The following is a 141,679-nucleotide window of genomic DNA, read 5'->3' as shown; positions in this document are numbered from 1 at the left end:
CTATTTAATTAACTATCTACTCGTATCTATTAAAATATTTCAATGTGTCAAACTGTGTGTTGTGCTTTTACATACTATATTATAATAATCCAAATCAAGACATACCAAAAAATTAAAAAAATAGAAAGAAAAAAAAGGAAAAAAAAAAAACATTAAAGAAATGCTTAGAAGAAGAAGAATCAGCAGCCATTTTGTCTAGTATATTTACTACAACAACTTTCCCAGCAATTCAACCTAGAAAACAAGAGGGGTCCAGTAAAAACCAAACATGTTCCCTGAACGTTGTGCAATTAATAAAAAAACAAAAAAAAAAAACAAAAAAAAAATATAAATATTATCTATAAAATGCATTAAATATAAACAAGAATATCGTACTAAAGCGCTTTTGGTGTTTTTTAAGTTACATAATGAAAAAAAAAAAAAAAAAAAAAAAAAGAAACAAAAAATCAACGAATCAATTTCGTTTAACAAGCAAACAGCATATGCAAAAAAAAAAAAAACAAAATCAAATTAACAACATTGATGCTATACACATACACACAGATACACACACACACACACACACACACACATACACTCGTATACATACCAATGTATTTTTTTCTGATATATCTATGTATTATCTAAATGTGGAACGCTTTTACATAAATCGTTCGTTCGTTGTTCGTTTATGTAAATGGTAAATGTGTGTTCTATTTTTCCATAAGCTAAATGTATTTATTTTCGTTATATTCTATGTGAAATTTTCAATAATACATATTTATATATATGTATGTATGTCTGTATGTATGTTAATTGTATATGATTTTCGTTGTCTTAGCATTTCATTTTTTCAAATTTTCAATAAATTGCATTCTTATTAGTTCACATATTATTCAAATTTAAAATAAAAAGACAATTGTTACAGGTCAGCTAAAAAGAGTGAAGAATGTAACGAGTGACGAAGAGTGACAGCTTGAAACACTGAAGCAAGTAACGAGCAACAAGACCGAGCTAGCAACAGTTAAAAAAGTAATGAGTGACGAGACTCAGCTAATAACAGTCAGGAAAGCAGCGAGCAACTAGACTTGGCTAGAAATAGTAAAGTCACAATTCACAAAACTCTGCTGAATACAGTCAAGAAAGTGACGAGTCATGTGACTGACGTAGACATAGTAAAGTCATGACTAACGAGACTTAGCTAGAAGCAGTTAAAAAGGAACGAGAGACGAGACTTAGCTTCGTGAAGAATGTAATGAAGAATGTAACAAGTGGCGAGTCTTAGATGAGAATAGTTAAATAACGAGTGACGTGACTCACCAGAAAACGGTCAATAAAGTCACGAGTGACGTGACCGAGCTAGAAATAGTAAAGTAGCGAGTGACGAGAATCAGCTCAAAACACTGAAGAAAATAACGAGTTAAGTGACTTAGCTAGTAATAGTAAAGTAACGAAAGAGGAACCTCACCTAAGAACAGTTAAAGAAATACCGAGTCACGTGAGTTTGCTCAATTCGTGAAGAAATTAGTGAATGACGCGACGCAGCTCAAAACAATGAAAACAAAAGCGAGTGACGAGACTTAGTTAGAAATAATAAAGTAACGAGTGACGAGACTAAGCTCAAAACAGTGGCAAAGGGAGCGAGTAAGAAAGAGTAAAGAAACGTGTGACGAGACGCATGCCAAAACTGTGTAGAAAGTAACGAGTGAAGTGAGCCAGCTGGAAATAATAAAGTAGCGAGAGACGAGACTCACCTAAAAACAGTTAGGCAAGTAACGAGTGACGAGACGCAGCTCATAACCACTAAGAAGGAAGCACGTAACGTGACCGAGCTAGCAAAAGTAAAGTACCGAGTGATGAGACTTGGCTAGAAAAAGTAAAGTAACAAGTGATGTGATTGAACTAGAAAAAGTGAAGTAACGAGTGATGTGACTAAGCTAGAAACAGTACACACGATAGCGAGTAGCAGAAATAATTCACAAGGAACGAGTAACAATGAGCAGTGCATTAAGCAAAGGGCAACCCATAGCTATTCAGCTAGACGCAACGTGTGGATTGAATACTCCCGCGTCAAGAAGCCAGAAGGTTGCTCCCAAATAATGGAAAACACTACTCGTTCTTAAGAAACGGGAAGAAGCTAGCTAAGCGTTTAAATTATTAATATTATAGTTAATGGAACCTTAGAAAATAGTTAGGAAATTTAAAAATATTCATTCCAAAAGAGTTTAATCATAAAGAAATGCATAAGATCCAAATATATGGGCTGCTTAAGACTCTCGTTAAGCATTTGGTTAACATTTTTCGTTCTCCTGTTTTGCACTCAGCCTTCTTAATACTTTTTTTGCCAGGAAATTTGCCAAACTTACAATTTATTTCTATTTAAATCTCTTAGTTTCTTTGTGTGTGTGTCATTTTGAGCGTGTGTGTGTTTGTTGTATTTAACCTGTTGATGTTTTGTACCTCGATGTTGTTCAAGAACGTTATTTATTTTCGTTTTGTTCTTTTCATAAATTCACTATCTCTTCTTCTCTCTCTCTATCTGTCTATCTACCTATCTATCTATCTGTCTTTTTCTTTATTTTTTCTAACTGTCTATCTCTCTCTCTCTCTCTCTGTCTATCTGTCTAACTCTTTTTAACAACTAACTAACTCGCTCTGTCTGTTTTAAAAATATATAATATACTCGTATATATACATAATATATGCCTTTGTACCATATCATTTATTGTTGCTGTACTCTAAAGGTATTTAAAACTAAGCTTCAAATTCGAATTCAATAAGAAATCCAAACGAGTGAACCAATGTGACCAGCTGTGTTTACAACTATTCTAAACTAAACCCATTATTTCAACGTGTTTATATGGCATATTATGTATATGTATATGTATAAGTCTACAGCTCTGTCTATTACTCTAGGTATATAACAGTGTAACAGTGTATAGACATACATATATATGTGCATATGCATATATATTATTTGTGTATAATATATAAACGTGTGTATGTATTGGTTTATGTATGTGTCTAACCAATTTTATCAATCTATTTAAAAAAAAAAATCCAAATACTTTTGTATTAATCTGTGTCGACCTTCGTTGAGTACGTAAGAGCGTATGGCATTGCCAACAGCCAACAGCGAAACGTAGGCGTTGCCAGCTTTCATTAGAGATGTGCACAGGCGTTGCCAGCTGTCGCGTGTGACTTGCCTTAATCCCTGCAACTTGTTTTAGGTTTGTTGAATGTGCGCAATGCCAGGACAATTGTTTTTCCAAATATTTGCCCAGCCAGGTCCTGTTAACGCTGACCAAAAAGTTCTCTAACTGTGCTTTGATTTCCCGCTTGTCTGTCAGCTTCTTCAATTTGCACACAGTTGGCAACTCTTCAAGTTGATTGGGGCATATTTCTGATTCATTTCCTTTTGTTTTACGTTGTATTTAAATCAGTTTGATTGATTTTACTTGCATTTTGTTGGGCAACGTTACGTTTTTTTATTGGTTCATTGATTTATTTTTTTTTTAAATTGTTTTTTGTTTTTGTTTATAATATTGTCAAGAAGTTGATCTTCGGTTTTTTGAAAATGGCTGTGCTTAATGAAATCTGATGCGTCGTTTTTTGTTAAGAGTTCTGTTATTGGATGTATCGAGAAATCCGTGAGAATCCCAATCCGTGGAACTCACAACTGGCAAGCTACACACTGTATATGAAAAGAAACTGAAACTCAATTCGAATTTCCATCTTCCGCAGGCGAAAGACGAAAAACTTCTTGCAAAAACTTTTTGAATTCAAATTATTTTATGTTATGTTTTTTTTTCTTTTTGTTTTTAACTTAAAAAAATATTTATTCGATCTAAAAAAAAAAAGAACACGATTTGGCCCAACAAAAGCTTCGGAGCTGCTGAGTTTGTTTTCTACTGTTTCCAAAATCTTGTATGTTTATTTTATTTTATTTTATTCTATTCTATTTTTTTTTAAATTTGTTTTTGGATAAATTTGACTGTTTTCAATGCGGCGGCAGCCACGAAACTGTTTTTGATTTTTTTCAAAATTTCTTTTAAGCATTTTTATCATATTATTTTTTATTAAACCAAAATTCTGTACAACAAAATTTTGACGCGAAAATTGGCAAAACAAACAAGTTTTTCATACTTCTCAATTATTTTGTTGTTGTTGTTGTTGTTTGTTTTATTTCTTTTTTGGTTTTGAGCAAAAGTTAAAAAGCAAAGAAGAAGTAGGCAAAGTACGTTTAAAGAAAAAAAGTTATTTTTTCATGAAAAATTGTTGAAAATATTTTCGTTTTGTTTGTTCGATTTTTTTTGCCAAAGCAAAATTTTGTTCGCTCTCTGTCAAAGAACTAGTTCGAGTAAAACCAAAAAAATTGAAATATTCTTAAAATTAAACAATTACTGAAATCGCGCATCCGAAATTTAAGAAAATTCTCTTGCAAGTCGTGCAAAATGCAGAACGTGAAACTTAAGTTAAACACTTTTTACAATAAGTTTGAACCGAAACCAAACAATTTATGTTACAAAAAACCAAAAAACACAACAAAAAATGTAAAACAAAAACCAAAATAAAACAATGAAATAAAACAAACCAAACCAAAAATAATGAAAAGCAAAATCAAACCAAATACAAAAACAAAAAACAAAAAACAAAAATCTCAATACTAACGTACGATTATGCGACGTTTTTCGAACAACGCCCAAACAAAAATCGAAATTCAACTTCTTGAAAAACAAAAACAAACATATATATATACATATATACCTGCATATATCTTATATATATCGTAACTTTTGTATCGAAATTCCAGAAATGCAACTAACTTACAATCAAAAGAAAAAAAACCAAAAAAAATATATGAAAAATTAAGAAAAAAAGCAGTTATAGATAATAAAAATCAAATACACAACGAACGACATGCTGAAACCCCCCTCTTGTTTTTACTGGCAGCAGCTGCCAAGTTGAAAGTTAATAATAAAAGATAAAGTCAAATAAAGTTAAGAGTTCCTTGCTTGAACCTCAAATATGATATATGGTAGCAGAGGCGCAGAGCTAAGAGAGAGCGTCGCCGGCTGAGTCCTGGCGGCCATTTTGTCTTTTGCAGTTAGTTTCCACTCTTCCACTTCTATAATAATATTCAGATATATCATTTACACTTTTTTTTTTTGTTCTCTCTAATTTGTTTTCCAATTTCGTATTGTTTCCTTGCAAAATGAATAAAGTATTAGTAATGAAATAAAAATAAAACAAATTTAGACTTTGTAATGATTTTTTGCTTTTTCTATCTATCTATTTCTTCCCATATTTATATATATATATATATACATATATATATATAAATAACTTTTCCTTTTTCTTTCGTATATTTAAATTAAAAAAAAAAAATATATATATATATATATAGAGTATACAGATTGTAACTTATTGAAAGCGAGAAGAGGCAGAATTAAAAGTACAGCTAATTTGTTTTCCTAACTGTAAACGTAACTTCTTTGATATTCAGTTGAAATATGTTTTTTGCAGGCTTCAGTCAGCAAAAATCTTATTGTTTCTTTCTATTATATGGTTCTGATTCTTTTCATTTTCGTTGCAATTATTTTGAAGCTCCTTCTCCTATATAAATATATATCTTTCTCTCTCTCTCTCGATCTCTCTCTCTCTCTCTCTCTCTCTCTCTGTTTCTTTCTCCATCGAAACCTCTTTATCCATATATATACTTATATGATATAGATATTTAGGTATATATATATATATATATATATATATATATATATTTAAATATTTGTAGCATATCTTTATGTCTCTCCTTTTCGCTGTCTCTAAAAGTAAAAGTACAACAACAGAAAGTTATGTAAAAATAATTTTGTTTTATTTTTTTCCTACATTAATTTTTTTGTTGATTTCCCAAATGAGGTAAACAAAAATGCAGTAAAAATAGAGTAATATCTAGTTGTAAAGACAAAGAAAACGAAGAAAAGCAAAAAAATGAATGAGAAGCGATTTAAGCGATAACAATAAACAAAAAAAATGGCACTTATATCGATAACAAAAAGAGAGCAAAAAGCAAAAACTATCGATCGATCGACTGCAAGCAAAAACTGAAACTGAAAATACCAAAACTAATAATAAAAAAGTACCAAAAATGCAAAATACAAAACAAAAAAAAAAAACAAAAAAACGAGACGTAGTAAAGAAGTTGATGTTGGATTTTTGTTTGGTGTTTGTTCCAGGAAACGTCCGAATCGCCCCAACAACACGCTGTGGGCGTTGGCGCGGTACTCGGCGGCGGCATGAGCAGCAGCAGCAGCAGCGCTGCCGCCGCCGCCGCAGCCGCAGCCGTTGCCGCTGCAGCCGCTGCCCATGAGCAGCAGCCGCAAACGTCGCCGCCACCGCCGCCGCTGAACCTGTTGCCGTGCATCTACTGCGGCGCCGCCTTCCCCAACCAAAGCAAACTCACGCGTCACGTGCTCTCGCACTCGCTGAAGACGCTCGAGTACCGCGAGCCCACCTCGCACGCCGCCCTCCTCCACTCGCAGCTGCGGACGGCGCACGACCTCAACATGAGCCATCTGTCGCAGCCGTTCGCGTTCCAGGCCGCGATGGCGGCAAGCGCCGGCAGCAGCGATCCGCAGGAGCAGGCGGCCGCCGTGGCCGCCGCCTTGGGCATAGAAATGGAGATAGCGCTGCACGGCGTCAGCTGCACCATTCAAAGCCTAACGGCCAGCTGCCTGGAGGCAGCCGCCGTCAGTGGGGCGCCCGGCTCGAGCGGTGCCAGCGGACGCCTCGGATTGGGCGGCTCATCGACATCCGGAAATGGTGGCATTGCGGCCACATCCGCTGGCCTCCTGCTCGGCAGCGGCTCTAGCTCTGCCGCTGCCGGTGGTAGTGGCTGCGGTGGCAGTGGCGGTGGCATGGGCGGTGGTGGTGGCGGTGGTGTTGGTGGCAGCGGCAGCGGCCGCTCCTCGTCGCCCTCAACGTCTGCCGCAGCGTCGGCAGCGGCGCAGTGCGGCTCGTCGGCCGCCTCGTTGCTCGGCGCGTCAAGTGATCCGAATAGTGTTGTCATGTGTAAGTTCTGTGCTAAAAGTTTTCCCGATGTTACATCACTGATCACGCATTTGTCGGTACATACAGGTGATCGACCATTTAAATGTGAGTTTTGTGGCAAAGCGTTTAAGCTGCGCCACCACATGAAAGATCATTGTCGCGTGCACACGGGTAAGTCTCCAGCAACGATCCATAAGTGAGATCAATTTATATCTGCATACACACACACACATATATATACATATATATACATACATATTTATCACATTGACATGCATTACATATTTCGATTCATTCTTAAAGGTTTAAAGCTCTTTAAACGCTTTTCAGGTGCCCGCCCCTGTTTCCCCTTTGTTCAATACTCATTTGGTTAACTTATCAACTCTCTTCAGCTCTATGGCTCTCTAAACTGAGCTTTTAAAGCTCATCAAAGCTCGATTAAAGCTCTTTGAGAGCTTTCAACTACTTGATGGCTGTACGATTGTGCTTAGTCTAGTCTTCAAATTTTAACCTAACCAAAACATTTTTTCTCGTAAACTTTAAGCTCACTTGAGCTTAACGTTGAGTTCAGCTTTTGCTAAGCTCTTCATAAACTGTTTTATCTTATTGGAAATGTTGACAAAGCTGCGCAGCTTCAACTCCATTTGTAGCTTTTCAAGCTTTCGAAGCTTTTAATGTGCGCTTTCTAACTTGTTTCAACATCAAGCATTCGAAGATTCCTTTGTTAATATCTGTAGATAGTCCACAACTTGAGGAGCTTTTCTACAATTGACTTAAGCGGAAAGCTTTTGAGCTTTCAAGACATGAAGTGTTGCCCCAAAGCTCATTAAAACTCCATTACACACACACACGCACGCGCATACACTACATTTACATGACTTTAAGCCCTTGATATTTATCCTTTATCTGACATATTGTACTTCCTTTTGTGGCCCCGCAACAAAAACAAAACAAACAACAACGAAATTTGCTCGTTTTGTGTGGGAATTGCAGGTGAACGACCCTTCAGATGTCAAATGTGCGGGAAAACATTCTCGCGCTCGACGATCCTCAAAGCGCATGAGAAAACGCATTTTCCCAAATATGTACGAAAGTTTTTGTCACCCAGCCCGGTCGATACAAAGGATGAGCTACCGCAATAGTGAAACGATTTTAGTTTGTTATTAAATTATTATTATTACTACTACTACTATTATAATAATAACAACAATAACAACAACAACAACAACAACAACAACAACAATATCAGCAACAACAACAGCAGCAGCAACAACAACAACAACAACAACAATGCAAACTATTTGCATAATAACAACAATTACAACTACAATGGATGAGAACGAGACAACTATATTAACAACAACAACAACAACATCAGCAGCAGCCGCAGCCGCAGCAGTAGTTAAAGCGGCAGCAAAGCAGCAAGAATGAGATAGCAACAGCAACAATTTTTGACTTACTTAAGCAAAGAGCGCAAAGCTTAGAGACACACACACACACAGAGACACACACACACACAGAAACACACGAACACCCTTGCATATATACATATACATACATATGTGTATATAAAAATATGTACATATTTTATTACTTATATATAAACTAAAAACGAGGCAAACAAAGAGAAAACAGCAGAAACAAAAACAAAAACAAAAACAAAATAACAAGCAAATAGAATTTGCTCCCTTTTACTGAAGCGTAGAGCGTAGGAAAGAGACAGCCACACAAGCACACATACATATTGTAGGCAAGAGGGAGATAGATAAAGAGATCGCAAGTATGCATAATGCATATGCATAAATAATAAATATACATATACATATATATATACATACATATATACACACACATACGATATATATAGCAACATATGTCGAATTGTTGAAATTTATACCAAGAGCGGTAATATTTTTTTTATGCAAATCACACCAACACACACAACAACAACACAGCAACAAACACACACACACACACAAACTTATTTTATGTCTCCATTAACAAACTGAAAATTAAAGAGTAAAAAAGTGAAGAAAAGCATAAAGAAAAATGAAAAATATGTCGTAATTCTAATTAAGTGCGAAAGAGAAAAAAAAAACCCAAGAAAAAGTTTAAGCGTTGATCATATTTTTTTTCTATACAATATTTTAGTAAAGAACAAGTGCAGCGTGCATGTTGTAGCAGGAATCTAATTAAAATTGATAAACATAATAAACATACATATATATGTATATGTGTGCGAAAATATATATATATATATATATATATTTGTATTTTCAAAAGTATATATATATACATCTATAAGAGAACGTAAGACATATATACATAAAAGAAAGTAAATAAAAAAACAAAAAAATGAAACAAAAAAACAAAAGTAAAAAATTATGCTAAATTATAATGATATATATGCGTACGATAGTAATTGATATAGAAAAAGAACAGTGAACACGTGATGTAACTTTTTAAGTAATGATGATGATGATGATGATGATGTTGAGTATCATGATCAACATAATGATGATGATGATAATGGAGTTAATAATGGCGATATTAGCGAGTTGATAATAACAAGTAAAATTAGTTTAACAAGTAAAAGATCTACATACCTATACATATTAGCAAAGCAGAGCAGAGCAAAGCAAAGTGAACTGTTAACAAAAATTTGCAGCATACTTTTGTGCGTATTTATTCATATAGAATTGCCCTGGCTTCGATTAAACGTCAAAGCAACTTGAACGTATACCACATACATATCTACGCACCTACACACACACACACACACAAACACATACCTACACACCCAAATTGTTAATGGCTTCTCAGCATTGTTTTTAAACCCAATGCCAAACATTGTCAATCAATTTCGTATATAGAAATTGTTTCCTCTTCAACAACAGGTGGCGCCACGTGCTTGACAATTACCAACCTGCATAAATATTGAACTAAATATCGAAATTTACTAACACACACACACACACGCACACACACAGACACATGCATATGCTCGTGTATGTGCTTGTATATAAGACAAACGTAATTAATTTTTAGCCACATATACACCCACAACCCGATATACAGTGCATATATATATATATATATATATATATATATATATAGTATATAGCATATATCTATATACAATATTTATATAAACGTATATGGATACTAAAAGTCCCAAACTTGCAAGAGCAAAAAAATGAATACATCAAATGTAAGGCACACTCGGAAGAGGAATATTTGAAATTAAAATCATGGAATACAGACATACGCGTGAATTATGCAAGGCAGCAGAATTACATAGAATATCTGTGATCTTAAATATATATATATATACATACTTATATATATATACACACACACATATTGTACATACATATGTCTTTATTAATATTAAACTAATCGAAAATCTATTGAAAAAAAACCCCAACAAATAAAAGCACGCATCGTAGGGCCTAGCACCTGGGCATAATATTTCAATTTCAACATTGGTTCAATTCCAAATTCTCAGTTTTAATCGAATGCATATTGTTATATATACACACATATATGCAATTATTGATCTCCCCCCCCCCCACCAGCCTCCCCCTGCTTCTTTTTCATTGCAATTGATTAATAGCTGGAAACACAAGTTGAAAAGTTGATAAAGCTATAGCAGCGTTACGGTAGGGCCCATTGATAGTATCCTGTATTAATCAACATGAATCGAAATTCTTTGCCTTGAACTTTCTTCTATTTTACTTTCCACCTTTGTTAAGCGACCTTTCCAAATTTAAAAGGCTTTTGGCCGACATACAAGCTTTACACACACACACCAACACACACACGCACTTTTAAACACAACGTAGCTACGTTCGTAATGAATGCAAAATTGTGTTGCCTACTTTTTGGGGGCGCACACATGAATCACAAGTGTCGCCAAATGTTTGCAGCTTTTTCGCTCAGTTTACTTTGCTTTGACCAAACAAACAAAGAAACAATAACAACAACAATATAAACACATTAGAAAACAATCAACAAGGAGTTATTTTTTTTTTTTTTGTATTTTTGTATTTTTTCTGTAGATTTTGCTAATTAAAAACTTTGGCTAAACATTTGCTAGAATGAAAAATTTGCTAGTTCTTAAGCAAAATTTTGTGTTATTATGTTTACATACATATATATATATATATATATATATATATCCCGATTGCTATGAATACGAATATAATGCCGTTTGGGCAACGAGGTCGCAATGTTGCTGTGCAACAACAACAACAACAAGAACAACAACAACTGGCAATTCTCAAGCGAATCGCATTACCTTTCTGCACATTTCAACCAGATGTTAGATAGAGCCCAGCGCCAGTGTATAGCGAAAGCAAAAACGTAAACAAAACAAAAACAAAAACAAAAACAAATACCAATACAAATCGATCTCAAAATTATAACAAAAATAAATTATACTATAAAGGTAAACGTGTACACCAAGCGCATTGGGTGCAAACTCTGGCCAGACTATACATATATATACATATATAAATATACATAAATATGTACGTATATAAAGCGGTTAATTTCTGGGCGCCCGTGCGCATTTCGGGATCGGTGCAGCTATCGATCTTTGTTGGACAGACAAAGAAAAACAAAAGGCAAAAGGCAACAACAAAATGCGCGCATTAACAAATGGAAATCAATTTATAATAACGCAAAACACGCACGCTAGGCAAAATTCAAAATTCTAAATTTTAAAACAAACAACAAAAAAAACGCAAAACAAGACTTTTTCGGCAAACCAAAAAAAAAAAGAGAAAAAAACCAACAAAAAAAGAAACAAAAAAACGTAGCGAAAAGGAAACAAAAACTTTGGATTAAACAATTTGGCTGTGATAGCATTAAAAAAAAAAACAAAAAAAAAACAAAAACAAAAAATCATAAATTCAAATATGTGAATACGTATTTAAAACATTGAGAGATGAAAAAAAAAACGAAACTCAACAAAAAAATATTCGCTTTGCATTTGAAAAACGCTGAAAACAAACAAGAGATGGCGCCATGAAGATTTTGTTGTTGGCTTATTTTCTCGCAGGGAGCGCAGTATTAGAGAAAAACAAGACACGTGAAGGGGGGAGCAGGGGGGAAAATAAAGAAAGAAAAAAACTTAAGGAAGCAAAAAAAAAAACAAAATGGAAACCCAACAGGCATCAATTCGATATTGTGATGTTCAGAATTTGTGCAACAACAAAACAGAAACAAGTTTTGCACAATAATAATAACAATAACAATTTCAACATGAACATTAACATATAATAAGAATAATAATAATAATAATAATACTATTATCAATAATATAATAACCAAAACAAAAACACAAAAAAAAAAAGGAGAGCAAACAAAATTTAACGTTTAGGAACAAAACAAAACCAAAATTGTGATTTTCGGCCTTTTAGAAACAAAATTATAAACAACAATTACTTAATAATTAATTAATATTTAAATGTAACCAAAAACCAAACAAAACAAACGCAACAAGAAAAAAAAAGCAAAATTTAAAAGCAAAGCTAAATAAGAAAAAAACCACAAAACGCCACAAAAATTCGCTTTTGCAGCGTTTTTTAAGGGCACTTCTTGATTGGCTGGGCAAAAGTTAAATATATTCTAAATATATTGAATAGAAATTGCTTCTTTTTTTTTGTACTAAATTTAAGGGGCCCCCAGAATGCGCACAGGCGACAGCCGCGTCGAAAGTGAGAGTGAGAGTGAGAGTGAAACATTCCAAGCAAACTAAAAAGTAGAAGAACTCTGAAAGGTTTTGCCGCCAGCCACAAACATTGCGACCCCAACAATTGAAAATGTCTAAATTGTTCCCTTTGTTTTTTTTTAATTATAAATTAAATAACATTTTATTTTCTTTAAAACATATTTGTTTTGATAATTATTATATTTTTGACTGCTCTGTGTCTCTACGAAACAAACAATTTATTATAATTATTGAAAATATTATATAAATATATATGTATATGATTTTTTTTTTCATATCTCTAATTTAATGTCTAAGCAAATGTTATTATTATGATTATTACACTTATTGTACCAACTTATATGAAATTTATTTAGCTTTAGCGCAAAAACAGCAAAAACAAAAACGAAAAACGAAAAAAAAAAAACAAAAAACATGGCAACAACTTTAAGTTTATTTCAGATTTCTGTTTTTTCAATGTATCCAAATCAATATTATTCAAACTTGTATGTTTTTTATGCAACTTCTGTTTTTATGCGCTTAGCAAATACATAAACTATAACAAACAACAACAACAACAACAACAACACACAATGAATTTGTAAGCTATATGAGAAAATGCAGTCGTAGAACTGGCAAAATGATTGTGACTACACCGCAAAAAAAACACACACAAAAAAAACCAGCAACAAAACGATTTAAACAAAAAAAGAAACACAAAAAAAAATAAAAAACCAAATTAAAAATTACAAAAAATTACAATTTTGTTGAAGCAAAACAAATTTCGATGCTGTTTTTGGGTTATTTCTTGGTTCATTTTTCGCATATCATTTACATTCATTGTGTTACATTCTCCGACATCATTCATGCATACATACACACACACACACACACACACATACATACGCATATTTAACATTGTATAATTTATTTCTTGATTTTCTTAAATATCTCCTTATTTCCATAAGTTTAGCTGCTAAGTTTGTACGAGTTTTATATTATTATTATTATTTTTTTGTTAGACTTTAAGTTGTGATCAAAAGTTCCTTACTTTGGTTCCCCGCGCGCGCGCCCACCCCGCACCGTGGGCCTTATATTCAATGTTTTGTTAACTTGTTTAATTTCAAGACGCCATTTGAAAACACTTCAACAAGTTCCTCGACGACAGAATCATAGCAAAATATACAATTACAAATTAAAATTTATCAAATAGAAAACTCGAAAACTCGTAACACTCACACACACACACACACACACAGCTACAATTCTAAGCGGCTGCCAGTACAGAGCACAAGATTTCATCAGTTATTATTATTGTTAATCCCCCTTTTGTGAATTTTTTTTTCTTTTTCTTTTTCTGATTTGCTTGTTTTTTTATGATTACGTTTTTGGTTGTGTGTTGCCAGGTTTTGAATATGTGTCGATATTGAGAAGCCAGAACGTACTGCTTCAAGTAGTGCACGCTAATACAAATTTTTAGTCAAAATTTTATGAAAAACACTTTTTAGGCAAAAACAAAACAAAACAAAACAAAATGTAGAGCGCTTTAGAACGAAAACATAAACAAAAACAAAACATATTTAAAATACAAAGAATTTCATCGATTGTCTGTCATCTTTAGGCGCACAGTTGAGTTAAGCACCAAGCACACCAGACTGCTGCTTGCGAAGCCTTCTACGCGCTTCTCAACACACAAAAGCTTATAAAGATAAAAACAAAAGCAAACGAATAGCGCAAGAACTGTGCACGCCTGATGCAGCCTTCTCGGCGATTCTCAACAAAACTAAACGCATATTAAATATATAACAAAGGAAAAAATCGTTTATGCAAAGTAAACAAGCACACATACATGCCAATTCATACATATACGATTGAGTATGTATGTGCGCACCAGCTTGAGTTTGTAGGGAGGAAGAGGGAGTTCTATGTCAGCTTCAGTTTGGTTGGAGTGCTTATCAGTTCCCTTAGTTATCAGCTAGCAGCACTAGCAGTAGAGGCAATACGAAATTAAGAGTTATAATCCAAAACAAACACACACACACACACACACACATATACTGCATATTGAGAGGAAGAGAGAGAGAGAAGCAGCGGAATATCATTAGGCGTACTGCAAAAATGCATTTTAAAGGAAACAGGAATTTAAATGATATATATATATATATATATATATATATATACATATATATACAAAGGTAGTAAAAGTTATATGCATATATTTATATGTATTATATATATAATATATATATATATATATATATATATATATGTGTGTGTATATACATACATATACAATACATACAATAATAATATATTTCGAATAACCAGAAGTAAGCAAAGCAAGTTATTTATATATGAATCTATATATAACAAAAACAAAAAACAAAACAAATGCATATAAACACACACACACACACACACACACACAGTCAAACGCAATAGCCTGTACTACTATATCGCATATATGTATATGGCAAATCGAAGCTAAGCATGCTAATTATTCATTTGTACAGCAAAAAAGCAAAAGCAAGTAGAATTCAATTCTAGTGAGATTGACCTGACAACAAACACACACACACACACACACACACACACACATTGATAGCAGAATAAGAAAAAGTTTTGAACGTACACGACGTAAACGTAAACGGAAACGGAAACGTAACGCAACGCAACGTAACGTAACGTTACGTAACGTAAGCGCCCAAAAGGGGGCGCAGTACAGCAACATTTACGCTAGATTTGCATACAAGTCGAATTTATATAAATAATTACACACATACCAACACGCATACATACATATTACTAATCCAAACAATCTACTTTTAATACGTAACAAACTTAACGTACTTAACTTTTGTTTCGAGTCCGCAAAAACCAGCAAACAAAAGCAAATATCTATGGATAGATAATATCTTCAACAAAAGCTTTGGCACACAACAAATTAACATTTTTCGTATAATGAAAACCAGAAAAAAAAAAACGCATAAGCACAAATCCAAAATTCAACGAAAACAAAATGAAAACTTTCAAAAAATAAACAACAAAACCCAAAATCAAATTCCAAAAAAAAAACTCAAAACTCAAAACTTCATCAAAAAAAAGAAACCAAAATACAAGTTTCGGAAAAAAGTTTAAAGAAAAAGCAGCAAAAGTTTTGCTCAAATACTTTCGGCATCATTTTGCGTACTATATTTAAATTATATTTTTGATTTTCGAACAGCAACAACAATGCGTACTCATGCATAAACAATTAATTTAACAAAGAAAGTATATTTGAAAATAACAATAACAATAACAATAATAATAATAATAACAATACAAAATGTTAAAGGTGGTTTTTTTTTTGTTTATTTGTATAATTCTTTTGAGTTTTTTGTCTAGCAGAAAAGTGCTCAGGGTAAACACAGATTCTTCCAATACAATATAACTAAACAGCAACAAGAACAGCAACAAGAACAACAACAACAACAAACAATATTTATATATGCATATATATATATACATATATCTATAGACATACATACATATATACAACAACTACAACAACAAGAAACAATAGTACCAATATTCACAATTACAGTTACAAATCGATGAGAACCTCTTGTAAACATATAATAATTGTTTACAAAATAATTAAATAAAATACATACATATGCATATTAGTAACTATTTTTTAAATTGATGCATATTTTTTTTATTACAACAAGACGAACAACAACAACAACAACAACAACAAATCAACTATATAATTCAATGCAACTAGCTATAAACAATAATAAGTAAATCAACAACAGTTAAAGAAGAAGAGGCTCCAATTTATTTACACAAACCGATCGCACGAACAAGAATTATAAACTGATTTATACGATCGTCAACCATAAATGTTAAACAGAAGACTATAAAAATGATCCAAAAGTGAGCTCTTAAGTACTCTTAATACCTTATTAATTATACGTAATTTCCTTTAAAAAAAAAAAAAAAGAAAAATAAAAAAACAATTCAATGCAAGTCTCATCATTATTGACCACCAGAACCGAGAAGAACGCAAGCAAAACAGACAAATAGTTCAAACGAAACCCAATTATAATGTAGTACTTACCGATTAACAGATGCTGTTAATAATACTTATCTTTAATATCTAATTCAATCCCAACCAAATGCCTTCTTTACAGTCGTAGTCGTAGTTAAACATCTTCTTTTCTGTTTGTTTGTCTTTTTTGTTGTAATAATATCTCCCTGAATGTGTGCTGCAGTTGGCACGGTTCGTTGCAGTTCCGCGAACCAGTTCCAATAGTTCAACTGCCCATATAGATACATTTTTAAAGACAATAAACCGAAACGCAACTCACTGCAGGGAATTGAGTATAAAGTCGAATGCGCATATCAATTGATCCAATATCACACAATATAACACATATGAATAGTTCAAATAAACCAGTTCACCAGATAGCTTACAAAGCCAACTGCTGGAACTAGTTCGCTGGGAATTCGCAGACGGCAAACAGCTGTGGCACATTATGTTAGACCAAATCATTTTCGGTACACCGAACTTTAAATACCCTTGCTGCAGTTCAGATTGTATCAAACGCAAACTAAACCCAATCGTTCCTACATCTTAGAAGAAATGAGCCAGTTCCGAGTCATAAGACAACCAGTTCTGGCAGTTCGAAGACAGCAATGATTAGCGGGGAACTGCGTTCCGCAAGGGTATTAGACCAGTCAAAAACAAAAAACGAAAAATAATGAAAAACCACAAACAAAATAGCAACACAAATGTACCCTGTTGACAGAATGCCTTCTTCTACACATTCACATACATAATCACCTACAATACAAATAATTTAAGACTTACAACAAACATGTGAAACGTACAACCTTGACCGATAAATAATAGCCACAATTACGTACATGATATAAAGCTGATATATCGATATATATATATATATATATATATCGATAGACAATTGATGATAAATATACATAAATATGAAACGATTTGTTTGTCCCCTATATCCATATATACATACGTACTTGCTTCTGTTTGGTTTTTTTCTTTTTTTTTTGTACTCTTCTGATCCTTTGTTCTCTATTTAAATAATTGTTAATGCAGAATTAATGATAATGAGCTAGCATTAAAATATACAATTGTTTTTGTTTGTGCAGAATAACTTCTTTTTTTTACAATATTAAAAAAAAGCCTTTTTGTGTTCGATAGTTACTTTTGAATAAGCGAAACTTGTAGAAACTCATCCGAGAAATGATAAGAGAGAGCCGTTAACAGGATGTGAGCAGTTGAAAGAATCCCAAAAACCGATAAACGATAACCGATTAATAGATAAACATATGAGAAATCGAAATAACTATGCAGTGAAATACAATAAAACAGAAATTGGTTTCATCGGCGTATAAAACATGCAATATGTACTATGTACTATGGAATATAAATAAATCAAAACACCCCCTATAACTAAATATGTTTGAGTGCCAAGCTAATAATTCGAGACAATTGTAAATAAATCAATACACACACACACACACACACACACACACACACACACACAGACACAAACAGTATATTGTAACAGAAATCGTATAGCATATAAAATGTGTGTGTTTTTTTTTGTTCCGACTTTAGTGCTGTTGGAACTAGTTCCAAATTGCGAGCTACTGAAAATGGTTCTCTTTTAAGTGAACTAGATCACGCTATAAGCCACACACACACACACACACACACACACAAACACACACATAACTGTACATAACAGACTTGTAAACTTGACTACCATAGAATCTTAAGGGAATTTGTTTTCGTTTTACAACACTGCAACACATGGAAATAAGCTGAGAAATTGCTCGACTTGATGTTGAAGCCTATTTGGCACACACATATATACACACACACATATACAAATATATAGTATATGTAATGCTCCGATTTGGAATGCATGTAAATACTTACATATACTTAAATAGTTAGCATGTGTCTAGGATCCATTTAGCCGATGCTGGATATATACGAATACATTTTAACTATCAAAAAAAGAAAAAAAAAATCAGAAGAAGAAGAAACAAAAATGAGAACATAGAACCAATTTTTGAATGCCTACAGACGAGTAACTGTACATTTCCAACTATACATCATACATACATATATACTATGACAATTTTCTGATACGCGAAACCGAGTTACATCGTATACAAACACAACTAAAGCTACAGATGCAGATGCAGATGCAGATACAAATACAGATGCAGATACAGATACATATGCAGATGCAGATGCAGATGCAGATGCAGATGCAGATACAGATGCAGATGCAGATACAGATACATATGCAGATGCAGATGCAGATGCAGATGCAGATGCAGATGCAGATGCAGATACAGATGCAGATGCAGATACAGATACAGATACAGATACAGCTAGAGGCATGCATATATAGCATACAGGACATTTGATAACCCAAAGCTTGGCAGTTCTATGACATTTTTGGCATTCGCTCAAACCACACACACACACACACACTCTCACACACAAACACACACACAAGCTAGAGAGAACACTTAGACACGTTTAGGCTGAACATAAAAGTGAGTTGTTAATATACATACTACTTAAATGACATGCAACAAATAAGGCTTTTTAGCTTATTTTAAGATGATAAAGGATTCGACAATTTTTTTGGTAAGGATTAACAAGAAACGTTAACCATAAGACAAGCAAAGAGAAAAACTCAATGAAAATGAAAAAGAAAAAGAAAAAGAAAAAAAAACACTGTAGTGCCTACTCCCCTTTAAAAACAAATATATATATATAATATATATATATATATATATATATAGAATATATATACAATACATATATACATTATACATACTAAAAATAATATTTTATAAAAAGCAAAACGAAATATAAAAAATGAACAGCGTTACGGCAAAACATTACAAAAACAAAAACTACAAAAAAACCAAAAAAAAAAAAAAAAAAAAAAAATTCAAAAACCAAAAAAAAAATCAACAGAATTGCAGTTTTTTTGATAGTTATATTTTTAGTGAGCAATGGAGGCATTGAATCATACATTTATATATAACTAAATATATATACATACTATATACACACACACACTCACACACACAGACAGAGACACATTTGTAAGCCGTGTGTAAAAAATAAGTTTCTAAACACAAGGCAAAACAAAATTTAATTATTAGGCAAAGCAGCAGACGAGGCGTCAGCAAGGACCTAGCATTAGGCATAAAACAAACTCACAACCAAATCAACTAGAACAACAACAACAACAACAACAACAAAAAGTAGCAACAAACAAACAACACAAACAAACCAACAAAGAAACAAACAACAAAGTAGTTTTGCATATCCACGAAAAATATTTAAATTTTGTTTTAAATAATATAATAATAATAATTATGAAAAATACCAGAAAACAACATAAAAACCAAATTACAAAATTATGGAGAAATATATTAGTTTATAGAGCGCAAATATTTTCACAGCCACAACAATACAATACAAATACAAATACATATTACAACCAAAAACAAAACAAAACAAAATATATATATATATATACATACATATATATATATATATAAATACAAAAAATGAAAACTAAAAAAAAAATACTTTATAAAATTTAAGAAAAGCAAACAAACTTTGAACAAGAAAACGAACATTTTTTAACCTTCCCAAAACCAAAAGAAGCCCAAAAAAAAAATATGAAGAGAAAATAAAACAAAAATTACGAAAGAAATTCTTTAAAGGCAAAAATAAATATAAAAATATTTTGTAATTTAGTTGAATTTCTTTTCATTGATTTTATATATGATTGGCAGACAGTCACACACACACACACACACACACATACATTAGTTTTATACACATATATATAAACATGCATAAATATGTTACAAATGTAAAGAATGTTTTCTAAAAACATTTATTAAGATTCATTTCCATTGCGCTTAAATTTAATTTAGCAAATTTTGCCACATCCAAAAAGAACTAAAATATATTAATAAAATTATCTTAAATGTAAACAACAACAAATAATGAATGCAACCAGAACAGACACAGTTGAGCATGAACATTCAATAATTCAACACATATTATTATTAAATAAATAGCTAAATAATAGTTTTTAATTAACAACGGTTGAAATTTTACGTTTCCTATGAGGCTCACCTTTATTTTTGTTTGTTTTATATTGCGCGGTGTTTCATTTAATTACTTAATATACATATTATTATTTTTGAATTCTTAAAAGATGAAAAAATAAAAAACAGCACACACACACACACACACACACACACACATACTCGTACACACACCATTAGATAGACTTTGAAAGCAGCTCAAGAAGCAAGAAAAAAATATTTTTTTTTTTCTGTGCAAACTTTTTGGCAGTTTGCTTGAGGCTTGACATGAGAATGTTTTATTTTTATTTTATTTTATTTTTTTTTTTTTTCTCCTTTTTTTTTAACATGTAGTTAAGTAGTTATCAAGAGGCTGCTTAGATTTGCCAGCTGCTTTGAGTTGAGAAACCGAAAATGGAATTTCTGAAACGCTTCTGAGCTGTTGAAAAGGTGTTTGCGAACAAAAACAAAATGAAACAAAACAAAATGCAAATAAAAATAAAAATAAAAATAAAAAACACACAAAATAGCTGCAATACGTTATAATTACGTCAATATGTTCCTAACAATATAGACATACATGCATATTTATAAATTATGATTAACTTACTGTAAAGCGACAGCAAGAGCAACAATTTAAACATACAATAATTCTTTAAACATAAGTGAGCAGACACACACACACACACACACACACACACACACACAAACACACACACACAAATAAAATAATAAACAATATATAAAAGTAGTTTAAGAGGCGCGTAACTAAATTCATTTTATCATTGCTTAACTTAAGTTGTGTTTGAATTTAATTATAACGTACACACACATACATATACATAGGTATTATTGATATTAATTTGTAAGCGTTCCATTAAAAATATAAACATATAATTGTTTATCTGACAGCGCATTAAAAATATTTAAATAATTTTTAAATTCAAAGCAGACTTTTGAAATCTATAAAAAAAAAAACTACATTTAATATTAATTGCAATTTAAGTTCCATTTCATTATTTTTAGTTTTTTTTTTTTTTTACTTAAAATAAGTAATTAATATACAACAAATATATATATATATATATATTTATATATATATGTGTATATTTAAATATATATTTATTTATATATATGTATATTTAAAGTACATCATTTTTTCGCAAATAAATTGATATAAAGAACAACATTATTTACTTAACGCATGTTTCACTCATTTTTTAACTCACACACACACACACGCACACACACACACACACACACACACACATCCCTCACATTTGCATCAAGTTTGAGTCGCGCTAGCGAATTGTGAATCCTTGAGCTTTCTCAGACAATTTCATTCATTAAATTCAAATTAATTATTAACTCTTATGTATTTGTTAGTTTTGTATAACGATTATAGCTGGACTAAAGGCCAGTTAAAGAGCTTGAGCTTGATTTAAAATATATGAGAAAAGTAATAATAAAATATAACATACAAAAAAAAAAACACGAGAGAACAACCGATACACAGATAGAAGGAAGGTTAAAAAATCGATATATACATATACATATATACCTACATATATATATATATATTTTTTTCGTAGTCGAAGCAAGTCGAATGTAAAACCTAAAACCTTAAACAAACTAAAAGCACTGAGCAACACTTATAGCCAACTCATTTTCGAGTTGTCCAATGCTGAATAATGGAAACAAGTCAAGTACTCGTAATGAATAATGAATAATGAATAATGAACAATGACTTAATAATGCGAGCAGCTTATATCAGGCACCAACAAATAGACGCAAACAAGCAACAACAAATATTTTAGATGAGAAATTCAATAACTGACATACCCATACACGCACACACACACACACACACCAATACACGTACACACAATGGTAAATTAAACATATTTTAGGCAAACCCCAAAGGCAACAAAATTTATATAAAATTATTAAATGAAAAGCTAAAAAGTTTATAAACAAAATATTTAAGCAAAGCAAGGCATATCATAGTTTATAAAAAAAATAAAGAAACCGAAATACACACAAACACACACACACACACACAAATCCGAAAAACACACACACACACAGAACAGGAAAATTCCCAAAGCAAAAATCGGTTTGGAATATCGAAATTCAATAGCACACTATTAAGCAAAAAGGCTTAACGGGAGTTACTTAGGACCCAAAACTTGGAGTGTTACGAGAATATGTTGTAGAAGACAAGCGAGAAGAAGAAGAAGCAGAAGCAGCAGATAAACAGGCTAGACAGCGCTAGGTGACAAGGTTAACCTAAGAGGACCTAGCAAAGATAAAGAAATACATACAATATATGATATGATATAGGGTCTCGCATAATGCCTGCTATATAGCCTAGACAGCGCAGTTTCTAGTTGACGAAAGCGTAGCCGTTTATAAAACAAAGAAAAAAACAACAAGAACAACAACAACTACAACAACAAACAAACAAAACATAAACAAAGATTATGAGCGAGATAAAAAAAAGAACAATACAAAACTAACAAACAAACAAACAAAACAAAAAAAAGAGTAAAGAATGAAACACAGAACAAACAAACAAAAAAAAAAAAAAAAAACAACAACAACAACAAAAATAAGATGAAAAGAAGGGAAAGTAAATTCTATATAAATAAAACTACTGAAAATAACTAGCACGAGATTTTTATTGGGCACAAAATCAAAGCAAAAAACTAGAACCCTTTTTAAAGTAATTTAAAGGTTTAATTATATGAAAAATTTAATTGATTTAATTAATTATTTAAATATTTGTAAGCGACAGTAACTGTAATTGCCGAGTACCTAGTAGTAATTACTTTACTAATTTCAATTACTTGAGTAATTGATGAATTTCTTAAGTACATCATTTTAAATACTTGAGCAATTACTTTTTAAAAATCTTCATTTAGTTAAGTATTCAAATTGACTAAGCCCATTGAATAAATAATGTATTTAATTGATTAAGTATTTGTAGTAGCCTGAGCAATTACTAAGCAGAGTATTCTAATTGATTATTGTGAATACTTTTAATTACTTGAGCAATTACATTCTAAAACCATTCTTCACTTAGTTAAGTATTTGAAATGATTAAGTTGATTAATTTATTTAATATATTGAGTAAATTATTCAAATTACCTGTGCTATTATAATTTTTTTAAATATTTACATAGTAAAGTAGTTGAAATATTAATTAAATTTCAATTCCTCCCAAAGATAATTAAACCTTTAAATTGCTTTTGCATAAGAATTCCTTGGCGGGGACTTGAGTAATTCACGAAAGTGTTCGCAAATTGTAAAAGTATTTATTTACAACAATAAATACCTTTACATTAAATTTGAGCTTCGTCGAATTTTGCAACACTGGCTTTTGGAAATACCCTAGAAAAAGGGGCTTCAAAAATATTATAAGCTTATACTGATTATTCTTATTTCTATCGATGATTCGAACAAGTCGAAACGAGTAGTTGTAAGTTTGACTGTGCATATTTGAAGTATTCACAAATTTTTCAAGTGAAGTGTCGAAATGCTGGCAACGCATGCGTAAGTACTTACCGAGAACTGGCAGGAAGAACGTTCTGAATAACAAATAAGTAAATAAAAGTAAATAAAAATCTAAGTTAGTTGTATGTACTAGTTTATTATGCTTAGTCGTACACATTTTCATTTGCTTCGTTTGGCTTATGCAGATACTCTGCTTAGCGCGTATATAGAGTATGTAAATAGCGCACCGCATGCTCCGTTTCAGGCCTCAACTTTCTTTCTGTTCCCCGCTCTTGACTCGTTGTACCTGGCCTTGAGTATGATGCACCAAAAGATGCCACAAGCACATGCCACAAAAACACACACTCACACACACACACACACACACACACACACACACTCAGTTTTGCCACTTGGCAGCAAATTGACTGGCCCCGCCCTTGAGCCACGCGACCCCCCCTCCCCCCTGCCCTTGTTGATATACATATAGGTGCCACGCCCATTCTAATAAATATGCCTCTTTGCACAGCTGCTGCGCAACTTTGGCTCACCGATGAGCGCAATGACCGCCAACCGGTGCCCCACACCGTTCGCGTTTCCGTTCTCGCCGCTCGGCCTGAGCCTATTCGACATTGATCCGTCCAGAATACTGAACCTGCTGCACCACCAGACCTGGCTGGCCGAAGAGGCATTGCGGTAAGTATGCGGCATGGCTGCAAAAAAGAAAAGGAAACATAAATTAACAAACCGTTACAAACTCTTGCAGTACGCGCGGCCTGCTGAGCGCACCCAAGGATTTTCCTCATCGCTTTACCACGCTAAGCGATCTGCTTACCAAGGACTATCAGCCAACTGGTGCCGGCTACGCGGCCAAGCAGCCACAGTCCACAACGAACCGTTCCAGCGATGCACAGTACAAACAGCAACAGCAGCAGCAGCAACAGCCACAACAACAACAACAACAACAACAGCAGCAGCAATCGCAGCAGCAGCAGCAGCCGCAGCCTCATGCCGCCTTTGGTATGCGCTATGCCACGCCCACAGGCTTTTTTGCCCAATCGAAAAGCGGAAAATCCGCAGGCGCTCCCTCGCCCCAGCAAATGGCCAGCTCGTCGAACATGGCAGCGGAATCGCAGCTGGACAGCCAAGCGGCGGACAACGATGATGTGACCATTGTGGAGCTGGGCAGCGAGCGCAGCGTGGTCACGCCCAACAGCAGTGCCCTGCTCTACAAGGAGTCGCTGGAGCAGCTATTGGCCCAACAGCAGCAGCATCAGCAACAGCAGCAGCAGCAGCAACAGCAGCAGCGAAGGCGCGCAGCCAACAACAGCACGCCAAGTGCGGGAACTGCAGCTGGAGCTGGAGCCGTGGTTGGGGCTGGAGGCGTCATTGTGGATGCGAGTGGCTTGCGGCAGTATACGCAGCTGCTGCTGTCCGGCGCCGGCACGCCAGTTAGCTGCACGGACACGTCGAGCAGCTGCAAGGAGAAGAGCTCCTCGTCGTCTACCTCATCGACGCCGCCGCCAAGCGGCGCTCTGCTCGCCCAGCATCAGCAGCTGAGCCAAATGCTGAAGAGTCCATCGGACACGTGCTCCTCGCTGTTCAGCGAGCCCATCGAGGAGGAGACACGCTGTGTCGTTTGCAATGCCCACTTCCCGAATGTCTGGCTGCTGGAGCAGCATGCGGCACTGCAGCATCCGCACATTGGGCCCGGCGAGGAGAAGCCCTTCATATGCGAGCAGTGCGGCCAGTCGTATCGCTATCGCAGCGCCTATGCCAAGCACAAGGAGCAGAACCATCGCGCCCGCCTCCCCGCCGACAAGCTCTTCACCTGCGACGTGTGCGGCATGCAGTTCCGCTATCTCAAGAGCTTTAAGAAGCATCGCCTCAATCATGCGCTCGAGCGCCTCCATGGCAAGAAAAGCATTGGCGCCGGTGTCGGCGTCGGTGTCGGCGTCGGCGTTGGCGTTAACGTGGGCGTGGCAGCGGCACGCATGATTAGCGGCACAGCGTCATCGGCAGCAACATCCGCACAGCTGGATCAGGATGTGGTGACCAGCTCGCAGGAGCCGATGCTCGCCGACGAGGGCGAGGACCTGCGCATCAACGTAAAGCGCGAGGGCGACGAGTCAGCCGCTGCCGGCCAGCAGGAGGCCGCCAGCGAGGAGCACGAACAGGACAACACAATCGATTCGGCCGGCATCACGATGCTCTACAATGACAACAACTCATCGGCTTCGGCCTCCACCAGCGCCACGGAGCCGAATATCAGCAGCTCGGACGGCATACATAGTACAAACAAGCGGGTAAGAGACACGAAATCTAAAACCCCCCGCTCCTAAAGCGCAACACTTGTACAGGGTATTATAATTTTAAATGATAATTAATTATAATTATAATTATATAATTGATTATAATTATAATTTTATTTTTAGAAGGCACCTCCCGACCTCATAAAGTATCTGTTTATAAATATATTTTTTTGCATATTCTCAATAAGTATCAAAAGGCAAAATATGTATGTATGTATGTCCATATGTATTTGCGTGTGAATGTATATTTGTATGTATGTGGTTATGGTTATGTATACATATGTACATACATATATGCATAACTGTATAAATGTATAAATTCATTTATGTACGTTAATGTATGTGTACGTATATAATATGTAGGAATGTATGCATGTACATATGTGTGCATGTATGCGTGCAGGTGTGTATGTATGTATGTGTGTATGTATGCATACATAAATGTACCAAATGTAGACAAAGCAAATTTAAAGCTGCGCTGTAAGTTTGAAAGCAACGTACTTTAAAAGTGGTGCCTTCCTCCTCGATTCTCAAAAATTCAAGTAAGCTAGGCAGGTTTCCTTGCTTTGACTAAGTTTTTTTTTTTGTGACAAAGTGTCGTGTTGATATAAAGATATGTAATTGTATATTTGGCGATGTTTGTATGTATGTAGGTGTGTATGTATGTATGTATGTATGTATGTATGTATATATGTATGTATATATGTATGTATTCATGTATGTATGTATGTAGGTATGTGTGTATGTATGTGTGTATGTATGTATGTATGTATGTATGTATGTATGTATGTATGTATGTATGTATGTCTAAATGTATGTATGTATGCATGTATGTATGTGTGTATGTATTTTATGTATGTATGTATGTATATTCGGTTGTGTGTGCGGTTTTTTACAATAAATAGAATGTTTGTGTGTGTGTGTGTGTGTATGTATGTATGAATGCATGTATGTAGCAAATGTAGACAAAGATAAATTCAAGCTGCGCTGTAAATTTGAAAGCAACGTACTTTTAAGTGGTGCCGTACTCCTCGATTCTCATAAATTCAAGTAAGCCAGCCAGGCTTCCTTGCTTTGACTATAAGTTTTTTTTTTCTTGTGAAAAAGTGTCGTGTTTAATTTTAATAGGTATGTGTTTGTATTTTCGGTTATGTTTGTATATATACATATGTGGTTATGTATGAATGTGTTTGAGTATGTATATATGCATGCACGTATGTATCTATATATGCTTGTAATTATGTTTTTTAGTGTGTATGTATATATGTTCTAATGTACGTATGTACATGTGTATGTATCCAAGTATGTAGCAAATGTAGACAAAGTCGAATTCCCGCTGCGCCAAAAATTAAAAGCTACATATTTTTAAGTGTTGCCTTACTATTCGATTCTCATGATTTCAAGTATGCTTGGCAGGTTTCCTTGCTGTGAATGTAAGTTTTTGGAAAAAAACGCAAAGATTATTTCAGCTGATGTAATGAATATTTATTGATATCATAAATATTAAGTATGTCTCCCACTTAACTTGTTGTTATCTTGCAGTCACGCCTGTTGAACAGCGCACACCACTTGGAAACGGATCCCTCCTATCATCATCAGCAACACCATCAACATCATCAACAACAACACCATCACCACCAACAGCAGCAGTCGCAGTCGCAGTCACAGCAGCTGCCTCCACATCTGGCGCACGTCTCACTGCCAATGGCCAGCGCCGCCGCCGGGTCATCCTCGGCCGCGGCAGCCGCTGCGGCTGCTGCAGCCGGTTGCAATACCAGCCCCAGCGCTGGCACAGCTAGCACTGCCAACAGCGGCGTGGGCGGGAGCGGCATCAGTTCGCTTAGTTCGCTGACATCGCTGATCAACGCGGAACGCATACCCAATGAGCAGTTCCTGGGCCTCAATCCGCAGGAGGCTTCAATACTCAATTTTTTGCGAGTCGATGCCGCCGAGCGACAGCGGGACAAGCGGTAAGTTCAACTGGTTCAAGGGTCCAGAGTATATTTGAACTGTTGCAAATGTTTCGGTTGTGTAGCAGTTGATGAACTAGTTCATACATTCGATACGCTTCTTATCGATTATGAATTGAACTAAATGAACTTCCATTGCAGACCCGCCACCTCGCGCTTCGCCTGCCCCTTTTGCGGCAAGTGCGTGCGCTCCAAGGAGAACCTCAAGCTGCACGTGCGCAAACACACCGGCGAGCGTCCGTTCGTCTGCCTGTTCTGCGGTCGCGCCTTTGGCGGCAAGTCGGACCTGACCCGCCATCTGCGCATCCACACCGGCGAGCGGCCGTATCACTGCGAGTCTTGCGGCAAGTGCTTCGCCCGGGCGGATTATCTATCCAAGCATTTGACCACCCACATACACAATGCGCCGCGCTGAGATGAGGCGCGTAGGAGGCGTCTCCTACGCAGATAAGCCAACAAACACACACCCACACACACCCACACACACGCACACGCACACATACACTACACAGACAACACACTCAAACACCCAAGAGGCATACATTACAGGAAACATATGCAAATTTATGTATAGATCTATTATTACTACCATTATTATTAGAATTACAATATGAGAAGGCAAGTGTCTAATATTTTTTTTTTTTTTTTTTTTTTTTGTTCCTTGAGAGTAGTCACAAAGTTCGAATTTTTTGAGGGAAAGTATGTGCTGAGGTACAGTCAGCGCACAGATCAGCCATAGAGCAAATGTGTGTGCAGGGTTGAATCTTTTTTTTTTTTTTTGATCGTAGCTTGTAAAAAGGAATATTAACAACTATTAGCACGGGTATTAATGTGTTTAAGATTTGAAACTAAAACATAAAGAATGTAATTAGTCGAAGTGTTTTTTTTTTTTTTACTATGCAATTTTAAGTGAAGGTTTTTTAGTGCACATGAAAACCTAAAGAATTTTGTTAGGTTTTTGAAAGGATTTCATTAGTTCTGGCAGCTGCAACGCAACTAACTACAAAACCAACAAACTGCAATATTAAATAGTCTGTTTTTTCTTTTGAAACAACAAAAATATCACCAAGTACCATAATCTGCCGTTTACACAAACTTTAAAAGCTAATTTTAAATTTTTTTTAAGTTTAACAAAAGCACATAACAAATAGCTAAATGTATTGTACAAATTAAAAAAAAAAAAAACAAAACGGTAACAAATATAGAAAAACAACTAACTAAAGGAGTTTAACTCTGAGCTGAGACAGAAAACAAGGCGAGTTGGCAGCACCAATGCGGAAGAAGCAGAGCTTGTCCCAGCAAGAGAGTAAATCGTTGTTGAACACTGCAAAACACACAACATTGTTGAACACTACAATAAATAGAATGAGCAGAAAGCTAAACAGTAACAATAACCAACAAACAATAAATAATGCAATTTCTTTGTTTTAGTTCTTAGCAATTATTATATAATTATTGCAATTATAAAATAATAGAAAAACACACACACTCACACACATTAACACACACGCACAGTGACACACTGATAGACACGAAGAGGGAAACGAAAATCAAAAGAAATCCACAGAGGCATGAGACAAAAAATGTAAACTAACTAAACTACTTACAATGTGTACTGTACATATATATGTACATATGTAACTGATTATGTTTTTACCGTATGTGCTAGCTTAAAGCAAACAGACAACAAAAACAATACAAATGAGAAACTTATTATTATTTATACAAATCAAAAAACAAAAACGAAAACTTAAAACAGCAAAGCAAACTGAATGAGGCAAAACCAATATATATATTTTGGGCGGGAGTTTTGGGGAACTTGGGGGATTGGAGGGAACGTGGAGTGGGTCCTTTAGGAAGGGGGTGGGTAGGTGAGGGGGGTGAGGGGGGTTGAGGCAAGAGCTAGAGTTACAAATAATATTTACTTATGTGCAACCACCGTCAATAGTTTAATTATTACATACAACAACAAATATACAAACAAATAGAAGAAAACACAATAACTAATTACAATAGAAATAACAATAACAATTACAATTACAATTACAAAACATAGGCATACGTTTTTTTACAAAACTACAACTACAACAACACAAACTAACTGTGATTCCAGCAACAAGAAAATAACAAGTAACAATTACTTACAATTTAAACTATAAACAAAAACAATAGCAAAGCTAATTACATTTAACTATCACAAAACAAAACAAAATACAACTTAAAATAAACAAATCAACCAACAATAGGCAAATTTAGCGGCATTTGAGCGCAGCTTTTCACCACAAGCACACACACACACACACGCTCACACACCGCAGTGCGTCTGTATTAGTGAGCTTTTGACATTTCGTTGCGGCTTATAGCAGCCAGCATCGCGTCATGCGTGTATGTGTCTCTTGTGTGTGTCTCTCAAGTCTGCGCTCAAATGCCGCAAGTAACGAAATGTGCAATTAACATAATTACAATATATATTTAAAGACTACTGTTTTTATACGCCCAGAAGCCACTTAGTTTATTATTGCTCATTTCGCAAAAGTTGCAACAAGTTACCACCAAATAAAATGCACACACACACACACACACACACTCATTAATCACATGCCACAAGAGACAGGAAGTGAAAACTAGAAACAGAAACCGAAACGGAAACAGAAACAGAAACAAAAACAAAAACAAAAACAAAACACATACAAAATATGAACTAACAAACTTTGAACCAAGAACATCGAATTAAATTGTAAATGTAGTTTCAACATCAAGAGGCAAAACATCTATGAGAAGTAATATACATAGTATATACATACATATATGAAATACCGTTTCCATATATACACACATATATATATATATATATATATATACATATATATAAATATATATTTTTAAATGAATGTCGTAAGCCTGAAGCGAATACTTAAAAACAACATATTTGCCGTACCAAAAAAAAACAAAAACAAAAAATAATAATAATAATATTTAATAATAATAAACCTTAAACAAAATGAAATAATAGTTAAAAACAATTCAAACTATCGTCAAGCAGAAAAGAGAACTAACTAACACACACACACACACACACATGTAAAGTGGTAGTAGAAAAGTTAAATGAAGAAAAACTTTCACTGTGCCAAAAAGTTTAAAGTACCTCATAATTTAAATAAATATTAATAATGAAACAAAGAAAATATAGACCACAACACACAAAAAAAACACACAGAAACTTGCCCACAGTCGTTAAATTGAATGTGCTCCTTGCTTAAAACATTAACTAAATCAACTCATCAAATCAAACTACAATTAATTCAAATGCAATTCAGAAGCAGGCTTACAGTCAGTTAAACATAATTAAGCATTGCCACGGGCAAATATCTGTACACAAGCGTTGTCAATAGAATAAAAGCTAAAAGCTCAAAGCTCAAAGCTCCTGTTAAACTAACTAACCAGCTACTTATAATTTGCCAGCCAGTTGATCCTTGTTGTTGTCAACAAGCTATAGACCAGAATGTATATTGTCAAGTGTTGAGATTCTTTAACCAGCATCTAAATCAAATTTCTCTCAAAGTCGTAAACAAAGTATTTTAGTTACTCTCTCTCTCTCTCTCTCTCTATCTCTCTCTCACACACACACATCTTTATCTCTCTCTCTCTCCCTCTCTCTCTCTGAATATGCAAATAGTGTTCAATTGTAGTAAAATTTTGTGATAGTTTAACAACTTTATTTGCACAATTTTGTACGTTTTTTTTTTGTATTATTTTGTTTTATTTTTTGGTACATTTAACTAAAGTATCAATTTTGAATTGCTGATTTAATAATAGTTTAAATAATATCTTGTGTAACAGCAGAAAAGACAAATCCTGCATATTTTTTTGTTTGGAAATTTGTTCAATATATCTAACAAAATCGACAGAAATATACATATACATATATAGATTTATATATTCAACGATCAGGGCCACTAGCAAATGTTTTAGTTTTAATTATATTATTTATAAACTGAATATGTTTTATGATATACATATATATATTTTTTTTAATATTTTCTACAAATTGTTCAGCTTATTTCGGATTTAGTTTTTATATAGTACTTATGTATTTCGAGAAGCAAATGCTACTGCAACAACAACAACAACAACAACAACAACAACAAACACTGCCTTTTATTGAAAGCACAAAAACACACAGAAAACAACTTTTGAAGCTATCTGTATAATTTTAACACATTTAGTTTTACAATTTCTTATACTTTTCTCTCTAATTTTTTGTGCATTTTCAAACATCACAAGTGCAAACAAAACTGAAAAAAAAAAAACACCAAAACCACTTTAATGTTCATTTTTTTTTTTATATTTGTTGCTCAAGCTTCATTTTCTTATTTAAATATGCGAAAAAAAAAAAAAACAATTATAAATATGTAATTATTTCAATTGACATAAATAACATGCTGTGAGCTATGTATGTGAAACTTTGATTTTTTGTAACACTTATTATATTAAATTCTTATTATTTGATAGTATTTATTAATAAAGTTTTTTGCATTACACATAAATTCCCATATATCTATATATATCTATATATATGCATTATGATTTGTTTTTATTTATCTGCACAGAATGGAATCTTTTGACGCTTTGACCCTTTTCTTTATATTCGTAATGAAACGCCTTAGCAAAATGAATATATTAAGTAAAAATATAAATTAAAAAACAAAAACATTCCATTTGGCTAAAGGCATTCAAGAGAAGAAGACAGAAAACAAAAACTAGCTAAGCAATAAAGCAATATAAATCAAAAACAAAGAAATTCATGTAGGCATAAAATGTAAGTAATTTTTCCCATTGCAAAAAAAAAACAAAACAAAAAACTTTTGGTGTGTGCTAAGCTAAAGGAATTCAATTAACACATAAATGTTAAAAGCTAAACTAATATAAATGGATGAAAATTAATATTTTATGATTAGAAGAAGACTTTTTTTTTTTTTTTCCAAAGTGCGTAGGAAACGACGGAAGAGAATATTCATTTTGTAAGACATGCATAAATTAAAACCAACAAATTGGAGGGATTCAAGACTCTTATTTCATATATATATATATACATATATATATTACAAATTTACCATATATATATTTACATAATATATGTATGTAAGTTACAAGAATTTTTTTTTTAGCATAACGCAAGACAAGGCATAGACAAAATGCAGGAAATACGTGTAACAAGAATATTACAAAATCCAACAACGAAACTTTTGGCATTAAATCGATGCATTTTTAAACAATATTTATTTATATAAACATAGAGATTAAACACACACACACACACACACACACATGCAAACATACAAAAAGTTATAAAAAAAAAAAAGATAAAGATAAAGATAAAGAGAAAGCAAAATTATTATACATAGAATATATATATACATATATATATACATATATATATATACTATATCTATATACAGATACATGAATGTATGTACATGTGGTTTTCGGTGTCTATTACATATATAAATAGATATATATACAAATACAAATACAAGATGCAATATATGCATATACAAACATACACACACACACACACATATATATATATATATATACATATATACATATACATATGTACATATATACACATAGCAATGTCATGCGTATTTTGAAGCAAATTATAAATGTTGTTTATTTGATTAACTAACGAAAAGATCCCAACCCAATGGTAATCCCACCCACACACACACACACACACACACACACATACAGCAGGCATGCCCGTTGGCAGTCGTATGTAATGCTAAAAAAAGTGCAGCTTCCGCTTCCGGTTTATCCCAAAAGGATATCATGACTTCAAAGAGTTACGCGATCAGCTAGGTTTCGTGATGATATATATATATAGTATATATATCCCAACTGCTCTTCACAAATCATATCCGGATCGAAATGGGGCTAGCTTTATAGCAACTATACGCGGGCGGGCGAAAGTGCCTGAAACAGTTGCAAAACACATTCAAATTAACAAGAAAAACAAATGAAAATAATACGAATACGTTTTCATGAAATAAAGACAATTTCGAGGTTTCACTTAAATAACAAAAACTTGAAAGAAAACATTTTACTATAATCAAAATAAATTTAAATTAAACATAAAATACGATCACGTACCATATAATCTTTATAAGCATTCTCTATTGTGGTAGCTGGAATCTTAAGTCAAACCTTTTTTGGTTTTTCTTCTTTTTTTTGGTAAACCCAACTAAAAGAATTGAATTTTCTGCGTCTCCATTAAGTTTAGTTGGTCTTAAATCAAATTCATTGTTAACAGCAACTAACTCATGTAATTTACTATAAAGGAAACCATCTAAGAATACAAATTATATGGAAAATATATATATATATATATATATATATATATATATATATCAACAGCAACAGCAACAGCAACAAAAAAACAACTAAAAGCAAAAAATAATGTAGTACATGCAATATATTTTTCGGTGTTAGGCGTCTTTTTGAGATTTTTACAGAAAAACAAACACACAAAACTCATATATAACAAGATTGAAATCTAAAACAAAATATTTCATTGTTGATGTTGTGAGCAAAAACAAAAAAACACAAAAAACCAAAAAACCAAAAAACAAAAAAAAAACAAAAAAACAAAGTAATATAATTGTATTTTGTCTCTTTCTCTCTCAAACTCTCTCGGCTAAGCTCTACACTTTAAATGTCGTGTCTCTTCAAATATTTATAGAGTTTTACATAACTATATACATATGTATGTGTAAGTGTGTGTAAGTCCGAGTAGTAAATAATACAATATCGAAAAAGAAAAAACTTAAAAAAAAAAAAACGAGAAACAGAAATGTTTCGTAATTTTTTTTTTTTATATATATACATACTCTTAAACAATTCGGTGTCTACAAATATACGAGGAAAAAAACCAAACAATTTTAGATGAAATTCAAATGTTTAAATGTATAAAAAAAAAAAGCAAAAAATATTAAAAAAAAATCACTTGAAACAAAAAAAAAAAAAAACAAACGCTATGCAAAGAAGACGTGGGAAGGACGAAGGGAGTAGCAGCAAAAAGGGCAAGGAATGATTTGAGAATACATGCGAAGAGAACTAGCAATAATTCTGAAATGACCTCAATCAGATATTTTTTAAATTTTATATATTTTAAACGTATTGTAAATAAAGGTTAAATGAAAATTATAAATGAAGCAAACTAAACGAAATAGAAAAACAAATGAAAATGAACATGAAAATGAACATGAAAATCAAACAAAGAGAAAACCAAAGAATACAACAAAATGTAACCACATAAAAAATGTCTCTCGAACGAACGAAGTAAGAATGTGATATTTTTCTAAGGTGTACTACATACATACAAACCAAAAACCAAAAAAAAAAACAAAAACAAAAAAACCAAAAATCCAAAAAAAAAACAACAACAAGAACAATTTTTACTGAAGCCTGAAGTAATAGCAAAAACAAAAAAATACCACAAAATATTGCAAAAGGAAATGAATAATATTGAAAGACATGCATAAATAGAACAAAGGCAATAGAGACTGATTTTTGACAAAATGACACACTAAAACAACTGAGTTTTTTAGTGCAGCAAGCAAATCCCAAGCATGAAATCGAAATCAAAAGAAAAAGAAAAAGAAAAAGCAAATACTAACTACTTATAATACTACATCGTTTCTATACAAATACTTTCAGTCCACCCTTCCAAACAGTCCTGTACGATATAGTATGCCTAATTGAAAGCTTTTGTTTGAGTCTTGCTACTCATTTGTACTCATCGATTTGTGTTTGCGTACTATGCGTACTTTTGGTCAGTACGCATGAGTATGTGCGAGTAGATTTCAATATAAATGAATGCTGCTCTTTGGCCAGGGCTATATTCGTATAGATTTATACCAAAACTTGAGTTATCGGTACAAAAGTTGAACATTTTCTTTATTGCAATCGATTTGTTAGCACACTGAGAGTGAGAACTATGGATTGGGCTAGGTTTGAGCGAATATAGGCACAGAATGCAAAAAAGGTAATTGGAGATATAATAGGAACAGAATGGAACCAAAATGAACGCATTGCGTAGTTTAGAATTAGATTGAATGAGTTAGAAGCAATGTAAGTTTAAGTCAGCGCCAGAGAGAGAGAGAGATAGAGAGAGAGATTGAGAGAGAAAGAGCGTGCGAGCGAGCGAGATGGGACAGAGAGCGAGAATGTGAGGCAAGCAGCTGAGTTAGAGATATGGGAATGGAACATGGCTAAGCAGCTATGTTGTGCATATTCGCACAGAGTTGTAATTATTTTTGTGATAAAATCCGAAGCGCAATTTTTTTCCAACTGTATGGTAGGTAAGTGTAAGAAGCAGGGATTGAAACGAGCCACAGCCACAAAATGTCTGTAAATAGTTAGAGGAACTGAGATTGGGTAATTGGATTGGCATTAGAATGTTAGAAGTGGAACTTGGAACTCGAAGTGAATGTGAAAGTGGAAGTGGAAGTGGAAGCGAAAAGCACATTGCCAGCATTTATGTTATGAAGGTGCTACGAACAAAGACGTAATTGAAAATGTGATACAGTTTTTTCCTTAATCTACAACTTATGTATTTATTGAACGATATGCGGTATGCTAGGTCTGGTAATTGGAGAGCGGCGAAGCGGGCAACGGGGAGCGGGAAGCGGGAAGCGGGAAGAGGGAAGCGGAGAGTGGGAAGCATGTTTTAGCTAACAAGTATTGGGGCAATCAATTAGTTTTCATTTAGGACCACCTTTAGAAGAGGGAAGAGGAGAGAGCGTCATTGGCGGGTGCGGTGGCCGCTTTTATTTTTTAAGAGAATGTTACATTTGTTTTTACATAGGTATTTTGGTTCCATTTAGCTACTTAGTTAAGGCCGTTTTGTTTTTGGGCAGCCAAACAACTGGAACATGAAATTCAAGAGAAGCAAAATATAATACATGAAAATGATAAACAAAAACAACAAAACACAAGCAGAAGCAGAACCACAGAAAGCACAGAGAGATGGCGTGCAGCAAAAGAGAAAGAGAAATTAAATGAAACAGAAACAGAAACAGAAACAGAAAATATTGTAAAAATTTTACACTTTAGGAAAATCTCTAAATTTTAAGCTTTCGGTGTTTTTAAGCAACATTAAAATTTAAAACACAGAAGAAGAAAATAAAAGAACAAAAATTTAGTAAAAACCCAAAAAACTACACAAATTTATATATATACATACATACATACATATATATATATATATATATATATTTCGATATTTAAAATTTAATTCGGAAAAAATGGAAAAACATGAAAAAAAAAAAAAAAACATATAACATAAAACCAAAACAAATTTAAGAAACTTTTGAGCAAACTCTCGGTGTTTTAAATTAAGCGCATGGAAAATTAATTACACTAAAAGATAAACACAATTAATTCATAAAAATAATAATTTAAGCAAACAGACGTAAACCAAAAACCAAAACCTCTTTCACTTTCGTGTCTTTGACTTAAAACCAAACGCAAAAACCAAAAAACCAAAAAACCAAAAAAAAAAAATACAAAATACAAAACAAACTATTAAGCATATTTTTAAAATGTAATTTAGCACAAAGTAAAAAACCCAAAAACAAAACACAAGAAAACACAATTTTTAAACTACCAACGTATTGATGTGTATTTAATATATTAATGAAAACAAAAACAAAAACAATGAGAAAAACAAAAAACAAAAAACAGAAACAAAGCAGAAGAAAACTCAAAATATAAATGTATTAAACATAAATGATTGTTTTTTGTTTTTATATAATAAGTTGGGTTTTGATTTGGTTTCAATCGTTTTACGAAACTTTTACAAAACTACGAAATGCAATGCCTGCCAAAGATTTAATGTTTTAAATGCAACAAAAACAAACAAATGTACTTATATGCAACACAAAAACAAACAAACAAACAAACAAACAAAGAATCCAAACAACAACAAAAAGTTCAATAAAGCCGTTCCAAACAAGAAACAAACGACAAACAACAAATCAAACAGAACTATATACTTGTTTAGAGATGTTTTGCGTTTCCTTATATACAAAATTAAATGATAATACAAAGAAAATAAAAAAAAAAAAGTAATAATATTAACAAAAAAAATACATGTAACAAGAAAATAAAAACTGTCGAAGGAACAGCAACAAATATAAAACTTTGCAATTTCAAATCTGAAAGATACCAAAAACTGAATAACTATTTGTCGTGAACAAGTGAAATTATTTGTATTAAACTAATAAAGTGAAATGTTTATTGGTTTAATTTTAAACAACACCACAATTTTTATGCATTAAATTTAAAACAAAACCAAAATGAAGCCACAAAAATAATAAGAAACAAAAACCCAAAATAAACTAAATTACAAAAAAAAAAAAAAACGAAGTCTCATTACATTTTTTGTTTTTGTTTCTTAGTGTCCACAGCGCCATCTACAGTTATTTGCAAGAATCGCACTCACAACAATCGATACTATCGGTGTCACCATCACCAGCAAAAACAGCTGTTTTGGCTCATCGAGCTGTGCCAACTATTTCACGAATATCGGCAACGCCGTTAAACCAGCAGGTGGCAACGCTTGACACATTGAAATTATCTGCGCTGCGCAATGCACAAAAGCAGTTCTGGCAGTTTCAGTCGCAAAATAAGTTTGTAGCGTTTAGAGAGGCATAAAAAGTTCCGCATTTGATTTCGCACATTACAAAGCAGTATTATTGTTATTGTTTTTTTTTTTGCGTTGTGGCGTGTGATTTGATTTTTTTCCGTGGTTTATGAGTGAGAAAGTCTTGTATTTACATATGCGCCTACAATTTGTATGCAAATAAAGCCAAAGCAAACATTAAGCGTCGCAACGTTTGCAATTTGACACGAAATTGCAACAGAAAAACGAAAACCAGAAGCAGGGGGGCAAAAGAGGCTGAAAAACAAGCCAAAGGTGACGACACCACAAACGCAAAAGCTGCTGCATCAAGTTCAAGGCATTTCACAAACGCACAAAATAAAAGCCCATAGGCACTGCACAGAGAACAGGCGTAACCGGCGTGTGTGAGAGAGGGAGTGAGTGTGCGTGTGCGTGTGCGAGGAGTACATCGGCATGCAAAGCTATGAGGATGCATTAAGTGCCAAGGGCTACCGCAGCTTTGGATTTGACACAGATGTTGAAATGGACATGGACCCGGACATGGGCCTGAGTCTAAGGCGCATTGACAAGCGCAAAGGAGGTGAGTGAAGTTTACAGTTACACACACACACACACGCGCACACAACCAGATGTGCATGTGTGTGCGTGTGTGAGCCATAATTGCTGGTCATTGACAGGCAACATAAAGAATAAATACATACATATACATACATGCAAAGTGTATGCATTCGGAGTTGCCTAACGAGCGAAAAAAGAGGTGCGACGGCGAAAAAGAAACCAGCGCATTTAACTGTACTTGTGTGGCGTACGCAATTATTTATGCCCTTAGCCGTCAGCTAAAACACATTGTGCTTGTTGCATGGTACTCGTATCCTGAGTATACTTCACTCACTCAATCTGACTGCAGAGTGGCAACGTTGTGTGATTACCGTTAGTTACCGTTGCAGTAACTGTTTCCTTGAACTGACAGTAAAAGCAAATTGAGTTTCGTAATAACGAAATCGAAAAACTAATCAGCACCAAACGAAAGTTTATATTCCTTATATTATAATTTCTAAAAATTCGAGTTCTCCATTCCTTAAAAAAAAAGAGATTATTCTGTGATAATTAAGAACATTTATTCATAGTATAGTATAAAGGTCTCTTGGTATTTCTTACATTTATAAACAATGAGTCATTAGATTTGATAATATAGAAAATTTCTAGCGTCCTATCTATGCCAGGTTTCAAGTACAAGTTTTATGATTGAAGCAGCTGCACGGCATCTATAAAGAAATGATTGTACATATTACATTTTCTACTATAGAGCTGTACTATATAAATATTGGTCGGGATTTCTAAAGTTTTTAGTATGTAAGAGGTCCAAATAGACGCAAGTGCTCCTCCTTTTATCCACTGCCAATGGCGTTTTTCGGCTACATCAAATATTTACCAGGTACACTCGGAGTCGGGTTGAATTCGTTCGGACAAATTCTGTAGCAAACAAGTTAAGTGTAGGAAAAAAACCAAAGACCAACAACAACGTCGACAAACTGTCAGAAGCATACAGGGCAAAGCCATTTAGAAAATTGGATGCCAATGTGCACGCATACGCAACTGTACGAATGCATATACATACATATATGTAAGCACAGATACATATACATATATATATTTATATACATATATGTGCATGTAAAGTTCTGTATGCAGCAGCTCGACTGTTTGCCTTTAGTCAGCTTTATAGTATATTTTGCATAGCTTTACAATCTTATCTAGGGCATAAGCTTCATTAAAAATGCGAAATAAAAGTGCAGCCAGCTGGGAAAATTGTTATTACGACTCCATTTTCGGGATGCAAGATAGAAACTCAACCAAAAAAAAAGAAGAAAAAAGGGTTAAACTCGAACCCAGCCGCAGCTAATCAACGAAAATAAACAAGAATATAAGTATATGTGTATATTCAAATGTGTTTATGTGGCCTGTTATCAGCCCCTCTAAATTTCACTGACGTGGAGCTTATCATTAGCTCTTCGCCGGCGCTATAAATAAGCCGCATGAATAGCAGGCCAACATTATTGCTACCAAGCACATTATGCAGACGCTTTCACAATGGCCCGGCAATTGTAACAGCTGGTAATCATTTTAATAAACACACACACACACACACATAAACACATCAAAATCAAGTATGTGTGTGTATTATAATCCAATATATTAGAAAAATATATATATATATATATAAACACTCACATTCAGCCCATAGAAACTACGAGAACAGAGCACGGACAAACAAAAAGACAAGAAAGAATCTTTAACAAATTTCATGCATGACAAACGTACTTACAAAGCAGCTCGTTTGTAAGTAGTTAGCGGTTTGAACAGTTATGTTTGTATTGCCCAAGATGCAATATACCCCTCACCCGATCTTAGCCTGCACCAAAACGACGTTTAACCTTTAAAAGCCTTATAATATGTATACTGTAGGTATATTATGTATACATTATTATTATTATTATATCATATATTCACTTTATAGGCTCGAAGTCGAAAAATACTTCTCAAACAACGCACATGCTAGCCATGCGTCTTTAATCTTAACAACATTTAAGCAATTTTGGGACATAAATTATTACAAAAAGTAATTAAAAGCGGTTAAAAAAAAACGGCAATTCGATTTTAAGTAATAAAAATGGGCAATTTTACAGTTTACATTTGCATACTGCGCAATATTGCGTTGAGAACACAACGTAAACAACATTGTTTTTGGGAGATTTTCGAAAAAATTTATTGAATTCGCAAATCATTTAGCTATAAAATCGGCTCACACATGCATATAGTATGTACATACATATATAGTATGAGTATTTATATTTTTGCACGGAATTAACCCGATGAGTCTATGAATCACACAAATTTACGCGAATATGATATAGTATCTGCCCACGCATTGCCATTTCGTTATAATAGAGCTTTTTTTCGAACGGTCATTGATATCGAGTAAATCGAGTATAACACACGAGTAGTTCGTTTCGTCTGGGAACTTTTGTAGAACAGTCCGTTTGGCTTTTGTCTAGGCATAGGTCAGGGTTTCAATTAGAACAACAACAGCAAAAGGAACAATGAGAAAATAAGAAACAATAGCAAACAGTCAAAAGTCGGCACACATATTGCTTTTGCTTTTGCTTTGCTCTCTTTTTTTTGTTTTGACTCAGCTTTTGCCTAAGCTTCTACATATGTAATTTGTTTTAGTTGCACTCTATCTACTCTTTCTCTCTCCCTCTTACTCTTTGCCAAAAAATATAACGGCTATAAGTCACGCTAATAATACTTCATTTGAATATCGCTTTACTCTCGAAAATACCCTTATCTCTATAGAGTACAAGAAAGTCGTATCCTTTTGAGCACGAAATCGGAATACTATAAGAAAAAGCTGACACAATCGCTCGAAAACTATTTTGAGTTGATTTTAATATGGCAAAACCTTTAATTGCCAAAAATAAAATACATTGTCATCAATACAATATGCCCTATTCAAAATTTAATATTTGTTATAGGCAATATTTATGTTATTCCTGGAATATTTTATATGAAAATTAATTAATAATTTAGATAAATAACTTTAGATAAAAGCTTAGTGAAAAATGCACATATCTGAAGATTCTTATTTTTAATCAAACTTGGTTATCATAAGTTTTTTCATTAATTTATTGCTATTTTTATGTGAGTTGATTTCCCGATTCCCATTTTGCCAAAAACTTTTACTAGTTGATTATATTTATAAGTCTGCCATAGAAACAATTGGTCGAAAATCGAAATCGAAAAGGGTATTTAATTTTCTGCAACCCAAAGAGAACTCTTCATTTACCAAGCTTCTAGAGTATCTCGGCTTCGTTGTAGTCGAGTCAACTTTGTATGCATATATATACATATATATATATATACTATATATTTTCCGATTTGTATCTGTCGTATGTTTTGTTTTTGCCGTGTGCTCTTGACTCCAAGTTTGCGAACCGCTCGAAATGAAAATCAGTTTACTTCGCGTATTCGTTTGGGCAAAAGCTCCATTTAATATATACTCATAAATCTGGGCAACCGGAGAAAAAACCCTTCTGGGCATTATGCAATGGTCGCGAGTGGCGAGTAGCGAGTGGCCGGTCGCAGGGGCCGTCGCAATTTGTGTCGGTTAACACTTTTGTAAAAATCAATTGAAAGACGGGCAATGGCCAAATGGCAAAGTGCCCGAAATAGCCAGAAGTCGAAGAAAATACAAAACAAAACGCAGCAATTAATAAGCGCACAATTCGGTCAATAAAATCAACAACAAAAGCCAAAATATTTGCAGCCAAAAATAAACACGGCAACAACAACGACAGCAACAACACATTAACGAATGGACTATTTCATATGTATATCTATAGATATATATAGATATCTTCGTTATGGTTGAGAAACCCTGACTTTTAAATAAATGGCTTGAGAGAAACGTAAATGTGAATTGCTTACAACTCAATTCACCTCTAACAGAGTTTAACTGACTTATGAGATCCTCTGACTGCGTAGATCTCAGAGAATTAGAGCTAGAGACTGCAAATTAGGCTTGTTATCGATAAATATCGATTATTTTGGGCATACATCGATGCGTATTGGAGCTAGAAATTCCAAATTTGGTATGTAGGCTCTTATAAAGTAAAGAGGCAAAAGGAATAGTTGAGCTTTTGGATAACTCGCCCGTTTCTATCGGCATATACACACTTTTGTTGCCATATCTTAGAGCTGAATATAAAATATAGATCGGAGTATAAGCACCTGCGTTACTCAAGAATGTATTCACAATTGTAGAGCTAAGGGACGGAAGAAGTTCAGCTGCTGTTTATATGGGGTATACATTAGTCGGATACTCTCGACAAGAACACTTGCTTATTGTCGTAAGAATTGTAAAGATGTTTACATTTCACAGGAATTCATAACCTTGTTTTTCTTTGCCAATCAGATTTGATTAACATTCTTCTCACGCCCTTGACAGTAGTTTAATTGAGTCTCTTATCCAACAGAATAATCCTTTTATACGCCATTGATGGCGGAAGGGGGCGAATAAACTGCGATTACTTGCAAATTCAACTGCATATTTGTTTAACTTATAGAGCGATCATTTAAAGCACAATATGGTGTAGCACAGTCGGCTGCTTTTTGTCATTTATATGCTAATTTTGATAGACTTGTTGTCATTTACAAATTTGACTGCCGGGCACCGTCGCCATACGCCCAGCTCCCACCACAATGGACGTCAGTGTTGTTTGGGCCATTAGCATTGATTGCCAGACGAGTGCCGCTAAGTGCCCCGATGCCGTAATCAGGCCGACGACGGCAAGACCCTCGCCAATTTGTAAGGGAAAATTACCAGCACTCGAAACACTAGATATAAGCTCTTCGTCGTACAACTCTTGGGATCCAGTAGCTAAAGTAGCTGTACATCAGCTATCTAGCAGTTATTTAAAACTGGCCATTTCAAGGATGCAATCTAGTTAATATGTTCTATAATTGATATGATTGATAGCTTATCGATATCTGCGACCTCAATCTTGTTTTGATATGTTCTAGAATCGATAGATAAGATTGCTTATCGATATCTTTAATGATAACAATGAATTATAATCTTTTGAGATGTTTAAACATCCCGATTCTATATAGCTTATGGGCATTGTGATTGCTTTCCCGATAAATAAGTGACGATTTGTTATCGATACATTTCAAAAAAAAACTTTAGATTGATGCTGATATCGATTTTGTTTTATTTAATTACGAATTTCTTAAACTTTAACAAAGTGACCCGCATATGTGATTAAAAAATTAAAAATTGTAAAATTGTCGATTTATAGCTCATATATATGCTGTGTGTGTCGCGTATCCACAACATATCCTTAGCTTTATTTAGCCATTAAAACTCCAGATAACGTGATTCATTTCAAGCTTTAACTGAACTAATATGCCCCACAAAAGTACTTGTAGAGCAACATATTGCGCACGACCAGCGATTTCTTGGTACCGCTTTTCTCTGCTGGATAACCCCAATATACAAACATATATATACCTGCATATATGTACATATATACAAATTTAAATATATACACACTCTGTTGATCCAACAAATAAGATGCATTTAACAATTTTAGCGTAAGCTTTTCTGCTGAGAATCGCAGAGAGCGCTGAGAGGGCGCACGACTAAACGTCTAATGAGCGAAAGCTCCGCATTGCACTTGGCTCTCAATTGCCAAATAGCTAACTTTAGCCGATGTATAAACTTTGGATGAAAACATCTGGCAGTGAACGACAACTGCCACACATTTGACAGGGGCGAAAACAATGAACGTATTCGCAGTAAAAATTAGCGCGTAGATGTGCATATTGCGTTGCGGCCCAAAGCACAAAACAGAAACGGAATTAGAAAAACAGAAATCGGCTCACTGATATATGACCATATACATATAAATCGATAACGTAAACCTTAACCGGTCAACCAAAACTTCGAGAGTTGCCAGAGGGTTAGAAAAAGAGAGTGAGAGAGAGAGGCAGAGTGTGAGTGTGTGTGTGAGAGAAAAAGCAAAATCAAATTTATTACATAAAATTTTTCTTATTTTTTGGACGAAACATTGAAAACCTGTGTAAATGCTAGCCAAATTCTCTGTAACGTAACAGAAGCTTCCAAAGCGGTTGGGGGCACGCTGCATATTAACGGAGGCGCCACAAAATCTGTCGCCATCCGAGAGACAAGGCATTAACCGTTAAAGTGCTGCACTGCTGGCGTTGTGTGATCTGTGGCAAGAGTTTGCTATAGAACAAAATGGCCTATCGCGGCATTATAAGCAATACGGACGATGCTGACCAAAATGACCCGGACACCGATTCCCTTGACGATGTGCTGACCGATCCCAGCAAGGATGCGATTGCCACTCTGCCGCATCGCACCAAGCTAACATCTCCAGCTGCGACAGGTGCTGCAGCAGCAGCTGGGGTGTCGCATGCCGATAGCCCCATTGCATTCCACCCGCCGATGTCCACCAAGCTCTCCAAAATCAATAAGATGAGGCCCAACCAGCCGGTGGCGCTCAAATGTAATTGTAAGTGTGACCAAACTCAATGCAAGAAACCAAAACACAAACTCTGCTCTGGTTTGGTATTTATGTATTTATTTATGTTTTTTGTTTCTGCCACTTGCTCGCACGACGTGCACACCCTGCAGCAACAAGAAATTTTCACACACGCACACACACATACATACATACGCAGAGCAGCAGCAACACCCGTTTGATAACGGTGCATATGCAACACTGCACTACAAGCAATTCGAACTTGTTCAACTGAGTTTCGCTCAGCGAGTCCACAGGTTGGGAATTATAACGCATTTCATGCATTTCATTTTGAATCATTTAAATTTGAAGTTATTCAATCGAATATGCTCTCATTTGGGGTATTATCATTTTGTCACGAAATGTGTAACACTTTGAAGAAAATATTTCGAAGCCCTTTGTAAATATTTGAAGCTATTGATTGGCACAGCGCGCACTTTCAGCTCTTCATCATTTAGGTGTCAAAGGCACAATCGGCCAAGATCTAAGTTCAGTTATTATTTTTATTCTATTTTTACAAAAATCTTTAGCAAACTTGTCATATAATTAATTAATCTCATTAGTCAATCTATTAACAAAACAACAGTGTAATTTATGATTGATAGTAGATTTATTGTATTTTCTTAATATTCACCATTAAGAATACGATTTCAAGCCTTTGGAATCGGGTTTAGAGCCTGTTACCTCTCTACTCTTTTCTACTTTAACTCGCCATGATCTTCTGCCATAAGCTGTATACAGTCAACTTTCGCAGAGTAGAACTCTTTATAACAGACCTTATTCCCAGGAAATCTAAAAGCTCCTTTTTCGAAAGTTCTTTAGGAAAAGTAAATAATTAAAAATAGATTTTAATATATGCGCAATACTAATTGCATAGATTATTTTAATCGAGAGCCTACTGCATACTATATACGTATATAGATTCGCTATCTCAAATTCGAATAATTTAAAAACTTGTCAATTTGTAAACACAATGACCATCTAGTCCAGTGTAGAATGTGTAGCGCTCAGCTCAAAGAGCGAACAAGAAAGTTGATGCATGTCATCTCTCATCTCCCGAGCAACTATCACCTCGACTCGGCTCAACTCGGCTTAACTCGAGGTGACACCATCTCCATCTCCATGGTCATAATCTGAAGCAGCGGGATGCCGCCAGTGTGTGGGTTGTTTTGGGCACGTCTGGACTGCTATTGATTTCCAATATGTAAACAGTCTATGCTCGCTTTCTCTACACTTTACTGAGGGGTCGCATTACTTTCTCGTGTGATTTGTAATGCCAGCTGAATATATATCCTAAATGCATTTCTGTGCTGTATAATTATATTTATATTTAATTATAAATATATAGTTATATATATTTCGAATTTTATAAATATATTGTTTAATTATAAAAATGAAATCTGATATGACAGAAACTTGATCTGTGATCGATTAACGAACCTGATAGACAGACATGACCAGATTTAATGGGTTTCTAAGGCTAATCAACACCATATATACAAATATTTATAAATAAAATATTAATAGAAATATATAAAATAAATATGTAACAGTATATATCTAACTGGCTCGCACAGTAAATGGAAACAGCCCCAATAAATTCTATTTACTATTCGAATCACCTTGATCTTTCGTATACATTGAACATTTTAATGAAACAATTTATGTTTAAATTTATTATTATTATTGCCCGTTCTACTGAAAATATTGCCTATCGTATTATTTTCATATCGAAATATCGGGCTACATTTGAGCTCTGCCCAAAATTGGCATACACTAAATTTGGGTATTCCTCGAAAAGTTCTTATTTTGAATCACACCAATTTCAGATCAGCTGTTTTGCTGTGTAACTAGTTTGGTTTCAGGCAAGACTCAAAGTAGAATTTAAATTAGAATTCCAGACTCAAAGCGATTTGGTTCAAAACAAGCCCAAAACAGATTTAGATATACTAGATGCAAAAACATAGATACAGAGATTCATAATTAATAAAGATCAGATGTAAGCACTTTTCCCAATTGCACAATAATTCACAACCAATTTTGAGCAGTGCATAGCACAGAGCACACTTTGTTTTTGGCAGTGTATTGAAGATTCATTGTGAATTTGTTATTTGATTCACGCTATCGCCGCCAGCTATTTGAGCTGCCTTTCGCACTTGTTGTTTTCGGGCTGACTCTGCAGTCGATTCGTTTTCAAAAATTTGTATAATCGTGCATCTCAGACTCGTAAATTGTGTTGTTTTTTTTTTGAAAAAACAAAAACAAAAACAAAAACAAAAAAGGAAAACAGCAACAACAACTGAGCCGGCCGCTCGGAGCAGCGTGTCTCAATTGGCTCTCCAGGTATTGCCGCGACTCGTAGTCGTCGCAGTTCAGTTTCAGGTCTCGAGTCATTAAAGCGCCAGCGCTCGTCCAGGCTACAAGTGTGCTCCACAGCCCGAGCGGGTACTTCGAATAGGCTTTAAGGAGCCATCCCTTTGACACCACCGGGTACAGTCAGCCCAGGCATGAACTTCAATCGAATGGACAGTGCACATCGTCTGCGCGTCGATGTCAAGCTCTTTGGGGGCAATGTCATGGATCCGGCGGGCATCAATAATAAAACCATTGACCCAGAGCTTGAGACGATAGCGCCGATTTGTAGGTTGACAAAACAAATCTATAAAAAAATATACACCCATATAGAACTTAAGTGCAATCCACACATACAAATATATACATATATGTAGAAAAACAATATTTATTTGGCATCAATTAAATGTCAATTTATTCTATATTACAGGCGATTTAACCGATCCAGTTGATAATGATAAGACCGATGCTGATAATGAGCTAACTAATGAGATTTCGGCTCCATATGAAGTGCCTCAGTTTCCCATTGAACAGATTGAGAAGAAATTACAAATACAGCGCATACTCAATGAAAAGTAAGTACAATCTTAAGTATAACTAATTATTGGAAAGAATTTGGAACATTATAAGTGTATTAATCTTAGCCTGATGGAGTAATGAGATTATAGTAGGAGGCATAAATCAAATAAATATTAACCTGTCAACAGAAAGTTGAGATAAAAGTCGAATAGAGTTAAAATAGAGTTCGCACTAGGAAACACATATATCTAGAACGTATTATAGACCTCATAAAGAGCACATGGAGTAAGATATAGTTCAATTATAACGTAGCTTACCGATGTGCCAAAAGTTTTCTAGGTTTCCCGGGTCTATTTGCTAATCCAGCCATTCCCACTACCCTTTCTAAGTATATATAGCATCGTACAGAAACAACGACAAAAACCACATGCTTTTTAATTAAAACCCCTTGCAGCGGTTATTTTAAATATCTCATGAATTTTGTTACACATCTAGGAGTTCATAATGTCAGTCCAGCCTGTTCCCATGCAAGCTAGACAAAGATTGATAGGGATTCAAATTACTATATCAAATATCTGCTATAGGAACCAAGTCTCAAAATTTGAGTTGTATGAAAAACTTGTTTATTTATGAACTCATTTTGAGCCAAGTTGCAATTTGATATACATATGCTGCTTGCAGTCATCGGAATATGTGTTGTCGTAGTGGACCATCTATTTAGGCGGGGCTCGAATCCATTTATTGTCTTAGCCTCGTTCGGGGTTCGAATCCTCCTGTTGCCTTAGCCTAATCTATATATAGTTAACCGTGCTATTCAAAAGGTTCGCTTAACAGCTTATAGGAACCTCCGTTATATCAGATAACTATACGTCGTATATTGAACTGTCCGGTAGGGTATTTAATCTTCCGTCAGGTAGAAGAGCACTTATCAAGTTCACATTGTTTTGGGGGACCATCACTAATCCTAGCGGCTAGACGAGCACTTGGTCATGGGCAACAGGGTTGGTTAGTGCATTGGGAATAGAAAATCGGGGATAGGGGATAGCGGCTAGGGGCTAGAGCTGAGGTGCTGCGAGCGGGTCATGTGGGCCAAACAGGTGTGGGCAAAGCATAGACGAAAACAAGGTTGAACACGTTTTGATTTTGAATGGGACTGCATTAGGTGCTGGCCAGCAACACGAGCGCGTCGCGAACGCGGCTTATGACATAATGATGAAACCACCACCAAACCCATCACAACCACCACCACCACCAGCGGGCAGCCGGACAGCCGGGCAGCCGGAGAGCCGGAGAGCCGAGCAGTTGGGCCCACAGTGTGAAGGTACGACAATTTGAATTTTGGATGCCGTCACTTTTAGTACAATTTGTGCATCCATATAACTTGGAGGGCGCGCACACCAGCGCATCGCTGCAAGAAAGCGCAAAAGTCGGACGCGTATCCGGGTGCCGCTTAACCCCTTAACCCGGTTAACATCGCGAGTGCGGTTTGCGTAGGGTTGTAGGCGCCGGGTTCAGGGTTCTAGCTAGCTGTCGCGTTGTCCCAACGACCTACGCTGACATTGCGAACTCGCAATCATCCAGTCATTGGTTTTGTTCGTGTGACACGCCAAAGCGTCAAAAGTTTCGAACTTCGCACTGCCAGTTGAAGTTTGTCGATTGTCTTTTATCACAGATTAGGGCTATCAGCTTTAATGTCGTACATGACCTCAGGAAGCCAACAAAATGATTAATGTTCCTTGGAGCAGGACAACCTCTTAGCCTAGTCAGGGGTGGGAGGAGGGAGGGGGTATTCATAATTTTTGGCAAATAACGCAGAGGCGACCAGCGGGTACGGGACGCCTTCCAACCCTGGCTGCCGCCTGGGTTGCCATCGCGTGCCCAATTGTAAATAATCGAGTGCTGGCTCCATAAATTAATCGCTCAATCGATCATTGGGCCACTGTTAACTTGACCCGAAACGCCATCCGGACGTTGGCCCATTCGCTGAGCTCATTGCTCAGGTGCAACATGTCGTTCGCGGATGATAGCTATAGCTTCTGCCGCCATTACGAGTACCAGCCGGAGGAGGAACAATGGTGCATTCTTGCCGGCGAACCATTAACCAAACTCCTGAATTGCATTTTTCACACTTTCTCTCCCTCTCTCTCTCTCTCTCTCTCTCTCTGTCTTCCGCCCTTCCATAGGCAATCGACAGGTCAGCGTGCGGTGACCATAACATCCAGTCCACGAAATCACAGCAGTTCCGAGTCCGAAGGTCACGTGTCTGCAGAAAAGCGTCTAACCGAAGCGGACATAACCTTTCAGCGTGTGTCCGTGTCGGGCGAGGATACCAGCGGTGTGCCGCTCGAGGATCTGGAGCGCGCATCGACCCTGCTTATCGAGGCGCTAAAGTTACGCTCCCATTATATGGAAATATCAGATCAATCGTTTCCAACGACCACGGCACGCTTCCTCAAGACGGTGCGTCTCAAGGATCGATACAATGATCTGCCTGTTAAATCGGTTTCAGGTAAGTCCAAATCTCAGGCGTCGCTGATATCAGTTGGTCCCGTCGAGAAAGCGGCTATCGCGTCTATGTACTGGCATTCCATGTACTTGGTAGAGAGTTTTGCCAGTGTTGTATAGCACCATGAAGTATATACCAATGTTTGCTGTGTATGCGATGTATAATACAATCGATAGTTTTTATCGTTCATTTTATGTACATAGATAAATTTTAACATGCGCTAGGAACGCGTTAAGCTGTTTACTCTCTTATTTACAGCTAGAACTACCTTGCAACCTACCCCTCTCTCATTCTCTCTCCCCCTCTCTCTCTCTCTATATATTTCTTTTTGATATAAATACAATGGTATATATACTCATATACATATGCGTCTCTTTCTTTTTGTATGTATATCTTGCTCGCTAGTTGCAGCTATATTATTCGTGTCATGTCTTCTATTGCGTTTAGTAAGTTGACCATTTACATATCTACATATATGTATGATTTCTTAAGACCGACCCACTCTCTACGCTCAGGTGTCTTGTTTGTATTGTTTTTTTATTCCTATATTTTTTTTCTCTTATGCTCTGTGTATTTTCATTTCGTTTTTTTTTATCATTTTTGTATAAAGTTTTCTATATATTATTTTTATTTCATTTTTTATAGACATAATTCGCAAACAAAGTATGGCGAGCTATACAGGTAATTCGGCCGCGGCTGTCTCCGTGTTCCTTTGTTGCCTTCCTGCTCTCCCCCTCTCTCTGTCTATCTCTCTCTCTCTCTCTCTCGCTCACACACACAAGCAACCCGTATTATTTTGCTTTTATTTGTTGACTGATCCAATATTTACACACTCATTCATTTGTTGAGCCGCTTTACGCTCTTTTGTTTGTGCTCTTCCGCTCTCCCTCTCTCTCTGTCTGTTTTTGTTTCTGTTCAGTGTGTTTGCCCGCTCTCTTTAGTAACACCCGCGTGCCGTAGCATTTAGCCTTTGTTATAGACACAAGCTGTGCTTAAATATTTGCAATGCTTTGTCTTTTATTGTTATTTGCACTCAATTTTGTGTCGCGCTCTCTCTCTCTCTCTCGCTCTCTCTCTCTCTGTCCAATGTGTTTTGCATTTGTTAACAGTTATTACTTTGCTAACAGCTCTCACTCGCTCTCCGCCTTGCACGCACTTTATCTTCTGCCTTCCTGCAGTAGAGTACATACATACATATATATGTAATTTCGCCTCGTTTAACCCACCTTTAAGACTGTTTTGAACACCTCACCTGAAACACTTTAGTACAAAGTTAAATATGTTATTTCCCTGTGAATATACGTGAACAGGGTAGACGCCATATAATAACCTACATGTATTTGTTTGTACTTACGAAGCTGTATTTTTAAATCAACCTGCTATTTTTCATTATATTTTAAATTAAAATTTTTATATGAATGTCCTATATCATAACCCGCAATGACCTTTAAGGTCGCCAAACTGAGTAAACTTTACTGAACAATTAATTTATATACAAACTTTCACATTATTAAAACTTATCAAACAGTTAGCTGAAAAGTTACTTTATATGCAAGCTTTCACACTTAAAACCTTAAAAACTTTTTAAAAGCAATAATTGTACTTTCCACTTTAAAAAAAAAAATATAACAGCTGACAACCCTGTTCTTCACGCACACGAACACAACTACAACAACACTTTGTACGTTTGTGTGTAGCGTAATTGCAGAAAAAAAAAGTACCGTTAATTTAGTTTTAAATAGTTTGTATAACATTTACCAACACTGCCGCTGATAATCAATTTTAATGCCAATATACCCCCACCAACATATGTATGTATATGCATACATATACATATTTCTTATTGCATAACACACTCATATAACTTGACACCCAAACGTGCAGAGCTCCATTCGATATCATCGCCCCTAAAATCGATAAATGCCTGGGATGTGGAATTCGAGCCCGATGAAGATTATTTTATCAAGCCAGTGAATGGCGTCTTTCACATTTACAATGATAAGGTAAGCTGGCGAAATGCCAAAAAGGATTCATTCATATACTAAGCATATATTTCCATTTTTCAGGAGTGCACCAGCGAGCTGCAGTTTACGTATCCGGATATGAACCAGTTCGTGAATGACATGCAGGTCATGTGTAATATGATTGCCGATGGACCATTGTAAGTATATTATACATATATCTATCCGATCAGCTTTATACTTACTATGTTCAAAGATCTTTATGAAAATTCATTTAAACATGTTTCGCGCCTTTCGCAAATCCACCGCCTTGCATGGAAATTAGGGCCCAAGAGGTAAATGGGCAGAAATCCTAGTTAAGTCCGATCGAACTTCAATTCTGGCTACAAAGTTATATATTTTAAATGAATGGGTAAAAAATTGCTCATTTATATTCAACGTGATTCACTGATTGCGAAAAATCCACTACGCTGAGTGGATTTAGAAGTTCCCGGGCGGCAAAGCCTGGTGTATATACATACTATGTACATGTTATTACACATTAATAAAATTTCTGTTATTTTTCCTATTTTTTAGAAAATCATTTTGCTATCGTCGCCTTTGCTATTTGTCCTCCAAGTACCAGATGCATGTGCTGCTCAATGAGCTGCGCGAGCTGGCCGCCCAGAAGGCGGTGCCGCATCGTGACTTTTACAACACTAGAAAAGTGGATACCCATATACATGCAGCCTCTTGTATGAATCAAAAGCATTTGCTGCGCTTCATCAAGAAGACGCTGAAGAATAATGCCAGCGAGGTGGTCACCCACACAAATGGACAGCCGATGACATTGGCCCAGGTGTTCCAATCGATGAACCTGACCACATACGATCTGACCGTTGATATGCTGGATGTCCATGCCGATCGTAATACGTTCCATCGTTTTGATAAATTCAATTCCAAATATAATCCCATTGGTGAATCGCGTCTCCGGGAAGTCTTCCTCAAGACGGACAATTATTTGAATGGCAAATACTTTGCACAAATTATAAAGGTAAGTCAAAGCCAGGTCTGCGAACCCCAAAAAGCCATGTCAGTGGGTCGATTCAGGTTTCAGATGTCGGTTCGCCTGTTGCTTGGTTTGCTTTTGGGCTTCGAACTGGTTTAAAAATGTATATATAAAGTTCTATCCTTACTCAAATTCCCTTTACTCCTTAAGGAGGTGGCCTTTGATCTGGAGGAATCCAAGTATCAAAATGCAGAACTTCGTCTCTCCATCTACGGCAAGTCGCCCGATGAGTGGAATAAACTAGCCAAATGGGCCATCGACAATAATGTCTACAGCTCGAATATACGCTGGTTAATACAAATACCGAGGCTCTTCGATATATTCAAGTCCAACAAGATGATGACGTCATTCCAGGAGATTATCAATAACATTTTTCTACCCTTGTTCGAGGCAACGAATAAGCCAAGCGAGAATCCCAACTTGCATCGCTTCTTGACCTATGTGATTGGTTTCGATTCTGTGGATGACGAGTCGAAGCCAGAGAATCCGCTCTTTGATAGCGATGTGCCACGACCCGAAGAATGGACATACGAGGATAATCCGCCGTATGCCTACTATATATACTATATGTATGCCAATATGACGGTGCTCAATAAATTTAGAAAGTGAGTAAATATTTCCTGATACATAAATCGATCTATATTTATCTTTAATCCCCCTCAACGCAAACACAGGCAGCGTGGAATGAACACATTTGTGCTGCGCCCCCATTGCGGCGAAGCTGGGCCAGTGCAGCATCTGGTCTGTGGCTTCTTGATGGCCGAGAACATTTCGCACGGTCTGCTGCTGCGCAAGGTGCCAGTGCTGCAGTATCTATACTATCTAACCCAGATAGGTATTGCCATGTCGCCGCTGTCGAATAATTCGCTGTTTCTCAACTATCATCGGAATCCGTTGCCCGAATATCTGGCTCGTGGACTAATTATCTCATTGTCCACCGATGATCCGCTACAGTTTCACTTTACCAAGGTAAGTGGAGTGACTATTTGAGTAATCAATATATCGTCAACTTGTTTCCCACATTTCTCTGGTGGTTTAGGAACCGCTTATGGAAGAGTACAGCATTGCGGCGCAGGTGTGGAAGCTCAGCTCCTGCGATATGTGCGAGCTGGCACGCAACAGCGTCATCATGAGCGGCTTTCCACATAACGTAAGTGAATTTCAAAAGGTTTCTATTTGAGAGTTTTAATGTATCCGTTTCGCAACAGATCAAGCAGCAATGGCTGGGACCCAACTACTTTGAGGATGGCATCAATGGCAACGATATAACTCGCACTAATGTGCCAGAGATACGCGTGGCCTATCGCTATGAGACCTTACTGGATGAGCTCTCAAATATATTCAAAGTGAATCAGACTTGCCACCTGAAGGAGTGCGAATAAAGCATCAACAGAGAAAAGGCAGTCGATTTATAAAATATCAAACAAAATTATATATGCAATTTAGATACTTGCTTCTTATATACATTTACATATATTTGTACCTATACACATTTGCGTACTTCGATGTGAATGTTTTTCTCAACTAATCAATTATATTACCCCGACAGACCAATATTCTACATACTTGCATGAGTAGATGTAACAAACGTATATACAGGGCGCATTGGCTGGCTGGCAGCAGAGATGACAGCAATTTGCAGCATCCATATAAATATCCATTTTAGGTAGATTCTTTGCTTTGAAATCGAAGTAGACGAAAATTAAATATATATTTTAAAAATTAAACTTATGTGAATTGTAAACTCTAAATAAACCAAGTTGCGAATTGCTAATAAATGTAAGCTATTTATTCCTTACAGAAACAGAAAACGCATTTGAATTTGCCGGCTAATTCAAATACCACTGGCGCCACCTAGCAAGCGTTCAGAAAGCGTTGTTTGTTCAACTGCACAGCGTTACCATAGCCTTTATCTTTTACTTGTTCACAACAGGTTTTTATTAATTACCATTATTTATGACAACAAAAAACGCTTACTCATATTTAAGTTTAGCCAATATTCTTCGGCATATCAACTTATTTCCATTTTTTAAAAAAAAAAAAAACCGGTACTTGCGAATACGCCCTGACACCTATCGATACTTTAGGCTGCACTTAAAATTCTAATATCGATATATCGATACACCATCAACAATACTCCTTAATACATATACATTTGTGTGTTATTGTGGCCGAGAGATTCTCCGCTGCAACTTGTCTTTGTTTTCCACAAAATTAAACATACGAAAAAACTGAACAAAAAAAAAATGATGCTGTCACAAAGCTGATAAAACGCACTAAATTGGCCGTGTCGAAAAAGACACCGAATTGCTAAGAAAACGTGAAAAGGGCTTTATTCACAGAGCGAAACAAGTCATCGCTCAACGCTCTGTCGACTCATACCTATGTGTGTGTGTATGTGTATGCATATGTATAGATATCTGTGTGCATAATGACCACCCAGCGAACGCATCGAAATGCCACCAGCGCGGTGGGGGGGAGTGTCGGCGATTCGGATTACGAGACGCTAATGCAGCGGTTGCACATTGGCGGCAACTATCAGCGCTCGCCCGGCGCCATTGAAAATTTTATGCACGATGCCCCACAGCAGCCGCAGCAACAACAACAACAACAACAACATCAGCAGCAGCAGCAGCAGCAGCAACAACCGCGCCTGCCCTGCAGCGAGGATTACAAATTGTATGAGCGCGGCAACATAATCGCCGCTTCGAAGTACGCAACCGCAACGCCTAAGCCCGGCATGGAACCCATCATGATGGGCAACGGCAATGGCGGCAGCAACAGTCAACAGTCACCGCTGATTTATGCGCCCACAGCTCAGGTGCTGGGGCAGCGCATTGTGCCGCAGAAGCACTCGCCGGTTTACGAGAATCTTGAGTTTTATGGCCAATTCGATACGAATCAGCGACGTGCACAGCCTCAGAGTCCCGCCAGTCGGCAGAGCGTCATGTTGAACGATTATCTGCTGATGCAGCCCATTGGAGGCGGCCGTTTTGCGCATACGCCCGTGCCGGAGGCGGCGCCCAAGCACAATCACAATCACACTCCCATCGAGGAGCTGTCCGCCGTGGCACCCATCTATGAAAATATTATACCGCATTCCGGACAGCGAGCACAGCCGCAGGCATCGCCGGCCACGGCCACCATGTATCAGCATACAGAGATGGCCACGCCCACGCCCATGCCCATGCCCATGCCGGCAGCCAACCAAATGGAGCTAAATGCCATGCTGTTCGCGTCGCCGCTGCATCAGCGCAGCAGCAGCAGCAACAGCTCTTCGACCGCCGCTGCTGCCGCCAGCCTAGGCTCACCCACGCAGCGCTATCGGAATCTGTCGCTGCCCAGCCACCTGAGCCCGTTGGGCTCGCCGGTGCCTCAGCCGCTGGCCAAGCTGCAGCTGCAGCAGCACACGCCCATCAAGCAGCAGGTGGGCATCAATGTGTCCGTCAATCCCAACTACATTGAGGACATCAATAGCTCCGACTATGTTTGCATGACCGCCAATCTGCACCGCAACAACAACAGCACCGCCAAGAGTCGCAGTCCCAACAATGGGCGACTCAATGCGGCCAGTCCGCAGCCGCCGTTGCCGCCGCCGCCGCTGGCAACGTCCACGTTGGCGACAGTGCAAACGACAACGGCAACTACGGCGGCCGCGGCGCAAATGCAGCCCCTTCAGCTGCGTGCCACGCCCATTGCAACAACAGCGCCACTTGCGGTGGCGACATCGCCAACGCCCTCGCAGAGCAGCACAGGTAGGCGACAAATTTTAACTATGCATATATGTACTTGACTAATTCTTATCAGCCTATTTTTTCGCGTCTTTGTTTCGTATTCGTGAACGTGCCGCAAGCAACTCTCTTTGTTTGCCAGGCTAGCTCTAAACTCTCTTTTACTCGAAAGTGAGAGCATTTTTTATTCATCATTTCTACTTTGTGCAGCATTCGTAAACTGTCGAGAGCGCGTTGAATTTTTTATAATTCTTCTTTGTGTCGCGTTCGTAAACGTTTTACTGGCTATGCAACTTATTATTTGATTTTAGTATCTATATAATGTATATCAACAATCAATTACTAATCCCTCTACTTTGCCCATTCCCAAAATGCTTTCACAGCCGCTTTGCGGCCCAAACGAGGTATGCGCTTCATCTTATTCATACACTCGCCCTTTAACCCGCCCCTCTAACTCTAACTGATGCACATACTAAATTTGTATTGTAACTCGCCCAAAACAGGTCTGACAAAGAATTTACTGCCGTATAGCGTGACACCGCCGCGTCCGGCTGGTCCGACAGAGGCGCAGCGCAAAATCGAGGAACTGACGCGCCAACTGGAGGAGGAGATCGAGCAGAGCGAGGAGCATGGCGAGTACTTCGGTACGTACTCCAAAGCCCATAACTAATTTGTGCCTATGTCGATAGAAACTGTGGCTAATGTGCAGCTAAAAATGATTGTTATTTTAATAATTCGATTATGGGTAGATGCCCTGTAAGAAGCTTTAGAGCTCTATAAATAACTTAAATGTTTTTCTAAGTTTAAGTTTCATACTAAAGTTCCGCTCATTTTGCAAGCTTAAGTGATTTTTTCGTAACCCTGTCAAACTGAGTGCAAACTTGAGTTGGGAGGAAACGGTTTGCGATTCTCCATTTAACCAAATAATTAAGCTTCAATTTGGTGTGCATCCATTTCAGGCATTTGTCACACCTGCGGCGAGAAGGTGAAGGGCGCCGGGCAGGCCTGCCAGGCGATGGGCAATTTATATCACACAAATTGCTTCATTTGCTGCTCCTGCGGACGGGCGTTGCGCGGCAAGGCCTTCTACAATGTGCACGGGCGTGTCTACTGCGAGGAGGACTACATGGTAAGTGCCAGAATTTTCTTCTATGCGATATCCAACTCACTTACTCCAGCTCTCTCTGTCTCGATCTCTCTTACAGTATTCGGGCTTTCAGCAAACAGCTGAAAAGTGCGCCATTTGTGGCCACCTGATCATGGAAATGGTGCGTACTCTGTCTCCCTCTCTCTCTCTCTCTCTATCTCTCTATCTCTCTCCTGCTCACGCTGTCTTTTGTGGGTTACAGATACTGCAGGCCATGGGCAAGTCATATCATCCGGGCTGCTTTCGCTGCTGCATCTGCAACGAGTGCCTCGACGGCGTGCCCTTCACCGTGGATGTGGATCACAAGATTTACTGCGTCAACGATTACCATCGCATGTTCGCGCCCAAATGCGCCAGCTGTGGCAAAGGTGCGCAAGAAAGAACGCCTATCTTCGGCACGCCGAAGTCTAAAAACACGTGTAGCTTAGAAATACTTGTATAGGAAAGCATTATATTGTTCCTATGGTAGCCATATGAAGTGGTTGTCTGATATGTTAAAAGAGTGAAGCTCTTTAATGCCGAGTTTAGTTTAGCTATCAATTTTATACCGATAATTGATATGGCAGCTATCTGATATGGTAGTCCGATGTGGAAAGGCTTTCGCCCAATTAAACTGGCAAATGTCCAGTGTGGATAAGATATCTCCAAAAACTAAAAAGTACTTTATATAAGAACTTTATTTCCGACCGATCAGTTATAAGGGCAGCTCTATGATGTGGTGGTCCGATCCGACGGATTCAATGGAACGTTTTTTTAACTGAGAAGCTAGTTTGCATTGAAGCAAACAGGCGAACCGACGGACATGGCTTTAGCAACTTGGCTGTTGATATTTTATTAAGACGATAGGCTTAAAACTGAGATACTAGTTCGCATAGAAACAGACGGAAGGACAGACGGACATGGCTGGATCGACTCCACAGCTAATATGCCTCCTCTATGCGCAAGACATTTCGTGTGAAAACTGAACTGTTTGTTTTTTATTTGCATCGCCTGCAGGCATTACGCCCGTCGAGGGCACCGATGAGACCGTGCGCGTTGTGTCCATGGACAAGGATTTCCATGTGGATTGCTATATATGCGAGGAGTGCGGCATGCAGCTGACCGATGAGCCGGACAAACGCTGCTATCCGCTGGATGGGCGACTGCTCTGCCGCGGCTGCCATCTGCAGCGTCTCGCATTGCAATCCTCGCCGCACACGCGCCACCAGGAGCCCGTCTGCGCCTCCTACCAGTATATGGGCTGAGCTGATGATGCCTCCCCCCTCATTCGACTGATGATATGCAATTGTACGCACAAAAAATAAATATACAATATACAATATATCCAAACAGAAAGGAAAACAAGACATTTCCATTTTTTCAAATAACCGATATATTCTCAAATAAACAAAAACTAAATTCCATAAATACAAACGTACAAAAGAAAAACCAGTTAAGAACACAGATTCCCCTCGACGGCGTTGTTGGCAGCCAGTGAAGAATACTTCATGTGTTGCGCCTCCCCCCCGCTGTAGATGACGGTTATTTAACCGCCCGCCCTGCCCACCATCGCGTTGATGGAGCCTAATGCATCAATATCTCCAGCTGCACCAGGCGATTGTTGGTGTCCGAGGGCATCCGATATGGGAGTGTGGCTGCCATATTGGTCAGAGCCTTGGCACGTCCACGTAAATGCATGAGGAGCTCCTCCTTGCCATCGCCAGCCTGGCCGGCGGTGTCATCCGGTGCGCTGGCGGCGGCAGCGACGCCGCTGCTGCTGCCACCACCAGAGCCGCCAGCGCTGGCCTTCACCTCCAGGTATTCCGCATAGATGAGATCCATGGCGGCCAGCAGCACATCGGGCAGCACCTTAATGATATCGGAACCCACCAGCTTCAGACTGCTAACGCATTCGTCCACCTCGGCAGAGGTGTTGGGCGTTATGCGATTCTTGGTCAATATCTCAACGGCCAGACGGGATTCGCCGGCATGATAATAGTCAAAGAACTTCAATAGCTGCGACAGCATTGTGTATGTGCGCATCACATGCTCATCCACGTCCATTTTGCGACGGGCAAGCGATTGATTCATGCGCTCCGAGACCGCCGTCAGCTGCTCCCGGATGCTGCCCTGACGCGTCGGCTGATGCACCACCTGCGTCAGAAGCGAGCATAGCAAACGCAAAGCCTTGTCCATCTGGCCGCCAATAAAGTACAGACGTATGGCAGCCTCAAACTTGGTGCGGTCCGATAGCTCATCGCCCACCATGCCGGCCAGCGTGTATTTGTCGTGCTCCATGTTGGGAAACTGGGCAAAGATGCCGCTGCAATAGAAACGGGAAAAGCAGTTTGCAGATTAGAACAAGTATTTCTTTAGCTCTTATAATCGAATCAATATTGGAATCCCGGAGCTCAGACAGACCAAAGATCGAGATCGGAGATATCTACATGGTATACAACTTGAAAATGAACCAAACGCATGCTTACCCAATATAACGCCATGGATCATTCGGATCGGGCTCCCCAAAAATCAATAGTAACATATTATCATCACAGTTCTCGACAAGCATATCGCAGAAGCAGGTCATCATCAGATTGCGTCCATCTGTGGCCTTGAAGTGGCGCAACAAGTAATAATATTGCAGGGCCTCGACGGTGTCGGTTTGCTCGAAGCACTTCGTGTACATAATGATGAGGCGCGCCAGGTTGAGGCGACGCATCGGTGGGGGATCAGTCGGCTCGGCGGATAGCAGCGGCTTCTGAACGTCGCTGGGCGTGCCGAGCATGTTCAGCTCGTTGAGAGCAATGGCCATGTGGACGGCGTGCGGACGATTCGCATCGGTGCGGGCCAGAAACTCAATGGCCGCCTCAAATTGGCCGGTGAGCACAAGCACCTGGAAATACAGTGGAGTCTTTTCGCGCGCATTGAAATAATTCTCGCCATACTTTTCCAGTATGAGCGACTGTAGGCCGCCGTAGCTAAGACGTTCGATGTTATAGTCGGGACGCTCATCGGTGCAGAGCACGGATAGCTGCATCCAGAGGAAGTCATCAATGGTGCGCACCACCTCCTGGTGCGGCTCGTGCGGATCACACGCCAAGACGATGGCATAGACCTAGGCGAAATAAAGATGCAATTAACAAAACAATGCTCGACTGCCGGATGCCCCAATATAGCTTACCGCCTTCTTAAACGGATCGGTACAGACGCGTAGCTTATTATTGTACTCGAGCTTGAGCTGCCCCTCCAGCTTGGCATTGGGGCGCTCCTGGTCGCCCAGTTGATACTGTTGTTGCTGCTGCTGTTGTTTAATCTGATGCTTGTGCTGCAGCAGCTTCAGCAAATCGACACAAACGCCGCCCTCCTTGAGGAACTGTACACCAGCGCCAAGATCGCCGCTGCGCAGACTGTAGTAGACGAGGGGCCACAGCGGTCGCCCAGCGGAGACATCGAGCAGGCCAATCAGGGATTGCGGCATCTGAAACGTGATGGCCACATACGAGCAGACCGTGTTATAGACATTGGGTATGCCGCCGCGCATGCCCACAAGACGATTCTTTTGGATGACCGTGTTCATGTATTGCTTGTAGCACTGCTCCAAATAGCCGAGTGCCTGCTGCACAAACGGTGCGCCGGTCTGGCGGGACTTGATGGGATCTGCGCTGCGCGACAGCGGTGTAACATTGGCCATATAGCTCAGCACGCTCCACATCTCGTGGATCTGATTGTCAAACGTGTTCTGTTGTTCCTTGACCACTTGCGTGAACTGCACAAGCAAATTGGGGCGTTGGGTGCCCTGGTTGTGCACTTGATTGTAGAGTTTGATCTCCTGGGCATACATTGCCTCGACGCGATTGAGGCGAGAGCGCGGCAGCGCTGACTGTGGCAGTACAGTGGGCACCATGTGGCGGTGCACCTCGGGAAAGTCATCCTGATTGGGTCCAACTAGTGCATTAAGCAGACGTTCCTTTTCCTCACCCCACTCGGCAAAAATGCAGCGCATTTTGTTGCGCTCGACCGATTTGAATATCTGTTCGAAATGCAAGTAAAACAATGAATATATAAAAACAACATAGCATTTGGAAGCGATCTATAAAAACGATTTTATAAATAAATATAGAAGTAATATGAATGCATGAAAATCGCATAGAAAGGCGACTTTTCAAAAGAGAGCGCTTGAGTCAGTCTTTACCCCTTGCAACTGCGCTCTCCCTCTCTATCACCCACTCATCTCTGTTTTACTTGCTCGCCATCTCCTTTTAGTAAGAGAGCAAGCAACAGGCATTGTAAGTGAGAGAACTGAGCGTCGTAGAGGCAAAGGCATATCGTAAACAGTCTAGACCTTGAAAATATAAACTCGGCTCGGCTATTATATATAATAGCCTATATTGAAATTGAAACTGTTAAATATTGAAATACAATCGTCAGGCTTACATTTCTGTTGGTCTCCTCAATAACAGCGATTATAGCATTCTCGCGCTCGTTCTTCAAATAGCCCTCGACATCGGTGTCGGCGATGGGATTGAGAGGCTCGAAAGATTGACGCGCGCTTAGTGATTCGAGTTTTTGTGTTAGCTTTGGCAGATCCACGCCTCTAGATCCAAGCAGAATGTGACTGCAAAGGAAGTGATATGGTGATATGTATGTGCGGTTCGCATTATAATTCATTTAATAATTGAATATACAACTTACGCCTGCAGATCGTTTGTGCCGGCTTGTGTGACGCGAGCATGCAGCTCCTGTGTGGCTTGGAGCACTTGCGATAGAGTGCGCTCCACGCGCGGCATTTCCGTGTCCATTTGGGTTTCATTTGAGAGGCGTTGTGCCTGTTGTAACAGCTCGTTTAGATCCATTACTTAAAACAATTTTATATATTTACAAAACAAATATTCAAAAAGTAAGCTGAGTTAGTATCGTGCTGCCGCACGCCAGCCGAACGAATTTGTTACGATAAAACGATAGCCGGCATAGCGTTCAGAGAGACCATACCATCGACTATCGATAACAAGTTTTCAGCACTGTTTTCTGCAATAAATCGATATGTTGCACCGATGTCGACGTACCAGCGTATTATGAACAATCCAACACTATTTCATACTGTAACTATAGCAAACAGGCATCACACCGAAATCGCTTGCAACGGGAAGCGAACGTAAATTTTGTTTTACACACACAATCTACACATACAGGCGTGTGCGCTCAAGTACAGTGAATTTTGAATTTTGTGTTCTGTGTTCGTGTGTGAATATATTGGCAAAAATAAATTGGCACAACATAAAAGAGCAAAGGAAAAACACGTACGCACGTCACGCGGACGACGACAACGATAACGCACGGAAACGACAACAAAAAATATAAGAAGAAACCGCAGCAAGAGCGTACATTTCAAAGTTGCTAACAAGAAAGAGCCAGAGCTTAGCAAAAGCGTTAAAAAAGAACCATGTCAGACGCCGATGTTGAAACACAGTCGCAGCAGGAATCGTCGAACGGTACCAGCAAATTTGATGTGCCCGAGATCGAATTGATCATTAAGGTGAGTTATTTAGCCAAACACATGCATATGCATGCAAGCATACGAGCATATGTACATGCTTAGATAGTGTTAGATTTCTATGTATATGCGCGCTTTGCAAATTTTCAGTGCATTATTAAAGTGAAAATGCTGTTGTGTCGCAAATAAATGCACAAACACAGACAACTTCTTTGCACACCTTTTGCTTATCCAATTCAGTGTCACATGAAATATATAGAAATGTATTCATTATGCTCAGTTTTGGTCTTTTATTTAATCATCGTCTTTGTACGCCCCCTTTTGTATTGGCTTTGCGTATGTCTGTTTGTTCTTCTTATAGTTGCTGTTGTTGTTGTTGTTATTAAGCTAAGCATCGCAAAAACTGGTTTTCTCTCTCTCTCTCTTTCGCTCCTTAAGTTCTCGGCCAACTAAGCAGCACACACAGACACACATAGAGTGCTTCTCCACGTGTGCGTGTTTTAATTTGCATTTGTAGTGGCAGCCCTGCTAAATATTCTTGCATTTAACTTACAGTTAATTAATAAGTTCTTATCTGACATAAACTTTAATCGCATTTCATTGCGCCAATTGCCTGACAACGCACACGTTTTCATTGCTGTTTGTTGTGTGTGGTTGCGTGTGTGTGTGTGTGTATATGTGTGCGTATGATTTCGAAATTTCTTGGCGCCTACGTCATGCAAACCAAGACGAAATCAACACTTCAACTCGAACATTTTGTTTGCCCAAGTAATTGTCTTTGTACACAGTCATTGTTGATTCTATTAGTTAAGCAACCATTATTAGGGCCTTATGCGCCGCAACACTCCTTAGACGCCCACGCTGTGGCATGCCGCACCCTACAAAAGAAAAAAAGAAGTATGACTAATGCAATTCCGGCTGCATGGAGTTGCCAATTGCACCCTTCCCCGTAGCCATGCCCTCCCCTCCCTTGCTGTTAGATGAAGCTTTGGCTGAGAGAGAAAGTGAAAGATGGCTGCCGGAGCGCACCTGTTGAACTCAATGCACTCTCTCAATGAAGCAGAAGCATCTTTGACATAATGCACACACATACACACACACAAACGTGTACGTGCCATTTGCAATCAAAGAAAAAACAACAATAAACGTAAATGTACAAATAAAGCGTTTAAGCAAAAAGTGAAAGTTCAATTTGGTTTGCGCCCAAATACATTGCGCTCGCTTGTTGTTGTAATGTTGCATAGACGAAGAAAGCAGCAGCAACAACAACAGCAGCCGTAGCAGCAGCAGCATTCACTCTTCCCAACTGGCTTTGCGCGCTGCTTGTCGTGTCTGTGGCGCGGCGCGTGCAACAAACACAACAAATGTGTGTTCATTTGATGTTCCGAGGTCCAACAAACCAACAAAACACAATCATTGAACGCTAAACAGGTTTTTCTCGTGTGCAGTTTTCCGCCTCCTTGGCCAAAGCCAAAGGCCCAGGCACAGTCATCGCCCACACACACACACAGACAACATCTGTAATAGCAACGGCAACAATTGCGCTTATTGTTGTACAATTTCATGCAGACTATTTACCCAAAACTCGATGCCTTTGTTTGGCATCGAAAATGTATCGATAGCGATGCCAGCAGATTTAAGGTGCGAGGTTTTTGCTTTTATATTTAAATAGGGCGACCCACACATCGGCAAGATATAACCGCATGTGCCTTCATATGTGTAATCGATTGGATAAGTGAAGTGGAGGCACATCAAGTATATGCCCTTAAAAATGCATGCATTGCATTCATATGTGCAACCTGCACGCTCACGATCCACTCACGCGCCCATCTCTAGAGCGCTGCAGCATGACATTTAACCAAGCACGCAAGAGAGGCTACTACTACTGATGTTGTTGTTGTTGTTGTTGTGGGTGGCGTGTGTGCGAATGCATTTCATTGACAAATAAAAAAAAACCGCGCAATGTTTACATTTATTTTTGTCTTGTCTTTGTGTTGTTCCTTTTTACATACATTTCGCAATGAAAAAAATAATTTATTTTAGAAATTACTTAACACCATACTATATCTGTGGTTACTAAAATAGCAATTAAGTCACAAAGTTAGAAAAATGAAATTGACAAGCGTTTCAGCACGCCATAAATAATAATAATAAGACATGAACATGAAGACGCGAAGCAAAGAGAACAGCAAAAAAAGTAAAAAACCCATTAGCCATTTACCAATTTAGGCCAAGATACGAGCGAGCATTCTCATTCTTCAAGCTCACATTCCTTTCCCCCATACAGCACTCACTCACTGTTGATTATATTTTATTATTGTTACTTTTTTTTTTTTTTTTTTTGGCTATTACTTCATCAGAGTGAGCCGTTGCGGTTTCTATTGGGGCGAATGCTTCCGCTGTTTCCTGATAAGATATGTATTTTGAAATGTGCGCCACTTGGTCGGGGAAGCAACAAGAAAGCTCCCAAGGTTGACATCTCTCTGTCCGCCCTCAACCGTAGCCATGATGCCGCCGTCGAAAAAATATTGCGCGCTGCAGCTGTCAGCGCTAACCGGTTCCAAAAATAACGCACTCCCAAATACAGCACGCACAGATTGCACAAATACATGCATACGTATCTATGTATGTGTGTACATATAAAAGCATGCATATGTATGGGAGCTTACACATACATACATTTCATATTTATTTCTGATTGTTGTTGCTGCTGATCGCACTAGCCGCGCTAACCATTTGTATTTTATTTTTTTTTTATCTTATCTCACTATTATTTCTACGGAAAGCGTTGCCCTTTTTCAAAAACAAAGTCAACAAATCAAGAATCGAAGACTCGTAACTATAATAGTGAGGAGGATGTAGAGTAAAAGAGAGAAGAAAATCACACAATAGATTTGTCCCGCTTCTGTGATTGATGCCATTTAATTTTTGCGACTGCTCCTGCTTCTTCTTCTCCCCAAACCGCACACAGTTATTTGCGAGCACAATATGAAATGTATTTAAAAATTAACGTTTTTATTGCTCGTCGGCGATTGTTGTTTTTGGCAAGGCATTTATTTTTTTCAAATATGAAAGATTGCTATGCGCTCGCTGCTTGTATGCCACTTGACATTTGCCAACGGCCGCTTTTGGTTTGTTTAACGTTCGTCATTTCTATTTTCGATCAGCAATTGCAATTTTTACAATCTTTCAGCTGCTGCATACGGCGGCAGGCACCTCAACTTGACCTTTGATGTTCCCCACATGCGCGTGCTGTACAATTTATTTAGCAATTCATATTGCAAAATAATTACATTTTAACCGCACTCACACGAGACGTATGTATGTATATAGAATTCATATGTATGTATGTCTGCAAGTGCAGGTGAGAAAGTAATCAGGTCATTTGGGAATTTTGTGTGTGACAAATGTGTACACACTTACATGCACATGGTCGTATCAGTATATCAGCAAACAGTTAATAACATTGCTGGGCATTCACCGGCTGCTAATGCGACAAGGCACATGTATAATATTTCTGCCGCAATATAAAATAAACCGTTAAAGCGCCAAGCGTTAAATACTTTGAGTGACGACGCACCCGTGACGATGCTCCACTCCCCTCCACTCCATATCCACAGCACACGCATGAGTGCTTAATGATGGGGCGGCGTGGGTGCGGTTTCTTTTATACATACACATTCTATGAACATTGATACAAACATGTACATACATATATGCATGCATTTTGTGATACTTGATTGTGTGTGTGTGTGTGTGTGTGTGTGCGCAAACGCATGTTAATTAGTTCGTATTAGAAAATTAAACACAATTGCCTGTATAATTGATGCGTAAATGTTAAAACAGCTGATTGCAAGCATTTGTATAGTTGTTGACAGGTAGTTATTGCTGCTAGTGCGATTACTCATTTACGATTGGCCGGCAATTGTTACAAGACTTCTATTTTAGGCAGCAGCTGGCAACCTTGCAAGCAATGTACGCTGTAGATGGAGCTGTGTTGCAGCGTGTAAACACAAACACGATTACATGAGTATATCTAACACACACAGACACACACTTAGAGATATACGTGTATATATATATGTATTAGATGTATATATATGTATTTATGTGTACATATGAATTACCGGCTGTCGATAAATCAACAAGTCAAGCAAAAAAAAAAAAAGAGCAAAGATGATGACATCATTCCACATTTTCTGGTCAAATGCCACGCAGGCGTGGCTCTGGCATGTTAAGTGATGGCAGGAACTGTGTGCACTTCCTGACGCCCGCGCAAGCGTCGAACAATTTTTCGATACCTATTCGATACCATGCGTCGACAATTCATCACGCAATGTACGTTCGCTACTTACACATTGTGAATGATGATGTCACATGATTCGTACTACAGTGAAAACTCAAATTAATGAACACCTGAAGAAGTACGATTATTTCTAGATAAACTTTAATTATTGTCACAGATATTGCGATCTATTTTTGATTTGAAATCTCTCTCTCCTCTCTTTCTCTCTCTCTCTCTCTCTCTGCTGCTGATGTAGCCAGTTTCTGTATGTTTGTTGTATGTAATGCATACATGCATTTGTTTACTTCAGCGAGCGTTCACTGTGTGTTGGCTTAGTTCATTAAATTGTATTTGATTTATTTGTTTGTCAAACGCCTGGCACGCGATCACAGCTTAACAATGTCCATTTAGCACAGATAATTGATGATTATATAAAACGACACTTGACCTACATGGACATATGTATGTACATATGTATATAACCATTAAAACGAAATATGCTTATTTTGTTTTGAATTTTTTGTTGACAGGCCTCGACCATTGATGGACGCCGCAAGGGCGCCTGCCTTTTCTGTCAGGAGTACTTTATGGATCTGTATCTGCTGGCCGAGCTAAAGACGATTAGCCTAAAGGTGACCACAGTGGATATGCAGAAGCCGCCACCAGACTTTCGAACCAATTTCGAGGCAACACATCCCCCCATCCTAATTGACAATGGCCTGGCCATATTGGAGAACGAGAAAATCGAACGGCATATCATGAAGAACATACCCGGCGGCTACAATCTGTTCGTGCAGGACAAGGATGTGGCCACGCTGATTGAGAACCTGTATGGGAAATTAAAGCTGATGCTGGTGAAGAAGGATGATGCCAAGAACAATGCGCTGCTCACGCATCTCAAGAAGATCAACGATCATTTGGCCAATCGTAATACACGCTTCCTAACCGGCGACACCATGTGCTGCTTCGACTGTGAGCTGATGCCCCGTTTGCAGCACATTCGTGTGGCGGGCAAATACTTTGTCGACTTTGAGATACCGGTGAGTGCCAATTCTCTAGCTCTCCCTCTCTCTCTCTCTCTCTCTCTCGCTCTTTCTAAATCTCTGTCTCTCTCTCCCTCTATTGCAGACACATTTGACGGCGCTGTGGCGTTACATGTATCACATGTATCAGCTGGACGCATTCACACAGTCGTGCCCGGCCGATCAGGACATTATCAATCACTATAAGCTGCAACAGGTGAGTGTGTGCATACTTTTTCTATGCAGTGTGCTTGCACTAACACGTTCCTCTCTCTCTCTCTCTCTCTCTGTCTCTCTCGCAGAGTCTCAAAATGAAGAAGCACGAGGAGCTGGAGACGCCGACGTTTACCACATCCATTCCAATTGATATTTCGGAGTAAACTTTTATATAGCCATGCACAGTTATTATTATTATAATTTTTTTTTTTTTGGAAAACTTACAACTTTATATCAGCTACTATATAAACTGCAATTTTGATTGAGAACTATGCGAAAAGCCAGATAATACCAATATATGCATATACATATATATATATATATATGTATACATATATATAGTACACACATAACTATATAACTTATATATACATAGAAACGCGAGAACATATTGACCAAGTGTTTTTTAAGCAGCCACCGTTGCCTTTCTTTAAATTTAAATATTGTATTTAAACAACTTTGTTTTTTACTTAATTACCCGCCTGTGTGTGTATTTTATTTTTTTTGTTTAATTAATTAATTAACTATATGTATTTGATATACATTGGCCTTACACATACATGTGTATGTATTTAATACAGCTGTGAAAGCTATTTTAAAATTTTTTATCGTCGTTCTTTGTGTCCCCGACCCGCCACCCCTCGCCTCTGGATTTAATTTTTTTATTATAATTTTTTTATCAGCAAGGAGCTTTTCAATGTAAGAAATAGTGTTGTGTTTTCTTATTTTTTCTATTATTTTTTTTTTAATTATCTTTTTGGCTCCCTGGCGCAAGTTGCCATTTTGTTTGCTTTTAATTTTTATTTAATACCATAACAAGAAAAAGAAAAACAACAAAAAAAAAAACCAACAAAAGAATATGAGAAGTGGAAAATAAGAGTATTTTTTGTATTAAGTGAAAAATTATAAATAAAACAAAAACAATTTTAAATACAGTGTATTTTATTAACACTTTCTTGTGTCCATAATAATGGAGCCGTTGTATATGTATTGTTATAAAAAAATCGCAGATATTTAATTTTCTTGGTTTTAAAAGTATTAAAAAATGAAAATAAAAATTTTGCTGCTTTAAAAGACTGATAAATACTCTTCATCACATTTATTATAGAAAGCAATACATGCTATTAACAAATCAAATAAAAAAGTAACAATTAATTTATAAAATTAAAAAAGACTGTTAATGCGATTGGTTTGAATATAAATTGTTTTCTTCGGTTCGACGCGATAACAAGATGAAATGTAGTGGAGCCCTGGTATACAAGAGCTGGTGAAAAACTTATATCGATAACGATGAGCACGATGGGGCTTTTGGTTGTTGCTACTTCCCTAGTTTTAAGACCAGATGTTGCTAGCTCCGATTATTTTATTCAAAAATATATTTTAAATTTTTTTTATCAATATAAGTGTTCACTTATCATTTCAAAGTAAATTTTTGTTAGCAACATCTTTAGAAGTTTATTTTGAATAAACAAATTAGTTTGCTTTACATGATCATGATCCGCTCAGATCTACTCGACTTGGTTGAAAACTTAATGGGTGCACAAACTTAAGGCGTTTTATTTCTATTGAATCCAGAATAAATCAATATTTAATTATATATTATATATCAAATTAAATAACAAACAATACGTATGTTTCGATGAGTCGCGGAACTAGTTCGGCTCACTGTTTCTACCCGGCTTATTGTGATATAACAACAGCTAATGGAATGGAACGATAAGAAAAAGTTTTTAAGTGCCTCGTGTATTTTAGTGATACACGAGCGGGCACACTTACACGATGGTCTTTTTAGGTGCAACTCTGCTTAGGAACATTCACAAGTCGTCGGCACTTCGCTTTGCTGGGTCCGCCATTTTACCTAAAAAATCTATAACCCCAGCTCGAATTGGCAGTAACGGAGGTCAGTTGCAATTTGGAATTCAGTTTGTTCGCGAATATTCGAAGGGATCGAAAATGAGTACTTTACCGAGAGTATTCTTCGATATGACCGCCGATGGCGAGCCCGTCGGTAGGATAATTATGGAGGTGAGTTTATTATTTTTGCCGGTTTTTTTTTTTTTATCTTTTTGTTTGCGTCTTTAACGTGTTGGATTAAAAATGAATTTATCGTACGTGAGTGCATATGTACATATATGCATGTACATATATAGTATACACGTGTGTACATGCACTTAGATATGTGTACATACTCCTATAATAAAGTTCACAGTATGCTTGCAAGAGGAAAACACGTGATTAACATAAATATTTTTTATTTTTCGGCATATTGTGTCTTATAATACTTACATGCGAAAACTAATTCCAACAAATACACGAGTGCATATTTGTCAATGTACGTGTATGTGTGCACATGCATTTGAATACTTGATTTAAGTGGCAATTATCGTTTTGCCACCTCTAAGTTGTGTATGTACAAGAGCGCGTACATATACATTTGTAAAAAAAAAAAAATGCATACACACATGTGTATGTATGTATGCATACCTACACACACACACACACGCACACAAGTCGATATGTATGTATGTGTTAAGATAGCACAATTAAAGTTCGCCACTTATATTTTTAGTTGCCGATTTAAATATCTGCCAAGTAACGGAGTTCATATCACCCAATTTTTTATTTTTATACATAGGCATATGAAAAAAAGAATAGCTGCCGGCATTTGTACGTATGTATGTACACACAAATCAATACACACAAACATAACCTCAATTTCTAAACGCTGAAAGGCTGGATGTATGTGTGTATGTGATATGATACATGCATAGTGTTAAGAATGCCGTAAACCCGTTTGACTTTGACGAACGAACTTTAAAGAAAGAATTAATTTTATTTGATGATGTAATGGGCTTACGTCAATTTCGATTTTCAAATCTATAATTTAGATTTAGACAATGGACAAAGTCGGTGACACACCACGCGCCAACTCGCGTTGCAATTAAATTGATGTGCATGTGTAGACGAGCGTGTACCTTTCTCTGTGTGTATATGTATGTACATATATGTTTTTTTAATGCATATGTATATTTGGTAATTTTCCGGTCATTGTACAGACTATATGTATATGTATGTATGTATATATTATTTATATACACTTGTGAGTGTGTGTGTTGTATATGTAAATATAACTTTATTTGTATTAAATTGAATCATTTGATTTATTTTTCTTTTCTCTGCTCGTATTTTAGCTGCGCTCTGATGTCGTGCCCAAAACAGCCGAGAATTTCCGTGCCCTGTGCACCGGCGAGAAGGGTTTCGGCTATAAGGGCTCCAGTTTCCATCGCGTCATTCCAAACTTCATGTGCCAGGGCGGCGATTTCACCAATCACAATGGCACTGGAGGCAAGTCCATCTATGGCAACAAGTTCCCCGATGAGAACTTCCGTCTGAAGCACACCGGATCCGGCATCCTCTCAATGGCCAACGCTGGCGCCAATACCAACGGTTCGCAGTTCTTCATTTGCACGGTGAAGACCGCCTGGCTGGATAACAAGCACGTTGTCTTTGGCGAAGTTGTTGAGGGCTTGGATGTTGTCAAGAAGATCGAATCGTACGGCTCGCAGTCTGGCAAGACCACAAAGAAGATTGTGGTCGCCGATTGTGGTTCACTTTAAGATCAGAAATTCTGTTAAGACGAAAAAAACAAAAAAAACACCTTTCGCATTTCTCCAACAATTAATATTTTTTTTTTTTTTACCAATAACTGTAATAATATGAAATACAACACATATTTTCAATAGACATTCTATGTTATCAATATAAATTAATAATATTCATATAAACAATGGGCAACTTTCGGGTAACTTTCGAATGCAAGATGGAATCGCATAGTACCTTAAGGAGTGTGATTGTATGCACTACACGACTCTGTAACTAACAAGATTCTAAACAAAACAAAAACGAAACGACGAAATACCAAATCACATGCTAATCATTCAGATTAAGTGATTCGATTCAAGCAATTGCATTTGTGTCTAATCCTTAAGTGTTTCACTGTGCGCAACAAAATTAATGTCCAACAATGTATATTCACATTGAACGGATTGCATTTGATTAATAAGCGCCAAATTGTTGTATTTTTCATGCATTTACAATATATTGCTATCACCGGCAAGCCCTATACACCAATATATAAACTTTATACAAACTTAAACTTATCTAAAGTGCATGTGTGATTTAATACGATTTAAAGAACTTGCATTAAAAGTGCCCAAAATACCTTAACAAGTAGTCTAACGAGTCACGTAATTAACAACTCGCATGTGGATAGCAAATGTTTATGATCCAATTTTTATCAACGTCAGAATTGTTTCGTCTTAATAAACTGAAGTTAGAAAAAAAAAAACAACTACTAGCAAAAATTGTTTTACTATCGCGACTATTTGTTAAAATTTAAAATTTAGACACTCTTAATTGGATAAGTTTAATTTCAGCTTTGCTTTTATCTAGATCTAGTTTAATATTTTGAGCTTGATTCTTTCGGGTTTATATTTGTCAAAAGGGATTTATTGAAAAAATATCTCAGCGCTACTTAAAGTAGCATATAACAATTTATATTCATGGTCATAGGCATTAACGTGTCTTTCGGTAATTGCGACTGTTTGAAGTAGTTTCTCGTCCGTTTCAGTTGGGAGTGGAGCACGGCTTTGGTCCCTATTCTGCGCGGACAGGATGTTTTTCAGCTTGAGACGCTCGGCGTTCAATTGCTGTGTGGTCGTCTGACTCCAGCCGAGCTCATGAAAATCGCCCAGCTGATTCAGCATATTTAGAATGTAGATCAGGCCGATGGCGAAGCCATCCTCGAACAGCGAACACTTCGATTGATCCTTTTTGTACATTTTCAGCTTCTCCTTGACGCGGTAGTCGATGTAGTTCATAATCAGGGCGGGTGTTATAAGGAAGAATGTTCGCAAATGATGATTGTGTGGATTGCATAGAAACGGTTGGAAGCCCTGCATTAATAGCTGCAAAATATATACAAAGTTCGTTTTTGATTTATGTCTTTATTCATAAGTGTTGGTTAATACCTTAAAGTAGTTGGTGCAGTCGGAATAGCACTCCTTCAGATGCTCAACACTCTTTTTGTATTCCCTGATGGAACCTTCGGTGGTCAACTCCAGGCCCTTGTCCTCGCCGCGCCCAAAATTGCCATTAAATCGGGACATGAAGGAGCGACTTCTAAAGTTAGCATTTTTACTGCCCGATTGCAGCAGACGCACATAGCCGACAGCGTTGCCTGAAGCGAAGGTTAAATATTAAATGGAAATCTAAAATCATTTTAATCAACCTCACCAACTTGGGTGATAACCTTCCTAAACAGGTCCATATACGTTTCCCCATTGCTGGACACGCCCAATTTTCGTATTTTCTTGATAAAGCTCTCGGCCCGCTCATAGGGATACGATTGGTATGGCCGATTCTGATGCTTCTGCTCGGCATGATAGCGATATTCCTTCAAGAGTCGCGACTTGATGTGCTCATCATGCAGAAACGTTGAGAACGTATAGAATTTCTGACGCAAAAACTGATAGATAAAATTGACCGTTGTGTTTATAATGCCCGTGCCATGTGTCTGCACGGAGTTCGCCACGTGCCGTGTACCAATAATATCGAGATGCTTATTCCGGCTCTGAATTTCAACAAACAATTGCAAATTCATATTGTATGCATATGTCGAGGCGAATGTGTGGATGTTGCGCATTATCTGAAGCACGTCGATGCCCTGTTCAAATAAAATCAATATTCGGTAAATATATAAATACATATACAGATATGTTAATATATATAGTTATGGGTTAGTCTCACATTTACTCTCAATTAGTAGCTAAGCATAGATTTTATATTAATTTATCGCTTGCTGCCTTCATTTTGATTTTAATTTTCAATTCCCAGCTGCCCGCTGTACTGAAAATATTTGCAAGTCGTGCCATATTTTCATATATGTACAAAATGCGGGCTAAATTTGATTGTTACCCAAAAATTGGCATCTACCAAATATGGTTAGATAAATCCAATGATTGGGATCAAAGTTACTTTAACTTTGCTTTCATTTATAGGCAGAGTTATTATTTATATCCAATTTCCAACTCTAATGCAAACTTATTTCGAAATCCAATTTTCTTTTTACTAAGAATCTCATCAATTAAATCAGGCATTTTTTCAAAATATATTTTCCCAATTTAAATAGATAAATTATATATATTATTAACGTTTTGTTTTGTTTTCCAACGAAACTAATTGCTATAAATTACTGCATTAATTCTAAATATCAAGAGAAGTTGCTTGTAACTTAATTGTTATATTTTATATGTCAGCAGCATTATGGGTTAGGTTTTATATATACATGTGTAGACCTAATTGCATAGGTAACCTACCTGATCAATTATCTGATTGGGTAAATAGTCATCGACAGGTCGTAGTTGTAATAGTTTATAGGCCAAATGACGCATCTTTTCGTACGATTTCCAATCGTGCGGCGCAATAGTCGTTAAATTGTAAAACGTTGCGGTAAAATAGTTCTCAAGGTTATCTACGGACATGACAAAGTAAATATATATATAACAAATTATATAAACAAACATAAGTAATGAACCTTTTAGTATACTATAAGCGCCGTCCACTTCAGTTGCAGACACCTTAATGCAGTTCCTGTAATCGATGGTCTGCTGAGTGAATGGATGCTCTTGGCTAAGGAATAGATGTGACAATGCTTCTACACGCAACAGAAACTCCAGATGATTGCATAGAAACTCTTTTTCATAGTCCAATATTCTCTGAGTAGTGCTCGGCTCGTTATATGCCTCATCGCAGAGCTTGAAGATGGCCAGATTTTTGTCCAGCTTGTTGCTAGCCGCAAACATATTCTTAACGTTGGGAAAATGTGCATTATTAATGAATGTATTTACTTAATTATGCCGAGCACCTACTTGCAGTAAATATGGATTATGCTGCTGCTGCACATACTCCTTGAGTCCAGCATCGGATAGCGCCAAGGAATCGTAGTTGCTTAACAGATTTGTGGCATCCAACTGGGCCAGCATATTTTGTTGTAGACGACACAGATTATTGGCTCGCAGCGCAATGGATTTGAGCAGCTTTTGCTTATCGGCCGGCAGTATGCGATCCTTGCCCAGATACTCGCTTAAGGCCAGATTGACAATGGTCAGACGCCGCTTGGTGGGATAGCCTTTGATTGATTTCTCCGAGAGCTTCAGCGTGTACAATATGTTCATTTTCCTCTGCATCAGCTTCAGATCCACAATACTTTTCTTAGTCAGCAACAGCAGATGTTGCATTTTCTGCTTTTGCCATTGCAGCAGGGAGCTCAAGAAGCGTATACACACGATTTGATTCGATGCAAATGTGTTCTGCAATATTTGCAAATACTGCATAAGTTTACAAATGGTAAATAGCGTGACTTTGCTAATGGACAGCCCCAGTGCCAGATGTCGCTTGATCAGGCTATCGATTAAAGCGTTTACTTGAGTCGCATAGCCCTGACCCTGCAATAGAAGCTTGGAGAAGCTCTTGAGCTGGCCAAAGGTGCCGGCGGCAAAGACACGTTGCATATTTATGGACCACAATGCAATCTGGGTGCCCAGCTGGCGGCAGTTTCTCAAATCGTTGGCATTGATTTTCTCCATGCTGGCGTGATATTGCTTCAGGCAATCCTGCACCTTATCCTGCGCCTTCACCAGCGTCCTGGCATGCTTGCAAATGAATGCATGCGGCGACCAGTAAACATTTCGACTCAAGGGCACACGCTGATAGCGGTTCAGTGTGTCCAGGGCGTTCTTCATTAGCTTGCCATCCAGCAGAATGCCCAGCTGATGCAGCACACAAATAAATGCGGTAAGCCTCAAAAGGTGCTTGGGCTGCTCATAGTTTTTGTACTCATTCGCTTGATTCACTTCAATGGAGCTCATCAGTTTGCGTATGTATGCATTGGAATGTTGGGTAATATAATTAACATTGGCGTCCTTCAGATTCAACTGTCGCTTTGTGTCCAGCAAGCTCTGCAGAAAAATCTACCGAAAAAACGAGGATCATGAATAATTTTGTAGTTTAATTAGAGAGACTATGCGATTTTTGCTTACCCGAAATATATTGCCAGTTATCACAGTTTCTATGTCATCCAGAGAGGTTTCCAGGCCATTAATCTCGAATTTGCTGCAATGCTGGAAGATCTCGTTTTTCTTGGCCAGCGTCTGCAGCCACTTCTTATAGAAGGACCATTTGTTCGAAAGGTTCGACTGTTCTGTGAGCTCGTTGAATATAACAATATGTTCCAACAATTCAGCCATTGCATCAAAAACATTCTGGATTGTAATTAGGAATTGAATTGAAATGTTGAGTGTTCAACCTGCCAGCAATATTTGGATAATGTTTATGTATTGGGAGCAAAGCGAAGCTTGATAAGTTCTTGGGAACGAAAAAAGGATCGTTTCTCCATTAGAGTATGAACTAAATAAACCTTATACTATCATCCAAAGGTGAAGCTTCATAGGAACAGACAGACGGACGGACATGGCTAGCAGCTCATCATTCAGATTCCGAATACGTATACTTTGTGAGATCGAAGTGGTCAAGGATACAAAATGCAGGGCCATTAAACAAATGATGCTTGCATCATCTACACATATATCATCGGCATATGGCAGAGGTTAATTCCTTCACAGCATGATCTGCGTTCGTATGATTTTTCCTAGATACTTACAAAGATGTGCACCTCATTGACGTCGACAGCTGTGGCCACGTAGGATGTTATTTGAGTCCATATATTCTGGAGCACAACAATGATGCGTTTTAGCAGGAAATATATTTGGCAAAAGAAGTCAATTGCTGAACTCATTTTACATAGTATGTGCTCCAGTCCCATATTGGGACTAATCCCCAGCGAAATCTGTAAGTTTTCTATTTGAGTGCCGGCATTGAGGAATTTCAGCTGCAATTGATCGGCGGACTTGCTTAAATCGTTGCACTGATTGCACAAATTGGCCAAAGTTGTGAGCGGCTTGTTGGCCAGCAGTTCGGCCTCAGAGAATTTCAAATTGCTGCCGCTTTGAAAGTGGGACTCGATGTAATTGATTTCTATAGCCGGTGGCACTGAAGTTAACAATTTGGAGCCGCCGATCTCATCGAGACTGTTGTTGTTGATCATTTGTTTTTGTAACAATTGCATTTTTTCATCATGTTGCTCCATAAATGTGCCATAATCCTTTAGGATATCTTCGGCGAATATGGCTGTAAGCGGCAGTGGACAAAAACATAAGAGTAACAATGCATATTTATTGCATTAAATACGTACATAAGGAACTCGGTTTCATTGTGCAATTGGTAAAATCTTGTGTTTTGACGGTTCTTTGTTATTAATCGAAGCGATGACATCTTTCAAATGGGCGAGTTTCAATAGCGATATCGATACATTTGGGCTGGCAACTTGATTTATTCTTTTTGCAACAATTTATTCAAAATATACTGCAAAGATACTAGTTACACGCACTGGCACATTAAGTTTATTTTGGATTGAAAACTGTGAAATAAAAAGTCGAAAGTATGATATTCAAGCAAAATAGTTTATAATGAGCACAAATTTGAATTCCAAGCAGTAAACAGTTTTGTGGAGCTCGTGCATTCGAATTGTTATCGAAATATCGTTATGCCCTCTGTGTTAAATCATCGATATATTTCGAAATGGAATCTGTAGCGGCAACAGCTGATTTTTGTTTTGCGACTACGTAGCCAGAACCGCAATTCGCACTCGTTGCTTCTGCTGGCTATGTGGACTTAACAATGCTCGTAATTTAATTAGGGACGCATGGATTGAACGCAACAAGCTGTTGAAATAATGCAAAAAGTTTGTAAAAGCCTGTACATCATCGCCACTCTGTGTACTCTACTCAGCCGGGGCACGCTGGTAGTCGGGCAAAAGCACTACACACGTACACGCAAATTGGAGCTGCGGTAAGATTTGCCTTAAATCTGTATGTATATGCGGCATCAGCAACAATGTTAATCCTTATTACGATTTAGTGAGGATGTACGCCGCATGTTTCAGCACGCCTACGATGGCTATCTTAAATACGCTGGCAACTATGACGAGCTGCGCCCGCTCACCTGCGACGGACACGATACGTGGGGCAGCTATTCGCTGACGCTGATTGACGCACTGGACACACTGGCGACCATGGGCAATTATTCAGAGTTTCGTCGCGTCCATACGCTACTCATCGAGAAGATGAACTTTAATAGGGACATCAATGTGTCGGTGTTCGAGACGAATATACGCATTGTTGGCGGGCTGCTCTCGGCGCATCTGCTATCGCGTCGCGCCGGCGTCGAACTGGAGCCCGGCTGGCCATGCAGCGGCCCGTTGTTGCGTATGGCCGAGGATGTGGCCCGGCGACTGTTGCCAGCCTTTGATACGAACACGGGCATGCCATATGGCACCGTCAATCTTCGCTACGGCGTGCCCAGCGGAGAGACGTCAATCACATGCACGGCAGGTGTGGGCACCTTTCTGATTGAGTTTGGCACGCTCAGCCGGCTCACTGGGAAGAGCATATACGAGGAGGTGGCGCTGCAGGCCATCTATGCGCTCTGGGAGCGTCGATCCCCGATTGGTCTCTTTGGCAATCACATCGATGTGCAGAGCGGACGCTGGACGGCACTGGACTCGGGTATTGGCGCCGGCGTCGATTCCTTGTTTGAGTATCTGGTCAAGGGCGCCATATTACTAAATCGCCCGGAGCTGTTGGAGCTGTTCGCCGAGGCGCGTGCGCCCATTGACAAGTATATGCGCAAGGATGACTGGTATGTCTGGGTGGGGATGAACAAGGGTCATGTGACGCTGCCCGTCTTCCAATCGCTCGAGTCCTTCTGGCCGGGCATTCTGAGCATTGTTGGCGACACGGAGCCCGCCATGCGCACAATGACACGCTACATAAGCGTGTGGAAGAAATATGGCTTTCTGCCCGAATTCTTTAACATTCCAGCCGGCGAAGCGGCGCCCAATCGTGAGGTCTATCCACTGCGGCCGGAGCTCATCGAGTCGGCCATGTACCTCTATCGGGCAACCAAAAACCAATATCTGCTCGAGCTTGGCGAGCACATGCTGGAGACCATTGAGTTCAGTGCCAAAACCAAGTGCGGCTATGCGACGGTGAGTAATACTTTTGCTTTAAGATTGAGGCTTCTGCCAGGAGCTAATCCTCTTGTACGGCCCAACAGATACGCAATGTGGTGACCCACGAGAAGGAGAATCGCATGGAGTCATTCTTTCTGGCCGAGACAACCAAATATCTCTATCTGCTGTTCGATGAGGACAATTTTCTGCACAACGATGGCGAAGACCGACATGGCGAGCTGCTGGACACCGAGGAGAACGTGTGCGTGGTGCAGGCTGGCGCCTATATCTTCAACACCGAGGCACATCCCATGGACATGTCGGCGCTACACTGTTGTCACAATTACAAAGAGGACATCTTCACGATGCTTGATCTGCCCAGCTTTACGTCCAGGTCGCTCTTCGAGCGCAGCAGCAAACAGCGTGTGGCCAAGCAGGCGAAATGGAAGCCGCAGTGTCAGCCGAGCAAAGGCGACGCCACCTTTGAGTCGTCACCGAGCAGCGAGCCGGGCAGCTCACAAAATAGCCATGACCGGCCCAGCACAACCATGGCCGTGGACATTGAGGTGTTCGATGAGTTCCAGCAGCCGGCGGCGGATGTCCTGGTGAGCAATTTCGAGCGCATACGCGAGGAGCGCGAATACAATCGAACGGAACAGACCAGCGTGGTGGCACGCAATCAGCTGACCGTCAGCGATCTGGATGGGTTCTTTGGCCAGCGTCGCGAGCATTTCGCCAATGCCGAAGACACGCTCAGCTATGTGCTCAACTTTATGGGCAACTACACCATGGACGTGGCCTTCATCCGTGGCCTACAGCTCTTCGATGGCAACATTAGCAGCGTGCTGGGCGTTGTCGCCCAAAAGGAGTACGAGAGTCGGATGCGCTCGTTGTGGCAGCTTTTCGAGCTGGAGCAACAGTATGCGGTCAACATACGACTAATCCGGCGCTTGGGTCTGCTCAACATACAGCCCGACAGCGATATGATGCGCAACTATTTGGCCAATATACTGGACGCACTCGATCATTTCGAGCAGCTGCCGCTGCAGTTCTCCTTCAACGGGACGCTCGGTCGCAACGATAGCGACGTGGAGCTGATACGCAATGCCATACACGCGGCGCGGCTGGACTACGAGCTGGCCATGATGAACACAACGGCCATGCAGGAGTTTGTCCATCGTGTCTATCTAATGGGCACCAATGAGGCGCAAATGCTGCACTTTCAGCCGCTGCTCAATGCCGACGAACTGGGCACCCTGCACGTTGTCGAGCTGCAGCCGGCCGAGCAGCGGGAACTCTTCAAATATACGCGACGGATCGTGGACTTTCGCAAACGCATGTCCGAGACGGTCGATCGGCTGCAGACGATCATGCAGGATCTGAATGCGCCCAAGACGGAAACGACGACATCGGTCCCGGCGCCGATGCAGCCGCTCGCAATTAGCGCTCCGCCCGCCGCAACAACAGACGGACAACAGAAACAGCAGGAGCCGCCGGCGACGCCGACGCAGCAGCAGCAGCAGCCGGATGAGGGTTCCGTTTGGTCACAGCTGGTGCAAAATATTTTGCGCAAAACAACCGTGCAACGGATCAAATTCGATGAGGACGTGCTGCTGGAGAAGACGCGCCAATCTCTCGAAAAACATGCCCACAAGCAATTGTCCTATGAGCTGTTCAGCTGTCGCCGCCCGGAATACATTGAGGCGTTCGCCTATCGCGAATACTATCCGGAGGCGATCTGAGCTCCCCGCCCGCACGACTGATCTGTAGATATTTAGATATATACACATATACATACATATATATATATATATAGATACATATATATATATAAGGTTAGGCAGTTGTTGTTTGGTTGCCAACAAATCAATTTGTTTATGCGATTGCGATTATGTAATTTATTAATACTTGTGTGTACATGCCACAATACTCAACACAGCGATAGCTTTTCGAGTGTGCGTTCTTCTGTGTCAGTGTGCGTGTGTATTTGTCTATCCGTGTGTGTGTTCTTTGTCCGTGTGCTTGTGGCTGTGTGCGTGTTTGTTTTCTTTCTTTTTTTGGGTTGTAATTAATTTCATTGACTGTTGACATTCCTCCTGATTAAATTGGTGTATTTAATGCTTCCGCTTATTGCGAGCGATACGAAAATACAAAGGATTGCACAATTCAATCGAATTGGCCTGCGCCAGCTCCTCCTGGCATCGGCTACTGATTCCGTTTCAGCCTCAGCTGCGGCGGCACGCAATCGCATTTATTATACCCTGTAGGTCAATCGAGTTGAACTATTCGTATGCTTGACAATTAGATGAGTTAATCAAGCGATGTCCGTCTGTCTATTTGAACTAGTGGCAACAAATTTGAATATTTTTTTTTTACTTTTCTCGCAGCTCAAATTCATTTTATTAATTCACATAAGTCTCCTACACGCGCCCTTCTATGCGATTTTTATGGCCTCAAGGTAAGTAGACACTCAGAAATGGACATTTCGGGTTTTTTTTTTATATTAAGATATAACTATATATATTAATTTATTATATTTTTATTAAAATGTACACATGGACAACAATACAATAAAAGCTTGTAAAATATTATACAAAATAAAACTAGTAAACTTTATATTATATTTACGAAAAACGTTTAGCTTACTGAAAGCGCTCTTATATTTATTTTACTCACAACGCCACACTTATTGTATTCTACATAGCGTCCTTCTATGCTTTAATATAAAATAAATATTTTAAGGAACTTGTGTTATTGTCCATCTCACATTCTCGCCCTCTCTCTCTCTTTTTGTCTAGCTTCATTTAACTTTAAGATTAATAATTAAGATTAAGACAAACGTATGTCAGGCTACAGGGTAACATATAGTCAGACACGCTCGACTGGAACACTTTCACTTGTTCCAATGCTTTTATTTTCGGAAATTGCTGCATACTTCAAGGGTTCGGTTCGGCTTACTTGCGGAAACGTAACGACACAAATGACGTGAAATAAGCTGAGAAGCAGCGAAAGGGAAAACTTTTTGCAGTCACGGATAACGATAATGATAATTACGACGATGATGATGATGATCAGCTTTGTCCCCGTTGCAAATAATAAATGGCAACGCGGCTGGTGACGTTGGCGTTTCTGTCTGTGTGTGTGTGTGTGTTTATGTAGGTCACGCCGCTGTTGCCGGCTGCCATTTGTATGCGTTTGCTTGTATACAAGTATTTAAGTAAATATGTATATATGTATATGTGTGTGTATATATGTATGTATATCTGTGGGTGCGTGTGTACAATGGCGAAATTGCCTGTCATGGGGTGCAGTAATAATAGAAGCAAGTACAAAAAACAGCAATAATAGCAATGGCAAAAGTTTAATGAGTTCAAGTTTTATAAATGAAAAGACAGGTAGGCGTCCTTGTAGCACAAATCCCAATCAGACGTAGACGGCACGCTACGCGCCACAGACGTTGTCCTGGCCAAGCGGCATGAAGCCAAATGCGGCACTGGCAAAAGGCGACGCCGACGAGGATGTCGATGACCAGAATAACGATCACTTCGAAGGTGATCCACGTCCAATGCCCTACGCATTCGAAAAGGAGTTAATTAGCAAGTCCAATAAACACATACGCATCTGTGATGTGTTCGGGCCCCCAAACAAAGGTATTTACATATGTGTGTGTTACCGTTACTTTTGATCGCATCATTTTCTCTCCTTCGGTCAGACGAATGAGAATGAGAGGACGGACAAAAACAATACAATGCTTTTTCATTCATGTAAAAGAGTATAAAAACTCTTTCTTTCTCTTTCTCATCCGTTGCCGAGTAGTTAGCGAGACTTAAATATCGGTTCCGCTTCTAGTTCTTTTTTTTAACCATTACTTCAAATAGCTCTACGTTTTCATATACATATGCTTATAAGTTTTATATTTATTTATTGCTTACAGTATATCCAATCACTTCCAAATTTTACGCCAAATACGAGCAACATTCGATTTCAAAGGCGCAGGCGCAACGTCACAGGCTGCTTAATTCGCCACCGGATTATCCGTTACTGGAATCACAGATGTACGGCTGGATACCGCTACAGTGTCGAGAGGCTGCCACTTATTTAAATTGTTTACATGCACCAAAACGGCGCTGCCGTATGACTATACACGGCGAACAAATTATAGCAGGGCGAATTACTGAACGGCCGCCGTACAATGGTTTACAATTCATACTTCATTGAAATAAATCATGTACAATGTACAAATATAACTGCAATTTACTTGCAGATAATTGTCTAATGAACGTATTTTGTTGTGCGTTAACCAGGTCTAATATTTATAGCACATTATTGCACATTTCCAAAATTAAAATATTGAAGTGCTGGCAACGCTGCAACTTGCAACAAGTTGGCAGCTCACTATTTGCGAATGTTTACTTTTTATGCTGTTCTTGCCAGAATTGTTTGCTAAAACAAATAAATTATAAAATGGACATAAGTGCTACTAAAGAATAATACACAAAGTACGCCACACCGCATGAATATGGTAGGCACGCAAATAACAGTCGAATGAATTGGAACAATCGAAGTTCATGTTTTTTATGGCATTTGTTGCCCCCAACAGCAGCAGTTGTCTTCATTATCGTTGATTTCAATATATTAATTCATTAACAGACACAAACAAATAAATCCGCGCCCCGTGACAGAGCCACGGACTCGCACGCAAGCGACCAAACTAATTCCAAAGAAGATATCAACAAGGGTTCGTCGACTCTGAATCTGGAACAACTGTTAGATGGCATATTCCATGCCGTGCAAAAGCTTTGTAAGCAAAACATTTAGAAGGCTTGATGTGCATAACAACATAATCGTTCTTCTTTAAATTCATGCAGGGCTGCAGGGACGCCGCATCGCCTACTTCATCATGTGCGAACTGGGCGGAAATGAGCTGCTTGAAGCTGCGGCTTCCTGGTGTGTCCAACATCCAGACATTGCCATCTGTTTGCTGGCCGCCAGTTTTGTGTTCCTATTACCTTTGATTATAATTTTTGGCTTTGGCATTATTACCTTGGCAATCACTTTTACTGGTATTCTCGTATTGGAAGGTATTTGATAATAATTTGGCAACTAGATCGAACTGGACATTTTTATATCGTTACAATTACAGGCACCTTGCTGACTGTTATCTTCATGATATTTCTGGCATGCATTGGCAGTTTGGCTATTGCTGTGGCCGTGTTCACCCTTATTGCATATTTTGGATTTTCGCAGTTCTATCTATTCTTTGGGATGGAACGTCACCGAGATGCGTTCATAAAGTTTTTAAAGGCAAATATGAGTACAGAAAATGCAAACGAATCGACCCAAAATACAACTTAAGCCGGTCATTTAACTAAGTTAGTTCCCAAAAAGAAAATATGTCGAATTCCCAGTAATAAAAAGACTGTAATATGATTTTTTTTTGCCAATGAAGTATTTCAACTGTTTATCAACGTCGTTTTGATTTGCCCACTGTTCAATTTGCCGATATTCATATTGTTGATGGTCGACATCGATAGTTTTATTCAAACCATCCCTAGTATATACAAGTAGTGTTTGCTGCAAGAAATTTGTGTATTAAATTTTATTGTCAGGTGTATGCATTTTTTCATAAATCCTGCTTTTCAGCAGACTTTATAATTTTTGACACGGTGAGTAATCTGTTTAACTTATAGCTTATTTGGTGTCGTGTTCTATATAAATTATTAAGTTGTAAGTAATCTGATTGTTGACATGCCCAATGGATGCACTAGACATACAAACATACATATGTACATAATGTGCAATGTGTGCTATTAGCAAGTTGTTCTCTTAGAAAAAAAGAATGAAAAACAAACTAACATAATTAAGTTGTCTTCACAGCCCTGAATAAGTCGTCAAATTTGAAATTTCCAAAAACAAAACTTAAATGTATTTTTAATATACACTAAATGTGTTTGTATCGAGTACATTCATTAAATAATCGATTCTGAGTACAAGTTTTGCGATAACTTAGTCAATCGTCCGATAGTATCGTTTTAAGTATTGCAGGTCTTTGCCATATACACACATACTTAGTTTTCGCTGGAAAATATTTTGTAATATTCGTGTATTTCAGTGCGAGAAAATAAATAAAGCCTGCTTTAAAGCAGATTAAATTATTATTAACGCGGTAAGTTCCTGAAGTTGAATAATTTGTATCCAGAACGTCGATTTTCCAACAAAAATAAAGAAGCTTTATGTTGAAAAAAACTAGTGTAAGAAGAAACGTAAGAAAGCTGCTTTCGTTTATGGGAATCAAGCAACCAGCGGGGGAGTGGTAGATTCACACATACAACCACAAACACTGTTAGTTGCGAATTGTGTGTTTATATGAGTTATCCATGTTTAAATAGTTATAAACATAAACAACGTCAGCGAGTTATGCATTCATAATTTATTATAAATTCATGAATACTCGATTGAATGAAGAAATCTATATATATTTATGTTGTATGTATGACATATGTATGTATGTGTGCTGGCAGGGAGCTGGCACTTTTCTGCGCAGCATAAAACATACATATATATATGTACACAGTGAAGTATGCAGAAATTAGTGTGCTAGTGCACTATCCCAGTGAGATGTATCTATATATGTACATATGTCTATTTAAATTGCTGTCAACAATAGAGAAACCCAAAGCGGGAATCCATTTCCGTGAAAAATGATCAGTTTATTACCATTTTGTATCGCAGCATATGGCAACACTGTTAAGCTGCATTGGAGTTTGCCTCTTGTGTACTTATTTACACACATGCTCTCTCTTTCCCGATACTTCTCGCTCACTCTCGCTGCACAATGTGTGCATGTATGTTCGTGCACCGCGGCCGCTACGGCGTCGTTCTCACCGTTTTCCAGTCACTTGTCTGTTTCGCTCGGTGCTGGTCGTTCGCTGCGTGTGCCAAGAACCAGTACAAGGCTTGCCACAAACAAAAAGAAAAAGCAAAACAGTGAATACTACAAATAATTTTTTAATATTTTTTTTCTCTGTGCATGATTAAAAGAAAATTAGAAGTTGAAGTAAATTAAAGTCTGTTCGAGTTACTTGCGTGATTTAAATTACGTCAGGTTTTTAGCTGTGCTCTTCGCTTTGCAGGTAATCTATCAAAAACTACTTTGGTTGCCCTACATGCATACACACATACATATATGCATACACACATACAGGCATGCATACGCACATACATACTATCTTAAGTATGCACCTTAGCATATTTTGTTTGCACCGCAACGTCTCGAAACGGAAATACATGTTTGTTCGTAAAGACACATATGTGTGTGTGTATGCGTGTATATATACGTACATATATATAGTGATACAATACGAGTGAGCAACGATACTCGGGTTACCTGCTTTTTTGAGAGAGTATAAGTGAGTTGAGGGAGTTAGTGTCTCATCTCACGTTTTTTTTTCTCAAATTTGACTCAGCAGCTCTCACGTAAAGTTTTTAACTGAATAGTGTGTCAGTGTTAATGTACATTGATAAACACATACATACTTATATCTACATAAACAACTAGTTATGTTTTCTGGAACCGTGAATGAAAGCTCTGCGTTAAATGAGGGCCATAGAAACGATTAAGCATATTAATATGTATATAGTATGGAGCATTACCTATGTACACAAATGATGATCATGCAGGTAGCAAGCCGGTCGGGCCGGAGATTTACGGCCCGAAACAGAAAAGTACAGAATCGTATTTATTGCAAACAATTCATATCTTATACACGCGGTTTCCATACTTTTTCCGAACCGAACTGTTATATTTGGGTATTTTGTATTGAACATTTTTATTTCTTAATCCACACTAATAGATGTACATTTTTTATCGTTTTAGGTGTGGTGTAAATCGCCTAAATCACCAAGATGAGTTACATGCCAGCCCAGAACCGTACAAGTAAGTCTCAAAGAGTTGGTAGTTTTAGAAATACTTGTTCAAAATAATAAGTCGATTTGGTCATTAATTAAAATACATTAAGATACTTTCGTAACCTATGTATATGTATGTAATAATATTGAACCGAGAATAATTTGTATCGTTCATGAACCTTAACAGGTTCGTTCACAACTCATTGAATAAGTTCAATTTAACTAGTTCGCATAAATTTTAAGTTCTCTGCTCTGGTCAACAAATTGCTGTTTGTTTAACTATTTAAGTGAAGGCCCTTTGCATTTGCGCTCTGTTTTGTCCGATGCAGATGATTCAAAGCGTGATGGGGGCGGGCAGGGCGGGGCCCCAATCACTTTTATTGTTTTACAGCTGCAGCACAAATTCGCTTCAATGCTCATTGACAAACGATTATTTGCAGAGCAAAGGCGCAGTGTAAGTAATCGATTTGAAAAAATTGCGGGCTAGCTCCAATGCTTATCCAGAAACAAAAACAACAACAGCAACAACATGAACGGAATCTATCGGTCGCCATTGTTGTTTATGTTCTTTTGTCTGCTTTCTTTTATTTTTTGTTTTATAGCTGTAATGCATCTCCTTCTGCTTGAGTGCGGCCATCCCTGCCAACTTGTTCATTTGGTTCTTTGTGCCTTCAACATATTATGCTGCCTTTGCAAATTGCGCTTTGTAACGGCAGTTGTTGCTTTTGCTTCAAACACAGCTTCTCCCACTGCTGGCTCTGCTTGTGCTTCTTCTTGTTGTTGCTGCTGCCACTTCATTTGCAATCTGTTTGATTTGGGGCGTGTTGATGTATGCGTGCATGCACTCACTCTCCTGCTCTTTAACACGCTGTCTCCCTCGCACACACTTACTCGTTGTAAGCTCTTATACATTTTTTTTTCCCCCGTTCTGCTATTTCAACTGCCGGCACACGTTTGGGATTTTTGTACAAAAATTTAATTAGAGCGCAGCAGTGGCAGGCGGCGTCAACGTCGGCCTAAGGGCGTTTCGCTCCCGCCTGAGAATATGGCACAAAGTGCGTTTAATCGATCTGGGAAATAAACATGAATAGAGGGCTCGCCTTCAAGGACTCCGTCGTTGGCAGTTGCAGTTGCTGCGCATTAATAGCGCAAATTCAAAAACAAAGCGAATTGCTGAGCAGGCATAATTAAGGCAAAGTGGCTAACAAAGCGCCCAACGCATTTGGAGCTCGATTACCAGCCCTGCGACACACACACACACACACACACACAACACACTCGAACACACACACACACCCACACAGAAGCAGCTGCCATCCCCTGGCAGCGCGCAGCGTGCATTTTTTAGCTTTGATTGCTCGTTGAGACACAAACGACGCTGATGGGTTCCATCTTCACACATACACACATATTTATATATATATGTATAGTACATAGTATAGTATACTATATATTCATCTGTATATATATGTTAAGGCACATGTTTCCTTTATTTTGCAAAGGGACCGTCATTTTTATAATATGCAAAAAATGTCCTGCAGCGCTCAATCTGTCACGTCCCTATTTCAGTTGCTGTTTCAACTTATGTGTTTTATTTTTTTGTTGCTGTCATTTCTCTGTCGCTGTCGTGCCGTGTCGTGTCGCATTTCAAATACGACAAGAAGCCAGACGTTGGCTTTGGGCCATTTCCTCTTTAACCCATTAGCGTCCATGTCTTTAATCCTAGCTACGAAGTACACTTGTCATTTTGCACAACGGAAATACAAATCCACTAAAACGTCTTTAGATGAGTATTTTAAAGTGTACATAAAGTAAATTGAGCTGACAAGAAGTGGCACATGTAAGAGGACGCTATAAACCGAACTGAATGTGTGGGTGGGGTGTTGGGGAGAGAGTGTGTGGACGAGACCAGCCCTGTTGCAGGCATCTAACAGCAAAATGAAAGGCCAGCATGTATAATGTTACAAGTAAACTTGCGATTCCTGGTAAATATAAATACCGTGTACCTATTCAAATATAAGGTGACATCGCCGAGTCGGAAATCGCCCGATCTAACAGACCATAAGAGCTAATGACACCAAACATATATAGGGTATCTCCTATTCAGACATCCTCGAACAGACAATTATTGTTTCCATCTGTTTCCATGTTTCATTATTACAAATTACAAATTTGCTTTCATGTCGCCTTTCTATGCGATTCTCATAAACTGAATAGGGCTAATGTATATTCTATGTCTCGACTCGAGAGTTCATTTTAGAATTTAGGCTTAGATAGATATTATGCAATTACAATGGAAATTTTGTTGTTCGTAGTGTCCCATAACAATCAATATAATCCGCCGGATTTGCCGCCAATGGTGTCGGCCAAGGAGCAGACACTGATGTGGCAGCAGAACTCGTATCTGGGTGATTCCGGCATACACTCGGGCGCCGTCACCCAGGTGCCGTCGCTGTCTGGCAAGGAGGATGAGGAGATGGAGGGTGATCCGCTAATGTTTGATTTGGATACGGGATTTCCGCAAAATTTTACACAGGATCAGGTGGACGATATGAATCAACAGCTGAGCCAGACGCGCTCACAACGGGTTCGCGCCGCCATGTTCCCAGAGACGCTCGAGGAGGGCATCGAGATACCCTCAACACAATTTGATCCACAGCAGCCAACCGCTGTGCAGCGCCTATCGGAGCCATCGCAGATGTTAAAGCATGCGGTGGTCAACTTAATCAATTACCAGGACGATGCCGAACTGGCCACACGCGCCATACCGGAGCTGATTAAGCTGTTGAACGATGAGGACCAGGTGGTCGTCTCTCAGGCAGCCATGATGGTTCACCAGCTGTCCAAAAAGGAGGCATCGCGCCATGCCATCATGAACAGTCCCCAGATGGTGGCCGCTCTCGTGCGCGCCATCTCCAATAGCAACGATCTGGAGAGCACCAAGGCAGCTGTCGGCACGCTCCACAACTTGTCGCATCATCGCCAGGGCTTATTGGCCATCTTCAAGAGCGGCGGCATACCGGCTCTCGTGAAGCTCCTCTCCTCGCCCGTCGAGAGTGTGCTCTTCTATGCGATTACCACGCTGCACAATCTGTTGCTGCACCAGGATGGCTCCAAGATGGCCGTGCGTCTGGCCGGCGGCCTGCAGAAGATGGTGACGCTGCTCCAACGCAACAATGTCAAGTTCTTGGCAATTGTGACCGATTGCCTGCAGATCCTGGCCTATGGCAATCAGGAGAGCAAGCTTATCATTCTCGCCTCCGGCGGACCCAATGAGCTGGTGCGCATTATGCGCTCATACGACTACGAGAAGCTCTTGTGGACTACATCGCGTGTCCTCAAGGTGCTCTCGGTATGCTCCAGCAATAAGCCAGCAATTGTTGATGCCGGCGGCATGCAGGCATTGGCCATGCATTTGGGCAATATGTCGCCGCGTCTCGTCCAGAATTGCCTCTGGACACTGCGCAATCTGTCGGATGCGGCCACCAAGGTGGAGGGTCTTGAGGCGCTGCTGCAATCGCTCGTCCAGGTCTTGGGATCAACGGATGTCAATGTGGTCACCTGCGCCGCCGGCATACTCTCGAATTTGACTTGCAACAATCAGCGCAACAAGGCGACCGTTTGCCAAGTGGGCGGCGTCGATGCTCTCGTACGCACCATCATCAATGCCGGCGATCGCGAGGAGATCACCGAGCCGGCCGTTTGCGCCCTTCGTCACCTAACCTCGCGTCACGTTGACTCCGAGCTCGCTCAGAATGCGGTGCGCCTCAATTACGGCCTATCCGTAATTGTCAAGCTATTGCATCCACCATCGCGTTGGCCTCTGATCAAGGCCGTCATTGGACTCATTCGCAATCTGGCCCTCTGTCCGGCCAATCATGCGCCGCTGCGTGAGCACGGCGCCATACACCATCTGGTGCGTCTCCTGATGCGTGCATTCCAGGATACAGAACGCGTAAGTACAATAAAACCCTCGCAGCGTCAATTATCAGACTGGTTAGATATACATATATTATTGATAACCACATCTGGATCTGGAGCTAGCTTAGTATTAGTCATATATGTTTATATATTTAAACCCACTTTTTTTTACAGCAACGTTCGTCGATTGCCACCACCGGGTCGCAGCAGCCGTCTGCGTATGCCGACGGCGTGCGCATGGAGGAGATTGTGGAGGGCACCGTCGGCGCCTTGCATATCCTTGCGCGTGAATCGCACAATCGGGCTCTCATACGCCAGCAGTCGGTAATACCGATCTTTGTGCGTTTGCTCTTCAACGAAATCGAGAACATTCAGGTGAGTGCCTGTCACACTTTTCTTAATGATCAAATTGAATATATAATGTTTTTGCAGCGCGTTGCCGCCGGCGTGCTTTGTGAGCTGGCCGCCGATAAGGAGGGCGCCGAGATAATTGAACAGGAGGGCGCTACTGGGCCACTCACCGATTTGCTGCATTCTCGCAACGAGGGCGTGGCCACTTACGCAGCCGCCGTGCTGTTCCGCATGAGCGAGGACAAGCCGCAGGACTACAAGAAGCGTCTGTCCATCGAGCTGACCAACTCGCTGCTGCGCGAGGAGAACAACATCTGGGCCAACGCTGACCTGGGCATGGGTCCAGACTTACAGGTGCGTAATAGCCACTAGGATATATATTTTGATTTGGATCTATGTATATACATATATATCTATTATAAAACCCGTCTTGTTTCGAGTCACAATCCACGAATCTGTACATAAACATTTGTAGCAAATACATTTATAACTGAAACTATTTGTAAGCATATTAATTATGTATATATTTCAAAATTACCAACATATTATTATCATTATTATTATCAACGAAAATCGAATCATTTTTATTAATGTTAGTTTTAAGTAGAGTTTGATTGCAAGCATTTGGCCGTAGCTAATGGACGATTTAAATTCGAGTTAATTGAAAGATTCGAATTACAAAAAAAAAAATACTTTTTATCATATTAAGAACAAAGTAAATTACCCCCTTGATTTGCCACCATATATACATATATAATCTTTATACATATATTCTAACTATTTAGTTATTTATTTCAACATGTTAACTAATTACCGTTTAATTTTTGATTTTGTAATTAATTTGAATTTTGATTTATTTCGTTTCTTTTATTTTCTTACATTATGTTTTGTTTGTGTGCAAAAAAAAAAAACAAAAATCGAATTCGAACAAACCGACAATCACACGCACACACAAACACACACACACATACACACACACACATACATACACAACGCACAACATCAACAACAAACACTGGCAACTGTGCATCATCCTCTCTCTCAAATACGCAACACAAAAACTCGTGTTCTGTGTCTATGTGTCTCTTCTCTTTCCTAACAACTTTTCACTTCTGATCCATCCATCCAAAAAATAATAAAAAACTCTATCGAAAAAAAAAACCCACAAACACACACCAATCAACCCACACACACACACACACACACACACACACACACACACACACACACACACACACACACACACACTATACAATCGAATTGACAACACACGAACACGTACACAATCTCGTTCACGATCACGATCACGTTCACGATCACAGGATATGCTTGGACCCGAAGAAGCATATGAGGGCCTTTACGGACAAGGTCCGCCCAGTGTGCACAGTTCGCACGGAGGTCGCGCATTCCATCAGCAAGGTATGTATGGCTTGCTTTCACCTTCTACGGCACTAAGGATCTACAATCAACACTAATCAATCACAAATCTTACCCCATTTAAATAACATACCATAAATATGGCCCGACCCCGCAAAAAACCAATGTATGAATATGTGTGTGTAAACTAATTATTTGTTTAAGCCGAAATCCACAGATGACCATAATGGGTAAACCGAAACTTAGCCCGCCCCCCGCCCTCACCATACACCGTAGTTAATTGACCCCGCTCCAACACAACCCCAGGAGCCTTCTGTTAACATCATTAATCATTAGTACATTAACAATTATCACCCAAGTAACTAATTGATTACCTAACAAGTGTCCTTAATAATCGATAGCTACGTTAAGTGTCGTCAATTACATACATAACTATCGATTACAACACAAGTGTCCCAATTAATCGATTACCACTTCACTGATTCAAAAGTCAAGTTCACATGAACTAAACTTCGATCGTGTGAACTTAGCTTGAATATCTTGTTCTAATGCTCATGCTCGATACAGATGTATGTGTGTATTTGTGTTCCCCAACCCGAGCCCCTGCCACAGCCATGGACAGCGCCACACCCACCCGAAGCCAATGAGCACCACCCATTGACCCCGTTCTGCATGCCAAGTGTGCTACGTAAAAATATACATATAATAAAAAAAATAATAAACCACAAGCGTAACTTTACTTCATTTCTCTTTGCGTCTGTTTAGTTAGTTACACCCCCTTCCCGCCCATTATTTAAAAAAACCCAAATTCAAAGTGTCTATTCAATGTTTCAAAATCCGTTCTTATATCCACTCCACACATAGTGTAAATCATAAAGGGTCAACTTTTTGACAAACAGAAAAAATAAAAAATCATGTGTAAACCTTGACGTTGAACTAAAAAGCTCTGGTGCTATGCTAAAAGCACTGAAAGCTCCACAGGAAGTGAGCAAGAGTCGTATTTCGAGCATATTTAACATGCATGTTAAATCCACAACAAAACATTTTACTCGAATGTTAAGTTGGGGTCGGATTCTAATGTTTCATACCATTCGTTTCTTCCTTGCCAGCAAGCAAATAGAGAGTTAGAGGTAACTGTTCGTAGACCTGCGTACATCCCCCCACTCTGATATAATTACACATATAATATTAATATACATCCACACATCCACCGACACGGAAATATCGAACTTGATACAGTTTGAGGCGCCCTCGAAAATTGAGTTCTCTTGAGTTTCTTTAATTAATTGTTTGTTTTCAAATATTAAATGGCTATTTTAACTTTGATTTAGTATCAATTACAATTATGTTTTAAGTTTAATTAAGCATTGATTTGGCATGCTTCTTAAGTGTTCGATAGAATATAAAATATGTCCATACTTTTGCTTAATATAATTGAATGCATTAACTGGAAAGTTTCCTTGTACATATGCATGTCTATATATGACTTTAACCATTAGATCCGAGTGCTTTATCTCTTATATATTACATATATTATATAATTTGATATACTCGATACTATTTATATATTTCAATAACATAATTTTGGCTGTGCTTGCGATATAACACTTATCAAATCTCTTATTCCGCAGGATATGATACTCTACCAATAGATTCAATGCAAGGTCTCGAAATCAGCAGTCCAGTAGGCGGTGGCGCTGGCGCTGCTGGTAACACAGTAGGCGGTGGTGGTGGCGCCGGCGGCGCTGCACCACCCGGCGGGGCACCCACATCGCCCTACTCCATGGACATGGATGTCGGCGAGATTGATGCGGGCGCTTTGAATTTTGATTTGGATGCCATGCCGACGCCACCCAATGACAACAATAACTTGGCTGCCTGGTACGATACCGACTGTTAAGCACAGATCACGATGCTGATCATGATTATGATTAAGATGACGACGACTACGACGACGATTAACAACTTTGGTTGTTCATTCAAACACAATATAAATACTAAGATAACTATCGACCATCAACAATATGCTACAAGGCAGCTCAACATATATTAACAAAATTAAGAATAAAAAAAAACCGAAACGAAATCGATACCTTTGCGCGCGCTCTCCCAACTTGAAAGAGCGTAAAATGCTAAAAATAGAATGTGCTCTCAAGATGTATGCGCTTCTATGTATGTGTATGTATACATCAAATGATGTTTGTGTATGTGTAAATTGTGCATCAACAAAATATGTACACATGTGTTTATATATATACCGAATATAACATATTGCATAAGGCGGGCTATGTCATTTAAAATGTTTTTTTTTTTTGTTTTTTCAATTTGCCTTTACAATTTAGCAATTGTATCTAAGGTAAACACACGTTCATATAATGAATCAGCTAAAATACTTAGCCCTTTTCGTATACATACAACATTTATTCGCCTGAAATATTTGAAGACGAAACGACGGCAGAGGGAGATTTGTGTGGCTTTTGGAGAGCGAAAAGCCGAGAGATTTGTGTGGCTTTTGGCGAGCGAAAAGCCAGCTGAAAAGACATGCCAGAAAATGTGCGTAGTATTCAAAAGTGTATGGACATTACTCATCTTGGTGTTTATATTGTCTTTGGTTGATGCCAATGTCGTGCAATTAAAATACACACATTACATTATATATTAAACATAAACATAATCTTACATATTACCCATATACACAAAAATGGAAATTAAACGAATGTTTGCAATAGAATCATAAATTAAAAACGTTTTTCAACTTGAAGTCCAGAAGCATTTCCAGCATTTGAGTTTTCTTTTTTGGAAACTGATTTGGCAAACATTTTGAGAAACAACTTGAATGGAAAGCTTGATATCGATAACAGAGGAAATTTAACATAAAGCAATCAATCTATTTTCCGAAATTCCGATATAGATTTATTTGTTACTTAAAATTTGAATTAACATCGAGAATAAGCCAGGCACAAAGATTAATTAACAATTGGTTCGTTTATTAAAAAATGTACTAAGTTATATATTGGCTCGTTATAAACTATAAATGCTTGCCGAACCACTTGTGGTCCACAGGCGACAGCCATCGATGGCAACCATTTAAATTGTTTTGTATAACGTATTTCAAGGTGAACGGATTCTGGTTCTCGCGAGCTCGTCGCTCCTCGGCTGTCTGCATTTCGTCCAGCATTTGCTGGGAGACGACGGTCGCCTGGAATGGCAACTGATTGGCCACCTGCTGGAGGAAGCCCTTGCATTCGACGAACTCGCATTTGCCAGCAATTTCAACAATCACACGGCCGGCCTTCACAGGTGTCACGTAATGGTCGATGGCGCCCTTGCCGCCGCCCATGCGTTGGCCCTGACCCTTTTTGGTGATTGGCTGCCAAGGAGCGGGCACACGCCAAGTGGCGAACATTGTGTTCACATTCATTTTGCGGCCAATGGTCAGACGCATCATTTCGTAGTGCCCCCAACGCAAACGGCCACCGCCTGTCGCAATTATCGCGTATTGTTTGTGGAGCAGTTGATTGTGGACGAGCTCGGGTCCGCGCATATAACGTAAACGCTTTTGCATTTTGGGTGGTCGCAAGTTGGGTGGATGCTGGGGCATGCGCTCCATAATGCGCAGCTTGGGTCGCTCCACTTTCTCGATGTCTGCAATTTGATGCACATTGTAATACAGTACAATATTAAAAAATATATATCATTCGGGATTTTTACTTTCATATTTGATTGGCGGTGGAAAATATTTGAGGCCGGCTACGCAATTGTAATTCACATTGGCAGCTGAAAATGAATACGATTTTGAATGAAAATATATTTGTGCTGTTTCAGAATAATATTTTACTTACATGTTATGCTGGGTTTTAGTAATTGTATGACCGTTTTTAAGCTCCACATGTCTCTTTTAAATATTTATTACAGTCAAGAATTCAGGAGTTTGGTCTGTTGCTGGTTGCATCAGCGTAGCGTTGCCAGACTGTCGACCTTGCGATTTAAAATTGTTTTTAATTCATTTAACATATACAATCAGATGCTTATATTAAAAGTAGAATTAAATGATTACGAGCAGATTAATTTATGTATATATATATGCATACAAATAATAGTAATTTATATTTTGTAAAATTTAGTAACACTGTTTTAGACGCAGGGTTATCATAGGCATTTCGTTATCGCATTCACGATTCATCGAAAATATGCGATATATGAATACAAAATATATGTTTTACAAATATATAAGGACAAGCAGTTGCCGTTTATATATTCTTATAAAAATCGAATATTGCTCGACAAGGAACAATGAACATAATAATAATACAGCCGTAGCAGATTCGTCAATATTCGACATAACTGTACAGGTTGCATATGCAGGTTATATTATGCTTTTGATAGCTACAGTGGAAACTCGGTATATGCGTGTGGGTGTGTGTACTTATTGCTATCGAAAAATGCAACGCTGTCAAAGTGTGGTATTTTTCTTCATATATTATCACTGGTTAAAGTTTAGGATACCCTGCGCATACACGAAAAATCATTTTTTGTCTAAATAGTGTATGTTTTGAAACATTCTCTATATGTACATACAAACAAATAGAACTCTAGATCCGAGTGCATTGAGCAACAATTGCTAGCGTTTAAATGTGTTTGGCCGCTTAGTTTGTTGTTATGAATATATCGAAAGTGACAACATCGCTTGCTGCTGCGGCTGCTGCCGCCGAAAAAGCGAAACCCGAACGTGTAACATCTGCAACGGCAGCGCTCAATTTTAATACAATCTCCATACAAAAGCGCAGCAGTGTGGACGACAATGATGATCCAAATCGCAAGAAACTAAAACGCGACATTGTTATATGTACGCCCACGACCAGTTTACCCGCCAAACAGCGTGCAGCTACAGCTACAGCTACAGCTACAGCAACAACAACAACAACAACAACTGCAGCAGCAGCAGCAGCAGCCCCACCAGCAACAACAACACAAACAGCAGCAGCAGCGTCCACAACAGCCACAATCAGCGCTGGGCCAAGTAAAACAACTCCGGGCGAGCCACAGACAACAAACATTTTGGCCGCCTCCAGTATTGGCGGTAACTTTGTCAGTCATACGAATGCAAAGACAGAAGCTGCTCCAACTCCTGTTGACGTCTGCTGGGAGCAGCGTGATGACCAAATAATTGTTTGTGAAATGAGCGCCATCAAGCCAGAGGAGTCGTCCGCTACCAAAAACATCACCAGCAGCAACAGCAACAGCAACAACCCAAAGCAAAGTAAGTTTAGCTGCAAATTTGTTGTTGTTTAGTTTTAGCTATCGCCTAATACAACACATTTGTGTTTCAGCTTTTGCCAGCTTTACCAAAAAAGATGTCACAACAGCATCGGTCTCATCATCCTCCTCCACAGCCTCCATTATCTCCATTGAGCCAAGCGCCGAACAGCCGCCAAGCAACAACAGCGAGCAGCAGCTGGTCAAAGCTGTGACCGTTGAGGAGCTCGACTATGTGCTGCTGCCTGCCACAACGACGGCTGAGCTAAAGCCGGCAACACACGAGGCAACAGTCACAAATAATAATAATAACAACAGCAGTGCTAACAGCAGCAGCAGCAGCAACAATGTGGCTAGCAGCAGCGGCAGCAGCAGCAGCAACAGCACGGCCACTGGCAACATGACGCAAAAGGCAACGCCAACGACACAGCTGCAAGCGGGCAGCTATAACATGTTCAATAGCGGCGCCACAACATCTACTGGCACAGCAACAGCGGCCGCAGCGCTGGTCAATCGCGTCAATTTGCATGCCAAGTTGAAAGGCCAGCAGCTGATGGTGAACGCCAAAAAGTTGGGCGAGGTTACGCAGACAACGGCCAAGGTGTCCATTGGTAATAAGACGATATCGGTGCCGCTTTTGAAGCCGCTGGGCAGCACGCAAATACTTCAGGGCGGGCAATTGATAAGCGCCAGCGGTGCAACCACGGCAGGTGGGGCAACAATTGTTGAAAGCAAACAACAGCTGGCGACAACAACAACGGCGACAGTAGCCTCACAACAACAACAACAGCAGCAGCAACAGCAGCAACAACAACAGCATTTGCACATCGCCAAACTGCTGAAGGGGCCACGCAAAACTCCGACAACAATTGTGTCATTTGCCAACGTGCAAATCAAGCCGGCCAATACCAAAATTGTCACCGCCAAGGTGGTTAGCAAAAAGATGTCGCTGCAATTTCAGCAACAACAGCAACTGCAGCTGCAGATACAACAGCAGCAGCAACAGCCCAGCGGCGGCAGCATTGTTACCATAACACCAACAAATGTAAATCAAACATTTACCATGCTGCAGCAACAGCCACAGCAGCAGTCTCAGGATAAACAGCACGATGCCGAGTCGCTTGAGCAGCAGCAGCAGCAACAGCCGAAGACGATCAGCTACAGCGAGAATATACAAAAGATTTTGCTAAACAAAAGTAAATCTTTGGATGGGGGCGATGCTAGTACCGAGTTTGGCAAGATCAATAGCGTTGTCATCAAGCCACTGGACAAGACCCAATTGCACTGTACGCCCAGCCTTAATATATTCAAGCAGCAGGTGCAGCAGCAGCAGCAGCAGCAACAACAGCAGCAGGTAGGATCATCTGCAGCGGGGGATGAAACGCTGGTGAAGTCAACAGCTGGCGCCACGCTCTGCACGCGCAACATAATATCCATACAGAAGAATATCTCGCTGGTGGTGTCCAAGACGGGGCTGGCGCAGCAAAAGCCCAAATTGATAACGACATCAGCGAACAGCGCAACGCTGCAAATGCAGCCGTTCAATCCGCACGAGGCTGGCGACACTGTGGCCAAGCTGCAGCTAAAGGCGCAGCCGATCAAGCTGAACGAAACACTCTCGCTCAAGCCAGCCGATGCCGGCGACAGCGAGGCAGCCAAACCGAAGCTGCTGCTGGTCAAGCAGGCAACGGCTCCGCCGCCGGACAGCCATAAGGATGTGCCAGCCGAGCAGCAGGAACAGGAGCTGGGCAATGCCACGGAGAAGCGTCTGCAGCAGCCCAGTCGTGTGGAAGACTCCAACAATGCCCTGCTCAAGCAATTGCTGCAAAACAGCAGCAACAGCAGCGCCAGCAACAGCAACAACAACCACAATCTGCAACAGATTTCCATTACTTCGGCGCCGCTGTCCGCGCGCAAGGTAATCAATGTGCGTGCGCCCAGCATGGGTCTAGTCAGCTCGCTGGAGGCGCAACTGGCACGGCCCGTCATACCGCCCGTCCCAGCGGCCGTCAGCAGCAACAGCAACACTAGCAGCAGCTGCAACACGATAACAACAACAACGGCCACCATGGTCGCCATCAGTCTGACGTCCACGCCATCCACGCCAGCCGAGCCACAAAAGCTGCTCGAGTTGCAGCAGCAGCAGCAGCATCATCAGCAGCATCAACAGCAGCAGCATCAACAGCAGCATCAACAGCAGCAGCAGCATCAGCAGGAGGCAGCCGCTGCAGCAGCAACATTGACAACAGTCACAACAGCAGCAACTACAGCAACAACAGCAACAGCAGCAGCAGCAACTGTTGCACCTCCGCCAGCGCCGCAGCTGAAGCAGTCGGTGCAAATTGTGTCCAAGGAGACCTCCTTTATATCCACACCCGTCGCACCTAATGCTGCTGCTGCTGCAGCTGCCGCTGCTGCAGTTGCAGCTGCTGCAATGCCCGCTGTGCCAAATAAGCTGCCGTCCGCTTTGATTGTCGAGCCGAGCATAAAGACAGATCCGCTGCCGCCCCCGCCACCGTACGAGCTGAGCGCCGGCCACGTATCGAATGTGACCATTTCCATAACGACCAAGCCCAGCAAGGAGCAGCTGCTCAAGATCAACAAACTGGAGGCCCATGATGAGGCGCAAGCGCAGGCGGATGCCGAGAGGCCGCACTCAACGGCGCCCGTGCACAGCGACAACTGGAAGCTGCAGGACAAATCGGCAAATCTGAACCTGCTCAATAGCGAGGCCTTGAAACGCAAGTTGCCGCTGCAGCAACAACAACAAATGCAACAGCAGCAACATCATCAACATCAGCAACAGCAGCAGCAGCAACATCAGCAACAGCAGCAGCAGCAGATTGAGGAGAAGCCAGCGTTGGAGATTAAGAGCGAAATTGCTTTGGTGCACAGCAATAATGTGGATTCTGATATGATAAAGGCGCGCATTGCCACGCCAGCTGCCACTTTTGAAAAGTTGCAGCAGCAGCAGCAGCAACAACATCATCAGCAACAACAGCAGCAGCAACAACAGCAGCAGCAACAACAGCAGCAGCAACACTTGCAACAGCAACTTCAGCAGCAGCAGCAACATCAGCCGCAACAACAGATTCAATTGCAGCTACAGCAGCAGCAACAGCAGCTGCTGCAGCAACAACAGCTACAACAACAGCAACAACAGCAGCAACAACATCTGCTGCAACAACAGCAACAGCAGCAACAACAACAGCATCATCCGCAGCAATTGCAGCAGCAGCAACAGCAGGTACAACAGCAACTACAACAGCAGCAGCAGCTGCAGCAACAGCAGCAGCAACTACAACAGCAGCAGCTACAGCAGCAACAACATCAGCTACAACAGCAGCAGCAGCAGCAACTACTACAGCAGCAGCAGCAGCAGCAACATCAGCTACACCAACAACCAGTAACAGCAGCAGGCGCTGAGCCAAAGGCCGTGGAGCAGCGCAAGCGACGAAAGCGCGAGGCACAAAAGCCGCGACGCAGCAATGCGAATGCTGCTGCCGGCGCTGCCGCCGCTGCTGCTGCTGCCGCGGCGGCTGCTGCCGCTGCCAATAGTAGCATCAGGGACATGCCGCCGGGCGCATTGCCCGCCGGCTCTGTGGCCCCGTTGGCCAATATGTCGGGCAACACGCAGCTGAGCGGGCCGCTGGCCACAGCTGGCAGCCATTCGCTAGCGGGCAGCAGCGGGTCCGGCGGCATGGGCTCGCCCATGCTGAAGAAGCGCGTGCGCAAGTTCTCCAAGGTCGAGGAGGATCACGATGCATTTACCGAGAAGCTAATGACCCACATACGCCAAATGCAGCCGCTGCAGGTGCTCGAGCCGCTGCTCAATCGCAACTTTCTCATTGGCAGCGGACCCTGCTTTGGCAGCAATGGCAGCAATGCCAACGGCGCCGGCGGCGGCAAACTTAAGGCCATATCGCGTGCTCTGCAGCTGCAGCGACAGCTCGACGATGGCGACGGCAGTAGCAGCAGTAGCAGCAGCAGCAGCAGCAGCAGCGGCAGCATTGACTGCGATCAGCTGCTCGGAAGGATTGGGCAGCTGCGTCATCCCAGCATCAAGTCGCTGTACGACAGCGAACGCTTCGGCGGCAGCGGCGACGCCAGCGCCAACAGCTTTGCCAGCAGCAGCAGCAGCGGCAGCAACAACATCCAGTCTAGCAGCGGCTCGCTGTCGAGCATACAGAACGACTTTTACGATCAGGAGTTCTCCACGCACATCCAGCGCAATCCGCGCGAGCGTCTGCAGCGCCTGATTAGCGCGGTGCGCGATTGCAACCTGGAGACCACGGAGCTGGTCGAGCTGCAGCAGCAGCAACAGCAGCAGCAGGCAACGGGCATGCGTTTGGATGGGCCCGTTGCCTGGTCGCGGCTGAGTCGTTATCCGGGCCTGGTGCTGCTCAATACCAACAGCAATCAGCGCTGTGCACCGGGACGCATGTCACCCGTCGCGGTGGCCATGGATGCGACTACGATGCGTCCGCCTGTCTCGCCGCTTTTGCGCAGCTGCGGCGAGGAGTTGCGCAAGGCGCAGCAGCTCGATCTGGGCATTGGCTTGGGCCACAATCCCAGCACCAGCAGCACCACCAACAGCACCACCAACAGCACCAACAGCACCAACAGCAACAACAGCAGCACCAACAACAATAATAATTACCAGCAGAAGAACCAAAATGTGATACTCTCACTGCACAACTCGGCAACGGACAACATTGCCGGCGTGCTGCGAGATTTGGCGAATCTGTTGCACTTGACGCCCGCGCTAACCTGCAAACTGATCGATGCCTCAACGGCGGACAAGGCCAAGGAGCCAAGCGAAGCAGAGCCGGCTCCTGGCCAGAGCAACTCGGCACCGGCACCAGCAACAGCTGTCACTAGTCACGGCAACCTGCGCAAAATACTCACCGGACAGCGGAAGCTGTGCCGTTGCTGCGGCAGCGTCATTGCCGCCTTTGGCCTGCGCGTGCCGCATCAAAATTTGCCGGAGGAGCAGCCACCGCCCATGCTGGCAATGCTGCGTTCGCTGCTGCCGCGCAAAACCCCGTCGCCGCCGTATGTCTACTTCTGCAATCGCAGCTGCTTTGCACAGTACAAATGGCGCGGCAAGGAGGAGCCAGCCGACGAGGAGGTGGCCGCTGCAGCAGCCGCCGCCTCGGCCACAACTTTGCCAATAGCTGGCGATGTGCCCGCAAGCGACACCCTAAACATGCTGCCCATTGACAAGGTTGAGCCCGACGATATTGAAATGGAGCAACAGCAACAGCAACAGTTGCAGCAGCAACAACAACAACAACAAGAACAACAGCAGCAGCAGCAGGTGGAACAGACGCCAACAACGCCGCCCGTGAAGCGCAAGTGCATCATCAAGTACTACAGCGCCGATTGCTTTGCAGCCAGCACAGAGCGTACGTCCGTCAAGCAGGAGAATGAGACAACAACGGCCAATAATACCGTCTGGGAGACAGACTGCAAGATAGAAGCTATGGAGGATACCCGCCAATGCGTCTTCTGCAATCAGCGCGGCGACGGCCAGGCCGATGGACCCTCACGTCTGCTCAACTTTGATGTCGACAAATGGGTGAGTGTCGACGACAGAGCTCTAAATCTTGACGAGATTCCCGCACACACATAACATTTCCCATTGAAACCATATTCGTTTAGCTAAAAGTCTCCAAAGCGGATCTTCTATGGCTTTTCAACTTATCTATAATCAAATTTCAATCATGGACACATGCCAGAGATTTTCACCCATTTCGATTATGTTTAATCCCTTCTGAATATGCTTTTATCTCAAAGTATTTTATCCAAACAAAGTTCGCTTCTTTGAAGCTTAGTCATTTTCTTACTTTATTCCTCTTTGTGTCTGTCGCATTCGTAAACGTTTCGGTTTACAGTCAAGAAATTGGAATTGGAAATAGATTTTTGCCTCGATATTATATTTATTGATTATCATCGTCTTGTTACAGGTTCATCTAAATTGTGCCTTGTGGTCGAACGATGTGTACGAGACGGTGTCGGGTGCGCTGATGAATTTCCAGACGGCGTTGCAGTCGGGACTGAATCAGGCATGCAGCGCCTGCCATCAGCTGGGCGCCACCATCAAGTGCTTCAAGTCGCGCTGCAGCAATCTCTACCATCTGCCCTGCGCCATCAAGGAGGAGTGCATCTTCTACAAGAACAAATCGGTGCATTGCAGCGCACACGCGGCCAGCAGTTCGGCGGGTGTCACCGAAAATGAGCTCAGCTCGTTTGTGGTCCATCGACGGGTGTTTGTCGATCGCGATGAGAACCGTCAGGTGGCCACGGTCATGCACTACTCGGAGCTGAGCAACTTGCTGCGTGTGGGCAATATGACATTTCTCAATGTCGGCCAGCTGCTGCCGCATCAGCTGGAGTCTTTCCACACGCCCAACTACATATATCCCATTGGCTACAAGGTGGTAAGTATGCACGGACACAGCTAAAGATTCACATCGATTCACATGGCCGTTTCATTTTGAATCTCTAGAGCCGCTACTACTGGTGCGTGCGCCGACCGAATCGGCGATGTCGCTATATCTGCAGCATTGCCGAAATCGGTTGCCGGCCGGAGTTCCGTATACAGGTGCACGATGCCAGTGACAAGGAGCCGGATCGTGAATATCGCGACAGTACACCGACGGCCGTTTGGCAACAAATACTGCAGCCCATACAGCGTATGCGCAAGGTGCACAAATGGCTGCAACTCTTTCCGCAGCACATCAGCGGCGAGGATTTGTTTGGCTTAACGGAGCCGGCTATTGTACGGATATTGGAGAGTTTGCCGGGCATTGAGACGCTCACCGATTATCGTTTTAAATATGGACGCAACCCGTTACTGGAATTCCCGCTGGCGATCAATCCGTCCGGTGCGGCGCGCACCGAGCCCAAACAGCGCCAGCTGCTTGTCTGGCGGAAGCCGCACACTCAGCGCACCGCCGGCAGCTGCAGCACCCAACGCATGGCCAATTCGGCGGCAATTGCCGGCGAGGTGGCGTGTCCGTATAGCAAACAGTTTGTCCACTCCAAGAGTTCGCAGTACAAAAAGATGAAGCAGGAATGGCGCAACAATGTCTACCTGGCCCGGTAAGCTTTAGACGAGCACAAATTGCAATCATTTTATAAAACATTCGCCCCAAACAACAACAATCAGCTCAAAGATTCAGGGACTCGGCTTATATGCAGCACGCGACATCGAGAAGCATACGATGATCATTGAGTATATTGGCGAGGTAATACGCACGGAAGTATCGGAGATACGTGAAAAACAATATGAATCGAAGGTGAGCGCTTAAATTAAATGCTATATGTATATTATACAAAAATAACAATTGTCCGGCCCCCACAGAACCGTGGTATCTATATGTTCCGCTTGGATGAGGATCGCGTTGTCGATGCAACATTGAGCGGCGGTCTTGCGCGCTATATCAATCACTCCTGCAATCCAAACTGTGTCACTGAGATCGTTGAGGTTGATCGCGATGTGCGCATCATAATATTTGCCAAGCGTAAAATCTATCGAGGCGAAGAGGTCATATCTTACTTACTTTTACATGCTATATGCTAAGACACAAACATAAACATTTCATTTGTTTGCTCTTTGCAGCTCTCGTATGACTACAAGTTTGATATTGAGGATGATGCGCACAAGATACCCTGCGCTTGTGGTGCGCCCAATTGTCGAAAGTGGATGAATTAGAGGCCAGCAGCAGCAGTAGCAGCAGCAGCAGCAGCAGCAGCAGCAGCTCTTACACCCATACAACAACAATCACCAGCAGCTGCAAAAAGAGTTCGGGTGCTCCCTCCCAGTGAACACGATTTAAATTGTTGTATACAACCACATCATCAAAATAGTATATATTCTTTAAGCAGTATATATGTACATATATTTATTAGATATATATATGCATGTATCTACACACACACACACACACATATATATATATATATATTTCGAAATGCACGAGTGTAAATGGCATAAAATCTTGTAAGTTATCTGTGTGTGTGCCCGCGAATGCGCCACTCGTGTATATTGTAGCTAATTTGTATCCTATTGCTCATAAGCCAAACGTGTTTTGTAGTATAATTAAAAAGAGAAAGAAAAAAAACAAAAAAAGAAAACAAAAACAAAAACAAAAACAAAAAGGAAAATTTCACGCATAAAATATTTGTAGTTACAACTTTTAAGCATGTATTTTATGTTACTTGATGATTATTCGTATGTATTACGTGCGTACATATATTATATAATATATATTTATATATATATGTATCTGTACATCTATCTACCCAATATCTGTAAACATCAAAAGCAGACCTGGGTGTGCCTTCGTTCGTTTTTTTTTTTTTTTATCATTATTATTAAATTCTTTTTAGCTGTTACGAGACTGTATAGGAAGAAAACAAATGAAACAATCTCTTCCCAGGTGGTGTAGTAATTTATTTGATGTACATCCAAAATTGAATGTATTTTTTTTACTTAATTTCTTTTCTAATTTTTAACATACAAATATCAATCAATGTGTATCTATCTTTAGTTGTTAAGTAAATGTAAACACTTTAAAAACATATAACAATTTTTACATATATACATATATATATGTGTATATATATATATATATATGTGATTTTTTCGTTTATTTATATATATTATATTTACATAAAACTTTTTTGTTCATGTAGTGAAACAATTTAACTAAATTTTCTTCAACAATTTACATAATATGAATGTACCCCGAATTGTCATTGAATATATGTATATATATATATATATATATATATATATATGTGTAGCTTGTTTAAAGTTAATAGTTGGGTGTGTGTTTGTGTACATTTATAAATGTTGGCTACGTCTTTTTTCTAATGCGGCTAAATAATTGTTGCACTTCCACGGCAAACGCTAACGTGAGCATGTCAAAATTTTTAATATACCACGATATATTGTACATCAAATGGATGCGTCTGTTCTTGTCGAGAAAGGATTTATAAAAAACACTCATTTGATCGGCGCTTATCTCGTCGTTCCCGCTTAATTTGTGCAATCGTATGAAATCCGCTTTTTCCTGCAAAAATAAAAAACAAACATAATAAACAAAAATGTATTATAAACATTTCGAAATTTTATTCAACATGGATACAAATGAAAGAGAAGCAGAGGCAGAGAGAGCGAGCGAGAGCGATGGAGAGTGGGTGAGCGCGTGCGAGAGAGAGAGAGAGACAGAGCTAAAGAGAGGGGCATGTGGGTTTTCTGCCAAGTGTTAAAAATACCCCCGGAATGATTAAAATGATATATGATAATGATATAAAATGAGCCCAGATACAAACCTCATAGAAGCGTTTGTTGTGCTTTGTCCAGAAATCCATATTCCATTTCTCAACTTCAATGCGTAAGAGTCGCAATTTCTTGGCCAATTCGGTTTCGTTCTCATCGTAATGCCGCACATACGGCCGCAGATTGGATTTCGGATCCGGCGGACCAATATAATCCGTTCTCACCGACTGCGGATCCGGCGGTTGTGTAAGACCAACGCACACAGAACGTTTTTTGGGCCGTGCCTGTGCTTGTTCCGTTCCATAGCAGCGCGACCAGTGCTAAATAACAATGCACTGACATGAATGAGAGCACACTAGGATTTAGTTATGAATTACTCACTTTTAAACAATTTATCAGTATCCGAGGCTGTAAGGTTTTATTCATTTCAATTTGTTAGTTTGTCATGTGTGTGTGTGTGTGTTTATACATAAGTAAATAGTGCCGCGACTAGTGATGAACAAGAATTATCGGCATAATTAAGATTACGTTACGATTGTTCGATTACTGCGTCGTTCTGCGCACGACTGATAAGAGGAGGCGTACTAGGTTTGCCGCCAAAATTGTTATTTAAAAATTGTATTGCTTTGTTCGATTTCAGTTACTCTTCATAACAACTGTATTATTCAATTATGTAAATGCACATTTCATCCAATAGGGGCTCATTTTGAAAAAAAAAAAAATCGTTGTATTCCAATGCTTTGGATTTAGAACCTGCAAGAATTGATCACCGAATTTAGGAAGAAATATTGTCTTATACCATTGTTTGCGGCCATTTAATATATAATTTACCACCTAGTTATACCAGTAAAATATGAATTTTGACTGTGTATTAAGTTTTAAATGGAGAGCTGTTAAATGTAGCTAAATCTGGCGGATAAATGGCTGAAAGCTGACAGCTGTGCCTCGCAGCATCCAGCATTTCATCGTGCACGCGCCGATATATCGTAAGTGCGACTATCGATACCAACGATGACAATAACAATAATCAGCTGAAGCAGCTCTTGTGCCACGCAAAATTATAAATTAGTTATTTTTTAATTTTGGGCATCTATAAGCAATTGAAATATAGGGCATTGACCGAGGGTGCCCAGATCCACAGGACGCAGACAGTAGGCAGCATGTCGTGGCTAAACAACAGCCTGAACACCATCAAAGGACAACTGACGAACTTGGCCCAGGAGGTGCTGGCCGACACAGCCGGACCCGGCGATGATGAGTACCGCGGACCCGAGCTAAACACTAAAACGGCCGTCGAGCTGCTAACGGAGACGCAAACGCTCAAGGAGCAGCTAGAAAATGCATGCGAGCACAAGGATCAGGAGGTAAGTGGGGCGCCATGGGGAAGTCCCCCCAGTTGACGATGTTGTCGCTGTTCGCTGTTTGCTGCAGTGACAACTTGCTGCCTACAAGTTGCACTTGTAGGACTTTCTGCAGCCGGCTTCTGCGCGCCACAACAACCGTCAACGTTGCCATATGATGATGCAGAAACAAACACACACACTCATTTCTAACATGCTTCATCTTCTTTCCACAGATTGCCGCACTACGCAAACAGGTTGCCACACTGAAGAGCCAAAAGTTAAGCGAAGGCGGCGGCGACGCTGATGGCGACACCAAATCTTTGGTGAGTTGTTGCAAACTCCAGCAAAACACTTTCATTAGCATGTATCGTAGGCGCTGCCCAGTGGGCGTGGCAACAGTAGTTAAACGAATTGGCAGCAGTCAAAATCGAAACCTTAACAGAAAGCAGCTGCTGCCCGCCACGAATATTTCCGGTGCCGCCCCATGGACCATGTGAACCGCACGCCCAGCTATATATGCTATATACATACATATATGTGTGTATATATATATATGTATATATGCTCGTGTATCTGGCATATCGTTTGCTGTTTGCTCGCGCGCTGTTTGCATGCGGCGCGATAAGCAAACCGAGCGCAGAGCCATCGGCTTTGGCGTCGGTTGCACGTTAAATAGTTCTCTCGCTCATATCCCTAAATTAATATTTAAATTGTGATAAGGCGATGGCAGCGCTCAGGAGCGGCACCGGCAATAGCAATAGCAACAGCAACAGCCTGGGCTGCGCTGGTCTGGGCTGGCTTATCTGTTGCCCCTGCTCCTGGCTCGCTGTCATTGCAACGTGGCCTTATCAACGTTTACCTGCTGCCACATTATGTTGCGCGCAGCGATAAGCCGCAGCCAGCCAGCCAGCTAGTCCTACCTGCCCGACCGCTCCTACTCCCCGCCCCAAAGGCCAAAGCCCATGCCATGTATGATTTGATGGCCGCTCTTCTATGGAAAAAACAGAAAAATAGAAGAAGAAGAATATAACATAGTTTAGGAAATTTCTATTTGATTTAACATTACGTTCTATTTACTTGGCCTGTCATAAATCGGATGTGCTTTTCGCCCTTGCCATATGCTGCACTCGGCTGTCATATCTAACCAAATGTATAGCTATAGATGTACGTATACATTAGTCGATGGCTATAACTGAATAATACTCATCATTTGCCCGCCCCGTTTGTTTAATTTACCGAATTATTTTTTGATTGGGCCGCCTATCGATCCGTGCCCTTCCCCCCCTGCCCCTCCCCCGCACCCATGCCAAAACGAGAACCCTTCCCCCAAGCGACCTGCGACCCAACTGATATGCTCTTTCAATTGTTTGGCGTTTGACTCTTTCATTTGATTTTATTTTTATATATGTATGTATGTTTTAAATGCGACTGCTTAACCAACTCGTGCGTAACTGTACCAAAGTTTTGTGCTTAGTTTATCGATCAGCGAGCTCTTAGGCATCTTTTATGTAGATAGACATTTATACTTTCTTTCAGCTACGAAGAATTCAATCGAAAACAGTTTATTTTTCAGATTACATACAAATAACTATTCTATTTTTCCAAAACTCACATATATTATAATATCAAAAGAACTTGGGCTAAATCCTGGTAGCCGCGTGATTAAAATTAACTTAAATATTTCGAATAGTTGAAAGCGATTCTGAATATAATGTTGGCCTATACAAAAGCACAATGAAGATCATATACAAAAGCTATACAATTCTCTCGAATGATGATAGGTTTCATAAAACGTCTTAGATAGCACCTATAAAAGTCTATGAAATATATTTATAATGCTTCTTACATTCGCATTTGACAAACTCGAAGATTTGACTCTAATAATCTGTTTAAAGTTCTGCTCAATTTTAAGCCCTTTCCAAGGGTTAAGTTGATACAAACAAGAAAAGTATCTTCGAAGTGCTGAAGACTGCACATCTGCTATATATAGACGTCCGATTCTGATCAGATTTTGATTTTTATTAAGCTTTTCTTTGCTGACTTTAATTAAGAAAACTTACAAAAAAAACAAATAGTTTTTCATGCTAGAACTCAATCTTATTCCGATTGTTTTTGGAAGTTAAATACTAGTATGCAATTACGATTCGATCCGCAGCACAATTAAGCACCTAGCTAGAGGCAGATATGGCCAGATATGGATCTAGAATAAGATTACGAAATTCTTAGGGAATTATAAGAAATCAATTAAAGACTTAGTCCTAGTCTGCATTTGTGAATACCAAGTATTTGCAGGGAATGAAGAGTACTTGAGAATTCGAAGGAGATTTCTTTCCTCAGATCTTTAGATATGAATTCTTGTAACATTTGACAATTCTGTGAGATTCGAAGAGGCTGTTTTCCTGGTTTACTTGAACAATTCGCTTTTATATAGCTCTTTTTTTATAACTCTTGAAATATCATGATAATATATAATAACAAGTCGGGAGCTCCCGACTAGGGGATACCCTGAACCCTCTTCTTCCAACAGGCGATAGGTATTAAATGAAAGATACTTGATATATATTAACTATTCTAAAAGCTTCATGTCAGGTTTCGTGAATCTAGCTCATATTATTTACCAAAATTGCTCAAAAAACAGGATTTCGATATCGATTTTTATCGATTACTTGGAAACGGGGCGGAGTTATCGAATATCGGAAACAAATTCGATCTAGGAGGACCTACAGCCAAAATTTCAGCTCTTATAGGTTCTGAGATCCTTGCGTTCATACATACGGACGGACGGAGGGACAGACGGACGGACGGACAGACGGACGGACGGACAGACGGACGGACATGGCTAGTTCGACTCGGCTGTTGATGTTGATCAAGAATATATGTATATACTTTATGGGGTCGGAGATGCTTCCTTCAGCCTGTTACATACATTTGCACAAATACATAATATGTACATATACTAACAATAATATATTAGTTGCTGTAGCGTAATATCTGAAGAGCTGCTTAGAATCATGGGATTAAAAGGATTATTGTCGGGCAAATATATATTTGTATTTTGGGGACACCAAAAACCCACCAGATGGGGCTGACTGTCGTGGTGTTGTGTTGGGGCTGGAGTTGCTGCTATGTCAGATATCGGCTGATGTTATCTTTATCTCTGGACTGGATCGATAGCGGACGCCATATTGTTTTGCATAATAATAGCGACAGGCGGGCGGTTGGCGATAAGCCCGATTCGAACTGTTCGACCCCATTAACCGTTAACCATGCGGCCGCAAATAGCTCGATTGTTATCTTATCCGGGTCGAGCTGGCCAGGATTCGATGGATGGCAACCGTTCGTCCGTTATCAGGGCGAGGCTCAGATTGGTAGGAGGGGGTTGGGTTGGGGGTTGGAAATGGGCGCCTGTGCCCATGCCCGGGGGTTGACGTCCGCCTATAAAAGCTGACCCACCTGCTCATTGTCATTCATTTCTCGTAACGTGCGATCGTCGCCCGGTTTTCGACTAACGACTCAACAATTCGTTGGCCCGTCTCCCGCACCCGCATAAAGTGTTAATTTTCTTAACGTATTTTCTTTCTTTTTTTTTTTTTTTTTTTTTGGTTCGTTTTTGTTGGTTTTGCCGTTTATTTTTTGTATTTTTTACACACTCGGTGGCTGGCCTAAAAAGACAAAAAACGCAATTTGCATTTGAAAATCGTGTGAACATTTTCCAAAAAAGCGGGCCAACAGCAAATAAGCATTTTTCAAAGAGTTTTTCTTTTCGTTTCGCGTTTCTATTTGCTTTTTTTTGTCTCTCTTTTTCCTATTTATCTATATATTTGTTTATCGTGCCGGAAGTTGCGACTGCAGTTTTCAGTTGAGGTGAGTTACAAAAAAAAAAAACAAAAAAAAAGAAGACTAAAATAAAATACAATTTGTAAAAAATTGATAGAAATAATTGCAGTCGGCACGGGCTGCCCGACTAATCCATACTCTGTGCCCAGCTAAAGCAGCTCGTCTGAGCTTACTTTAAAAGTTAGCCGTAATCTTTGTGGTAACAGATTTCAGGAAGTTATCAGCAGGGCTGCAAACCCAAAAATACATAGAAACTGGTTCAGTTTGTGAACCGTTTAAGGCAGGGCTGCAAACAATGGTTCACAATGAATGAACCAGCTCGCTGTCGTTCGAATTGGTTCGTGAACCAATCTTGAATTTATCTTGCTTTGATATCAATTTGCACAATTTTAACAAAACAGTTTAATTATTTGAATTTTCTCTGCCCGTTCTACTGAAAATATTGCATACTATGTTTTTTCGTATGGAAATTGCGGGCTATATTTGATTTTCAGCCAAAATTTGGCATCCTACCAAATATATTCAGATAAATATCCAAGATATTTGTGCCTAAATCTTTAAAAGGAATTTACGGCTTGTTTTGGGTTTAGATTGAGCTGTTTTTTGTGCAAATATCCTTTGATTTAAGCTGCGAATCAGATCAAAACAAAAAAAGAGTTGGAATTCCTCCAATTCGAACCGATTTGTGGCCTTGCTGTAAAGTTGGCCGTAACATATTTGGGGCAACAATATACTCTCTTCACAATATGTTAGAAAAATTATGAATTTAATACCAAAAAAAAAAAAAAAGAAGTAAAATGTGTTTTCCATGCGCCAGCGCAAAGCGAAATTAGTTTAATTGTTCAATTTAAATGCAATGATTAGACGGGCAGCGGGCAAATCTCTGCCGACACGAGCGACGAGCACGCACCTGGCGTTGATAATGGGCTCGGCGCTCGATGGTTGGGGGGGCGGTTATCCAAAAGGGAGGCCGGCGCGGCAAACTATTGGCGAGGGGGCAGCGGGCTGCGGGCTGCGGGTAGCATCAGCAAATTGAGAGCTGGTTGACATGTGGTCGGGTAATGAAGCGCGCATCGCAAGAAGCCACAACTGGGCGGAGGACGGGCTGCGAGGGCGTTTAGGGGGCGATTTGGCGTATAGGGGCGGATCGGGCCGGATCGGTCCGGGCTGGGGTTGGGGCTGGGTTGGGGCCTGGCATTGTGGCATGCACTGGCCGCCGGAAGCACGCCATGTTGGCAGCGTCGCGTTCCAACAACAAATATAAACTATTTGGCATTAGCAGCTAATGTTACATTTCAGCTACAAAACGCACGTGGACGGCCACGGGCAGCGGAGGCCGGTGGGGGTTGGGTCGGGAGTGGGAATAGTTGAAGGGGTGGGGGGGGGGGGTGGTAGGCTGCTGGCGGGATCTATTTACTGCTGCTATCAGGGCCCAACGATTGAGTTAGATCATCATACTCAAAAAAAAAAAACAACTTCGCTCTCAAGCGACGCGAATCAATGCGAAATTTGGAGTCGAAGGTAGGTAGGGGGTGGGGGTGGGGGGGTGGGGAGAGGGTGCCTGTTGCTGCTCGCCGGCCTCCATTTTTTTTTTGCGGCCACGTCAGCCGCAGCCGCAGCGTGTGTTCCATTTCGAAATGTTGATTTGTTACGCTCGGTCAAACTGTGTCAAATTGCTTTCAGCTGCAACACTTCTTCTTCTTCTTCTACTTGCTCATAATTAGTGCAACACAGGTGGCTCGACCGGGGGAGCTGTGCCGTGGGAAGGGGGGGGATGGGTTGGGGGAGAGGAGGCTGGTCTATGCCATTGGCTCTGGCTGTTAGCCATGGACCGATCGTCGCTGCCTTGTCCAATTTGCGTGTCAATCGCTGAACATCGCTTTTGCACTGGTTTTTCATGTTTGTTTATTATACATTTTTACGTTTCTATAATATATACATATATATTTTTATTTGACTTCATTTTGTTTGTTGTATAGCAAATGTAATTTGAAGGGCGTGCGACAAAAGGAGCGAGCCCCCATTGAAATTGGCTTAAAAGGGTATAAGGGATCGGTACAGATATACAGATATGGATATATATACATACATATATATAGATGTATAGATATTCGAACTACGAAATCTAGATAATATGTATATAATCGTACAACATAAGCAAAACAAGTTATCGTTTGTTTTACGATGCCTCTCCCTATTTATATAATATCGATAAATTTATCGATTTTGGTTACCTTTCCTATTCCCCCAAAAGTGAGAAGAGAGCAAAGGTATAGCTTTTGCGATTTAGTATACTTTTATGGTATAGTATAATTTTATATTTATATATAGTTTTATTGTACAGTTTTATTTGCCATATCCATGACCTTAAAGGTTCTTAAAGCTTGGACTATAAGCACCGAAGTTAATCAAGAACGCATTTCCCATATAACTTTATTGTTGATTATCCCCAAGAACGGAAGTCGATAAACTTGTGTCCTTCTCCCTGTCTATGAAATCGATAAGAATCGATAACAAAATATATACATCTTTGAGCACATATCGGAGCTAGAGACATCCTATTTTCTATGTTGTCTCGATATATATGTATATACGCAGATCCGGAATATTTCACTTTTTAGATACATCCCCCCTACGACTCCGCCAACATATTGCTCTTTGATATTTGATATGCAATTGAATGCCATATTTATGCACTGCAATTTGCACTAAGATCGGACAATAGAGACCGAAGTTATTCAAGAACCAATCGATTTGCCACAGAGTGGAATGTTTGCAAAGGCAAAGGTCAGGGCTTTCTTCGAGTCCCGACCGGGAAACATTTACTAGATATATGTATATATTTATACATATGTTTGCTATAATTTGAGCGGCTCTTTGTGGCCAGTTTTCAAACCATCAAGTTGTCAATCGAGTTGCTCAACGTGCTCGTATTGGTGGCCCACCCACTGTGCCAGCTGCCATTCAGAGCCTAACCAGATATCCAAATGGTCAAGCAATGTAAATGTAGTTGCATTTATGAAATTATCCAAAGTTGCAAACACGCCCCCGCAGCCCGCTCTCAGCTGACCCCGCAGTCCACCCAGAAGCAAAACGTTGCATGACGCTAAGTGCAGTTGTTGTTGTTGTTGTTGTTGTTGCAGCAGAGAACTGCAATTATTTTATAACAATTTTTTTTAGATTTGATAGTTGACATTGTTCATTGTTGTCGTTTTCTGTTGGTTTCTATAAACAATCAACGAAGCGAGCGGCAATTTTCACTAACTGCCCAACTGAGAAGCTAACAATGCCATTGCACAGTGTCCCAATCTGACTCCAAATCAATTTGGGGCCTGCGAACACACACACACACACACACACACACACGCGCGCGCACACGCGCGTACATATACGCCCGCAACTTTATGCAGCCGTGTGTTTGTCATAATTCACACACAGATGGCGCTGCTCGGAACTTCCGTTGTGTGCCACGTTGTTGCGTGTGTGTAACGAGACTTGGATCGAGGCCTAAACGACGTTTTAGTCGAGAAACATACCCCGCCCACCCCTCCCTCTAGCTGGTGCAGCTGCAATACCCGCAACATTCGATTCAACTTGGCTGCAATACAAATTTGTACTCAATTCAGAGAAGTTGGCCGTTTCTCAGTAGCTTAACCTTCGCTGTTGTAATTATATGGGTGCACTTATCTATGTGTGAGTGTGCAGCTCATTGTTGCCACATGTGCCTAGTTCCACAGTTCGGAGCTGCGTTGCCGTCAGGCATCTGCCAATCAAAAACTAATTAAGCCACCCCACTAGATTTCCAGTAGCATACGAAGTATCAATAACTTCTTGTCCATGTGTCCATTTGACACTGACAAGGACACAGCTTTAACTATGTTGCAGCTACTATTTATAATAATATTTAATCATTTTGAATACCCTGTACTTGGTACGACATTTACGAATTCACTGATCAATTTGTATTTGTTCGCGATCCTGGTTTTCCACATGACCATGTGCTCCAGCTTTTGGTTCGCAACTTGCTTTCTCACGTTCTTTCCCATTTTCCTCATCAAATTTTGCTCTTCACTTTTCCGCACATTGAAAGTCTTCCCGCCTTACTTTGAACCAGCACTTTCACACAGCGGTGTGAACCTTCGGCTCTCGTGCATCGCGTTTTAAGTGCTCTTGAGGTAAAGCTTAGCATAGAAGAATGTCAAGCCGAACGTATTTATCCTGAGCTATGCAACACTTTCCACCAAGCGGAGTGAATTTGCCGCAAAAGGTGAATTACATGAGCTAAAATTCGATTGTATTCATGCTAAAAAAATAGCATTAAATATATAATATTACTTAATTAAATTTAATAATGTATTATATTTTGAGATTTTGCCAGTTTTCCCTTTTATTCAAATGAACATATAGAGATTACACAAATTAAATTGAATAATGATACATATTTTAAGATTTTGCCAGTTTTCTCTTTCGTTCTCAAATGCGCCGCAAACTGTGCTGCGATATTTGCCTTGATTCTGCTGACCCACTGGCCCCCATACTCAACAAATAGCCACGTTCTTAGCACGCAACACCCCCCCCCCCCCTTCACCGCCCCCTCCGACGTAACGTCGCATCGTCGCAGCAACAGTGGCTAATTGGAAAATAGTAAGAGATGCGTTTTGAGCATTTCTGTTGTCTGTTGAGCGACGCGACTTCGACGCGTCGCTTTGCACAATTTGTTTAGCTATTTTATGGGCCGTGGGCTATTTGGGCGTTCTAGTTTCACAGATTTTCGATTTGAGCTGCAGCAACAACAGCAGCAACAACAAATGTTAAAGTAACAAAACATATTTTCATTTTTGCTGCCTTTTCTATACCCTGAACCCATGGGTTAAAAGGGTATTATGTTTTTGCGCAAATGTATGTAACAGGCAGAAGGAAGCATCTCCGACCCCATAAAGTATATATATTCTTGATCAGCATCAACAGCCGAGTCGATCTAGCCATGTCCGTCTGTCCGTCCGTCCGTCCGTCCGTCTGTCCGTCCGTATGTATGAACGCAAGGATCTCAGAACCTATAAGAGCTAGAGACTTGAAATTTTGGCTGTAGGTCCTCCTAGTGCCCGCGCAGATCGAGTTTGTTTCCGATATTCGATAACTCCGCCCCGTTTCCAAGTAATCGATGAAAATCGATATCGAAATCCTGTTTTTTGAGCAATTTCGGCAAATAATATGAGCTAGATTCACCAAACTTGACATGTAGCTTTTAGAATAGTAAATATATATCAAGTATCTTTCATTTAATACTTATCGCCTGTTGGAAGAAAAGGGTTCAGGGTATCCCCTAGTCGGGAGCTCCCGACTAGAACCTCTTACTTGTTTATACTCTGTCAGAGGGGGGGCATTACAATTTTGACATGCGTAGTGTTACATACTGAAGATGTCGCGCGTCTCTTGGCCTTAAGTCGAAGTCGGCTCGGATTGGATTACTATAAACTATTATAAAGCTGCCATAGGAAGGATAGCTCGAGAATGAAGTTCTTGTTTGTTTTTTTTATGCTTCTCACATATCTGCCAGATATTACTGATAGGGTATTCAAGCGTCGGCATGTTGTAAAAAGCTGCTAATTCTTTTGCTTTTTTGTTGTTTTTGCTTGTGGTGTTTATGCAACTGCGCGACTTGCCAATAAAAACCTTAACGCAACGTTCGCACACCTTCAACACACTCAAACACACACTCACACACACTCGCTCGCTCGCCATGCAACTGGCCGCATATTCCCTGTCCCGCGCCGTCGGCCTTTCCCCTCTGAGAAAAGCGCGCACTTAGTTTTTCCAGTGCAAAAAGTCTGGGCTATAAATATGGGCGCTTAAATTTCGTCATTTATGGCCTGGCTGGCCTGCAAACGAAAATCTTTTCATAATTTAATGCTTATTAGCATTTGGCTTGAAAGAAACACAGAAACACCAACAGAGCGCGCAGCGTACGGCGTACGAGGAGCCACCACCCCCCCCCCCCTCCCCCTTCCCCTCCCCTCTCTGAGTGGGGGATGCGGTGGGAGTGGCCGGCGAGAGCAATATTTTCTAGAGAGTTGAGGTTCATGTTCACTGAGAATTAGCCAACTAATATAGATTGTGCTCCAATTGCAGCCTTACACTTGCCTATAAATCGATTTTTGATTTATCGATTTGTGAAAATTTGTATAAATTGTATAAAAAGAGAATGCTTTAAGATTCGGCTTGTCTACTTGCTATTGGCTTGTCATGTATATCTATATTATATATATTTTTTTTAGACATAGTTTTATATATTTTTATCGATTATTTATCGATTTGTGGAGTTATCCAATGTTATCAAGGTTTATTTAGGCTTGTCATGTTTCTGTATAAAACATTTCTTCAATCACAATTGCCAGTTCTACATATTTTTATCGATTATTTATCGATTTGTGGAGTTGTCAAAACACAATGCTTTAAGGTTCGGCTTGTGAACTTTATTTAAGCTTGTCATGTTTCTGTATAAAACCCTTCTTCAATCACAATTGCCAGTTCTACATATTTTTTATCGATTATTTATCGATTTGTGGAGTTATCAAAAGCAATGCTGCCCAGCGAATGTCTCGCTTTTATGTTTGGTTTTGAATTGATAATTGCCCGTTCTACTGAAAATATTGTGGATCTAATATATTTTCATTTACGAATTGCGGTCTACATTTTTTTCTCTAGCCAAAATTGGCATTTATTATAAAATATAGTTAGATTAAAGCAATATTTGGAGCTCGTGGAGCTGAATCTCTCTCTTAAAGATTACTTATATAAATCGAATATAAATTCGTTTCATGGTAAAAGAATAAAATGGAGTTCCGGGTTCAAACCTTACGCCTTCAGTTTATTAGATGCAATATATACATATATCATATTCTATTAAATTCCTTTAAGAAAATATTAAATTTAAATTGAAATGTTTAATTCTTTTTTATGAAATGAGATATCTTTGTTAACTTGAGCCGAAGTGCTCTACTTTGTAGAATGAAAGAAAGGTTTAAGTTTTTTTTTTTTGATATGCATTTATTTGGAGTCCCCAGAGAATAAAAACTGGCATCTGCTAATGCTCAGCCGCTTGGAGCCGGGAGCTGGGTCAACTGAGACTCGGCTGGCGGAATTGAAGCGCGTTATTTGAATTTGATTTCTTGCCGGAATTTTAACAGCAATGTGTTAAATGGATGCCAATACAAAGCGGCTTGCCGTTTGCCCGGCTCTTCTTCTTCCTCTTGCTGCTGCTGCTGCGGCTGCGGCTGCGTCTGCGTCTGTTGCTGAGCTCCGTGACGTGACACCAGGTAACAACGTACGTTCCAAGTGCTATATACACACACACACACACGCACACACACTTATGCCCTATGTATATATGCAGCTATGTACTGCCATATCTTTGTATATCTATAGGTCGGGCCGCGTTGCTCTAGATAAACTTTAAACATTTACGTTGCTAACGACAACAAGAGCCTTCTTCTAGTCGACAGTGCCTGACTAGGAGATACCCTGCCGTTCACTTTGTGCGGCAAATACCTTCGGTGTTTATAGTCCGATCCTTGTGAGTTATTCAAAAAGTGAAATGAATTTGATCTGTATTGAGTATAAGATATAAATTGATCGATGTAATTGTTTCGTTTTGCATATGTTATACGAATTTTTGTATATAGCTTTTCCTTTTGTACACAAAGTCGTTATACCCTTTCACCCATTTAGGTTGAGGGTATCAGAGCTGCGACAAAGTCTTGTCATTGATCATTATGCATCCGCATCCGTGTGCCGCATCTTTACATAGTTTGACGTGGGAAGGGGGGGGGGGGGGGTTGGGTCGGTTGGTTACTATCCCGTGTATCTGATAGTATTGAGCCGATCTCGCTTTCTCTCTCCCTCTCTCTCCCTCTCCCTCTCTGGCTAACTTTAACTTATGCGCGTGTTTTCGATGCTCGTTTTCCACATATTGATCGAACGTGTGCAAATAAAATACAATTTAAATATTTATTATCTTTGCAGTTCGTTAGCATCTTGTATCTGTTTAAACACACTGCGACTTGGCCTCAATTTTGGGGCTATTGATATATATATACGCATAGATCGCATGTACATACATATGCATATACATATATATATATATATATTAAGCCAGATCCATGGCCTGTGTGTGTGTGTGTGTGTGTGTGTGTGTTCCATAACTACAATTCTTGGAACAAAAACAAATATCAACAATATGAAAATTTATACAATTGGGTCGACAATTGGCGCCGCCAAGACGGACATTTTCACAGGCAGGCGGATGGGCGGAGGGGGGAGGGGGGTGTCTAAATTTCTTGTGCTATATGCGAGATATACATTCATATATGTATGTGTATACGGGGGAAATATATAGCAACAATTCGATTTGCATTTGTAACAGAACGAAATGCGTTAGAAAAATGTTGTTGCTGCTGTTGTTGTTGTTGCTGTTGCTGTTGTTGTTGTTGCTGTTGTTGCTGCTGATAAAAGAAAAGCCCTGCCCAAAACTAATTAACGCCTGCAACGTGTGTAGCTTGCTTTGGTGTGCGGGTCGCTCGCTCTCTGGCAACGGTTTGACTTTTGGGCCGCGGAAACGACAAATGTAGCCTATGTGTTGCCGTTGCCGTTGCTGTTGCCGTTGCTGATATCGCTGGCGTCAACAGCTGTGCGAAAGAGAGCGCAAATGCAGGCGCTTCCGTGTGCTGGAAAGAGATGCAACGCACAGGTATACTACACTTCATGGCTTGACTGTATTTTTATCTGCTAATTAAACACAGACGCTCGATCGCAATAACAGAAAAGAAAAAAAAAATACAGCTACATTAACAGCCCCGTTTAAAAGTCAACGACGTGGCCATATAGAACGCATATGTACTATGCTCACGCACATATACATATACATATATGTGTATATATCTATATGCGTATAAACATTTATGTTTAACAGTATCCATGCAAATTTCAAGTCGTGGCGCTAAGAGTCCACCATATACATACATACATACATACATACATATATGCCCGGCAATTACCACAATTTTGCTGACGCTTGCAACACCAGAACAAAGGCAAGAAGAAGACACACAAAAGCACAACAAACCACATTACAAATGTGCTAAAAGATACAAATACAGTAATTCACATACATACATATATATGTACACCCCATATGTCCATATCTTTATATGTTTATATGGATATTCCTATATGTATATATATATATATATATATATATATGTATTATCCAACGGGCCGAGCCCGCCATTCGCATCTGCTAAATGCCAGCAAGTAACTGTGTCTACACGGCGCAAAATTTTCTAGTACTTGGTGCTAAGCTGTGGAAATCGAAACATTTTCATTTTATTGATAACTTTATTTATTAAAATGAGTGCAAAAACAAAGCAAAATAATAAATCAAAATAATAATAAAAAAGTAAGATATAAATAATAACCTATTAAAAAAGTAATTAAATAAATTCAAAAAATAAAACTAATTAATATTTATGTAACATAATTTTGAAACTCTTGCCATTCATAAAAATATAATTACTTTGAAGGAAAAAACTCTTTCTTCAAATTCTTTTTGCTACTTTTTCCCATATTTTCGCTCTTTAAAACTTGTTTTTCCCCAAAAATGCATGCTAATACCAAGATTTTATCTATAATTTCAAAAATGCCCATAACCTAAAAATCATTTCTTATTAGAATCTATATGAATGAAACATGGCGCATTCGTTTTCGCGCAGTGTACAAATACCTTGCACTTTTTGACAGTATCCTATGTATGTGTGTCTCTTTATATATATATGTACATATATGTGTGTGTATCTGTGCCCTGTACACCGTACTATATGGAGCCATGGGTAAGGTTGTCCAACCTGAGAGGATCTCACACACGCACACCTGGGCGCAGTGCACCTATGTGAATATTTGTTTGCCCATTTTCAACAAGTTGTTGCTATGTATATCTAAAACTGAAACTAAATTTTGAGATCGTTTGTCGCTGAAGATACAAAAGCGCAGCGCAGCGCAGCGACGTGACGCTAGCAGCAACTGCGGCGGCAGCGGCAGCGGCGGCGGCAGCAGCGTCGGCGTCGGCGTTGAGAACAAACAGAAACAAAGCAAATAGAAGCGACGCGTCGACGTCTCCGTCGACGTCTTCGTCGTCGTCGTCATTGCTAACAACAACAAAGGCAAAACTAAGTACACAACAAAAAAAAAACAACACGAGCGCTCTAGTCGGGAGTGCCCGACTAAGAGATACCCTACACTCAGCGCGGCTTGCTGCTTCTTCTTCTCTCATCATCATATACCTCCAATAATTTCGGGGGAATCCACAATGTGAAATAGTTTAGATCTGCGTATGCTATACGAGAGCATACCCTCTAAATTTGGCGTCTATCTCACAGGAGACTTCAGGTGTGTTCTAAAAGCCTGTTCTACAAATCGGGTTTTATCGATTTTGTAGAAAAAGTGAGTTATCGATGATTTCAATTAGGGAATTCTACGTTCCAAATTTTATTTGATGCCTCTAGCTCTGGCAGTCCTTTAGAGCAGGTGGAGAGTTCTGGATCGAGATGCTTTTTTTGCCAGTTTGATCAATTTACACCAAACAATATGATCCCCTTTCCCCCCTCCTTTTCAATGGGTATAAGAAAGACCAGAAATGTTTTTTTTTTTGAAATTTTTTCTTTTTACCGAAAAGCAACAACAACAAGAAACGCCACTTAATTTCAAGTGAAATAGCCGACGCGCATTATTTGAGTTTTGAAATGGAGAGCACAAGTCGAAGTCGGATATATGTATATATCGGTATACCATATGCACACACATACATATGCCCAAGTTTACATGCATTATATTCATACAAGCATATAGGGAGAGCTCAGTGGTATATGCAATGGACATTGGAAAAATGTGGTGTATGCACAACTGGACGGCGTCTTGTGCACTCTGTTTGAATATGATTAGATAGTTAGATGTTGCATGTAAAGCACAAAAATTGTTAATCCCACGAACCGAGCCCGGCGGAAATGCTCAAATGTGAGACACTCATCAATCAATAATACTCAATATTTACCTAAATTCGGGTAATTCGAGAGATCAACAGTAAACAACAGGATCGAATAGACGGATAGAAATTTCTTAAAGAATAATAACTGATATTTATTTGCGGATTAAAGAGAATATTCGATTTAGTTTATTAATGCACGATAGATGAAATAAAAATATAAATTATTCCTGTGATCTATTTTGTAATAGAGTATTTCAGTTTGTTAAGCTATATATATAGTATTTTTAAAGATGTTATCGCAGTTGGACCGAGTTATCGATTTATTCAGCTCACTAAATAACGGGATTGGGGATCGATCTTCAAATGTCTTAGCACAGAATATCGCTCATTCTTTGTGCACTTTTGTGCCCTTTCTCAAGCATTTTTCCAAATTTTGTTTTTGTTTAGCATGTTTTATATGTCAGATTTCTCAAAATGTATATTACATTTTTATTTTATACTGGAATACTAGTATAATAGAAAAAAGAACCCAGCAATTATATCATTCTTAACGTATTTTATTTATATTTTGCACGTAATTTGATCAACTAGGATTATCCCCACTTGGTTTTACACCCCATTTTGGTGTATGTATATCGTTCCCATCGAATTCCACGCAGATATAAACACACACACACACACAAACATATAGGCAGTGGCAACGCTCAAGTTTACGTTGCAATGTGCTGACATGGCGGCGCTTGGCCGACAGGAGTTGCCACTTAGCCGCTGGCCGAGCGCGCACATATGCACTAACACACACAAATTCAAACACATACACACAAACACACATAGCTGCATTTGCCCATTTATATCACTGTATGGGTTTGTAGTTTGTGCAAGTCTACAGTTGGCTCGTTGATCGTTGCGCTGCCGTCGCTGCCGACGCGCTGCAGTGACAAGAAAAACACTGACATCAACGACGACGACGACGTCGGCTTCGGCTTCGGCTCCGTTTCTAGCTCCGATTCGTTGTTAGCTCGTGTCTCTGGCCGTGGCTCTCAGCGCTCCGCTATTTTCCCCCATGGCGCATTGCACGTTGCGTTCACTCGTCGATCGGTCGCGCTGCGGGCAAGACGTGACTTAGGCCCAGTACGCTGTGCGCCGGCAAACGTTATGCGTTGCCAACTATTCGACACTTAAGTACATTTCATTAAAGTTTGTTTGGCTCATTTTTTTTTTTTTGTGTTTTTTACTGTTGTTGATGCCTGCTCAAAACGTTTAAAGTTGTAAAAAAATAAAAAAAAAAAACGCGAACATTACACGACGCCGTCGTCGTCGTCGTTAACGTCGCGCTTTGCAAGCGTAAAGTGTCTGCCAAGTGAAAATTAACCGGGTTTTTTTCCGTTCTATGTACTTTACAATAATTTAGTTACGTTTGTATTTCTTTTTTTTTTTGTATTTTTTCGCTTTTTTTTTCGAACTAAAACTGAAAACCTAAAACTGAAGCTGAGACTGCGAGAGCCGTAAATTCTCAAAGCTGCCAAATTAAAAATTGAAATTTTCTGCTGACAGGCGACAAAAATGTAAGTTTTATTTTTGTTTTTTGTATGTGATGTTTTTTTTTTTTTTTTTTTTGTAAATGCTCATTATATATTTACATGTGTGTAAGTACGTGTACTTAATTATGACTGAAACCGAAGCTGAAGCTGAAGCTGAAGCTGAAGCTGTGTCTGTCTGTCTGGCAACAAGATTTCATCGTCATTTTCGCCTTGACTTTCGACTTTTGTCTCTTGACATCTTCTCATATTAGCTTATTAGCTCCGTTTTGTGCAAGTAATTTCCGGCCTTTTCTAGTTGGATATTGAACTGCATACAGTAAATTATTATACTTTATGATAAGTCATTTTATTTAGTTGTTGTCGCAACTTCCTCGAGCCGAGAGAGAGATGTCGAGGCAAAGTGCATATATTTTTGCATGTTCTTATATCTTATCTATCCGTATCTACATCTCTAAATATACAAATATATATATCTACTATATACAAATATGTATCTATATACGATGTGTGCTTGTTAAAGTTGGCACAGCTTTAAGTCTTAACAGAAACGAAATAAAATTCATGCTCATAATTTATATTTTAATTGCTTTAGAGTTCGAAATAAATAAGCATTTCGGAAGCTTAGAAAACCTGTTCAACTGACATGCCGAACTTCAAATACCCTATTCTTGCCATTTTGCTCCTGCAGAGGCAGGAAAAACCCTTCTCCTGTCTGTAGAAGGAAACTTCTCTTTTGTCCCATCCTTAAATATTTCGAATATATGTATATCTGCAGATTTCAAGATACTTCAAGGTCTTACAACAGGCAGAAACTATCTCAAGCTTTGTTTCTATAAATCTGGCTGACAATATTTAACTATTCCCATGATCCTTATATTGAATCTTTAACTGTAAAATAACATTTTAATCATTATTATAATATATTTGTATATATAGTTATTTACCCAACTGGTATCTGGAGCCTTGAGTTAAGATCCATGCCCAATAAACTAAGAGTGGGATTCGGATCCTCATTTTTAAGTCTAAAAATGTAAATATTCATACGAGTTGAAGGATATTCGTTTAATATTGTTGCTGCCACTTGTTGCATGTGCAAATTCCTGGTATTGTTTGCAATCGAATTTGGATTTTGTTTCGGTCGAATGGAATCAAATACCAACAAAACGCAGACGCTGCCGCTGCCGCAACCAGAAACCCAATGTCGTACGCGAATCGAATCCAAACTAGAAATCGCTCAGACACTCGGTTTCCGCGTAGGGTTTGTGACTCCCCGGGGTCTTGTTGCTGTTTATGCTAAAACCCCCCCTCCGCCGTACCCTACCTCGCCTGCTGCATGGATGCAAATAATTGAGTGCGGCATCTGGAGTCGAGCCACATTTAATTATAAACAATCGAAATTGGCTGTGCGTGCGTATTATATGGAAACCCTTCGGTTTGCCACAGACCACGGACCACGGACCGCGGACCTGTCGGGCCCGCCGTACACTTCCCGGCTGTGGGTGAGTATATATGGGCACGGTTATGGCTCGGCGATAAGATAAGCCCCCCCCCCCCCCCCCCTCAATGGCAATGGCAATGGGCGGCGGCCACGTGAAGAAGTCAGCTCAGCTCTGGCCTGCTGCTAATCCAATCGGAATTGGTCGAACTCGGTTGATTTCACGTTTATTATTTAGCTATTTATTATTGCATTATGATTTTGAAGTCTTAAGTATTTTTTTTTTTTTGGGTTTTTCGCTTAGTTGATCGTTTTTGTGCAATTGTCTCGCCCAAATTTTGACTCATGGCTCTGAAAAATTCCATGGCATGTGCTTTTATTTGATATCTTTCGTATTTTTTTTTTAACTAACAATATTGATAAGCATTTTGCGTACATGCGTTTGTTTTTTTCTTCTTTTTGTTTTTTATTGAATTTGTTGAACTCATATCTAAAATTGGAAGTGCTTATACTTGATAAAAATGTTCATTTTGAACAACTCGCCAAAGCTCTCTGACAAATTTCTGATTATTTTCAAATTATTTGACCGGCAACAACAACAATTAGATCTATTTTCTATTTATTTGTCAACTTCGTACGAACGAATTCTTCACGGTTTTGGTATGAGAAAATTTGCCTAACTCACAATTAGGGGCATTCCCTATAGTTTTGTAGTGCATTCTGCTTGGGATAAATTGATGCATTTTTACTGTGTATTTAATGCTGTCGAATTTAATATATTATAGTTATCAAATGTATTATTATACAAAAACTTTTATGTCCTTGTTTGTTTTTTGCTCTGAACATAAATAGAATATTTTTAATATTTTTATGGGATCGTTTCAGATTAAGTTAATGGGACACCTTTTTGTATATAAGCATTTATTTATTATTTTATGTACATATCTATGTATATATGATATATCTATATAAGGTTTTCGGTCAGTTTTCCCTCAACGAAGCATATTTTGTTGCTCTTGAATTTTTTGCTGTTGCTGCACTAATTTTAAGAGATATCGTCTTTTTTGTCGTGTTCTTCTTCTTGTATTTCTTGGATTACACGTTGTTGGCAAAATATCTGTTTGGCTTTTTGTTTGGGCGCTTTTCTGGCTAAGCCAGCGGCTGCTTTTGTTCTGTGGTTCTCCGCTTCTCCGGTTCTCCGGTTCACTTCCGGCCGTAGGGTGCGATCTGCCCTGCCCACTCCCAGGGGATCCCACCCAACCCACTGAATTTGGTAGCTTCTAGCAAATGTTACCATACATATTTTGCTGTATCTCTCTTCTTTCATTTTTCATTTATCTTATCTGTCGCAATGGCATTCGGTCTGCTTCTTCTTTATTTGTTTGCTCTTGTCGTTGTTGCTGTTGCTCTCGTTTATTGTTGTTATTAGAGGGTATTGCTGTGTTTGCATTTCGACAGTCTCTGCTATATAATGGCTATATACATATATGTATGTATATGTCATATCTATGTATTAGTATGGTTATCTATGGGCTTATGGCCTGACCGGCTCCGCATAGATACATATACATACATATGTATCTATAGTATATCATATCACATAGTTTTGGGTATGTCCAACCAACTGACGCACAAACCGATCGATTGTCTGTTCCCCATAACCTGCTTTATGGAGGGAGACAGACAGAGAGAGAGACAGACAGAAGAGAGAGAGAGAGAGAGAGAGAGACAGAGCAAAAGGGTGTGTGTGCGTGTGAACGAGATAATGATAGTCAGCCAGACAGTGAGACACTCGGCCAAATGAATAATTTGACTAATATTTGTTTATGAAACACAAGTGTTTTCACACCCAGACACACACACACACACACACACACACACACACACACACACACACACATTTGGTTACATGGCAGCCATGCGAGCTGTGCCTGTGGATAACCCAGTTTGCAGTTTGCACAAGTGTCTCATTTTTTTATACCCTGAGCCAAGTAAAAATGTTCAAAAATAGTTCGGTTTTTACAAATTTGAAATAATTTCACTTTGGATATCTCCTCCACATGGCCTCAAAATTAAATACAAACTCCAGTTTCGTATAAAACTCCATTTTCGCATGCCAAAAATCGCATAAAGATCGGACTCTGAGCACCGAAGTTAGCCGAGAATGACAACGGGAAGAGGCAAATCGTATCTTTCCCTTCATTTCCTTCATTCTGTGTAATGCATAATGTCTACACGTTTTACAAACATATGTACATATACATTGTGCTTATCGTCACATTTGAGCATTTCGCAAGCAAGTTTCGTGGCACATTTGTGTGCTAATTTTAATTAAATTTGCCCCGTTTACGAGCAGCCATTTTGCCGGGACGCCCAACCAACCAACCAACCAACGAACCAACCAACTAGTCATCATCGTCATGGGCTTTTATCGCCAGAACCCCCCCACCCCCCCGTACTGCTTATCGCAGTGTGGCAGCCATATTTTTTGGCTTGGCCCTGCTCGCGACTCACGATTCTCAGACTCTTTCATAAACTCATTAACGCTCGCATGTTTCACGCGCTCAGCCCGCAGCACCTGACACAACGTGCACGTCGCGACGCGTCGTGGGGGGGAGGGAGGGTTGAGGGGGTGAGGCGCATGCGTGTCGCCAAGTGCTCCAATGGGTATCTATGGATTGGGCATGCCAACGAGCATTTATCGTTTGTATAGTCTACGATCAATATTTTGATCATAAGCATATATTGTAGTCATCTGATCCTTGCCAGAAATAAATATCGCTCTAATCAAACTATGAATTACACAGACATCGGTTGATAATACCTCTCAGACAAGGCCAGATGTCGTAGATACAGACAGAGCTGACTATATGCACTTAAATATACACAGCTTGTCGTCCTGATCGGTGTTGTGTGCAGATCAGTTGCACGTTGACCGACACATCACCTTTCTAGGCGATTCTCATGCATTCAAGTAAGGTTTTTTAGTTAGTGAGTGAGTGTAAGTGCGAGCAAGAGAGTGCTAAGTGCTTGAGGAATTTGAAGAAGAGAGGAAAAGGAGAGAATACGAGTAATATAGTGACAGATATAAGGGAAGAGGGGGAAGAAACGGAAAACAAACAAAAGTAACAGAGTGATGGATAGAGAGAAAATGATGCAGAGAGCGAATAAGAAATAAACGGAGAGAGAAAAGGAAAACAGAAGTAAGAGAGAGAGAGAGAGAGAGAGAGCGAGCGAGCGAGTAATAGGAAGAGAGCAATGAAGGAGGATCGTTTAAGAGGGAGAAACTAAGTTAAAAAGAAAGAAAAAAAAGTAAAAAATATAAGTGAGACTCGCATAGAAAGGTCAGATGTATAGACTAATCCGGCTACTTGTCCTTCTCGTCCATTCAAAATGTAAGTTATTCGAAAGGAATTGCAATTGTTTTATTGCATAGTCAACATTAAGTTAACAAAACCAAGTTGCCTTGAGTTTTATGTTCGATTTTCGGTTTTGTGAAAATAGTGTCAGAAAAGAAAATGGCCAATCGATTGGCTTCGGTTTGAAACAAATCCGCTCGAATTGCAAATTTTTCTTGTCTTTCGATTAAAAGCACATTGAATATGGTAAATAAGTATTTGTTGGAGGCGAAAGAGTATCTTGAATATTTGGTAAACTAATCAGTTTCCTGTGCATTTCTCTATGTGCTCTCTCGCAGAATTCCGGCGAGGCTCGAAATGTGGAAGACAGCTGGTGCTGGGAGCCCGCTGGTTCCGCTGCCACGCCCACAACGGCAGCGGACAGCAAACAAGGCTCATCGCAGGCTGGAATGGTGGACGTGGCGCTGGTCGACACACCAGATGTGTCTGGGCTGAACAGGATAATCGCGAATCTGGAGCAATCCAATGAAGAGCTGCGCAACTCACTGGAAGTGCTTGACGCGCAGCATGAGTTGGCCATGCAGGATGTGCTCGGCCAGAAGGCAGAGCTGCAGTCACAGCTAATGGAGCTGAAGGAGCTACAGGCGGAACGTCTGGTGGCCCACGAGCTGGAGATGGCGCGCCTGAAGGCACAGCTGGCCGATGAGCAGAAGCATCATCAGGCCGTGGCAATTGTCCAGGAGCAGCTGCAGCAGCGCGTCGAGCAACAGTCCGAGCAGCTGAAGCGCTGCCAGCTCGAGCTGGGCGAGATGCAGCAGCTGCTGGACAAGCGCGGCAATGACAATAGCGAACTGATCGAGCGTGTGCGTCAGGCTGATGCCGAACGCGAGAAGCTGCAACTTGAGCTGGAGGAGCTGGTCAAACAGGCGAAGGAAAAGAAAACTTCCGAGTCGTCGAACAGCTCATCGACGGGCGGAAAGCACAGCGAGGATGAGTTTATAGTCGTGCGCAATACGGATGCAACCGGTTCCAGTTCAGATCCAGATCCTGATCCAGATGCCGATGTGGATGGGGATGCGAATGCCACCATGCCGCCAACCAAGGAGCAGCTGCGCAACAAGCTCGTCGCTTTGGAGTCTCGCATCGGGGAGCTAAGCGCCGCCAATGCCAAGCTGCAGGATGCCGACTTGGAGCGACAGCTGGCGGATGGTGTGCGAGTCGAGCAGGTGTCGGAGCTGGAGACGCGTCTGCGCATAAGCGAGAGCGAAAAGGAGCAGCTGCAGCTGGAACTGCAGCGCAAGCTGCAACAGCTGATGCTCCAGAATCAGGAGCTCAAGCTGAACGCCGAGGCCGATCAGGAGACACACGCCAATGATCTCGAGCAGCAGCTGGGCTCGCTGCGTGCCGAGAATCGTCGTCTGCGCCAGGAGCTGGACGCGAACATTGCCCAGGCCAAGTTTCGGCAGGCCATTGCCGAGGAGAAGGAGGAGATTACAGATCTGGATGTGGAACCGGATGAAGCTGACAGCTCGCGGCACCTGTTCTCGATCCTTGAATCTCTGCTGGCTGACAAATCCGACCAGGCCCTGACTCGCACATATCAAATAATTAACGATCGCCTGAAGAGTGTGACCGGCACGGAGAGGCAGCTGTCGGATCTGCGCAAGCAGCAGCTGATGGTCGAGCACGACAAGAAGACGCTCGAGGCGGACATCTCGCAGTATGTGCTCCAGTGCGACGAGCTAATGAAGAACAACGAGACGCTGCTCAACGAGCTGGACAAGCTGAAGCGCAACAAGCTGGAGACCATCGAGGAGCATCATGAGGAGACAATAGCGCAGCTCGAATCGCAGCTGGAAGAACTCCAATCGATGCTGCAGCTCCAAGAGCACAAACTGGAGATCGCACAGCTCGGCGGCGGCGGCGGCGGCGGCAATCACCAGGAGCAGCTGGACGAATTGAAAGCGCGTTTGGCACATCAATCCAAAGAGCTGGCCGACAAGCAGCACGAAATCGAGCAGCTCTCAGCCCGTCTGGATCAAATAGAACTCACTCCGGAGGATGGCTCACAACTGGAGCAGCTCGAACAGGAATTGCGTACCAAGGAACAGCAATTCGAGGTGAAGCAAGCGGCGCTCCAGGCCCAGCTGAATGCCAAGCAGCAGCAGCTGCACGAGAGCACTGAGTTGTGCGAGAGGCTGGAGGCACAGCTGAAGCGGGTCGAGACGCAGCTGCGGCAGCTGAAAGATGTGCCCGAACAGAGTAGCGAAAGCGAGCTGCTCAAAACGAAGCTGGAGGCGCGGGAGCAGGAGTTGGAGGAGCTGCGCGAACAATTGCAATTCATGCGGCTGGAATTGTTGGAGATGGAGGAGAATATGCAACGTCAGTTAACGGACGCGACAGCGCTGCGCGCTGAGCTGGAGAAAAAGACGGAGCTGCTGCTGACCAGCGAAGAAGTTGCCGAGCAGTTGCGGTCACAGCTGGACAAGCTGCAGGCACTCTATGCCCAGGCAAAGGAAGCCCTCAAGGAGAGTCAATTGCATGATCAATTGGCGTCCAAGGAGCAGCAGCAGCTACAGCAGTTGGGCGAGGAGCGCGACCAGCTCAGGCAGCAGCTGGCCGAGCTGCAGGACAACTCAGACATGGAGCAGCTGACGACGCAGCTGCAGGCAAGGGCGGAGGAGCTGCAGCAGCTGAAGGAGAATAGCGCTCAACTACAGCAGAGCATCGATACGTTGAACGGCGAGAAACAGGAGCTGATCAAGGCGTTGCAGCAGAAGCATGCGGAGAACACACAATACTATGCGGAAATACAGAGACTGCAGCCGCTGGAACCGAAGCTGGCTGAGCTAATCAAGGAGCGCGAGAAACTGTGCGATCAGATCAGCTTCTTGAAGGAGAAGTCCGACATATTAACCACAAATCTGCTCACGGAGCAAACCAATCAGCGCCTGCTCCAACAGCAACAGGCCGATGCCCAGGAGCAACAGGCAAGTGTTCAGCGCGATTTAGAGCGTCTGCGCGCCCATCTCGTCGAGATCGAGGAGCTGCACACGCAGGAGAGCGTTCAGCTGCAGCGCGAACTCGATGAGGCCAGGGACAAGCAGGCCGCCCTACAGCATGAGGTATCCAAATCCAGCAACGCCTACACTTCGGCCAGGTGAGTTCCGGCTCGTGTGCGCTAATTAGCGTCTATGCATGTGTGTGTGTGCCAGTGTGTGTGTGTGCTTGATTATAGTGCTGATAACCGTGACTCACTTGCGGGGGACGCCATTTTGAAAGCCTGTATTCGCCGCGAGTCACGCTCACGTGGCGCGGCGAGGCGCGGCGAATTCACCTGCTGCCAGCGATGTGTGATTATTGTAATTGCGGTATGCCATGCGCCATACTTTTGCACAGTGTTTCCACTGAATTGCCATTTCGATTGTTATCGATAACAGCAGCTGCCAGCTGGCAGTTGGCACAACTGTACTTAGTTGGAAGTCTCAAATGAAATACTCTGCTGCAGCTGTGCATCAAATTGAAATTGAAATTCTTGTTGCTTTAAGGCGGCTGATCGACATTTATGTATTTTATTGATTTAAGAAAACAATATTCTAGTTAATTGCATGTTCACATGAGGCCTTCTATTTTATTGATGATCGAGCGACTTTCAAATGAAAGGCTACAATTTGAAAAGCAGCTTTATTTACATTAAATGGAATTTAACATTCAGGTTTAGCTAGCTTGACATGAATTCGATTATATTAGCTGCTCAACTAATTTGCCTTTGGCTCAATTCAAGCCAAACTGCAAGCTGATCTTATTTTTAACTATTTGTACTCTCGCATCTCGCAACAGCATCCGGGCTAACCAACAGGCGGAGACGTTGCAGGCACAGCACGTGCTGCTCTTGCAACAGCGCGACGAACTACTTGCCAAGCTGGGCCAACATGAAGACCGAGAGCAACGACAACAGGCGGCCCTAACCAATCTACAGTGCGCTCTGGAACAGTTCCAGAATGGTAAGAGTCGGCAAAAAAGCAGAGTTCTCAAGCACAACAACTGTATTCAAATACATATCATATGCTATTCGCCAGACAAGGAGCATGACATTGCAACGGCTACGCAGCGGATGCGCCGCGAAATGCAGGCACAACTGGAGCAGCAGGCCCAGCTGAAGTCGGAGATGAATGTGTTGCAACAGCAATTGGCCGATGCCAATCAGGGACTGCGTGCCGCGTCCCGGCTCTCCGATCAGCTGGAGGCCGGGCAGCAAACCATTGCCGTGCTCCGTGACGAAGGTGAGTCAATGCACTCGGAGCAAGCGGGCCAATGGATTTTGACTAACCCAAATAAGTCGGCTACCGTTCGTGTCTCTAAAATCACACCACCACACCCTGCATATTCAAATTTTCAATTTATAATTAAACAAGAGAAGAACCAAATACAAATACCAATTTATTGACTAAGCAAAACCTTACAATTACCATTCAGTTAACGGCATGTTCTTAACCCACGATTCACATCATGGCTTACACCGGGCCTGAATATATGTACATATGTATATTCAACCTGTTAACTATTTACTTGATCTCACGCATAAACCCGCACCAAGTTCTATTTGAATGTTAAATGTTTAGAGAGCGTAAGTGTTTCGAGTGTTTGAGTGTGTGTGTGCGTGCGTGTGTGTGTGTGTGCATGAGTATGGCTGCGAGCGTGAGAGCGAAAGAACGAGATGTCACCTCACCCGATTCTCAAAGGTAAATATCAGCTGGTAATTCTGGGAGCAATGCCTAAATATGAAACACTCGGAATTTCAGTTGGTATCGACTTTTTTGAATTGCATTTTATCACCAAGCGCAAAAATAAAAAAAAAAACAAAACAAAAAAATGAAGAAGAAAAATCCAAATAAAATCGAATCTGAAAAAAAAATAAGAAAAAACCAAAAACAAAATAAAATTAAAGCGAAGAAAAAAAATAAATACACACAAATTCAATCGCACCTACGGCATGTGGCTATATTGGCTGTAACCGTAAGTTGGTCCATAGAGCAGGTAAACCCAATCCGAACACACATAGTATTCCAATTAGCTAAACCACACTACCTACCACTAAAAAACACGTCCGTCCGTTCGGCCCGATCGCCCGATCACCCGATCGCCCGATCCCTAAAACACTTCTCACTTCCTGTTGCTGGTACACACAAACACACACAGAGACACAGTTAATACTGATCCAAAATTTCTCTTAGTTGCCTTTTATGTTGTAAACTAAACTGTTTTTTTTTTTTTGTTTATCAATTGTAATTTTCTATTTTGATTTGTAGCTTAGATTTGTAGTCTATAGATTTCGTGTACCGGAACCACTGTGCAGGGGCAAAAGGTGAAAAGAAAAGAAAAATTGAATTAAAAATTAATTTAAATATATGTTCAAAAATGTTGAAATGTTTAAGTAGGAAGGAAATATTTGTGGTATTATTTGCTAGTATTTTGCAGTATTTTTTTTTGTTATCTTTAGCTAGTTTCTGCACACTGGTTCCAAGTTATACTCGAGTTATGTGTTATATATATGTATGTATGTATATGATTTATTTTAATATTGTACTTTGTTGTTGCCTGCTTGTTATTTCCCTCATTATTTAATTATGTTTTATATTGTATATTGTAAGCCAATATTTACACGTATTTATGCTGAATTATTTCTATTTGTGAATAGTTTTAATTTTGTATTTTATGATTTATTTTCATATTATTTACTATATCTTCTGAGTTTGTAATGCGTTTTTTTTTTTTAGACCGCTATCGTAAACCGTATATCCGTATATCCGTAATACGGCGAAATTAAGAGAGAGAAGCAACAAAAAAAATAATACAGCCTCTCGTCTATATTGTTGTTAAACTTATCTGCAGCATTGATTAATCTCAATTTGTAAATGTGAGCGATTTTAAAGTATTTGACGCACTCACTTTGCAATTGGAGATTGCTCGAGATTGCAGCTTATGCCACATTATGTAAAAACTTAACTCTTGAATGCATACACAGACACATACATAAATATTCAAATATACAAATATACATATATATATATATTGTTGAGCTGTAGTTTATATACATATATATGTATATCTATATGTATGCCACGTATATACACACTTTTTCGTTTGCTCTATTGTTGTTGTTGTCGTTTTGCCCGCTAGCTAAATAATTGATTTGATTTAATTGATTCTGTTTGTTACTGTTTGCTTGAATTTTGTCTTGCATTGCATTGAGCCAAGCAACACCAGCCAGCCCAAGCCCATTAGCCAGACCCGACGGACCCAGACAGCCAGCTAGCCAGCCAGCCAGCCAGCCAACAGAGCAGCTGCCTCTTAGCCAAATGCCAGCCGCATCAACAGCCGCATCAACAGCCGCATCAACAGCCGCATCAGCATCCGCATCCGCATCCGCATCAGCGTCTGTACGGTTGAGTATTACATCAGGTACTGGTGTGCCATTTAACTAACAACCAGTACTTATGTCATACTACGCCGTGCAGTGGGCGCACTAACCGCATGCCACGCCTTTTACAAAATATATTTATGTTCGCGCGCGCGCGCCCTACTCGTCTGCTCGTCTCCCCGTGTCGATGTTAGCCTTTAAATTAAGATCTTGGCATAGTCCTTAGCCTTAGAGTTGTGCGCTGCTTATAAATCGAGTCCGTTCTGAATGCAATTTGTTTTCTTTGGTACTTTCCGCACAGTGGACAGCCTCAAGGAAGCCAATCTCAAGCTGGAGCAGAGCCTCAGCAGCAGCGAGTCCAGCCAGACGGACAAGATTGACAAGAGTCTCATCAAGAGCCTGCTCATCGGCTATGTGGTTAGCGGGCATGCGGGCGATAAGCAGCAGGTGCTCCGCATGATATCCACCCTGCTGGACTTTAGCGATCAGGAGGCCAACAAGGTGGGCCTCAACAAGCCGCAGAGCAGCTGGCTGGGCAGCATACTCGGCGGCGGTTCCTCCTCGACCAGCTCGGGTAAAGTTATTTCTCTTGAACTACCTCTTGCATACCCCTACTAACTCGCATATCCACCCGCTACAGGCAATGACAATCTGCTGCAGGCTTTTGTCCAGTTTCTGGAACAGGAATCACAGCCGCAATCGACGGTGCAGTCGCGGCCCAATCTGCTGAGCTTGGCCAAACAAACGGAGGCAACGGCTACAGCGTCCCCAGCAACGGGAGCAGGCGGAGATGCAACAACAGCCGCAGCTGGAGCAACTTCAGCGGCAGCAGCAACAACGGCCACTGGCGAGCAATTGATGCATGCCACGCCCCCTTCGCCGGCAATGCCGCCAATGCAATCGGTGCACATGAGCGGCAACGAATTTGCGCCGACGCGGAACTCCAGCTCAATATTGAAGGATATTCTCAGCGACACTTGATTGTTATAGAATAGCCTGGAACTGTGTCTTCTGCGTGTGATGATTGCCTTTAATTATTTTACCATTTTTTTGTTTTTCGATTAAAATAAGTTCTGATAAAATTAAATAGTTGTATATTAAAAAGTGCAATTAAAGTACCATTCGGTAGCACTATGTATATCGTTTATCCCATGTACTCGTATTTACTACTCCAAATACACATCTATGATTGTATACTCTATATATATAACTATATATACCCTTTCCCAATATTGTTAACACACCTTGTACGTGCAGCAAGCGCACCTGTAAATATGTAATATGCTACTTATTTATACAAAATGCCAACGAATTGGACACCAATAGGGTATCCTGTCGCCTGTCATTGATGCGCCTTAATAGCAGCTCGCCAAACAGGAGCACATAGAATTATATAAACAAAAGCCGCAAATAAATATATAAAATACAACAAATTACAATAGATTTCATTAATTTTTAAATTATAGACTATAAACAATAGCTCAAACTTCAATTGTGTGTTCGAGTGCAATTCTGACATAAGAATGCGCATCGCTCTGAATGCGAGACCTCTCTATTCGCTTCTCAAAGTATGCATGAACGCAAGGATCTCAGAACGCATAAGAGCCAGAGACTTGAAATGTAGTCCTTTGGAATGTAGGTCCTCCTATTGCCCGCTCAGTAAGAGTTTGTTTTCGCTAATCGATAACTTGCCTCGTTTCCATGCAATCGATAAAAATCGATATCGACATCGTGTTTTTTGGGCAAATCTTGTAAGTTATAAGAGCTAGAGTCACCAAACATGATATGTAGCTCATACCATAGTATATGTATAGTATATGTATAGTATCAAAACGATTCGCTTGTAAAGTCAGCCTTTTTTGATGATTTTTTTTAATACTGGGCCAAATAATGTCCGATTTTAGAATTTTATACCATTTTGGACTCGTAGGGATCAGTACTATCGATTGGCATCAAAAAAATAAAAATCTAAATTTTGACCAAAATCAACAAAATGGCAAGGGGTTACATCACGTTTTTCTCAAATTTGATGTCGGTTCGAAAATCAAAACTTTTTTGATGATTTTTATTGAATATCTCAGGTGAATACTGTCAGATTTTGAAATGTTATACGTTTTTGAATTCGTAGGGATCCCTACTATCAATTCAAGCATTTTAAATGGGTTCAAAAACGTGGTTGACCAAAAACCGATTCGTTTGTAAAGTCAACCTTTTCTGATGATTTTTTGTAATATCTCGGCAGAATTCTGTCCGATTTGGGAATTTTATATCATTTTGGACTCGTAAGAATCAGAACTATCGATTGATATAAAAAAATATAAATCTAAATTTTGACCCAAATCAACAAAATGGCAAGGGATTACATCACGTTTTTCCTCAAATTCTTGGTCGGTTCGAAAATCAAAACTTTTTTGATGATTTTTATTGAACACCTCGGGTAAATACTGTCAGATTTTGAAATGTTATACCTTTTTGAAGTTCGTAGGGATCCCTACTATCAATCTGCATTCAATCATTTTAAAAATCGATGGGTTCATAAAAGTGGTTGACCAAAAACCGATTCGTTTGTAAAGTCAACCTTTTCTGATGATTTTTTGTAATATCTCGGCCAAATTCTGTGGGATTTGGGAATTTTATACCATTTTGGACTCGTAAGAATCAGTACTATCGATTGGCATCAAAAACATAAAAATCTAAATTTTCACCCAAATCAACAAAATGGCAAGGGGTTTCATCACGTTTTTTC

At 39.9% G+C, this 141,679-nt stretch overlaps 15 protein-coding genes and 1 long non-coding RNA gene across 30 annotated transcripts in view; 11 read left to right on the top strand and 5 right to left on the bottom strand.

Moving 5' to 3' along the window:
- mamo (maternal gene required for meiosis) overlaps positions 1–29,298 on the top strand; it is a 172,928-nt gene extending 143,630 nt beyond the window's left edge. For 3 of the 5 annotated variants that reach the window (XM_064684699.1, XM_064684701.1, XM_064684702.1), the window contains 4 exons: positions 24,924–25,090; positions 25,161–26,700; positions 28,249–28,676; positions 28,818–29,298. In XM_064684699.1, the coding sequence (XP_064540769.1) occupies positions 24,924–25,090; positions 25,161–26,700; positions 28,249–28,676; positions 28,818–29,091 (2,409 nt within the window). In that variant the 3' untranslated portion in view covers positions 29,092–29,298. Of the gene's footprint in view, positions 1–6,212; positions 7,198–8,019; positions 8,953–24,923; positions 25,091–25,160; positions 26,701–28,248; positions 28,677–28,817 lie in introns of those variants that run through there. The other 2 variants (XM_064684704.1, XM_064684703.1) reach the window with 2 other exon arrangements.
- A 10,174-nt stretch (positions 29,299–39,472) lies between these two features.
- On the top strand, positions 39,473–56,636 carry AMPdeam (AMP deaminase). Of its 7 annotated transcripts, none has more exons than XM_064684677.1 (11): positions 39,473–39,943; positions 49,255–49,399; positions 51,527–51,852; positions 52,495–52,530; positions 53,734–53,852; positions 53,916–54,010; positions 54,387–54,843; positions 55,009–55,463; positions 55,533–55,827; positions 55,898–56,008; positions 56,067–56,636. In XM_064684677.1, exons 1-11 carry the CDS (start codon positions 39,817–39,819, stop codon positions 56,238–56,240), a joined length of 2,340 nt encoding a protein of 779 aa, XP_064540747.1. In that variant the 5' UTR covers positions 39,473–39,816; the 3' UTR covers positions 56,241–56,636. The 7 variants fall into 7 exon arrangements, with proteins under 7 accessions (XP_064540747.1, XP_064540749.1, XP_064540744.1 ...); XM_064684674.1 differs by lacking the exon at positions 39,473–39,943 and adding an exon at positions 45,985–46,463 and having other exon boundaries at positions 55,012–55,463; XM_064684673.1 differs by lacking the exon at positions 39,473–39,943 and adding an exon at positions 45,987–46,463.
- A 369-nt stretch (positions 56,637–57,005) lies between these two features.
- Positions 57,006–61,149, top strand: jub (LIM domain-containing protein jub). 2 transcript variants are annotated; one of them, XM_064684680.1, is made up of 6 exons: positions 57,006–58,613; positions 59,093–59,233; positions 59,549–59,718; positions 59,768–59,857; positions 59,939–60,104; positions 60,733–61,149. In XM_064684680.1, exons 1-6 carry the CDS (start codon positions 57,290–57,292, stop codon positions 60,978–60,980), a joined length of 2,139 nt encoding a protein of 712 aa, XP_064540750.1. In that variant the 5' UTR covers positions 57,006–57,289; the 3' UTR covers positions 60,981–61,149. The 2 variants fall into 2 exon arrangements, with proteins under 2 accessions (XP_064540750.1, XP_064540752.1); XM_064684682.1 differs by having other exon boundaries at positions 57,008–58,613; positions 59,795–59,857.
- Nup93-1 (Nucleoporin 93kD-1) lies at positions 61,085–64,666 on the bottom strand. Its single transcript, XM_064684684.1, has 5 exons — positions 64,408–64,666; positions 64,150–64,330; positions 62,897–63,745; positions 62,202–62,830; positions 61,085–62,038 (listed from the first exon to the last, which is right to left on the bottom strand). Exons 1-5 carry the CDS (start codon positions 64,566–64,568, stop codon positions 61,300–61,302), a joined length of 2,559 nt encoding a protein of 852 aa, XP_064540754.1. The 5' UTR covers positions 64,569–64,666; the 3' UTR covers positions 61,085–61,299.
- Positions 64,667–64,808: 142 nt separating this feature from the next.
- Clic (chloride intracellular channel protein 5) lies at positions 64,809–71,660 on the top strand. Its single transcript, XM_064684683.1, has 4 exons — positions 64,809–65,248; positions 70,022–70,531; positions 70,620–70,730; positions 70,816–71,660. Exons 1-4 carry the CDS (start codon positions 65,156–65,158, stop codon positions 70,891–70,893), a joined length of 792 nt encoding a protein of 263 aa, XP_064540753.1. The 5' UTR covers positions 64,809–65,155; the 3' UTR covers positions 70,894–71,660.
- Positions 71,661–72,493: 833 nt separating this feature from the next.
- On the top strand, positions 72,494–74,405 carry Cyp1 (Cyclophilin 1). The gene is made up of 2 exons (XM_064684707.1): positions 72,494–72,754; positions 73,921–74,405. The coding sequence occupies exons 1-2, from the start codon at positions 72,509–72,511 to the stop codon at positions 74,344–74,346; spliced, it is 672 nt and encodes a 223-aa protein (XP_064540777.1). The 5' UTR covers positions 72,494–72,508; the 3' UTR covers positions 74,347–74,405.
- On the bottom strand, positions 72,582–73,103 carry LOC135430148 (uncharacterized). The gene is made up of 2 exons (XR_010436571.1): positions 73,016–73,103; positions 72,582–72,942 (listed from the first exon to the last, which is right to left on the bottom strand). It is a non-coding gene; the product is annotated as an uncharacterized LOC135430148 (long non-coding RNA).
- An 817-nt stretch (positions 74,406–75,222) lies between the features above and the next one.
- Positions 75,223–80,256, bottom strand: SWIP (strumpellin and WASH-interacting protein). Its single transcript, XM_064684705.1, has 9 exons — positions 80,040–80,256; positions 79,449–79,975; positions 78,829–79,050; positions 77,659–78,759; positions 77,325–77,595; positions 77,107–77,261; positions 76,025–76,454; positions 75,760–75,968; positions 75,223–75,696 (listed from the first exon to the last, which is right to left on the bottom strand). The coding sequence occupies exons 1-9, from the start codon at positions 80,056–80,058 to the stop codon at positions 75,238–75,240; spliced, it is 3,393 nt and encodes a 1,130-aa protein (XP_064540775.1). The 5' UTR covers positions 80,059–80,256; the 3' UTR covers positions 75,223–75,237.
- A 196-nt stretch (positions 80,257–80,452) lies between these two features.
- On the top strand, positions 80,453–83,740 carry Edem1 (ER degradation-enhancing alpha-mannosidase-like protein 2). The gene is made up of 3 exons (XM_064684706.1): positions 80,453–80,695; positions 80,765–81,893; positions 81,962–83,740. The coding sequence occupies exons 1-3, from the start codon at positions 80,580–80,582 to the stop codon at positions 83,597–83,599; spliced, it is 2,883 nt and encodes a 960-aa protein (XP_064540776.1). The 5' UTR covers positions 80,453–80,579; the 3' UTR covers positions 83,600–83,740.
- Positions 83,741–85,264: 1,524 nt separating this feature from the next.
- Positions 85,265–86,092, top strand: LOC135430143 (uncharacterized). The gene is made up of 2 exons (XM_064684698.1): positions 85,265–85,507; positions 85,792–86,092. Exons 1-2 carry the CDS (start codon positions 85,333–85,335, stop codon positions 86,073–86,075), a joined length of 459 nt encoding a protein of 152 aa, XP_064540768.1. The 5' UTR covers positions 85,265–85,332; the 3' UTR covers positions 86,076–86,092.
- A 151-nt stretch (positions 86,093–86,243) lies between these two features.
- Ldaf1 (Lipid droplet assembly factor 1) lies at positions 86,244–87,287 on the top strand. The gene is made up of 4 exons (XM_064684696.1): positions 86,244–86,379; positions 86,508–86,658; positions 86,726–86,938; positions 87,001–87,287. Exons 1-4 carry the CDS (start codon positions 86,371–86,373, stop codon positions 87,210–87,212), a joined length of 585 nt encoding a protein of 194 aa, XP_064540766.1. The 5' UTR covers positions 86,244–86,370; the 3' UTR covers positions 87,213–87,287.
- A 134-nt stretch (positions 87,288–87,421) lies between these two features.
- arm (armadillo) lies at positions 87,422–97,527 on the top strand. Of its 4 annotated transcripts, none has more exons than XM_064684693.1 (7): positions 87,422–87,523; positions 89,734–89,793; positions 92,081–93,720; positions 93,861–94,061; positions 94,119–94,391; positions 95,360–95,456; positions 97,046–97,527. In XM_064684693.1, exons 2-7 carry the CDS (start codon positions 89,763–89,765, stop codon positions 97,312–97,314), a joined length of 2,511 nt encoding a protein of 836 aa, XP_064540763.1. In that variant the 5' UTR covers positions 87,422–87,523; positions 89,734–89,762; the 3' UTR covers positions 97,315–97,527. The 4 variants fall into 4 exon arrangements, with proteins under 4 accessions (XP_064540763.1, XP_064540764.1, XP_064540760.1 ...); XM_064684690.1 differs by lacking the exon at positions 87,422–87,523 and adding an exon at positions 87,872–88,023; XM_064684692.1 differs by lacking the exon at positions 87,422–87,523 and adding an exon at positions 88,856–88,990.
- An 853-nt stretch (positions 97,528–98,380) lies between these two features.
- On the bottom strand, positions 98,381–99,446 carry mRpL16 (mitochondrial ribosomal protein L16). Its single transcript, XM_064684695.1, has 3 exons — positions 99,257–99,446; positions 99,126–99,191; positions 98,381–99,059 (listed from the first exon to the last, which is right to left on the bottom strand). Exons 1-3 carry the CDS (start codon positions 99,303–99,305, stop codon positions 98,443–98,445), a joined length of 732 nt encoding a protein of 243 aa, XP_064540765.1. The 5' UTR covers positions 99,306–99,446; the 3' UTR covers positions 98,381–98,442.
- A 441-nt stretch (positions 99,447–99,887) lies between these two features.
- Positions 99,888–109,799, top strand: trr (trithorax-related). The gene is made up of 7 exons (XM_064684689.1): positions 99,888–100,674; positions 100,745–106,251; positions 106,640–107,113; positions 107,182–107,777; positions 107,845–107,974; positions 108,040–108,222; positions 108,298–109,799. The coding sequence occupies exons 1-7, from the start codon at positions 100,074–100,076 to the stop codon at positions 108,388–108,390; spliced, it is 7,584 nt and encodes a 2,527-aa protein (XP_064540759.1). The 5' UTR covers positions 99,888–100,073; the 3' UTR covers positions 108,391–109,799.
- LOC135430142 (COA8 family protein CG14806, mitochondrial) lies at positions 109,514–110,501 on the bottom strand. The gene is made up of 3 exons (XM_064684697.1): positions 110,344–110,501; positions 110,016–110,282; positions 109,514–109,753 (listed from the first exon to the last, which is right to left on the bottom strand). The coding sequence occupies exons 1-3, from the start codon at positions 110,386–110,388 to the stop codon at positions 109,538–109,540; spliced, it is 528 nt and encodes a 175-aa protein (XP_064540767.1). The 5' UTR covers positions 110,389–110,501; the 3' UTR covers positions 109,514–109,537.
- A 485-nt stretch (positions 110,502–110,986) lies between these two features.
- On the top strand, positions 110,987–140,366 carry Gmap (Golgi microtubule-associated protein). The gene is made up of 7 exons (XM_064684672.1): positions 110,987–111,326; positions 111,539–111,628; positions 132,851–135,672; positions 136,353–136,516; positions 136,592–136,795; positions 139,235–139,507; positions 139,574–140,366. The coding sequence occupies exons 1-7, from the start codon at positions 111,123–111,125 to the stop codon at positions 139,912–139,914; spliced, it is 4,098 nt and encodes a 1,365-aa protein (XP_064540742.1). The 5' UTR covers positions 110,987–111,122; the 3' UTR covers positions 139,915–140,366.
- The last annotated feature ends 1,313 nt before the right edge of the window (positions 140,367–141,679 follow it).

The sequence above is a fragment of the Drosophila montana genome, unplaced genomic scaffold (assembly GCF_035044405.1).
Source record: "Drosophila montana isolate Dmon_TW-CO22-7 unplaced genomic scaffold, ASM3504440v1 contig_2954_1, whole genome shotgun sequence".
NCBI lineage: Eukaryota > Metazoa > Arthropoda > Insecta > Diptera > Drosophilidae > Drosophila > Drosophila montana.
Note: the sequence above shows the minus strand (reverse complement) of the source record. Positions and strands in the feature narration are given on the sequence as shown.

What these genes read in the sequence shown, in the direction of transcription:
- AMPdeam (XM_064684673.1), top strand. Translation starts at nt 46,187, where the DNA reads ATGGCCTATCGCGGCATTATAAGCAATACGGACGATGCTGACCAAAAT. An exon ending in ACTTTGCACAAATTATAAAG is followed by an intron (nt 54,844 to 55,008) that starts GTAAGTCAAAGC and finishes TTACTCCTTAAG; the next exon opens with GAGGTGGCCTTTGATCTGGA. An exon ending in TACAGTTTCACTTTACCAAG is followed by an intron (nt 55,828 to 55,897) that starts GTAAGTGGAGTG and finishes CTGGTGGTTTAG; the next exon opens with GAACCGCTTATGGAAGAGTA.
- jub (XM_064684680.1), top strand. Translation starts at nt 57,290, where the DNA reads ATGACCACCCAGCGAACGCATCGAAATGCCACCAGCGCGGTGGGGGGG. An exon ending in ACTGCGAGGAGGACTACATG is followed by an intron (nt 59,719 to 59,767) that starts GTAAGTGCCAGA and finishes CACTTACTCCAG; the next exon opens with CTCTCTCTGTCTCGATCTCT. An exon ending in ATGCGCCAGCTGTGGCAAAG is followed by an intron (nt 60,105 to 60,732) that starts GTGCGCAAGAAA and finishes CATCGCCTGCAG; the next exon opens with GCATTACGCCCGTCGAGGGC.
- Nup93-1 (XM_064684684.1), bottom strand. Translation starts at nt 64,568, where the DNA reads ATGGATCTAAACGAGCTGTTACAACAGGCACAACGCCTCTCAAATGAA. An exon ending in GGCACAAACGATCTGCAGGC is followed by an intron (nt 64,331 to 64,407) that starts GTAAGTTGTATA and finishes CTTCCTTTGCAG; the next exon opens with TCACATTCTGCTTGGATCTA. An exon ending in TTGAGGAGACCAACAGAAAT is followed by an intron (nt 63,746 to 64,149) that starts GTAAGCCTGACG and finishes CATTTCGAACAG; the next exon opens with ATATTCAAATCGGTCGAGCG.
- Clic (XM_064684683.1), top strand. Translation starts at nt 65,156, where the DNA reads ATGTCAGACGCCGATGTTGAAACACAGTCGCAGCAGGAATCGTCGAAC. An exon ending in TTGTCGACTTTGAGATACCG is followed by an intron (nt 70,532 to 70,619) that starts GTGAGTGCCAAT and finishes CCTCTATTGCAG; the next exon opens with ACACATTTGACGGCGCTGTG. An exon ending in ATCACTATAAGCTGCAACAG is followed by an intron (nt 70,731 to 70,815) that starts GTGAGTGTGTGC and finishes TCTCTCTCGCAG; the next exon opens with AGTCTCAAAATGAAGAAGCA.
- Cyp1 (XM_064684707.1), top strand. Translation starts at nt 72,509, where the DNA reads ATGGTCTTTTTAGGTGCAACTCTGCTTAGGAACATTCACAAGTCGTCG. An exon ending in TCGGTAGGATAATTATGGAG is followed by an intron (nt 72,755 to 73,920) that starts GTGAGTTTATTA and finishes CTCGTATTTTAG; the next exon opens with CTGCGCTCTGATGTCGTGCC.
- SWIP (XM_064684705.1), bottom strand. An exon ending in TAACTGGCAATATATTTCGG is followed by an intron (nt 78,760 to 78,828) that starts GTAAGCAAAAAT and finishes TTTTTTCGGTAG; the next exon opens with ATTTTTCTGCAGAGCTTGCT. An exon ending in CGCTTATAGTATACTAAAAG is followed by an intron (nt 77,262 to 77,324) that starts GTTCATTACTTA and finishes TCATGTCCGTAG; the next exon opens with ATAACCTTGAGAACTATTTT.
- Edem1 (XM_064684706.1), top strand. Translation starts at nt 80,580, where the DNA reads ATGCAAAAAGTTTGTAAAAGCCTGTACATCATCGCCACTCTGTGTACT. An exon ending in ACACGCAAATTGGAGCTGCG is followed by an intron (nt 80,696 to 80,764) that starts GTAAGATTTGCC and finishes ATTACGATTTAG; the next exon opens with TGAGGATGTACGCCGCATGT. An exon ending in CCAAGTGCGGCTATGCGACG is followed by an intron (nt 81,894 to 81,961) that starts GTGAGTAATACT and finishes ACGGCCCAACAG; the next exon opens with ATACGCAATGTGGTGACCCA.
- LOC135430143 (XM_064684698.1), top strand. Translation starts at nt 85,333, where the DNA reads ATGAAGCCAAATGCGGCACTGGCAAAAGGCGACGCCGACGAGGATGTC. An exon ending in GTTCGGGCCCCCAAACAAAG is followed by an intron (nt 85,508 to 85,791) that starts GTATTTACATAT and finishes TATTGCTTACAG; the next exon opens with TATATCCAATCACTTCCAAA.
- Ldaf1 (XM_064684696.1), top strand. An exon ending in CCATGCCGTGCAAAAGCTTT is followed by an intron (nt 86,659 to 86,725) that starts GTAAGCAAAACA and finishes AAATTCATGCAG; the next exon opens with GGCTGCAGGGACGCCGCATC. An exon ending in TGGTATTCTCGTATTGGAAG is followed by an intron (nt 86,939 to 87,000) that starts GTATTTGATAAT and finishes TTACAATTACAG; the next exon opens with GCACCTTGCTGACTGTTATC.
- arm (XM_064684693.1), top strand. Translation starts at nt 89,763, where the DNA reads ATGAGTTACATGCCAGCCCAGAACCGTACAA. An exon ending in GCCAGCCCAGAACCGTACAA is followed by an intron (nt 89,794 to 92,080) that starts GTAAGTCTCAAA and finishes TGTTGTTCGTAG; the next exon opens with TGTCCCATAACAATCAATAT. An exon ending in ACGAAATCGAGAACATTCAG is followed by an intron (nt 94,062 to 94,118) that starts GTGAGTGCCTGT and finishes ATGTTTTTGCAG; the next exon opens with CGCGTTGCCGCCGGCGTGCT.
- mRpL16 (XM_064684695.1), bottom strand. Translation starts at nt 99,305, where the DNA reads ATGTGGAGCTTAAAAACGGTCATACAATTACTAAAACCCAGCATAACA. An exon ending in ACTAAAACCCAGCATAACAT is followed by an intron (nt 99,192 to 99,256) that starts GTAAGTAAAATA and finishes ATTCATTTTCAG; the next exon opens with CTGCCAATGTGAATTACAAT. An exon ending in ACCGCCAATCAAATATGAAA is followed by an intron (nt 99,060 to 99,125) that starts GTAAAAATCCCG and finishes ATCAAATTGCAG; the next exon opens with ACATCGAGAAAGTGGAGCGA.
- trr (XM_064684689.1), top strand. Translation starts at nt 100,074, where the DNA reads ATGAATATATCGAAAGTGACAACATCGCTTGCTGCTGCGGCTGCTGCC. An exon ending in CAGCAACAACCCAAAGCAAA is followed by an intron (nt 100,675 to 100,744) that starts GTAAGTTTAGCT and finishes TTTGTGTTTCAG; the next exon opens with CTTTTGCCAGCTTTACCAAA. An exon ending in AAATCTATCGAGGCGAAGAG is followed by an intron (nt 108,223 to 108,297) that starts GTCATATCTTAC and finishes TGCTCTTTGCAG; the next exon opens with CTCTCGTATGACTACAAGTT.
- LOC135430142 (XM_064684697.1), bottom strand. Translation starts at nt 110,388, where the DNA reads ATGAATAAAACCTTACAGCCTCGGATACTGATAAATTGTTTAAAA. An exon ending in TACTGATAAATTGTTTAAAA is followed by an intron (nt 110,283 to 110,343) that starts GTGAGTAATTCA and finishes ATTGTTATTTAG; the next exon opens with CACTGGTCGCGCTGCTATGG. An exon ending in ACAACAAACGCTTCTATGAG is followed by an intron (nt 109,754 to 110,015) that starts GTTTGTATCTGG and finishes TTATTTTTGCAG; the next exon opens with GAAAAAGCGGATTTCATACG.
- Gmap (XM_064684672.1), top strand. Translation starts at nt 111,123, where the DNA reads ATGTCGTGGCTAAACAACAGCCTGAACACCATCAAAGGACAACTGACG. An exon ending in AACGCCTACACTTCGGCCAG is followed by an intron (nt 135,673 to 136,352) that starts GTGAGTTCCGGC and finishes ATCTCGCAACAG; the next exon opens with CATCCGGGCTAACCAACAGG. An exon ending in TGCCGTGCTCCGTGACGAAG is followed by an intron (nt 136,796 to 139,234) that starts GTGAGTCAATGC and finishes CTTTCCGCACAG; the next exon opens with TGGACAGCCTCAAGGAAGCC.